The following is a 144,179-nucleotide window of genomic DNA, read 5'->3' on the forward strand; positions in this document are numbered from 1 at the left end:
TGAAAGTACCTACAAATGCACTGAAATTTTCATAAAATGTCCATGGATTCCTCCAACAGGACAATTGACCCCAAGTTGAAAAGCACAATTTTAAAACAATTTGAATCTTTAATTACCAGTTATTCTTCACACTTCAAACTCCATCGGAATTAGCAATCTAAATCTTTATCAAAAGGAAACCCTCATGATATTTCTATTTAGTATGTGAAAGCAATAATTATTATGAATTTAGTGACAATAAAACAAAGTATAAAACAGTAAACATAGAACAGTATATAATTAAATAGTTTTTGTGGCCTCTTGCCTTACTATGGAATGCTTACGCTGGAGTATGTTACATGGCCATGTCTATGTTGGAACAGCCAAACTGCCTAGTAAAAATGACATCTTCCAAGTATATATTTATTATTGTGGCATATTTCTCAGGGACTGGAGCCTAGCCATGCTTAAAATTTTTTAATCCTTCTCTCCCTCTCTACATTCACTCTCTGCCCTCCGTACCTGTAACCCCCCTCTCTGTTCCCCCCTTCCCCCTCTTGTTGTAGACCGCCCATTTCCGTAGCTCACCACTAAACCTCAAGCCTTCCTGTTATTCTCTTCACTCCTCTATACCTAACCTAAGCCCTCAGCCTAGCAACTGCCTCCTGCCTTGTGTGATTGGCTGTCCCTTCCTGACGTGTGCGCCCAAGACTCCACCCCTCCCCGAGAGTACTTAAGCCCCACGCTTACCCCGCTCTGGGTCGTCCGAGCCCCGGGGTCTTCGGACCCCAGACGTCTCACTCCTCGGGTTCCCGGGTGGCCCATCCCGGAGTGTAACAATAAAAGCCTAAAACCCGAATCTGGCCTCAGTGAAGACTTCTCGCGACCGCCGGCTGGGGAAAGCGCCGACTCCAGCTTACCCAGGTTAATTCCCGCGAGCTCGCCCCAAACCCACCCAGTGTACCGGTCGCACGGCCCGGCTGAAGCTATCAGCGGCAATTATCACCAGAAAGTTAAATTACACAATTACAGAATCATTTTTGCACCACAGTATCATTTTGTTTCATTTCTTCATTCATTCGTTCAAAAAAAACCATACAGGACTCTTTACACTAAACACATGTTTATTGCCAAAGGGCACAAATATGCTCATCTATCTTCCATGCTGATAATCTTAGTAAACACCAGAAAGTGGGAAGAGGAATATAAGATCTACATGGATGATAGCAGGACAAAAACTAGAGATATATTTTCTTTATGCTCACTTCCACACTATGAATCAAGATAAGAATTCTAAGGAAGTCTTTTGGGAAAAAACCTCAATCTACGTATTGGTGCACAATATTGTGACAGTCAATATATATTTTAAATACAGAATTATGTAGGAATAGACATTACAAGTATCATTTCAGTTCACTGGTATAATAATAGATTTTCCATTGCAGATTACTTTGAGTGACTCTAGATTAAGGAGGAAGCCATATGCACTGGAAATAGTTGATCTGTCTTGAGGCACAGGAAACCCATTAAAGCAATGTTGCAACCTAATGAAATCAATCCTTCCAAATAGGTCACTTATTTTTCTAATGCATCGAAACATGTCATAGAGAATAGCAACTGTACTAGTTACCTTCAACTTTCACAAAGATCAGATACTGGTCATTATCCATTATGTTCACCATGACCCTGTCAAAAGCTGCAAGAAATGCACTTTTTATATTAAAAAAAAATTCAGACATAAAAATACGTGGAAAACAGAAACATATGAAAACCTATGTAACTGCCATCCAGTTTAAGAAAGAAAGATTTTCTAAGTATTTTCTCTCCCACTTTAAAGAAAGAGTAACTGAAGCAACATTGAGTGAAGTTATCAGACAAAGAGTAAGAATCTTAAATGGAAGATACTGTTACTCTTTGCAAGACAAATATCACTAATGAATAATCTTTAGCCTTAGTCATATACCCAGATATCAGATAAGGTTACGATTGACATTTTGGCAAGTATCTACAGGTGATATGGATTGATACATCTTTCACGTTCAAAATTACTTCAACATACACCAAACCACTGTATTTATGGTACAATATATCAGTTTATTTTGATAGCCTACCAGTTTTTCTTGTGGGCTATAATATTTACTTGCTCTTCTGGAATTATATCTTCTCATATTTTCAATTATTCTTTCAAGAAAGAAGAAGGGAAGTATCTACTTAACTGCATTCTTAAAGTACTTTATGGATGGAAACAGAAAGGAAATTGAAAGGGTGATGATAAAAATGATTTTTTCAAGTGGGAAGAATGGGAGAAAAGTTACTGAGAGAATCATTAAAAGTTTAAAATGAAAAAAATGATAAAAGTGAAAAATTTGCAAAGACAAGACATTGCAGAAATGCATCAGATATTTTTGAGCAAGACTAAAAATCAATGAATCTCACAAAAAAAGGCATTTAAGTGAAATTAAATTAAGTGAAAGAGCAATCTTCTAAAATTAATTTCAGCAGAACTATTTAATCTAATCTCCAGCTAAATTATATCATCAATTAAAATGGGCATAGTACTCTGGTGATGTATGATTTATATGAAAGGAAGAAAATTTGGGTTATTACTCCGGAGAGTTTATGGTGATCTGTTTATTTTATTATTTTTGTTTGTAGGGGATCAGAGATAGGAAGGTGGCATAATTTAGGTCTTTAAAATTGACATTAGCCTCTGCTACTTCTGGTATAAAATATTGTTCTAAGTTTTTCTCTTGGCTGAGGAGAGAGGGCGGGAGGGCAACTTCTGAGAATTCCACCTGGTCTTCACCATTTCTATGGTTCTTATTCAAAGGACAATGAAAAAATGTGGTGTTCTTTTCCAACCCCCAAATACATCCTTTTCAATTACATGTTTGGGGACCAGAGGAAAGGATAAGTGGATTGATTTGTGGATCTAGTGGAACTATCCTAAGGTGGACCTGTGACGGGATTACATTTATTTATATGCTGTTTCATGTCTCTGAATATCTATGTCAGCTAAGATCCTATGCCTATTGGTTCCCTGTGTAAATGGCTGTGGCCCATTTTGGCAAAGATCTGGAAGAATCTTTATCTCATATTGTCATGGTTTATACTTGCCATGAACCCTCATTGTGATGCAGTCTCTCCTTCAGCGAGTGGGTTCCAGGTCTAAAAAATGGCTGATATATGAAAACCAGGCAAGATATCATGACTGAGATGACTGCCCTCAGCCTCCTGCCCCTCCATTCTTGATTTCATTTGATTGCATAAATTAAGCAATACTGTTGTTGATTGCCCATAAGTACACTATGTTCATTAGCTTTCACCCTAGATCTCTGTGTTTCTGTTCCCTTTGATGACCTCTTTGACTTTGCTACTCATTATAATAATTGCAGTCAAATGGTTACTGATGATTAAGCACTGCATCTGGCCTCCATTGCTGCAGGATCCTATCATTCCTATTGCTTACAAGGATCCCTGAGCATCTCCTATCCTCAGTCCTGGAATACAAAGAGCATTCACCAATGAACTTATCAATGATGCTAGTGATCCTCTTACTAGAACATTCCTTATCATTTTTGTAAATGGACAACTGAAAATCCAGTGGACTTCCCTGTGGACATAGTGAGCTGGTGAGTTTTCCAGCCTCACATACTGTACTCACTCTAGCAGCCCCACTCTGAGCCTTAGGCTATTTGTTGGTTGTACTCCATGGAAGTCCAGGCATGTCATTCAGTGTGTGCCATTGCTTTCTTCAAGCTTCCAAGAACCATTGTCAGCACTATCTCCTCATGTCCCTGCCAAGGGACACGAATGAGTACTCCCTTATCAGTAATCTTTCTTTTCTCCAATTTTATAACCTGGCACCATTTATCCAACATCCTTATATATTCTCTTGGACCCTAATAATAACTGTTGGCTCTATCCTGCAGCTCCTTAGTGTGTGGTTCATTATCTTTTTTATCTGGTTCAGCAATTTTCCAAATAGATTTTGTTGTGACTTGTCCCCCAAGTCTTTGGTCTGGTTGCCAGGAAGGAAGTGGGGAGATATACTAATGGGAAGATTATTTTGAAAAACAAGGACCTTTGATCTTTTTCAAGCAAGTGGGAACACCAGTCCCCATTTGGGAGGAGTGGGCCACTTCTGCGGGTTTAAAGTGCTTTGGAAAATATAAAGATACAAGATTTTGAGCATATTGACCTACATATGATCCTTTCCAACCAGAATCATGATCTTGGCATGGCAATTTTGCCCCTTTTGTTCAGTTTTGCCCCAAAGTTCAATCTTCTGCAGAGTTTGGTACCCTTATATTTCAACATATGGCCTGGTCCTCAGCTTTTGTTGCCTTCTGGAATCCAAAGATCAGTCTTTCTATATGTTATAAAATTGGTTCTCTGGCTTCCATCATTCCTGTTAAATGTAACTGCCTTACCTTTAACTTGTCTTTTTCCTATGGCTTAATAATCCTTATAAATTCCCACCTGATTCATTTCATGATCCTTAAAATGACTGTTTCCCCCAACCCTTTCAATTGTGTAGCATATCATCCCATTTCCTCACCAAGGAAAGTTTTAATAATTGCTCTCCTACAGCATTCCACAGCATATCAGTACTCCAAATACAGCCCACCTTGTTAACCAGCCAGAGGGTAATTCAGTTCCAAAGTCCAATTTTAGAGTTTGCATTTTTAGGACCTTTTCCACTACCAGTTCTTTTCGTTTTTCTACCACTCCCTTTTCCCCAAGGAAACTGACTCTGATGCAGAGATTATTTCAATAATTCATTAGAACATGCTCTTGGGCATGGCATCTATAAGGAAATGAGGGATGCAGGATTTGAGAAGAGAAAGAGGTGAACTTCCATAAAGTTGCACAGAAGCAACCAATTCCATAAGGAGCTTTAGGATTGGAAAAGCCCTTCAGAGTGGTCCTGAATTGAAACAAAGTAAGATTGACACTTCAGTCAACAGCAATTCCTAGCGATGGACTTGGTTCTGAATGAATATTCCTGGAATCTGGGGAAGTGAGTGCTTTGGTCCTCAAGGGTTAAACTGAATGGTGCAGTGCATCATCTACTAAATTATGGCTCTAAGACAAGAGACAATATCTATTAAAATGATGTTATTTTTAACAGAGAAGTTACCATTTGGAGCTTTTAAGAATCTTGAGACTCAAAACTCTAAGACAACTAATTTAGCTGTATTACTTAATTTAATTTTGATACGCGTAATTGAACTTGCCACTTTTTTTTTCTCGTAGATTCTACTTACCCAGTTGGGAAAGATTGTGTATTAGATGAAACTAATGTAGCATCCATAATGTAACCACCGAAGTTGTACTTTTATGGAAATTTATTTGGCTTATCTATCTACTCGAAAGATGTTTGCATGTTAAAAGTAACCACAAATATTCCATACACCTGCATGATTTTAAAACTTTAAGGTGAATTAATTCCTAATAATAAAAAAAAATTTGAAGTTATTTTAATTTGTTCACTTTCACTGGCTTAGTGTAGCATCTACAAATATTGATAATTTTCTCACCTGCAAATATAAATTCTCAGCCCTTCAGGCAATGTAATTAGAATGAAGATTCTATTGCCCTTTGCTTTCCTCTTCCACCATTGTTCTATGCTTACACATACATGCATACTTCATCTCTTTGGTCAACTAGTAGCTACATAACCTTCTTGGTCAGAAAGAGCTTGAGAGGTGGCACTAAAAAGTCATTAGTTTCAGAAAAGAAAGAAGAAAACAACAAGAAATTAATCAGTGATAGGTCTCATAATACTCTTAAACTCCCTTGTTAAAGTATAATTCTCAAAATAAAAAAAAACAAAAATAAAAATTTCTCAGACATGTCATGATTTATGAAACCAAACGGATGACAAAGATATTTCTAAAGAGGTTTTGAAAAACTGTCATTTTATAGTCTGTAAGAAATATATAATAAATTATGAAGTACAACATTAAACTCATTACACAATTGGCTATGTACCTACAGGGCAATAAATCTATAACCTTATGTTTTCTAATGTATAAAATGGAAAGTATCTGCATGTTATCAGCTTTCTATGTTAGTCTCTGTTTTAGTTTGTTAAGCTATTGGAATGTGATATACCAGAAACAGAATGACTTTTACAAGGGGAATTTATTAAATTGCAAGTTTACAATTCTAAGGCTGTGAAAATGTCCAAATTAAGGCACCAACAAGAGATTACCTTCACTCAAGAAAGGCTGATGGCTTGCAGAATACCTTTGTCAGCTGGGAAGGCACATGGCTGGTATCTGCTGGGGTCTCTGGCTTCTTGACACCTGTGACAGCTGGAAGGTACATGATGACATCTGCTAGGTTTCTCTATTGCTTCTTTGGATGGCTTCCCTAGGGCATTTTCTTTCTGCATCTCCAAAGGTCTCTGGCTGTGTGAACTCTAAAGCTTTTTCCAAAATGGTTTCTTCTTAAAGGACTCCAGCAAGCAATCCCGCCTTGAATGGGTGGAGACACATCTCCATGGAAACCTCCTAATCTAAAGATTTCACCCACAGTTGGATGAGTCACATCTCCATGGAAACAAACAAACAAAAAAATCCCATCCAGCAATATTGAATGAAGATTAAAGAACATGGCTTTTCTAGGGTACACAACAGATTCAAACCAGCAGAAACTTAACACTACAGAGTTAAGACTTTTTAGACCCAAACAACAGAAAATAGCATGTTAAACAAAGTTTAAGCAAAGTTGCAGTTCCTCACATGAGTCAATCCTATAGGATCATTTTCAATGTTTACACAATCACCTTAGCTTTCTTTCCTATTTTTTAACTTTACTTCTTAAAACTCTCATATCTTCTCCACGTCACCCCAGCAAAATGTGGCAAAAAAATACAGAAACAAAAGACATCAAAATGATTTTTATCTTACCCTCTCTGTTAGGCCTACATTCTTGTCACTGGCACCAAAGGAGCTGCCATTAGCTTGCAATTATAGTTGATTAATTTTGGAAATAAACAGGTTTGTCATATTCACATTGGTCAAATTTCTTCTTCCACATTACAAGTATTAAAGTCCCTGACTGACAAATAATAGTGTATATTGTATAATAATCAATAAGAATTAAGGAAATAGGATCCAAGATGGCGTCTTAGTAAGGTACATGCGTCTTAGTTCCTCCGACTCCAAATCAACTAATAGGTGAACAGAAACAGTACAGAACAGCTCCCGGGGCTACAGCAGGGAATGGACACACAGTGTAACCCAGTCTGGGCTGGTTAGTCTGACTGCGAAACTCGGCTGCGGTGAGTGAGATCCCCGAGCGGCGGGCGATTTCCCGAGTAGCCGCAGCTGCGGTGGTCCGAGCTAATCCCTCCCTCCTTCCCGGGCTGGCTGAGGGACGTGGAGAGACAAGCTTCCCAGCCAAGGCGGCCGGCGCCACACTTTTGCGGGCGGCTTCGAGTCTCGGCTTTGAGTCCGCGACTACGAGTCTCGCATCAGAGGGCTATCCAAAGTCTGGGCTGGCAAGTCTGATTGCGAGACTTGGCTGCGGCGAGACCCCCGAGCAGCCGCAGCTGCGGCGGTCCGAGCTAATCCCTCCCTCCTCCCCGGGCTGGCTGAGGGACGCGGAGAGACAAGCTTCCCAGCCAAGGCGGCCGGCACCACACTTTTGCGGGCGGCTTCGAGTCTCGGCTTCGAGTCCGCAGCTACGAGTCTCGCATCAGAGGGCTATACAAAGTCTGGGCTGGCAAGTCTGACTGCGACTCTTGGCTGCGGCGAGACCCCCGAGCAGCGCGTGATTTGCCGAGCAGCTGCAGCTGCGGCGGTCTGAGCTAATCCCTCCCTCCTTCCCGGGCCAGCTGAGAGTATCGGAGAAGCAAGTTTCCCAAGCCGAGGCAGGCGGCGCCCTTCTTCTGCGGGCGGCTTTGAGTCTCGGCTTTGAGTCCGCGGCTACGAATCTCAGATCAGAGGGCTATCCAAAGTCTGGGCTGGCTAGACTGACTGCGAGACTAGGCTGCGGTGAGACCCCCGAGCGGCGCGTGATTTCCCGATCAGCGGCAGCTGCGGTGGTTCGAGCTACTCCCTCCCTCCTTTCCGGGCCGGCTGAGAGTATTGGAGAAGCAAGTTTCCCAAGCCGAGGCAGGCGGCACCCCTCTTTTGTGGGCGGCTTTGAGTCTCTGCTTCGAGTCCGCGGATACGAGTCTCGGATAGGAGGGCTATCCAAGCAGCGGTAGCCCCCCCCCCACGGGAGGCTTCCTGGTCTGGTGGGGAATCCCCCAGGCCCACTGCGGCCCGCAACCAGCCACAGGGTCCCCTCAAGCCGCGGCAGCTGACGCCCCCACCACGTGCGGCCCCTGAACCAACGGAGAGAATTGGATCCGAAATCCCCAGGCCATGGAGATCGGTGACTGGGGGAGACCCATTCCAAACACTTGAGACAAACGCGTGCCACGTGTGCCACATACTGGGCAAGATAAGAAAAACAGATCCCAGAGATTTCACAGAAAAATATTACAACCTTGCTGGGTCCAACACCAAGAGAAATCTGAATAAATGCCCAGACGCCAGCAGCAGAAGATAACTGTCCACGCTCAAAAGATTGAGAATATGGCTCAGTCAAAGGAACAAACCAATAGCTCAAATGAGACACAAGAGCTGAGAAAACTAATGCTGAATATACAAACAGAAATGGAAAACCTCTTCAAAAATGAAATCGATAAATTGAGGGAGGACATGAAGAGGACATGGGCTGAACATAAAGAAGAAATAGAAAAACTGAAAAAACAAATCGCAGAACTTATGGAAGTGAAGGATAAAGTAGCAAACATAGAAAAAATAATGGATAGCTACAATGATAGATTTAAAGAGACAGAAGATAGAATTAGTGAATTGGAGGATGGAACATCTGAATTCCAAAAAGAAACAGAAACTATCGGGAAAAGAATGGAAAAATTTGAACAGGGTATCAGGGAACTCAAGGACAATATGAACCACACAAATATACGTGTTGTGGGTGTCCCAGAAGGAGAAGAGAAGGGAAAAGGAGGAGAAAAACTAATGGAAGAAATTATCACTGAAAATTTTCCAACTCTTATGAAAGACCTAAAATTACAGATCCAAGAAGTGCAGCGCACCCCAAAGAGATTAGACCCAAATAGGCGTTCTCCAAGACACTTACTAGTTAGAATGTCAGAGGTCAAAGAGAAAGAGAGGATCTTGAAAGCAGCAAGAGAAAAACAATCCATTACATACAAGGGAAACCCAATAAGACTTTGTGTAGATTTCTCAGCAGAAACCATGGAAGCTAGAAGACAGTGGGATGATATATTTAAAATACTAAAAGAGAAAAACTGCCAACCAAGACTCCTATATACAGCAAAATTATCCTTCAAAAATGAGGGAGAAATTAAAACATCCTCAGACAAAAAGTCACTGAAAGAATTTGTGACCAAGAGACCAGCTCTGCAAGAAATACTAAAGGGAGCACTAGAGTCAGATACAAAAAGACAGAAGAGAGAGATATGGAAAAGAGTGTAGAAAGAAGGAAAATCAGATATGATATATATAATACAAAAGGCAAAATGGTAGAGGAAAATATTATCCAAACAGTAATAACACTAAATGTCAATGGACTGAATTCCCCAATCAAAAGACATAGATTGGCAGAATGGATTAAAAAACAGGATCCTTCTATATGCTGTCTACAGGAAACACATCTTAGACCCAAAGATAAACATAGGTTGAAAGTGAAAGGTTGGGAAAAGATATTTCATGCAAATAACAACCAGAAAAGAGCAGGAGTGGCTATACTAATATCCAACAAATTAGACTTCAAATGTAAAACAGTTAAAAGAGACAAAGAAGGACACTATATACTAATAAAAGGAACAATTAAACAAGAAGACATAACAATCATAAATATTTACGCACCGAATCAGAATGCCCCAAAATACGTGAGGAATATACTGCAAACACTGAAAAGGGAAATAGACTCATATACCATAATAGTTGGAGACTTCAACTCACCACTCTCATCAAGGGACAGAACATCTAGACAGAGGATCAACAAAGAAATAGAGAATCTGAATATTACTATAAATGAACTAGACTTAATAGACATTTATAGGACATTACATCCCACAACAGCAGGATACACCTTTTTCTCAAGTGCTCATGGATCATTCCCAAAGATAGACCATATGCTGGGTCACAAAGCAAGTCTCAACAAATTTAAAAAGATTGAAATCTTACACAACACTTTCGCGGACCATAAAGGAATGATGTTGGAAATCAATAATAGGCAGAGTGCCAGAAAATTCACAAATACGTGGAGGCTCAACAACACACTCCTAAACAACGACTGGGTCAAAGAAGAAATTGCAAGAGAAATTAGCAAATACCTCGAGGCGAATGAAAATGAAAACACAACATATCAAAACTTATGGGATGCAACAAAGGCAGTGCTAAGAGGGAAATTTATTGCTCTAAATGCCTATATCAGAAAAGAAGAAAAGGCAAAAATTCAGGAATTAACTATCCATTTGGAAGAACTGGAGAAAGAACAGCAAGCTAACCCCAAAGCAAGCAAAAGGAAAGAAATAACAAAGATTAGAGCACAAATAAATGAAATTGAAAACAATAGAGAAAATCAATAAGGCCAGAAGTTGGTTCTATGAGAAAATCAATAAGATTGATGGGCCCTTAGCAAGATTGACAAAAAGAAGAAGAGAGAGGATGCAAATAAATAAGATCAGAAATGGAAGAGGAGACATAACTACTGACCTCACAGAAATAAAGGAGGTAATAACAGGATACTATGAACAACTTTACGCTAATAAATACAACAATTTAGAGGAAATGGACGGGTTCCTGGAAAGACATGAACAACCAACTTTGACTCAAGAAGACATATATGACCTCAACAAACCAATCACAAGTAAAGAAATTGAAGCAGTCATTCAAAAGCTTCCTAAAAAGAAAAGTCCAGGACCAGATGGCTTCACATGTGAATTCTATCAAACATTCCAGAAAGAATTAGTACCAACTCTCCTCAATCTCTTCAAAAAAATCGAAGTGGAGGGAAAACTACCTAATTCATTCTATGACGCCAACATTACCCTCATACCAAAACCAGGCAAAGATATTACAAGAAAAGAAAACTACAGGCCGATCTCTCTAATGAATATAGATGCAAAAATCCTCAATAAAATTCTAGCAAATCGTATCCAACAACACATTAAAAGAATTATTCATCATGACCAAGTAGGATTCATCCCAGGTATGCAAGGATGGTTCAACATAAGAAAATCAATTAATGTAATACACCATATCAACAAATCAAAGCAGAAAAATCACATGATCATCTCAATTGATGCAGAGAAGGCATTTGACAAGATCCAACATCCTTTCCTGTTGAAAACACTTCAAAGGATAGGAATACTAGGGAACTTCCTTAAAATGATAGAGGAAATATATGAAAAACCCACAGCTAATATCATCCTTAATGGGGAAAAATTGAAAACGTTCCCCCTAAGATCAGGAACAAGACAAGGATGTCCACTATCACCACTATTATTCAACATTGTGTTGGAGGTCTAGCCAGAGCAATTAGACAAGAAAAAGAAATACAAGGCATCAAAATTGGAAAGGAAGAAGTAAAACTATCACTGTTTGCAGATGATATGATACTATACGTCGAAAACCCGGAAAAATCCACAACAAAACTACTAGAGCTAATAAATGAGTACAGCAAAGTAGCAGGTTACAAGATCAACATTCAAAAATCTGTAGCATTTCTATACACTAGCAATGAACAAGCGGAGGGGGAAATCAGGAAACGAATCCCATTTACAATTGCAACTAAAAGAATAAAATACCTAGGAATAAATTTAACTAAAGAGACAAAAAACCTATATAAAGAAAACTACAAAAAACTGCTAAAAGAAATCACAGAAGACCTAAACAGATGGAAGGGCATACCGTGTTCATGGATTGGAAGACTAAATATAGTTAAGATGTCAATCCTACCTAAATTGATTTACAGATTCAATGCAATACCAATCAAAATCCCAACAACGTATTTTTCAGAAATGGAAAAACCAATAAGCAAATTTATCTGGAAGGGCAGGGTGCCCCGAATTGCTAAAAACATCTTGAGGAAAAAAAACGAAGCTGGAGGTCTTGCACTGCCTGACTTTAAGGCATATTATGAAGCCACAGTGGTCAAAACAGCATGGTATTGGCATAAAGATAGATATATCGACCAATGGAATCGAATAGAGTGCTCAGATATAGACCCTCCCATCTATGGACATTTGATCTTTGATAAGGCAGTCAAGCCAACTCACCTGGGACAGAACAGTCTCTTCAATAAATGGTGCCTAGAGAACTGGATATCCATATGCAAAAGAATGAAAGAAGACCCATATCTCACACCCTACACAAAAGTTAACTCAAAATGGATCAAAGATCTAAACATTAGGTCTAAGACCATAGAACAGTTAGAGGAAAATGTCGGGAGATATCTTATGAATCTTACAATTGGAGGCGGTTTTATGGACCTTACACCTAAAGCAAGAGCACTGAAGAAGGAAATAAATAAATGGGAACTCCTCAAAATTAAACACTTTTGTGCATCAAAGAACTTCATCAAGAAAGTAGAAAGACAGCCTACACAATGGGAATCAATATTTGGAAATGACATATCAGATAAAGGTCTAGTATCCAGAATTTATAAAGAGATTGTTCAACTCAACAACAAAAAGATAGCCAACCCAATTACAAAATGGGAAAAAGACTTGAATAGACACCTCTCAGAGGAGGAAATACAAATGGCCAAAAGACACATGAAGAGATGCTCAATGTCCCTGGCCATTAGAGAAATGCAAATCAAAACCACAAAGAGATATCATCTCACACCCACCAGAATGGCCATTATCAACAAAACAGAAAATGACAAGTGCTGGAGAGGATGCGGTGAAAGAGGCACACTTATCCACTGTTGGTGGGAATGCCAAATGGTGCAACCACTGTGGAAAACAGTTTGGCGGTTCCTCAAAAAGCTGAATATAGAATTGCCATACGACCCAGCAATACCATTGCTGGGAATCTACTCAAAGGAATTAAGGGCAAAAACTCAAACAGACATTTGCACACCAATGTTTATAGCAGCGTTATTTACAATTGCAAAGAGATGGAAACAGCCAAAATGTCCATCAACAGACGAGTGGCTAAACAAACTGTGGTATATACATACGATGGAATATTATGCAGCTTTAAGGCAGGATAAACTTATGAAGCATGTAATAACATGGATGGACCTAGAGAACATTATGCTGAGTGAGTCTAGCCAAAAACTAAAAGACAAATACTGTATGGTCCCAATGATGTGAATCGACACTCGAGAATAAACTTGGAATATGTCATTGGTAACAGAGTTCAGCAGGAGTTTGAAACAGGGTAAGATAATGGGTAATTGGAGCTGATGGAATACAGACTGTGCAAGAGGACTAGATACAAAAACTCAAAAATGGACAGCACAATAATACCTAATTGTAAAGTAATCATGTTAAAATACTGAACGAAGCTGCATCCGAGCGATAGGTTCTTGTTTTGTTTTGTTTTGTTTGTTTTGTTCTTATTATTATTACTTTTATTTTTTTTCTCTATATTAACATTCTATATTTTTTTCTGTTATACTGCTAGTTCTTCTAAACCGATGCAAATGTACTAAGAAACGATGATCATGCATCTATGTGATGATGTTAAGAATTACTGATTGCATATGTAGAATGGTATGATGTCTAAAAAAAAAAAAAAAAAAATGGTCAGCACAATACTGCCTAACTGTAATGTAATTATGTTGGAACGCTGAATGAAGCTGCATCTGATCTATAGTTTTTTTTTTTGTTTTTTTTTCTTTCTCTTATATATTTTTGTACTTTTTATTTTTATTTGTGTTTTCTCTGTGTTATCACTTTATTTCTTTTTCTGTTGTCGTGCTATTTCTTTCTCTAAATCGATGCATATGTACTGAGAAATGATGACCATACACCTATGTGATGATATTAAGAATTACTGATTGCATATGTAGAATGGATTGATTTCTAATGTTGTGTTAGTTAATTTTTTTAATTAATAAAAAAAAATATGGAAAAAAAAACAAAAAAGAATTAAGGAAATAAACCCTTCTGTTTTATTACTTTTTATCATTGAATTTAGTTCTGTAAGACGTTGAAAGCAGAACTTTATGAAAAAAATCTCCACTATCTATTTAGTGCAGTATATTTAAAAACATTAAGGTATCATTTTCTATAATGACTTTCCTTACCCAAGTAATATATTTCCAAAAATTGTCCTGTAGTTTTCAGGTTTCCTTTTTAATACACTGAACCAGAAAGAAATGTTACACCAACATTTTCTCCTCACCCTTTTATTCATATAAAAGAAAATTTACTTGATTAGATGGGTCAAAATTGTGAGACATTATTTGAGAAGTATAACGTCTAACGATATCTCTTTGATACGGTAATGCTAGATGAAAGGAAAAACTTAAGTTTATAATGTTTTAGAGCCAGCTGATTCTTTAGGTAGAGATGGTTATTTAAACAAACAAAAATATATATTTCAGCAAAAGCATACTCTTACATAGCACAAATTTTCACACAAATATAAAAATAGTTTTTTGTTTGATCAATTTGCATAAAGGTCTTTGAAAATTACATATTCCCTGTTAAAAGATACATCAGATAATTGCAGTTATCTGAAGATTATAAAATAATGCATTTCCTTATTCACATTTGTTGAGAAAATACTTGTGTTATTTTTTTTATTTCTCAAAACTGGTTGGAAACAAAAGTAATGTCTGATGAAAGAAAGTAGATAATTCAATTATTCGTTCTTATGAAAAATTAATATACTCTATGATAGCATTAGACAAAACTGAATTGCTCAGTTCTTGTCCTGAAATTTCTTTCTCCCAAGAGTAAATAATGATGCTACCCTCTTCAGAGCTTTTCCAATTATGGGGAAAAAAACTCTCAACTAAAAGAACCATGGTCATCTATCAACAAAATAGCAAATATGTTATTTAAAACAATTGATCCTGAAAGATTAAGCATTGACCATTTCATTACATTATGAAGGAGTCACTTAAACCAGCAGGGTTCTTTAAATAGCATGTTCTCCTATTATATTTAAAATGTGTTCACACATCATTAAATACTTGAAACTAGGGAGAGAAAATTTTAATACATAAGAACTAAGAGCCAACACTACACAAATATTAAAGATAAAGATAAAGCACTACTCATATAATGCATCTCAATATTCAATTGAATAAATTTTTCTTAAATATAAATACATTTATAGAATCAGAATTAGATTAATAGTTATGTAGGGTCTAGGGAAGGATCGAGGAATTGAGAGATGACTCCTAACAGTATGGGGTTTTTCTTTTTTTTTTTTTTAAATATTAACATATCATTCCATTCTACATATACAATCAGTAATTCTCAATGTCATCACATAGTTGCATATTCATCACTTCTTAGAACATTTGCATCGATTTAGAAAAAGAAATAAAAAGACAACAGAAAAAGAAATAAAACTATAACAGAAAAAAAAGATTATACATACCATACCCCTTACCCCTTGCTTTCATTTATCACTAGCATTTCAAACTAAATTTATTTTAACATTTTCAACTGAATAAATTTACAGATAGTTCATTTTGACCCCACTTTTCAGACAGATGTTCCTAATATTCTGGTATTTGTGAATTTTGTATTTTTCTGTTTTGTACTTCAAGAGATTTTTGCAGGTAACTAGAAACCATCACTTACATAATCTTGCTGGTGCTTCCAATTACTGTCAATAACATATTGGATTTCCACTACATTTAATGTCCTCTGCCCTATCACAGCAAACAAAGACTTGGCATCTAATTTCTATACAAGGAACTCTGCTTTTGGTAATGGTAAGGCAGGCAAATTTGTCTGTCCTTTCCCACTAAGAAAAAGTACAAATGTTTAACAAAATAGTTTTTAAATGTGCTTGAAGACATCCTAGAGACTAACAAGATGATGAAAAAGTACCAGCCTAGAATATAAGCAGTCCAGGAAAATAAGTTTGGTTTTAAGGCTGCTTTTCATTTGATGGTATTTACTGATTCTAAAGGTAAAGCTTAAAGGTTTAGACTCTGTAAAGCAATTTTCATAGATACTTTTAACAGTCTATCAGGGAGAGAGGTAGGCATTTGAGTCTAGCACTTGGCAAAAATGGAAAACCGGGTGAAGTCCCCTTCTTTTGATTGGGGCTGCAAAAGGTTGTGCCCCTGGTAATAAGGAACCATTTGGAAATAAGCAGCATAGGTACTACAGCTCAGCTTCAAACAATCACCCTCCCTTAATTGGTTTGATGTGATCCCTGATGGCAGGTTTACCAGATATTTAGCCAAGAAGCAAAATTTCTTTCTGAAGGAAGTAATTTTATCTGAGACCTCAAATTGTTGCTCTCTTTTTCTCAAATGCAAGACAATCACAGCGTTAAAACTAGCTAGGCATATGTTTTTTCATAAGACAACATGACAAAAACCTGATAATACACTGAATAATGGAGTCTCCAAATATTGAAGTCATCAGATGCACATATTTTATTTACCAAAATAAGGTTGGGATTTTTTTTTCCAAAGAACTAGAAGCTATTAAAAGGATATCTGGAAAATCTTGGACTAACAATAAAGAACACAGTGGATGGGTTTAAGGGCAGATTAGACATAGCCTAAGAGAGAATTTGTAAACCGAAAGATCTGTCAGGAGATATTTGCCAGGGCACAGAGTTGCAAAAGGATGGAAAATATAAAATAGAAGACAAAAGAAACATATAGGACAAAAATTGGTTCTTTAGAAATAAAATTGATAAGGCATTGTGAGACACCTCAAGAAAAACAGAAGGAATGCAAAAATAATCAATGCCAAGCATGTAAAGCAGAATATTATATACAAAATTTAAAATATATTGAGATTTTATAATTACCAAATACTAAAATATCTAAAATTTTAAATCATAGGATACTTTACCAAATCTGACCCAAGAAAATATAGAAGATATGAATAGTACTATAATTGTTAAAGGAAAGAGTCTCTAATTTAAAATATTTCCACAAAGAAATTTCAAAGCCCAGTGGTTTTGCCAACAAATTTTACCAAATATTTTTTTAAATAATATCAATGTTACTAGACATTCTTTCACAGAATAGGAAATGGGTGAATATTCCATAACTTTTTACAAAGTTTGTATAGCATTGATTAAAAAATTATAAAGATATTATATTACATTGTTTAATCCCGATCATGAACAAGGAGGCAAAATAACAATGTATTAGCTGACAAAATCTAGCAATTTATAGAAATGGTAGGGTATCCAAACTTGTATTCCAGGCAAAAATATTGGTTGAACTTTGAAAAAAAATTTATTTCAGTTCAATCGTAAAATAATATAGGTGAAAAACATGATCATTTCAATAAATAAAGGAAACCTACTTGGTACCATACAATATCCATTCATGAGAAAAACTCTCAGAACCTTGAAAGAGAAGAAATTCCTTGAAAATGCCAAGTCCCCTCAAGTAAACATTCTATTTAATAGTACAATTTGAAAATTTTATCTTTGAGATTGGGAATATAGCAAGGATAACTATTAACACCAGTTCTATTCTGTATCATTCTAGAGGTACCAGGCAGTGAGTGGATCAAACAAGAAGAAGAAATAAATATTATAATGTTGGATAGCAAAGACAAATATGTAATCATCATTTGCAGATGTTATTGTTTTTATTTAAAAATCTAAGTAAATCAGCAATCATTAGTAAGATGTTGCTAATATATGAAATAAATTGAATTTCTATAAAAAAGATCAGATAGCATGAAAGTTTACATAATAGTGTAAGACTACTAGGAATAAATATAAGATGTGTAAGATTTTTATATGGAAAATATAAAGCATTAGTAAGAAAAAATCACAGATCCAAACAGATGGAGAATAAAGAGACTTTCCTCTAAAGGAGAGCCTAAGATAAATTCTGAAGATCAGGTGGATTTTGGGAGGTGATGATTTCAGAAAGCAGAAGCGATGGGACAAGGAGATTGAAACAGAAAAGCAAGAGAAGCCAATGTAAAAGTGCATTATCAAGGACACTACTCTTTAAACAAATAAGGTTCTTCTGAGTAGTGTTCAGAAAGCTTTCCAGAATTGTTCATCTGAAAGTTGGGAGACTGAATCATTTGTTCAGTGGCACCATATCTTCATTGCTTAAAGGTCATCCCTTAGACTGCCAATGTCCCTGCATTTCCAGGGTGTTCCAGCCAAGAAGAAATGGAGGATTCCACAGCACTGGAGAAAACAGTGGGCAGAAAGTGTAAGATATGCAACCTACCCTTGGGATGAAATGCAAGTTAAGTCTGAAGGAAATATCCCCTACAACACTGACCAAAATCAAAGAAGGTCTTAGTCTGTCTGTGATATTCATGAAATAGGAGTCTCAATATTGTAAAGCTATTGACTTCCCCATAGATATTTAGACATTTAATGAAATTCTAGTAATTATCTGAATAGTTTGTGTGTGTTTATTTGTGTGTGTAACTTGAAAAGTTGATTTTAAAATTGATACAGACACACAAGAGAAAAGACAACCGAGACATATTGAAGAAAAAAAAAGAGAAAAGGTTGCCTTACTGTACTGGATAGTAAACCTTATCTTAAAGCTACTGTAAATACAACAAAGTTTCATCAGTGCAAAGATAAGCAAATAGACCAATGAAATAGAATAGAGAGGCAAGAAAGAGCCATACCAGAAAAGAACTCTTGGCTTATGAAAAAGGCAGTCTTCTATAATGAGGGGACAAGTTTAAAATAAATGCTTCTGGGATAATTAGATAATTATGTAGTGAAATGAAGCTTGAGTCCTAACTCAAACTGAACTCAAACATAAATTTCAGTTTCATTTCAGAGCTACATATGAAACGCAAAACAGAGAGATTTAAAATTTTCTTTAGGAGAATACTTTTATGACCTTAGGCTAAACAAAGACTCTTTAAAGAGACAAAAATAAATTAACCATAAAATAAGGGCTTATCAATTATACTACATTAAAATCAAGGACTTCTTTCCTCAAAATAAACTATTATAAAAGGAAGATTTAAAGTACACAGTGTGAAAAAAATGTATACAGTGTGTGTAGTAGGAGAGGAGCAGGAATATTTGAAATTCCTATAATCAACAAAAGCTCATCTCCAGAACAAATAAAGAACTCTTACAAATCAATCAGAAAAATACATCACCCCCCCTCCATGAAATTAAAAAAAAAAAAGCAAGGTATTTGAAGTGCTTCATGAAAAGGAATGTCCAAAAGGCCAAAAAATATCATTCTAAAGGACAATGCAAATTAAGTCACATCTTTGGTATATCACTGCACAATCATCAGAAAGGTTAAAATTAAAGAGAATGGCAATACCAAGTATTGATAATCAAGATATGGAAAAAGGGGTGGTGTGATAGTGGCTCAGTGACAGAATTCTCGTCTGCCATGCCATAGACCCAGGTTCAATTTCTGGTGCCTGCCCAAGCAAAAAAGAAAAAAACATATGGAGAAAGGGAATATCATATGCATCTGTGATCTTGCATATCCACTCCTAGGCCTATAATCAACAGAAATGTGTGCACATATATGCCAAGTAACCGCACATGGAGGCACATGGCAACATTTCTACAATATCCTTAAATGCATACAACCCAAATGTCTATATAATTTCTATCAACAGAATGGATATTTTGTGATATACCCATAAAGGACAAGCTTCATGGGTGTGTGACCTGTGTAGTCACACAGGACCCAGTGCTCAGAAGGATCTTACATTTGGTTAAATGCTTTGCTTTCACCATCTTGAAATTCTTAATTTATCTTTGAACTTATGTTTTGTAAATGAAACCCAAAGGTACAAGCATGCATGAGAGGAGATAGCTAAGTACACACACTTGCTGCTATTCATTTGCCTCCCCTTTGACATATAGCATTCGTGATGTCACAGGAGCACAGAACTCAGTGGAAGCAGAAAGCATGGGCATTCAGCAGGAATCAATTCAAGTACAAGGTAAGCAGATACCTCTATGACTAAGAAAGCAAGGGTGCCAACAGCCTCAGAAAGGTATGCTTTTAGTTGAAACCAAACTTGTTCAAAAGCAGGAAGAGTGCAATGCTGTTCAAATAAACTTGAACCATCAAGGAACCCTATCATATCCCTTTTACATGTGCTACTTCCCTCTAACTAGCCAATCCCAACCTGAAAATAACATAGAAGGAAAGGGAATGATAGGGAAATCCATAATTCCTTTAACTTTCAGTCCTTACTTATCCGTAAGCAAAAGGCAGAAAGGGTGTAATATATGCCTATCAAGAAGAGAAACGAAAACAGAAGAGCTAGTTTAATCTGGTGTCCCCATTGTTCTGGTAATATCTAAATACATATGTCTGCAGTGATGCAATGGTGGCTCAGTGGCAGAATTCTCACCTGCCATGCCAGAGACTCGGGTTCGATTCCTGGCACTTGACCGTACCAAAAAAAGAGTCTTTAATACATATGCCTGCATAAGGTATAAAATTGATTTAATTTTGGTGATTCTGTAATGAGTTAATTTATTAAGTTGCATATTTTTGTTTCGTGTACTTTAAGTATAAATTAAATTTCACAATTAAAACATTATGCAATTCTCAGATAATGGCAAGATTCATTCAACCATTCAACAGATATTTGTTGCATATCCACTATACGCTACAAAAAGCTCTTACAGTAGAGGATACAGCTATGGGCATGACAGAAATTGCCGCCCACATGGACCTTATATTCTAGTGGTAGGAGATACTCAAATCTAAGAAGAGAGCGAGAGCAGGGAAGTGGGAGAGAGACCATTTTAGATGAGATGATCAGGGAAGGCTTCTCTGATCAGATGGTATTTGAACAGACACTGAAATGAGAGATGGAGTCACCCAGATAATTGAGAAATTGTGGCCAGGCAGAGGCAACAAGTCCCCAAGAAGTTAATGGCTTGGCCCATTTGAAAAACACTAAAGAGGCAAGGTTTCTTTAGAAGTATATTGTGTTTGTTTCTTGTCTGCTGAAACAAATTACCATAAATTTAGTGACTTAATAGGACAGAAATTTATTTCCTCACAGTTCTGGAGACCAGAAGTTGGAAACCAAGGTGTCAGCACAGCCTTGCTGTCTCCAAAGTTTCCTCCAGCTTCTGTTAGCTCCAATAGTTCCTTGACTTGTGACTGAATGACTGAAATCTCTACGTCTTCACATTGCCTTCTCCTCTCTGTGTCTTCCCTTCTTGTCTCCCTTACAAGGGCACTTTTTACTGGTTTAAAGTCCACCCAGATAATCCAGAAAAATGTCATCTTGAGTTCCTGCAGTTAATTACACATGCAAAAACTCTTTTTTCAAATAAGATCATCTTTACAGGTTCCAGGGTTCGGGCCTGGACATATCTTTGTGGAGGCTACCATTCAGTCCACTACACTCATTTTAGAAAAGACATTGTTTGGAGAAATGACTGCTGTTTGAACTAATACTAAATGGGCTTGTCAGGAGTTAGCTTAAAATATATGGTTATTTTAATAAATAAATTATAATATTTTAATAAATAAAATACATATTTTATTTTAGGGATTTTTCCCTTAGCTCCAGGCTGGTTCAACCTTGTAATTTAAGAACCCCCTCTCCTCCAGATTCTGAGAAGCTCCATCCACTACTGCCCAGAAGTTTAGAAAGAAGGTAATTAATTCATTATTAATTGGTACAATTGGCAATTTTACTTAAATGTTTTGTCCGTAATATCCTGACACAATTTGCTGGTATGAAATCCTAGTGAACATATCAATTCCCTCTCTCTCTTTCGAACTCACATGTACACACACATATATCTCATACATATTTATAACATTTTTGTTGCATTTGCTTTCTCTTCCCAACTAAGGACTTCAGTGATATGAGGCAGTGTCACCTGCAGACATACGTGTACAGCTAGGATAGTTCTGTGTTACTGTTGTTAAAGAAGCAGAATCAATATTTATTGAATGCACACAGACTCCAGAATCCCAAGAGAGTGGCCACAGAATTTTGACTATCATTAGGAACAAGATATTATGGATCACTATTGAAGAAAAAAGTGTCTTTTAGTATTTTCCATGATTTTGTATCTAAATTGATCATTGAGACTGCTTGTTAGAAAGAATTTTTACACGGTTATTTGGAAGAGCTTCCTGACCCCAAACAGTCTCAAGATGATCTTGAATAGTTAAAAATTCATTTTTAGTTTTATATTATTAAGACAAAGAAAATTATTCATTTTAACCAGATATTTTTCGATGTTAACACATTTGTGTTTCAGATGCATTTGTTTTATTTTTCTAATCATAAGAACTTGTATAATGACAATTCTTTATTCTCTGAGCCATATTTCAACACTTAAGCAATTTAAAGGTCAACAAAAACAATGGAAAAGCAATTTCGTATGTTCCCTTTCATCACATAATTATCAAAAGTACATTGAGGCTATGGGGGCACTCTGTCAGCTACATGTCAACATCATTTCCACTAGTCCTGTCACTCTCTAACACTCGCTTTTTCTTGAGTTTGAATTCTTATCTTTGTGATTAAAAATTGCTATATTGTTCTCTTTATTAATTACAAATTCAGACAAAAGGGGCAATTATAATTATTCAATGTTAAGTTATTATTAGGGATGGAATAAATCCTAAACTCCTGTTGAGAAGTTTATTTGAGCTATAAATAATCTGTATTCTGGGAAACAGCTGTCTATGGGTTTATTATGGCCTTAGATTGCACCTGATGTGACTTCTTTTGCTTCCATTTTGCACTGCTTTGCTGAATTGTCTTTTGGAATTTTGCTAGTCCCCAGCTAATATTTTGCATCTGACTCTCTTTAGTCTGCTTGATATCGATTACTGTTTGTTACTTGCTTGAACTGAAAATCAGAAACTGAGAATCTCAACCACTTGAAGCAACACAACCTGGAATTGATGAAGATTAAAGTATTCTAGGAAGGAAAATTGTCAGTGTAATTGTTTTGACTTTGTGTTGGATCTAATGTGTACTGAGTTAGCTTTTAAATTGCAGAACTTTCGCAGGAAACAAAAGCAAGCAGATGGTAGGAGGTGACATGACAGGTAAAAAAAAAAAATAAAATAAAGCCAAAATGGTGAAAGGAACTAATTCATTTTTACAAGTATTTATTGAATTCCTAATATAGGTTAGGCACTTCTCTAGTCACTGTGTGCTCTGACTTTTGGTATCTTATCTGCAAGTAGCTACAATTAGACAATAAACAAGTAGACAAATAAATAAATATTTTCAAATAGCATCTGCTATGAAGAAAATTAAAAGTATAAAAGGATAGAGGAAAAATCTTAAGATTTTGTCATTGGATGACTTTTTACCTGAAAACTGAATGAAGAGAGGAGCCATCTATCTGATATTTGGTAGGAGAATATTCTGGGCAGAGGACATAAGTATAAAACCTGTAGATTTGAAAACAAATTAGTCTATGTCAAGAGAGAGACGTTTATTTAATGAAAATGCCATTTGATAACAATTTATATTTTCTAAAAAGAAAAGTTACATAAATCCCCCAGAACTTTAAGACAAAAGATTCTTAAGACTGTACTTGGCATAGGTTTGAGAGCAGAAAAGGCTGGATATTTACCTGCTCTGCATAAGAAGGCCATTGTAGTAAATCACCAAGTCCAGACATTCTGACCTTCTTTTGATTGTTTTTATGCACCAGGTTTCTTCGAACCTATGAGTCTCCGCTCATATGCTTTCCACTGCTCGGAACGCTTTCCTCACTTCATTTAGTTAACTCTTACTTAACCTTTTACCTTAACTCAAATGTCATGCATTTTACAAATCATTATCTCTGTTTACATGACTTACTTGGGTGATCTATGAATTCCAAGAGGACGGGGTCCATGATTGTTTAGCTTTTGAGGGTTCCTTTAATCCAGCTTCTATGGAAATGGTCCTAGGTACTGTGCTAGGCACTGAGCACATACCCCTGTGAGCTAAACACCGAGTGATACTTGCACAGTTGATCTCTTCTCACAGAAATTATGAAAGGCAATAAATGAATATTGCTCTGTTAATATGTTTTTTTATACATAGCAATAGAAAACCACAATAGATTTTGTTGTGTGTGAATGGGATATCGCCAGAACAAAACCCTAAGATATGTAGTATTGATTTTGGTTCCAAACAGTGAGTGGAAGCTTAAAGGATATCAAAGAGTGTTAGCAGAAGCTTAAAGTACTTCAAAGAAACCACTATTTGGATTTACTGAAAGGTAAGGGGTATGTCATTGAAAGTTAGAGTAACTGGAACCCTTTTAATGTGGTCACAGAAAGTTTAGCCACTTGATTACCTGAGGTAATATGGAAAATAGTAAATATTCATAATGAACAAGATGATCTCCCTAACAAGATTTCAAGGCAGAACAAATATTCCAGCTGCTTGTGCTTACTGCCTAAGATGAAAGGACAGAGATAAGTCAGAATTTTATGGGTTCAAAAATAACACTATCTTTTATTCCAAGACTCTCCATGTGACAGACGATTCTAAGACAAAAATAAAATGAAGTGCATCAAGCCAAAGTTTTAATACTATGTAGATCCTTGGTTAAGATCTCAGAAATATCTACGCTGGTGCTATATATACATATATATATATTTTTTTTTTGGCTGACACAATAGGAATTTATTGGCTTTCAGTGTTGTGGCTGCAAGTCCAAAATTTAGATATTGGCAAGGATTGCTTTCTTTTCAAAGACTGTGGCATTCCAGTACTAGCCACAGGAATCCTTGAGATTTCTTGGTTTTTCCATCACATAGGGGTGTCCTCTACTTTCTTCACTCCTGTGACTTCAAGGTTCTCTTTATAAATTCTCCAGTAATCTGTATTAAGACCCGCCCTCGTTCAGTTGGCCACACCTTACCTAAAAACAAGAGCTTCAAATTGTCCTATTTACAAAGGTTTCGTACCCACAGGAATGAGGATTAAGAATTAGAACATGTCCAAATTGGCATACATAATACATGTAATGTAGATGCTTAAATATTCTCATTTCCTCCTTCCCATCTCTTGTGACATTATAGTCATTAATTGTACATTTCCATATGCTATAAACACCTATACATCATTATTATTGCTTTGAAAGCAGAGAAAGAAGTGGGTGAGAGGGTAGTTCAGTGGTAGAATTCTCGCCTGCCATGTTGGAGACCCAAATTCAATTGATTCCTGGCACGTGCATTTCCCAAACAAACAAAAGAAACCAGCAACAACAAACGATTCAACAAATGGAGCTGCAATAATGGAAAAAAGAATGAAATGTGGCCCTGCCATAGAACATACCAAAAAAAAAATTAAAAGGAAGAAAAATATAAGATTATATTTCACTTCTCTTAAAATTCCTTTTCCAATGTTCTTTCTTTCATTATGTATATCCAAGTTTTGTGACCTATCATTTTCCTGCTGCCTAAAGAACTTGTTTTAACATTTCCTATAGGACAATACACTAGGCAATACATCTCTGTGAGTGTGGCACTGTATTTTAGCACTTAACTATCATAAAAACTGCACAACCAAATTAAATCATTAGGATCACACTTTGAAGTAAAGCTAGCAGGAACTCTTTTGTTCTTCATTTTTTTGGGGGGGATGGAGGAAATCCCTTCCATTTTCAACATTTGGGATATTACTAATGCCTTATCACAAAAGATGTTTTCTTCACAGAAAGTCGAGCAAAACTTGTTTTGCTCACAGTGAATTAGGTTTAAAAATAAATAACACACATACAGACTGTGCAACAGGACTGAATACAAAAACTCAGAAATGGACAGCACAATATACTACCTAAATGTAATATAATTGTGTTAAAATACAGAATGAAGCTGCATGTGAGAATGATAGAGGAAAGAAGGCTGGGGACATAAATGAAATCAGAAAGAAAGATAGATGTTAAAGACTGAGATGGTATAATGTAGGAATGCCTAGAGTGTATAATAATAGTGAAATGTACAATGTACAATTTTAAAAATGTTTTTGCATGAGGAAGAACAAAGGAATGTTATTATTGCAGTGTGCTGAAAATAGATGGGAATTAATATTTTAAAATGTCACCTTATGTGTGAGACTAAAGCAAAAAATGTTTATTTGTTTATATTTTGACTAGTGCATTTCCTAATATAACTTATATAGATAGTTTGATCGAACGCCATAAGTACTTGGAATCTCAGGTAGGACATGAGATTTTGTTGGTTTGTCCAGAGTGATGCCCGGATGAATCCCAGAGTGATTCGATCAGTGAGTGGAAAAGTATTTACAAAGCCCCCTTTGGGGAATGGTGAGAGCAGGGAGAAATTCAGCTTCCCCAAGTTGAATTCTTGATATTTTCACAAGCAGTGTGGACAACCAAAGCTATAGACTGAGCCCCCAGTCTTGGGGTTTGTTCATATGAAACTTAACCCCACAAAGGATAGGTCAAGTCTACTTAAAATTTAGTCCTAAGAGTCACCCCCAAGAAAGCCTCTTTTGTGACTCAGATGTGGCCTCTCTCTCCAGCCAACATGACGAGCAGTCTCACCACCCTCCCCCTCTCTGCGTGGGACATGACTCTCAGGGGTGTGGACATTCCTCGCAACGTGGGACAGAAATCCTGGAATGAGCTGAGACTCAGCATCAAGGGACTGAGGAAAACCCTAGAATGAGCTGAGAATTAACATCAAGGGATGGAGAGAACCTTCTCGACCAAAGAGGGAAGAGTGAAATGAGACTAAGTGTCAATGACTGAGAGATTCCAAACAGAGTCGAGAGTTTATCCTGTAGGTTATTCTTACGCATTAAGTAGATATCACCTTGTTGTTCAAGATGTAGTGGAGAGGCTGGAGGGAACTGCCTGAAAATGTAGAGCTGTGTTCCAGTAGCCGTGTTTCTTGATGATGATTGAACAATGATATAGCTTTCACAATGTGACTCTGTGAATGTGAAAACCTTGTGTCCGATGCTCCTTTTAGCTACTATATCAACAGAAGAGTAGAACATATGAAATAAAAATAAATAATAGGGGAACAAATGTTAAAATAAATTTAGTTTGAAATGCTAGTGGTAAATGAAAGTGAGGGGTAAGGGGTATGGCATGTACAATCTTTTTTTCCTCTATTATCATTTTATTTCTTTTTCCGTTGTCTTTTTATTTCTTTTTCTAAATCGATGCAAATGTACTAAGAAATGATGAATATGCAACTATGTGATGATATTAAGAATTACTGATTATATATGTAGAATGGAATGATATCTTAATGTTTTGTTTGTTAATTTTTTTTAATTAATAAAAAAAGTTAAAAAAATAAATAACACAAATTTTACTCTATCAATTTAGATAATTTTAATATATACATTAAGAAGGCTTAACTAAAATTTAAACTGGTCTGAAAATAACACACCTTATGGGGGAAAATGCTTTTAAAAATTGCAATTTTAATGTGGTCACACTGTAGATGCTATTTTATTTTTATTTATTTTTTTAGACTCCATTCACCAGGCAAGTTGGGCAACATTAGTCTATGTTTTATTTATCATATCTAGTTCATGAACATATGGTTAGATATCACAGCAATGACAAGTTCCTATATAAGCTTCTCTTCATTGTGAAAAATAACATATATACAATAAAAAAACAAATTTCAAAGCACACAAAGCACACGGAACAGATTTCAGAGTTTCACAAGGGTTACAAATCCACAATTTTAGGATTTTCCTTATAGCTGTTCCAAGACAGTGGAGCCTAAAAAAAAGTCAGTATAATGGTTCAGTGGTCATACTCATTTGTTAAATCCTGTATTCTCTTTTACAACTCCACGTTCTCCTTGATCTCCAGCCTACTTGATGTTCTGGAGAGGCTGGCTCCTCTGGATTTCAGGACTTATCTGGTCTAGGAACCCATCCAAAAGTTGTAGGTTTCTGGAAAGTAACCATAGTGCATGGAACCTTCGTAGAATCTCAGATACAGCCCTAAGTGTTCTTTAGGGTTGGCATGAATGGTTTTGGGCCAGGTTTGGAAAACCATGATAAATAACAATTATCTAGCTGAAGCTTTCATAAGAGTAGCTTCCATAGTAGCCTCTCAACTCTATTTGTACTTTCTCAGCCACTGATATGATATTTGTTACAAACCTTTTCCCCTTTTTGCTCAGGAAGGCATTGTCGATTCCACAGTGCCAGCGCCAGGCTCATCCTTAGGAGTTATATCCCACGTTGCCAGGGAGACTTTCACCCTTGGATGTCATGTCTCACATAGTGGGGGAGGGTAATGATTTTATTTGCAGAGTTGGGCTTAGAGAGAGAGAGAGAGACCTCATCTGAGAACATAAGAGGTGTCCTGGAAGTGACTTTAGGCAAAACTAAAACTTCACAAGAGTAAGCCTCAAGATCAAGGGCTTGGCTTATTGATTCAGACTCCTAATGTTTGAGACAGTATCAGGGGTTTCCCTTGGTGGTAAAGTACAATAGTTCCATAATTTTTCTCCTATCCCTTAAGGCATGTTGCCAATACTTTTTAATTATCTGCTCAACATACTTTGGGATATATCTGGGTATTGCATTAAGCTCTACAGAATTACAAGCCCTCATTCCCATTCTGGGCGCCATGTGTTTGGTTTGTTCAAATGATCTATCTAGACAGATTGAGTTAGAATATGTGTTACAGAAAATTTAGGTTTTGGACAAAATAAACTTCTCTTCCTTTGGTTTCACAGAGCAGGTGAAGATCTAAAATAACTACAATGTCCTCCTAACCCCTGTGTTCTGATTTACCTTAGTCCTGACCCTATCAGCTTCACTCTTGAAAACTGATCTCTCTTTCACTTTCCCTAACAGTTGTATGTGGCAACGCTGACTTTCAGACCTGCAGAACGACTACTCTGAGTCTTAGGTGTTACACAGATACCCGAAGTTATACACATCTGTTCAAAATCTAGAAATAGCAATCACAGTTCTAGACAAAATGTGACTAGTATAAAAGCTTACATTTTAGGAACCAACTTTCTTATAAATACTTTCTAAATGAGACCATACAATATTTGCTTTTTTGTTTCTGGCTTATTTAGTATCACATAATGTCCCCAGGTTTATTCACATCATTGCATGCTTCACAACTTTGCCCCTTTTATTTAAAACTAATTTTATTGAGAAATCTTCACACACACATACAGTCCATATGTGGTGTACAATCAATGGTTCACAATATCATTATGCTGTTGTGTATTCATCACTATGATCATTTATAGAACATTTGCATCACTCCAGAAAAAAAATAAAAAAGAAACATGAAAAAACTCAAACATTTCATACCTCTTAACCCTCCCTTTCATTGACAGTACTTCAATCTACCAAACTTTTTTTTATCCTTTATCACCCCTATTACTTATTTTTTTTAAATCCTTATTTTTTCACTCATCTGTCCATACCCTGGATAAAAGGAATTTCAGGCGCAAGGTTTTCACAATCACATAGTCACATTGTAAAAGCTATATTGTTGTACAATCATCTTCAAGAACCAAGGCTTCTAGTACACAGCTCAGCAGTTTAAGGTACTTCCCTTCAGCCTCTCCAATGCACCCTAAACTAAAAAGGGATTATCTATATAATGCATAAGAATAACCTCCGAGATAGGCTCTCAAGTCTGTGAAATCTATCAGCCACTGAAATGTTATGATGTCTAATTCCTCTCACCACCCTTTCAGTCAAGAAGGCTTTCTCAAACCCATGGTGCTGGGTCCTGGCTCATCCTGGGAGTTCTGTCCCACTTGGCCAGGGAGATTTACACCCAGGCAGCCATGTCCCATGTAGGGGTAAGTTCACTGCTGAGGTGGCTTAGAGACAGGGAAGACACATCTGGGCAACAAAAGATGTTCTCTGGATCTGACTATCAGGCATAATTATAATTAGGCTTAGCTTCTCCTTTGCAGGAATAAGTTTCATAAGGGTGAACCAAAGATCAAGGGTTCATGCAATTGAAATGGTTGTATGCACTGCTTGCAAGAATATCAGAAATTCCCCAAATGAGGAAGACGAATATTTCCTCCTTTCTTCCCAGTTCCTCAAGAGGATTTTGCAAATTTTTTTTTTACTCACTACCCCAATTACTCTGGGATATATCAGGGCACCACACTAACCTGTAGAAACCAGCAAGTTCTCATTCCTATTCAAGATTCCATGTTCTTATTGTGTTCAACTAAACTGACCATACAAATTAAATTAGGTAATGTGCTACCCAAAAGATAAATTTTGTACCAAATAAACATCTCTCCCTTTGGTCTCATACATAAGTTGAAGTTTTAAATTATGGCCCATATGATCCTTTACCCTGTATTCTGAGTTATCTTATTCCTATCAGATCAGCTTCATTTATATCTCTAGTCAAAGTCTGATCACTTTTTCAACTTTTTAAACCATTGCTGTATAGGATAATGCCGACTTTCATAGCTTCAGTGCTTCAACTCCGAGTCTCAGTTGTCGCACTAATTCCCAAAGTTTCTGGGAACGACCAGGTTATATACAAATGCCTCAGTATCTCAGAATTTAGAAATAATATTTAAAAATCCTGCATATACATGACTGCTATAAGAACTTAAACCTAGGACCTGTTACAATAGACCCCAACCTGATAACCTATGATTTCGACTTCAATTCTCCAAGTTTGTACAATATAGTTAGTCCATATGAGTGACTCAAAATAACAGGTCTTTTTGTTTCTGCCATTTCATTCAACACAGAATCCTTAAGGCTTATTCACCTAGCTGCATGCTTCACAACTTCATTTTCTCTTTCAGCTACTCAGTACTCTGCTGTAAGTACACACCACAGTTCCCATTTCCTTCCCTCAGGCTTTGTACCCTGAGGATGCCTCCATCCATTGCAAAGGCAAACACTGCTGCCATGAACGCAATTGTGCAATATTCATTCATGTCCCCACTCTCAGTTCCTCCAAGTATAAACCTAGCAATGGGGTTGAATGATTCTACAGCAACCACAACCCCCCTAGTCTCCTGTAGAAACATCACACTGCCCTCCAAGGGGCTGCACCTCTCAGTTTCCCTACCAATATCGAATAGGTACATTTTTTTTCTCAGCATTTTCTCTAGCACTTGTTTCTCTCTTGTTCATTTTTAAATGATTTTAATCATACATCTTATAATCCAACCTAGGTAAATAGACATAGCTTTACCATCATAATCTATGTGAAGGCATATCCTTCATTTCCATCCATACCCCTCCCCAATACTCCCTACCTTTTGACACTTAGTTTTGGCATTGTGCCTTTGTTATATTCAGTGGAAACATATTACAATGTCACTGTTGACTATAGACCTTAGCTTGCATTGGATGTGCTTTTTCCTGTATGCCATCCATTTTCAACATCCTGCAATGTTGACATTCATTTGCTCTCTGTCATGGCAAAAAAAAAAAAGTATTTTATTTGTACATTTAATCACCATCATTGTCCACTCTAGGAATTCTTAAGTTATACTGTCTCAATATTTATCCTCTATCTTTCCTTCTGATTTCATACATGCCCCCAGCCCTCAATCATACTTGCATTCAGCTTCATTCAGTGTACTTATATTATTGTGCTGCAATCAGGTAGTATCATGCTATCCATATCTCAATTTTTACAGTCTGTCCTCTTGTACAATCTGCATTCTTTCAGCACCAAATGCCCAATCTCTACCCTCTTTCCATCTCCTGTTAACCTTGTTCTTAACTTCAACTCTCAAAGTTCACTCATTAATGTTAGTTCATTTTACTGAGTCCATATGATATTTGTTCTTTTATTTCTGGTTAATTTCACTCAACATAATGACCTCAAGGTTCATTCTACATTGTTACATGATTCATGACTTTATTCTATCTTACGGCTGTGTAATATTCCATTATATGTATATACCACAGCTTGTTTACCATTTGTCTATTGATGGATATTTGGGATGCTTGCATCTCCTCACAATTGTAAATTATGTTGCTGTAAACATCAGTGTGAAAATGTCTGTTTGTGTCCTAGCCTTCAGTTCCTCTGAATATATACCTAGTAATGGGATTGCTGGATCCTATGACAATTCTATACTTGGCTTCCTGAGGAACCATCAAACTGCCTTCCAGAGCAGTTGTACCATTTCATATTTTCACTAACAGTGGATAAGTGTGCCCCTTTCTCCACATCTTGTCCAGCACTTGTGGTTTTCTGCTTTTTTTTTTTTTTTGATAATTGCCATTCTAGTAGGTGTCAGATGATATCTCATTGTGCATTTGATTTGCATTTCCCTAATGGCCAGTGAATTTCAGCATATTTTCATGTGCCTATTAACCATTTGTATTTTCTCTTCTGAGAAGTGTCTGTTCATGTCTTCTGCTCATTTTTGAACTGGGTTGAGTTGAAGAATCTCTTTCTGCATTCTGAATACTAAACCTTATCTGATATATGGTTTCCAAATATTGTCTACCATTGCATAGGCTGCCTTTTTACTTTCCTGACAAAGTTTTAAACAGTATTTAATTTTGAGAAGATCCCATTAATTCATTTCTTTTTTTCAGTGCTCATGCTTTGGGTATAAGTTCTAAGAAATTGCTTCCTATTACAAGGTTTATAAGATATTTCCCTACACTTTTTTCTAAAAGTTTTATTGAATTAGCTCTATTTCTAGATCTTTAATTAATTTTAAATTAAATTTTGCATAGGGTATGAAATATGGATCCTCTTTCATTCTTTTGCATATGGGAATCCAGTTCTCCAAACACCATTTATTGAAGAGGTTGCTCTCTACCAGGTGCGTTGGCTTAGACTGTCTTATCAAAGTTCAATTGTCCATGGATGACAGGGTCTATTTCTAAACAATTCGATTCCATCAGTCAGTACATTTATCTTTATGCCAGCACCATGCTGTTTTCACCACTATAGCATCATAATACACTTTAAAGTCAGGTAGTGTGAGACCTCCCACTCCATTTTTCTTTCTCAAAATATTTTTAGCTTTGGAGACAACTCATCCTTCCAAATAAATTTGGTTATTGGTTTTTCTATTTCTGCAAATTAAGTTTTTGAGATTTTAATTGTTATTGCATTGAATCTATAAATCAATCTGGGTAGAATTTACATCTCAACTATATTTAGTCTTCTAATTCATGAACACGGTATGCCCTTCCATTTACTTATTTTTCCATGATTTCTTTTAGCAATTTCTTGTAATTCTCTCTGTATAGGTCTTCTGAATTAAATTTATTCCTAAATATTTGATTCTTTTAGTTCATATTGTAAATGGAATTTTTTCCCTTGATTTCCACCTCAGATTGCTCATCACTAGTGTATAGAAATATTACTGATTTTTGGGCATTGATCTTGTACCCTGCCACTTTGATCTGCTCATTTGTTAGTTCTAACAGCTTTTTTTGGTAGATTTTGGGGGATTTTTGACATATAGCATCAGGTCATCTGCAAACAGTGAAAGTTTTTACTTCTTCCTTTCCAATTTGCATGGCTTTTATTTCTTTTTCTTATCTAATTGCTCTAGCTAGAGCTTCGAACATAATGTTGAGTAACAATGGTGACAGTGGTCATTCTTGTCTTATTCCTGATCTTAGAGGGAAAACTTTCAGTCTTTCTCCATTGAGGATAATGTTGGCTGTGGGTTTTTCATATATTCCCTTTATCATGTTGAGGAAGTTCCCTTCTATTCTTATCCTTTGAAGTGTTCTCATCAAGAAATCATTTGTTTGATGTTTTAGTTTTTTTGTTTTTTTTTGGTATTTAAAAAAATAAAAAAAATATTAAAAAAAAGAAAGGATGTTGAATTTTGTCAAAAGTCTTTTCTGCATCAATTGAGATTATTGTGTTTTTTCCACTTTGATTTATTGATATGGTATACTACATTAATTGATTTTCTTATGTAGAACCAGCCTTGCTGGAATAAATCTCCACTTGGTCATGGTGTATAATTCTTTTAATGTGCTGGTGGATTTGACTTGAAAGTATTTCGTTGAGGATTTTTACATGTTTATTAATTATTGAGATTGGCCTGCAATTTTTTTTTCTTGTAGTATCTTTGTTTGCTTTGGTATTAGGGTGATGTTTGCCTCGTAGAATGAGTGTGGTAGCTTTCCCTCTTCTTCAATTTTTTGAAGAGTTTGAGCAGGATTGGTACTAATTCTTGAATACTTGGTAGAATTCACCTGTGGAGCCATCTGGTCCTGGTTTCTTTTCTGGGTGCTTCTTGATGACTGATTGAGTTGTATGGTGTCATTATGTACACAAGATATCAAATCTTTATCTGATACATGATTTTCAAATATTTTCTTCTATTGAATTGGCTGCCTCTTCACCTTTTTGACAAAGCTTTTTTTAAGCACAAAAGCATTTGATCATGTAGAGTTCTCATTTACCAATTTTTTCTTTTGTTGCTTGTGCTTTAGGTGTATGGTTTAGGAAGCTACCTCTTATTACTATGTCTTGAAGATACTTCTGTATATTTTCTTCTAGGAGTTTTAAAGTACTGGTTCTGATGTTTAAGTGATTTAGGTCTTTGCTTCACTCTGAGTTAATTTTTGTGGAGGGTGTAAGGTAAGGGTCTTTTTTTATTCTTCTGACTTTTGATATCCAGTTCTTCCATGCCCCTTTATTCAAAAGACTGCTTCGTTCCAATTCATTGGAGTTGAGGGTCTTGTTGAAAATCAGTTAACCACAGTTTTGACTATTTATTTCTGCACTTTTAATTTCACTCCATTGGTCAGTAATTGTATCTTTTTGCCAATACCATGCTATTTTAACCACTGTGGCTTTATAATAGCTTTAATGTCAGGAAGTATTAATCCTTCCACTTTGTTCTTCTTTTTTTGGTTATCTTTAGCTATTCAAGATTTTTTTCCCTTCCAAATGAATTTGATAACTAGTTCGTCCAAGTCTTCAAAGTAGTTTATTTGGATTTTAATTGGTATTGTGTTGAATTTGTAGATCGATTTGGGGTAGAATTGCATTTTAACTATAGTTAACCTTCCTATCCATGAGCAGGGAATGTCTTTCCACCTATTTAGATCTTCTTCGATTTCTTTTAACAATGTTATGTAATTTTCTGTGTACATCTTTACATCCCTAGTTAAATTTATTCCTAGACACTTGATCCTTTTAGTTACTATTTTGAATGGGATTTTTTCCCTAATTGTCTCCTCAGTTAGGTCATTGCTTGTGTATAGAGACATTATTGATTTTTGCACATTAATCTCATATCTCACCACTTTGCTGAATTTATTAGCTCAACAATCTAAAAAGCTTTGTTATGGATTTCTCAGGATTTTCCAAGTATAATATTATGTCATCCTCAAATAATGAAGGTTTTACTTCTTCCTTTCTTATTTAAATGCCTTTAACTTTTTTGTCTTACCTAATTGCTCTGGCTAGAACTTCTAGTAAAATGTTGATTAGTATTGGTGATGAAGGGCATCCTTGTCTCATTCCCAATTTTGGGAAAGGCTTTCAGTCTGTCGCCATTGAGTACAATTCTAGCTATGGATTTTTCATGTATGTCTTTCATCATGTTGAGGAAGTTTCTTACCTTTGTTTTTCATGGACAGGCACTGGGAATTGAACCCAGGTCTCCAGCATGGCAGGCAAGAATTCTGCACTGGGCCACCATTGTACCACCTTGATTCCCACTTTTTGAAGTGTTTTTATTAGAAAAGGATGTTGAGTTTTGTCGAATGCATTTTCAGTATCAATCAAGATGATCATGTAATTTGTCCTTTTCTATTTGTTAATGTACTGATTGATTTTCTTGTGTTGAATCTCCTGTGCATGCCTGGTATAAACCACACTTGGTTGTGATTTATAATTCTTTTAACTGTCATTGGATTTGATTTGCTAGTATTTTGTTAAGAATTGTTGCATCTATATTCATTAAGGTAATTGGTTTGTAGTTTTCCTTTCCTGTAGTGTCTTTATCCAGTTTTGGTATTGGTTTTGGAGTGATGCTAGATTCACAAAATGAGTTAGGTAGTGTTTCTTTCTCTTCATTTTTTTGGAAAAAAATGTCAATCAGAATTGGTGTTAGTTCTTTTTAGAATGTTTAATAAAATTTCCTTGTGAAGCCGTCTGGTTCTGGGTTTTTCTTTATAGGAAGACTTTTGATGACTGAATCTATTTACCCATGATTCAGATTTGTTTGTTAAGATCTATTCTTCTTGAGTTAATATAGATTGTTTGTGTATTTCTCAGAATATGTCCATTTTATCTAAGTTGTCTAGTTTGTTTGCTTATATTTGCTCATAGTATCCTCTTAATTTTTTTTTTTTCTTCAGGGTCTGTGTAACAACCCCTTTTCATTTATGATTTTGTTTATTTGTGTCCTCTCTCTCTCTCATCAACCTAGCTAGGTGTCCATCAGTTTTATTGAATTTCTCAAAGAAACAACTTTTGCTTTTATTGATTTTTTCTTTTTTCTTTTTTTTGTTCTCCAATTCATTTAATTCAGATTTAATCTTTGTTATTTCTTTTCTTCTATTTGTTTTGGAGGTAGTTTGCTGTTCTTTTTCTAGTTTCTCCAGGTGATCAATTAAATCATCCATTTCTGCTTTCTTCTCTTTTAATATAGACAGTTAATGCAATAATGTTCCCTCTCAGCCCACCTTTGCCACATCCCATAAATTCAGATATGTCATATTCTCACTTTCATTCACTCCAGGTACTTGTTGTTTTTCTAGCAATTTCTTTTTTAACTCATTAGTTGTTTAAGTGTTTTATTTAATCTCCATATATCTGTGAAATTTATGGTTCTTTGGTGGTTATTGATTTCCAGCTTCATTCCGTTGTGATCAGAGAAAGTGTTTGGAATAATTTCCATTCTTTTAAACTTTTTGAGACCTGTTATGTGCCCCAGCTTATGATCTGTCCTGGAGAACATACCATGAGCACCAGAGAAGAATGCATTTCCTGGTGTTTGAAGGTGTAACAAACTATATATGCCTGTTATGTCTAATTCATTTATCAAATCATTTCACTTCTCTATTTACTTGTCAGTCTTTTGTCTAGTTGTTCTATCTATAGGGGAGAATGGTGTATTGAAGTCTCCTACTATTATTGTTGAAACATCTCCCTTCAGCTTTACCAATTTTTGCCTCAAGTGCTCTGGAGCTCCTTGATTGGGAACATAAACATTTATGATTGTTATTTCTTCTTGGCTAATTTTCCCTTTTATTAGTAGGTAGTGCCCTTCTTTGCCTCTTAGGTTTTCTTTACATTTAAAGTCTATTTTGATATTACTATAGCTACTCCTGCTTTCTTTTAGTTACAACTTTCATGGAACAGTTTTTTCCATCCTTTCACTTTCAATCTATTTGTATCCTTGGGTCTAAGATGGTTCTCTTGTAAGCAACATATAGATGGATGGTAGTTCTTAATCCATTCTGCCAATTTGCATCTTTTAATTGGTAAGTTTAGTCCATTAATATTCAAAGTTATTATCATAAAGGCATCTCTTGAATCCACCATCTTATCCTTTGGACATTATTTTTCAGATCTGTATGTTCTTTTCCCTCTTTCTCATCCAGTCCTTTAAGTAACCCTTACTGGTACTCTTCAATTCTGTGCCTTTCTCCAGACCTCCCTCTCCTACATATATATATATATATATTTTTAGCCAACAATATTTCCTTTAATATTTCATGTAGGGCTGATCTCTTGTTGACAAATTCTCTCAGCATTTGACTGTCAATAAAAATTTTAATCTCTCCCTCACTTTTGAAGGACATTTTGGCTGGATAAAGAGTTCTTGGCTGGAAGCCTTTCTCATTCAGGCTCCTAAATATATCATACCACTGCCTTCTTGCTTCCATGGTGCCTGTTGAATAATCCAAACTCAGTCTTGTATGGTTTCCCTTATATGTAGTAGATTGTTTTTCTCTTTCCACTTTCAGAATTTTCTGCTTCTCTTCAACATTTGACAGAGGGATTAGTATGTGTTTTGGAGTAGGCCTATCCTATTGGGGTTCATTTGGCTTCTTTGATTTGCATATTTATGGCTTTTGTTAGGATTGAGAAGTTTTCCCCCATTATCTCTTCAGTTAAACTTCCTAGCTCTTCTCTTCTAATTTTTCACTCTTCTCTTTTTCCTAGTTCTTTATTCTTTTCTCTTTATGGGACACCAGTGATTCTTATATTTGCATGCCTTGTGTTGTCCATAATTTCCCTAAGATCCAATTCAACTTGTTCTATCTTTTTTGCCATTTTTTCTTTTGTGTGTTCTAAATCAAATATCCTGTCTCTAGTTCATTAATCCTTTATTCTGCCTCTTCAAATTTTGTGTGACTCTAGATTATTTTTTATGTGTTTTACAGTATCTTTCATCTGTATGATATCTGCTATTTTTCTATTTATTCTCTCAAATTCTTTTTTATTCTCTTATAGTGTCTTTTTAATATCCTTTTTGTCATTAATCAACCCATTGAATTTGTGTAGTAGAGTTGTTTGACCATCTTTGATTAGTTGTTCCAAAGTGTCTGTCTCCTCTGGTGTTTTAATTTGGTCATTAAACTAGGCTCTATTTGTCTGCATCTTCATATGTTTTGTAGTATTCTGTTGCCTTCAAGACATTCAATTATCTTAATAGTGCTTTTACTTTGGTAGCTGGTTTCCTTCAGTCACCTAAGGTTTTTTTCTGTGGGATGGGTGTTGCGTGGGTGTGGGGTATGGGGTGGGACATAATGGCACCATGGCAGGGCACAGTGTAGGGCAAGGTGACAGGTGGGTGTGCTATCCTGGTGCTCAGGAGTGTGGTATGTGGAGTGTGGGGTTGTGGGGAGACGATGTGGAGTCTATGAGGGCAGGCTGTGGCTTGGACAGGCCTCAAAACACAGCTGAAAGGTGCAGAGCAGAGGACATGGAGGCAAGGTGTGGTGGCAGGTGGATCACAGTGGCTGTGCAGGTGCATGGGGCATGGGGGATCAGGCACAAACATAGGGACAGGGGACAGGGGGTGGGAAGGCAGGGTGTGGAAACATGAGGTCAGGTGTGTGACAGGGCACAGGTACATGCATAGAGTGCAGAGGGCATGGGGATCAAGGCATGGGGTTCAGGATGCAAAGGTTAGGGTACAGAGTATAGGGCATAAGTTCATGTGGGATGGGGGTAGGAGCACAGGTGTGTGGATCAGGCAAGCAGGCATGGCATGGGGCAAGCATGAGTGTGGGTACATGCATGCATGGGGCACAGTGGGTTACAGTGCAGGAATCAGGGGGACAAGGCATGTGTCCATGCTTGCATGGGGTGGGTATGGCAGGTTAGGGGAGCTTAGGGCATAGGTGGGTGATGGAATTCATGAGCATGAATGTGACACATTTAACCTTGGCTTACTTCCTAGTCCCTGGGTCGCTGTCCATGTACTCCTGCAGGCTCCGGGCCTCCATTTGGAAAGGGGAACATTAGTCTCCTTTCACTAGTTGGATGGTCTCCAGAGTTCTCATCTCAGTTCCTTAGCTTCTTCATCCAGGACCTTCCAATGAAGTACAGAAGACCCTCTCAAATCTTTTGCACCCTGGAATTGCTGTCCAGGTTGCTTTTTTGTAGTTTCTCTAGCTGGAATAGGAGTGAACTCAACCTTTCTTATTATGCCTTATGCCCTCAATTACCTCATAGAATTTTTGGACAGAGAAGAAGTGCTCTAATAGTCTTAAACATCTGTCTTACTCATCTTCTCCATTAAATAATAGGGTTCTAAGAATTTCAAGGTTGTCGTCCACAGTATTTTACAGGAGCCCAAGGTAGAGGAAGGCTCATCTCTAAAAGATTTGTGACTATGACATTTGTCAAATGCATGAGCCCCAAAGAGATTTATAAAAATCTCACAAAATTTTAAGAGAATTGTTCTGAATGAATAAAGAGACAAAATCAGTAGTATTGGAGAAAGGCCTTCTGACCCAAAGTGGTTATAGAAAGAAAGCATGCTATATGGAAAGCAAGCATTATGGTTTAAAATTCAATTCATTTATGGAAAAATAAGGATGATGACTCAGTGAACAGAACCAAGAGTCCAGAGGATATGACCAAGAGCTACAATTCCCAGAGAGCAGTATTAATCAGTGATGCAGAAAATGATAACATTGCCAGGCTGCATTTCAAAGCAGCTGTTGGACAGTGAGTGACTAGTGTACGTCACCCATTTTCTTCTTTTTGAAGAGTTGTAGTACTGCAACTATTTTACATCTGTCCCAGCGTTATGCTGGTTGTATAAGGAGAAGTTGACATATCTCTTCACAAAGCAGATGTTCAGATCAAGAGGAATGGTACTCAAAGAACCATACCTGAGTTACTGCATCAGAGGAACTATGTCTGTAATAGATATTATTTAGGTGATAAGACACTTTACCTTGAAACTGAGCATATTGTCATAACAAATATGATTGTTTTAAGTTTTGAAAAGGGAATAAGTGTATTTTTCATGTGGGAGGAATCCAAATGTTTATGGTCAAAAGACATACTGAAGCACTTTTAAAATATTTCCATACATGCCTTGCCACTGCTCTATCTACAATAGGGGTCAATGTATCTTCCTCTTAAATCTGGACTCATCATAGTGATTGGATGACTACTAGAATGTTGCATAAGTGAAGAAATGGGTTCTGAATCAAGTCCTTAAGGGACAATTCACAAATGCTTCTGAATGATTAGATGTCCACATGCAAATAAATGAACTTAGACGCAGTCACTTTTCACACAAATTAACTCAAAATGAATCATATACCTAAATGTAAAATGCAAAACTGTAAAACTTATAGGAGAAAATCTATGTGAAAATGAATTTAGTGGTGAATTTTTAGATATAGCACCATTAGATATATCCATTAAAGAAAAAAATGAGGGTGGGCCACCGTGGCTCAGCAGGCAAGAATGCTGGCCTGCCATGCCCGAGGACCCTGGTTCAATTCCCAGTGCCTGCCCATGTAAAAAAAAAAATGATAAGTTGGACTTTATTAAGATTAGAAGGTTTTGTTTGTGAAGGTAACATTGTTAAGATGATGAATATGCAAAAACAATTCATATTTCTGATAAGGTTCTTATATCCAAAATATATGGCACTTTTAAAACTCAAAACTAAGGAACAAAAATCTCAATTAAAAAATAGGCCAAAGATCTGAACAGACACATATCAAATGAAATATACAAGTGGCAAACAAGCATATTAAAATTGCTCAATGTAATTTGTCCCTAGAGAAATGGAGATTCGACAACAATGATAAATGACTATACATTTATTAGAATGATTGAATACAAAGACTGGCAGTAACAAATGTTGACAAATAATAGAAATCCTTATTCCTTTCTTGTTGGGAATGCAAAATGGTGCAGTCATGTTGGAAGACAGTTTGGCAGTTTCTTACAAAGTGAAATATTGTCTTAGCAAATGACCCAAAAGGATTTACCCCACTATTTTGAAAATGTGTATCCATGCAGAAGCTTGCATACAAAATTTACAACAGAGTTATTCATAATTGCCACAAACTGGAAGCAACCAAGATGTCCTTCAATAGAAGAGAGAATAAACAAACAGTGGTACAGCCATAGAATGAAATTCCATTCAGTGATAAAAATATATTAGCTATCAATTCACATAAAAACAATGATGAATGTCAAATGCATACTTCTAAGTGAAAAAAGACCATCTAAAAAGGCTATATATTGCCAAATCTGAGTAAAGTTTGAACTTTTGTTAATAATAACATACCAATGTTGCTGCATTTGTTGTGACAAATGTATCATAGTAATCTAAGATATTAATGATAGGAGAAATTAGGTGTAGCTATAAAAATATTCTTAAATAAAAAGATAAATAAAACTATGATTGATCATGCCTCAATAAGTCTGTTAGGAACTCAGAATAAAATTCTAGAAGTATTGTAACATAGCATTCCCAATCCCATGAATATCTGGGAACTTGTAAAAACTCTTGCCATTACATATCAGAAGTCTTTCAATTATTTCCAAGGCAAGAGAATATACTTGAAATCCCTACAAAGTATCAGAACAATTTTTAAAGGTTACTACATAAATAATGATGTTTTCATGTCTCTAGTAATGTATAGTCATAATCTTTTCTCCGTTCCAAACTCTAAGAGTAAAATTCAAATGCAAATGCCATGGCTTTCTGATTAAGGCATTCACTATACAAGCTCTTCAGTTATCAGATAAGTGCATTCCATCTTCTGAGTAAGTGTTAAATATGTTGTACTAAATTATCTTTAGACATTTAAAATGGTGACTCTGGGGATCACTTAATTAGTTAAGACTTCCATAATCAACTCCAAATAATATTTTCCTCTACAAGTAAATAAAAAATGCTTATTCATCCTTTACCCAAGCAAAAGAAACAGAGATACAGAGGTTGATATCCAATAATTCAATTTTTATCCAGTTTTCTAGCTATTTTGACAGGATTGAAGAGGCCAAATTACTTGCCACTTCACAGTGATACAGTTGGGATTCCATCTAATGAGGGATGAAGCCCTCTCAATGATTTCTGACAAACTGCAAAATGGCAGTGAAAAGGTGACAAACTATGCTTTCCAGTTATTTCACTTATTGGTACATCTCATGGTCCTCTAATAAAGCATATCTACTAGAGATGTCCCAAGTGAGTCTATTCCTTTCACTACTTTCCAAAGGAAAATTGGGAGATTGCACCATGTTCCCTATAAAAGGCATGTTCAGGTCCCAATCCACCACCAGGAAAGTGCTTCAAATGTGGCCTTGATGGACACTGGTCCCACCAGTGTCCCAATCCTCAACCGCCCAAGGGACCATGCCCTCTCTGTGGAAAAAAAGGGACACCGGAAAAATGACTGTTCCTCGGTGCCTGGCTGTTGGGGGGCCGTCCTTCCAACCCCTAGTCCACCACTGGCAGTCCTGGGCTTAGCCACCGACGACTAACGATGCCCGGCCTCAGTGACCCCAATCACCCTCGTGGAGCCCAGGGTAACAATGAAGGTAGTGGGTAAGTCCACATCATGCTTAATGGACACGGGGGCTACCTTTTCTGTTCTCCCCTCCTATTCAGGTCAACTCTGTCCTTCTCAGGTCATGATTATGGGCACAGATGGTCATCCTTCACGCCCCTTAACCACTAAGCCACTCACATATTTAATAGAGGGACATCTTATTACACATCCCCTCTTAATAATGCTTTCTTGCCCTAGCCCGCTACTGGGGTGGGATATTCTTGCCAAATTAGGGGTATCACTACACTGGAAAACAACTCCTTCTGCAAATCTACCAGTGCCTCTATGTGCAGCCTCTGCCTCTGCCCAGGACCCTATCCTTCCTGCTCACCCCTTACCACCCCACATTGTCAATCCAAAAGTGTGGGATATTTCCACCCCTATCATAGCTTCCCATCATGAACTGTTCTCATCTGACTAAAAAATCTGTTCTCATTCCCCTCCCGGCCACAATTCCCCATTTCTGTAACCCATTGAAGGGGATTGCAACCCATCAAAGGGGATTGCAACCCATCATCAACCGGCTTAAAGGGAAAAAACTCCTTATACCTACTAATTCTTATGTAATACTCCTATTTTACCTGTTAAAAAACCTGATGGTTCTTACCGTTTAGTCCAGGACCTCAAACTAATTAATGAAGCTGTTATTCTTATCCACCTGGTGGTCCCCAACCCATATACTCTTCTCTTACACATACCTCCTCACACTACTCACTACACAGTCCTGGACCTCAAAGATGCCTTTTTTTACTATACCTCTGAACCCTGCCTGTTACAATCTATTCACTTTTACCTGGGAAGACCCTGACTCTCTAGCTGCCCAGCAACTGACGTGGACAGTATTGCCTCAGGGGTTTCGTGATAGCCCCCACATATTTGGTCAAACCTTAGTCAAAGACCTAACATAATGCAATCTAACTCCCGGTGTTATTCTCCAATATGTAGATGACTTATTAATTTGCAGCCCTTCTGAAGATGCTTCCACAAAAGCCACGGCCTCCCTATTAAATTTCTTGGTGGAGAAAGGATACCGTGTTTCACCAACCAAGGCCCAACTTTCCTGTACCACCGTTACTTATCTGGGCCTCTTCCTTACTCCCACCTCTTGACACCTCATACTTAACAGGCAGCAAGCACTCCATGAACTCCAGCCTCTGGAAAATTCTGAACAAATGTTATCCTTTCTAGGTTTCACGGAATTTTTCTGGCACTGGATCCCTAATTTTTCCATTCTAGCAAGCCCCTTTATGATGCAGCCAAAGCAACACCTGTAGATCTGCTGGACAACCCCTCCGCCATATCCAAAGACTTCTTGGTCTTTCACAGTGCCTTACTTCAGTCACTTCCTCTTGCCCTCCCAAATCTTAACAAACCATTTATTCTATTTACTGATGAAAAGTGGGGAATGACAGTAGGGGTTCTAACCCAAGCTCTGGGGCCAACCTATACTCCAATAGCTTACTTCTCCAAACAGATGGACCATACTGCCTGCAGCTGGCTTCCCTGTCTCTGGGCATTAGCTGCAGTGGCCACCCTAAACCGTGAAGCTCTGAAACTCAGCCTGGGTTAACCTCTCCAAGTTCTGTTCCCCCACCATCTGCAAGACCTCTTATTCCATAAGTCTCTGTCTCTGCTCACTCCTTCTCATGTCCAAGAATTTCATTTACTATTCCTGGAAAACCTGGACATTGCTCTCTCTACATCACCTAGTCTCAACCCAGCCAAATTGCTCTAACCAGAGCTCTACACTTAGCTAAACACAAGTCAGCTAATATTTACACAGATTCTAAATTTACTTTTTTAATAGCACATTGCCACTCAGCTATCTGGAGGGAGGGAGGATTCCTTACCACAAACGGCTCACCAATAATTAATGCTAAATTAATCCAATGCCTCATTCAAGACCTTCTGCTGCCCTCGCAAGTGGCCATTATCCACTGCAAGGATAATTTATCCACACCAAACAGATGACTCCGATGTCACCTACGAAAACAACAAGGCTGATGCAGTCGCACGGGAACTAACCAAAGACTCCTCAACTTCAAACCTACTGCCACCAATTCTTTTCTTTACTCTTCCTTCCCTCCAACCGGCCTACTCTTCCAAGGAATGTGCATACTTCCTCGCACAAGGAGGTTCTACAACACCAGAGGGCTGGATCTTCCTCAATAACAAGGTGGCTCTTCCAACCAAGCAGGCTCACGATATTCTTTCTCAGGTACACTCATCACTGCATATTGGACCCAGAGCCCTCACACGGTTCCTCCAGCCTTTATTCCACCACCCGTCCTTGACTAACCTCATAACGTTGGTTTGTTCTTCTTGTCCCACTTGCCAAATGACAAGTCTGCAGGGAGGATTGTGCCCTACTTTCCCAACTCACCAGCTAAGGGGCCACCTTCCTGGACAGGAAAAGTGGTTAACACTTTAACACGCTGGATAGAAGCTTTCCCCACTACACAGGAAACTGCTGCCATGGTGGCAGACATCCTTCTAAAACAAATCATTTCCCGTTTTGGACTACCTAACTCCATTCAATCCGATAATGGCCTAGCTTTTATTTCTCAGGTGGTTCAACAAACCTCATTGCCCTTGGGAATACAGCAGAAGCTACATGTTCCTTACCGACCTCAATCTTCTGGTAAGGTGGAACGAGCCAACGGTCTTATCAAAACTTGACTAACCAAGTTGGCCATTGAGCTATGACAATCCTGGGTTGACCTTCTTCCTCTAGCCCTCATCCAACTACATGCCACTCCATGGGCACCTACTTCTCTAAGTCCTTTCGAGCTTATGTATGGCCACCCATACCTACTTAATCACCAGTTGCTGGTGCAGCCTCCTCCTTTAAGCTCTTACCTGCCATATTTCTCTTTAATCAGGCAATTACTGCAGGAACACATGAACCAATTCCTGCCGCAACCAGGGGAAACTGATCCTGCCAATTCCCCCCACAATCTTCAACTGGGAAACGAGGTACTCCTCAAACAGCTGCAGCCCAGACCACTCCAACCACAGTGAGCTGGCCCACACACAATGGTCCTAACCACTCCTACAGCAGTAAAACTATTGGGGGACTCTTCTTGGCACCATCTATCTCAGGTCAAATTATATAAGCAGGATGAGCCCTCCTACACTTGCCAGCCTCTGGTCCCACTCAGGTCCATATCACTCGTGCTGCTCACCCTCCTAACTCCCACGAAAAGCAAATCCTGTGTCTGGGAATTCCAAATCAGGGAAACCTTTACCCACCCAAAATGGAAAAGCAACCACTCACATAATTGGCACAGCAAACTGCCCGTTAACAGGTTGTAGCCAACCTATAACCATTCCTATTACTCTAAAATCCATTAAAAAAGGGCCCAAGGCCTTATGCCTGCTTTCCATATGTCCAGACCCAAAGCTAGTGTACAATGAAGCACCTCATAGGGTTCCTTTCACATCAGTTCCCATAAATTTTACTCTTCAAAGTCTACAGGCCTTAGACCTGCTGACAGCCGAAAAAGGAGGGACGTGTATGTTCCTCCAAAAAAATGTTGCTATTACATCAATGAATTGGGTCTGGTAAAGCAAAACATTCAAATCCTAAACAAGCTAAAGGAAGATTTCTATCGCAGGAAACAAAAAACCTCCTCTGCCCTAAACTGGTTCTCCTCTCCACTAGTAGCATGGCTTCTCCCACTGCTAGGTTCAGTTATCTTAATTTGTCTTTTTTTTCTCTTACCTCCTTGCCTCCTTAACTTCTTCCAGGGTTGTATAAGAGAACTATTTTGCATCACCTCCTGCTGACCTCACCAAACTCTTGCAGCCAGCCTCTCCTCTCTCCCAGACCCTAACAATTTCAGCCTATAGCCCCACGCCATCCCACTGTAGTAGGAAGTAGCTAGAAAGATCTCAACACCCTACTATATCAAAACAGCTGGAATGTTAGGTCGGGGAAATAAGGGAAGGCTCTATGGCTGGAATCATGACGTCACTCTGGGAGGTGAACCTACAATCAAGGTCTTTGCACAGCAAACATCTATTTGTGGACATCTAACCACCGGCTAGCATAATAATCCTTTGTTTAATGTGCTGCCCCTTTCATGTCATCACCTAACCCCTGCTCTTAAAACCTGCACTCACCAAAGCCCGTGTGCAGACTCACCTCACTCCCTCTTGGGTTTGGTGAGCTCTGCCTGGGAGCTCTGCCTGGGAGCAGCCCAATAAAGCATGCTCATTTACAATCCTTTCATCTACTTTCTTTTCTCTCAAATACCTCACATCTTAAAACCTTTCACTTATAACTATTGACTCTTGCTAATTTCTAACTGGGGAATGGAAAAGGTGAAACATATTAATCTATTTTCTCATTTAGAACTGATCTATCATGGGAATTTTTGAATCTATGCCTGAAATGGAATACTAGTATGATTATATCTCTATTTGGACAATTGTCCTCAATCACTGATAAACGAACACATCAAATTGAGTGAAATGTTTATAGACAAAACCTATAAACAGTCTTTGGGGAAAACATTGCAAACCAGAAGTAAAGAGAGATGAGCTTAAATTGATGGAATTAGATCAATAGTTCCCAACACGGACTCAGGCTCTAAATCACAGGAGACTAGCTTTACAATACAGAATGTTGGGTCACACCAGGTCTACTTAATCACAAATACTCAAAAAGTGGGACTCCAGAATATTTTATTTTTAAAATCTCCGCAGATGATTCTGATACTGTCATTCATATATACTGGCACTTGGGCACCACTAAAGTGTATGCTCTGTAAAAATCAATGCATTCATTCATGCACCCATCCAATATTTACTGAGAAATTATTATATGTAAGGCACAGGGATTTCAATGAGAAAAAGATAGATAACTTCTCACTCTCAAGTGTACCATGCACCTTAGTACTCTTGGTTCCAGGGTATACTCTGATTGCAGGAGACAACATAGCACAGCCTGGAACTATGGGGCAGCCATCAAATGTTGGAGGCAGCAGCTCATGGATAAATGTTCAACCTCAAATCTTTCAGAATTTTTCCCAGAAAACTTTACAGGAGACCTTGGAAGAATCAAGCCCCTATTATTTACTACAGTAATCTCTATCACACATCTTTATGTTGGTGTTCTCCCCTTCCCTGTCTCATTCTTCCTGTTCCCTCATTCCAGCTTCCTAGGATCACCTCTAAATAAGCTGAACCCAAGTTACTATCTCAAGTGCTGTTATAAGGATAACCCAAACTAAGACAAAAATTTCTTTTCTTCTATTCAGGTCCTCGGTGAAGCAAACACTAAGACAATGTTATGTATGCAAGAAATTTCTTGGGGAAAACATCTGCAAGAAAAAATGAAACAGAGATAGGGAGAGGGGCTGATTGAGCAGTCAGACTGTGGTACAACTCTAACACCTATGAGGAAAGATGGTTGAGTCAGAAAGAACTTAGACTGATGCGCAGTTCTAAGAAAGTTTCAATAAAGCTTTTAGTGAGCCCTCAAGCCAAGGTACTGTCAAATGAGTCTTGCATCTTCCAGGGATTGACTAGCCTTATTATGTCTTCCTTATAGTAATTGACTAGGAGCAGTCACTAGGCGGTGTAGTCTTCGAGCAAATGCAGAGATGGATTTTAGAGCAAAGCACCTGGTACACCCAGTCAATTATACTCCCTGCAGTTGTAGATATGAAAGGGACATTGTAATATGTCATGCAAATCTCCTTCTCGGCCCAGGGTTAGAGAATAGTTTTTTCATGGATCCCATGGGCACTCTTCCTGAGGGGAACTTAAAAAAGTGCAATTAGTAGGATGAACTACATCCCCCATAACTGCAGGCAATCAAAGGTCCACAGCAGATGTACTTCCTCAGCCTTCTCCATTATCCAGTCTGAATTCCCCTCAGGTTCAGCATTCACATTAGCATGTCTTGGCAGGATGGTCAGATCCTTTATTCCTGAGCAGTCTAAACCTTGAGTAATCAACTATTTCTTGGGTTACATTTGAGGCATAGAGTATCTAAAGACACCCTAGTGAATTGCTTAGATTCCACTCATATTTCTCCTTCCTCCCATTGTATAAAATCAACCATACCTACACTTGGTGATCAGGAAAATTACTCCTACTCCTATGGTGACTTATCTTCTAACATATCATTTTTCAGATTCAAGGAATCCAAAGTGGTCTGGCAACAGTAGTAGGATGATTTACAATGTGACTCTTTGGGGACAAGGGTCTCCAATCATACAGAGCTAAGAGCTGTGGGTGTGGGAAACACAAAACCTCTAGTAAGTCATTGGAAGTGATGGTAAGTGGGGTTAATCTTGTTTCTGTCCTATATTTCTAGACTTATGCACTCCTTTTAGTGGTAACATAATTCCACAGAGAGATTTCTGATACTATATCCTGAAGGATGGTATCTAGCATAAGCTTCCATGTATGTCATCACTGATCTGGTGCTGAAACTGCCTTTGAGAGGCCTTTCCAGTGATTTGTGGGACTGATTGCCTCTGAATGGTGCAGAAAGAATACAATCAGTGTGTCTCATAGTCAGAGAACCATTTATGACCTCCTTCCCTGTAAAGCACATTGTCTACTTTTAGGCTCTGTTGTGAGTTCCTATGCCTTTGGATCGGGTATCCATAGGTTTTGAGAGCAGAAAAGTCAAATCTATACCAAGATAGTATCTTTCTCTTTGAGGATGAAACTCTTACCTTTCCAGAACAGAAGGGTTTCAATTTAGATCACTTATCACCAAGTGATCAGTTGGAATTCACAAAGAATAGTGGCAAATTGAGGGTTCGACATTTGGACCTGTTTCTGGAAAGTTGGGCATTCAGAGACATCTGTTTCTATTACCATAGCTTCTTTATCATGCCAATTGAACCAGGTCTGAGGTGGTCAGAGGAGGAGAGAGGTGCTGCTCCACCCCTCCTGTGTGACCTGAGGGCTCTGAGACATACTTGTTCATACAGCTCACATGTGTCTCCTGATCTTCCTTGAGTTCAATCCCCAATGCATCATTTTCCTTTTATTATGGATAGTTACAAGGACTGTCCAACTTTATTACCTGGTGAGTTCAACAAAACCCAACTCAGACACAGATAACCTCATCCACGTGGTTACATAAACATCCTTTGAAAAAGCCGCCACAGAGATTTAGTGAATAAAAGGACAAATTCCACTTGCTTTGAAGTGCTGGAGGGTGGTAGAAGCTGAAGAATGGCTCCACAAAAGCTGAATGTAAGAAACAGAAAAATGTAAGGTAGGAGAAGTCTACCCCAGACCACCAGTCAGTTCTTGTATATTCTACCCTTGACGTGGTCCTTGTGGTTTGGAGCCACGCAGAGGCAGCATAGCCCTGGGTCCCTCTCACCTTGAGCAGAGGTTGTATACTGAATCACAGCAATGATTTAACACTCCAGGCATAGCCCAGGCACAGTGACCTAAGTGTTCAGAGACCCAACACAGAACAGGAGCCACTTGAAAAGTGCTATATACAAAAGAGCCCTTAGCAGGGAAGAAAAAAAAGAGACTCTCCTATGGCTGGTAAAACCTGTTGTGACCAATTCAGTTTCACTCAGCTGGGCCATCTGAGGACAAAATGTGCTTTTCTGAAATGATTCATCATCTTTCTGGACTGAACCCATCTGGCTCCCTGGGGTAGGACATCTTAATGGGGAAGAAAACAGAGGCAAGAAAGCCTAAGTACAAAATAAAAGGTGGGAGCAGATTAAACTGCTCTAAGTCAGGGCAGGTCCAAGAACTGAAAAGTGTAAGGAAAATGGGGCAATATGTGAGTGAGATAATTTTAAAAAATCACTGGAGCTAGAGAGAAAGTTCTGCATAAAAATCAAACAGAACAGATGAAGATTCCTGAAGAGGAGATAGAAAAAAGGAATCTGTCTCCCAGAGGTGAAACAATTACATAAGAAGTGCAATCTTAAAAATTGCATTGCATATCCAGAGCAAGAATCAGATATAGAAGAGAAGAGAAAATCTGAACAGTTAAATAAGGGCTATTCTATAGGTCTAGAATAAGCTAGATCAAGGATTAATGAAGAGCCTTAACTCAAAAGTAATAAATAATAAAACCCTAGCCAAGAGGAAGAAATGGATCTTCAGAGTTAACCATTCAAGAAAATCAGATACCTAACATCAGCAAAACTCAGAAGCCATACAAAGAAATAGAAAGATAAGACTCAGTCAAGGCAACGCATTAAAAATTCAGAGGAGACTAATATGTTGGAACAATTAATCAAAGATATTTAAACAAATCTCCTAGATCAATTCAAGGAGATGAAAAATATGCATGAGAGATATAGGATATTATGAAGACAATGTGAAAACATAGCAAAGAATTTGAAAGTGTAACAAGAAAGAGATAAAGAAATTATGGGTGTTTAAATCACAATAGTAGAGATGAAAAATACACTAGAGGCATATAACAAATAGAACAGGTGGAAGACAGGACAATTGAAATAATATAGTGAGGAGGAAAATTATAGAATAGAATAGAAAAAAATTGAGCATTATCTAAGGAATTTGAGTGACAGCATGAAGCATACAAAAGTAGACATAACAGGTGCCCAAGATGGAGAAGAGGGGGAAAATGGAACAAAAAGAATATTGGTAGAAATAATGGCAAAAACCTTCCCATTGCCTATGAAAGACATAAATATACATGTCCAAGGAGCACAATGTACTTCAAACAGAATAAATTCTAATAGATCACTCCAAGGCACATACTAATCAGAATGCCAAATGCCAAAAATAAAGAGAGAATTTGGAGGTCAGCAAGAGAAAAGCTATTTTTCACATACAAGTGATCTTCAATAAGACTAACTTCTGATTTCTAATCAGAAACAATGTAAGTATGAAGGCATTGGTATGATATATTTAAAGTACTGAAAAATAAATGCTTCCAGCCCAAAATTCTTTATTCGGTGAAACTGTTCTTCAAAAATGAGGAAGACTTAAAGCATTCACAGGTAAACAGAAACTGAAAGAGTTCATCAACAAGAGATCTTGCTTATAAGAAATACTAAAAGGAGTTTGGTAAGTTGAAAGGACAAAACAGGAGAGACTGGCTTGGATAGTGTCAATAAATGAAGATATCAGTAAGGATAAGTAAAAGAAAAATACAAAACCTCATAGTGCTCTATCCTCAATATACAACTCTATTCTTTAATTCATGTAAGAATCAGTATGCAATTGAATAAGGAAAAAGCATATTTCCTGATAACAGACATGCAAAGAATAAAATGTTAAAATGGGACAAAAACAAAAACAAAAAAAGCGGGAAAATAAAGGGACATGAGAGCAGAGAACATGCATGCTATTGGTATTAAGTTGGTATTTGTTCAAGTTGGTAGATTACGAATATAGCTTCTGTAATATAAATCTCAGGGTAATAAAAAAGGAAGTATTGAAAAATATATACAGAATTTGAAATGCAAAAAGGCTCAGTCAGATACAACTAGAAGATCAGCTATACAGAAAAGAAAATTGCAATAAAGAAAAATATAGATTAGAAAAGACTTAACATCTAAATCTTAAAGGACAAAATAGGTGAAGTAGGTACAGAATATTAATGGGCTGAACTCCTCAATCGGAAGACACATGTTGACAAGATGAATGCAAAAGCGTTATTCAACTATATATTGTTTACAAGACATTTACCTTAGACACAAATGGGTTGAAAGTGAAAGAATGGAAAAAGATATTCCATGCAAATAGCAATAAAAAAAGAGCTGGCATAGCTATACTAATATACTAATATACGAAATAGACTTTAAGTCAAAAGCTGTTATTAGAGACAAAAAAGAACACTGTGTATCTACTAATGGGTAATCCACCAAGAGAAAAAATAATCATAAATATTTACGTAACTAACCATGGTGCTCCCAAAATACAAATACATGAGACAAACCACTGGCAACACTGAAGGAAGAAATAGACTTTTCTACAATAGTAGTCGGAGACTTCAATACACCGCTCTCATCAACAGACAGAATATCCAGGAGAAGATAAATAAGATTATGGAGAACTTTAATAATATGACAAATAAACTAGACTTGGCAGGCATATACAGTAAAATATACCTGCCAGGGTAAGATTTACATTCTTCTCAAGGGCACATGGATCATAATATAAGATAGACTACATACTGTGTCATAAGACAAGTCTCGATAAATTTGGAAAGAGTAAAATTATGTAAATCATCTTGTCTGACCACAGTAGAATGAAGTAGCAAATCAGTAACAGGCAGAGAACTGAAAAATTCATGAATAAATACAGAACTTAAATAACATTCACTTCAATAATTAGTGGGCTAAATAGAAATTACAAGGAAAATGAGTAAATATCTTGAAATGAATGAAAAGGAAAACACAACATAGCAGAACTTTTGGGATGTCACAAAGACAGTGCGAAGAAGGAAATTTACAGCCCTAAATGCTTAATTAAAGAAGAAGAAAGTGGTAAAATCAAAGACATACCTGCACACCTGGAGAAAAAAGAAGAAGAGCAAATTATCCCCAAAGCAATCATAAGGAAAGAAATAAACAAGATTACCTCAGAAATAAATGAAATTAGGAATAGAAAATGTAAAGAGAATTAATAAAACCAAAAGTTGGCTCTTTGAAAAGATCAATAAAATTGACAAACCCTTAGGTAGAACAACAAAAATGAAATCAGAAATGAGAGTAGCCACATTAATACTGACCCCACAGAAATAAAAATGTTCAAAAGAACAACTGTGCAAGAATGAATTAGACAACCTAGGCACATGAACAGTTTCCTTGAAACATATAAATAACCTACACTGACTCTCAACAGATAAATTATAAGCAAAGAGATTGAATCTGTCGTCAGAAACCTCCAAACAATAGAAAGTCCAGAATCAGGTAGTTTCACAGGTGACTTCTACCAAGCATTCCAAGGAGAGTTAATACCAATCCTGTGCAAACACTTTCAAAGAATTGAAAAGGAGTGAACACTACCTTACTCATTCTATTATGTCAACATCACTTGCGCTGATTTGAAAGGATGCATGTCTCCTAGAAAACTATATTTTAATCTAAATCCCATTTCATAAAAGCAGAATAATCATTATTCAATACTGTATGTTTGAAACTGTAATCAGATCATCTCCCTGGAGATGTGGTTTAATCAAGAGTGGTTGTTAAACTAGATTAGGTGATGATATGTCTCCACCCATCTGGATGGGTCTTGACTAGTTTCTGGAGTCCTATAAAAGAGGAAACATTTTGGAGAAAGAAAGTGATTCAGAGAGAGCAGAGCAGAATGACATAGCCATGAGAAGCAGAGTCCACCAGCCAGTGACCTTTGGAGATGAAGAAGGAAAATGCCCCCGGGGTGCTTCATGAAACAGGAAGCCAGGAAAAGAAGCTAGCAGATGACGCCATGCTTGCCATGTGACCTTCCAGATGAGAGAGGAACCCTGACTGTGTTCACCATGTGCCTTTCCAGATGAGAGAGAAACTGTGACCATGTTTGCCATGTGCCCTCCCAGATGAGAGAGAAACCCTAAACTTCATCGGCCTTCTAGAACCAAGGTATCTTTCCCTGGATGTCTTAGATAGGACATTTCTATAGACTTGTTTAATTGGGACATTTTCTTGTCCTTAGTAAACTAGCAACTTATTAAATTCTCCTTTGAAAAACTACTCCAGTTTTTGGTATATTGCATTCTAGCAGCTAGCAAACTAGAACATCATCTTAATGCCAAAGCCAAATAAAGATACTACAAGAAAAATAAATTACAGACCAATTTCTCTTATGACTATAGATATGAAAATCATCAGCAAAATACTTGAAAATTGAATCCAACAGCCCATATAATAATTATAAACCACGAAAAAATAAGTTATAACCCAGGTATGCAAGGGTGGTTCAAAATAAGAAAATCAATTTAATATAATATATCACATCAGCAAAATGAAGGGGATAAAACATATGCTCATCTCAACTGATACAGAAAAGACATTTGACATAGTTCAGCAAGCTTTCTTCATTAAAACACTTAAAAATAGGAATAGGTGGAAATTTCCTCTATTATAAAGGTCATATTTTAAATTCTATAACTAACATCATATTCAAGGGTGAAGAACTGAAAGTTTTCCCTCTAAATCTGGAACAGGGAAAATATGCTATTGTCTCCACTGTTTTTCAACATAGTACAGGAAGTTCTATTCAGAGCAATTATGCAAGGAGAAGAAATTTTTAACAACATCTAGATAAAAAAGGAAGAAGTAAAATTTTCACTATTTTTTCACATTATATGATCCTAAATATATAGTAACTTCTGAAAAATCATCAACAGATATATTAGAGTTCATAAACGATATCAGCAAAGTGGCAGGAATAAGATCAAAATGCAAAAAACAGTAGTGTTTCTATATTCTAGTATTGAGCAATCTGAGAAAGAAATCAAGAACAAATTCTGTTTACAATAGCCACTAAAAAAGTCAAATACCTAGGAAAAGAATCAGCCAAGGATGTAAGGGACTTGTATGCAGGAAACTACAAAACACTAAAAGAAGTCAAAGAAGAGCTAAATAAATGCATGGACATTCTATGTTCATAGATTGGAAGATTAAAAAGTGTTAAGATGCTAATTCTACCCCCAAAAGTTTTTACAGTTCAAATCGAATCCCAATTAAAATTCTAACAATCTACTTTGCAGAAATGGAAAAGCCAATTATCAAATTTATTTGGAGGTGTATGAAGGTCCAGAAAGCCAAAAACATCTGGAAGAAGAAGAATGAAGTTGGAGGGGTCGCACTTCCTGTTTTTAAAGCATATTACAAAGCTACAGTGGTAAAAACAGCATGGTACCGGCAAAAGGATAGATGTATTAACCAGTGGAATAGAATGAGAGTTCAAGAAATAGACCCTCAAGCCTAGAGCCAATTGATTTTGTCAATAATGCCAAGCCCACACAATTGGGAAAGAACATTCTTTTCAAGAAATTGTGCTGGGTGAACTGAATATCTGCATGAAAAAGAATGAAAGAGGACACCTATCTATTATCAGAAATGGAAAATAACTGAAAATGGGCCAAAGAGCTTAACATAAGAGCCAAGACTCTAAACTCCTAGAGAAAAATGTAGGGAAACATCCTCAGGGTCTTGTTATGCAATGGCTTCTTAGACTTTACACCCAAAGGAGAAGAAACAAAAGAAAAAAATAGATAAATGTGACCTCCTCAACATTAAAAACTTTTGTGCAAAAAGGCTTTTGTCGAAAGTAAAGAGACAACCTACTCAATGTGAGAAAATATTTGGAAACCACACATTCAACAAAGGTTCAGTATACAGAATGTGTAAAAAAAAATTCTTCAACTTAACAATTGAAAGACAAACAACCCAATTTAAGAAAAGGCAAATACTTGAATGGATATCGTTCCAAAGAAGACATACAAATGGCTAAAATGCTCATGAAAAGATATTCAACAGTGTTACTTTTAGGGAAATTCAAATCAAAGACAAAATGAGATGTCATTTCACTCTCACTATAATGAGTACTTTAAAAAAAAAAAGAAAAAAGAATGGAAAATTACAAGTGTTGGATGGATGTGGAGAAATAGGAACACTCATTTATTGTTGATGAGATTGTAAAATGCGCAGTTGCTGTGGAAGACAATTTAGCCTCAGTTCTCATGTACCTAGCAAAGTATATGCATTTTATCTTCCTGAGTGTGGTTCTAGAATTTGAAAATACATATTTTTCATACAAAATGCCCTCTCAAAGCAAGTCACCAGGTTCATCTGGTGTTCAATTGAAGAAAAAGCAGCAACTCATTTCATTACTGTAGAAAAACTGGCTGTATCAGACTTACTGAAAAATGCTGTATCAGTCTCATATGTAGCTCATTCTTCATGGATTTTCAAGGATAATTTTAATGTTGGGTTACTGAATCAGTCAGGGTTCAATCAAGAAAACAAAAATCACTCTACATTTCAAGCAAAGAAGGATTAATATAGGGATTGCTACAAAATTGTTAGAAGGGGTGAGAGAGCGTGAAGAAGAAGGTTGAATTTCCCAAAGATGAGGGACTGCAGCAAATCTGCTGGAGCCCTGCAAAATCTGGACTAATGTGTCTCTGTGCTGCCTCCTGACCACTCCACCAACTCTGGAATGTCCATTGCTGCTGTTTTGCAGGAGTCTGTGCTCCTCCGCCCCTTGGTTGCCACAGGACCACCTCTGGGACCTGCTGTTTTCATGGAACACAATGGCTTATGTCTTCCTCCTGTCTTTCAGTCTCTCCAATGGGCAGCCCCTTGGCAGAACACTACTAGCCAGGCATTCTGAGAAATGAAATTTTCAACCTTTTAGCCACATTTGTACAGGGTAAAGCATAGAAAGAAAAGCGTGTGTCAATAGTTTTCAGACAGTGGTTTTCAACATACATGCTAAAATGCAATTCCACTGTCTCCTTGGGGCTTTCTTTGATATTATGAATATAATGTTGGTTAATTAAGCTACAAAATTTAGACATTTTCTCAAACTTGTCATACTTGAAGAGAAAAGAATGCAGTGAAACAAGTTTAGGAGTCCTTGCTCACCACTATATCCCTAGTACCTATCACAGGGCTGTTCAAATAATACATACCTAATAAATATTCAGCTAATAAATGAATGTTTTCTTTCCATCAAGAATGTCCCATTTATTCACTCTCTTCAATCTCTCAAACACACCAATTTCCATGCTGATGGGAATATAAATGGTATGTTTCCTTTTGAAGGACAATCTAGTAAGATACATCAAAAGCACTACGAAAGTACGTATCCTGTGATGCAGTAATTCCACTTCTAAAAATGTATTCTAAGGAAATAATAGAATTAATATATCAAAATGGCACATTTATAATAGGGAAAAAATTGAAAACATATATGTTCTTTAATAGGAAATTTGTTAAATTATGATATGTTCCTAGGATAAGATATTATGCAATAATTTTAAATGATAGTTTGGTTGACATAAAAATATTTAACAGTGTTAGTGACTGAAATATTTCAGAAGAGTGCATATGTTTTCTTAATTTTGTACAAGTTAAAAAAATAAAGGAAATTGAATGTGTTTATAGGAGTACATTCTTCCATAATAGTGGAAATTAAAACAAAGGAGAATTAATAATGGCAGCAGTGAGAAGAGAGAATTTCCATCTCTACTTCAGCCAGCCAGTATCTCCTGAAGAATTCAACAAAAAACTTCACTGGAGCTCCAAGCCCACAGCCTGCTGTACAGATATGGACTTGCCCATCCCCACGGTTGCATGAGGTCATTCATATAAAAATCTCAAAATATTTGTCAGCTCTGTTTCCCGAGAAAACCTTGATGAAATAACTTTGTTACTGTGAGTGATTCTTGAGAAATAGTATCTTAAGGATAGGATTTCTGAATTGGTTTTGAGTCTTTTGGAATTGGTTCTCTAATCTAATTAGATTCAAAAGCACTATTGACTGTATGAATCAAGAATCAAGATGGCAGTGATAGCCTATGGTCTGTGTTGGCCATAGAGATACACAAAATATCACCACTGGATAAAGCTACTCAAATGCTTACAGGATGTGCCATTTAATATATGGATACAGTGGCAAAAGTAAAGAATAAACTCAAGGATTCAAATTCCCAACATGCATAGCAGATAGGAAAATTTCTAAGTGTGCCGTGAAATAAAATTTTATTTCATGTAGTTGCAGACTTGAGATTTCTGAAAAGGAAACCCATATTCTTATTGTGCAAGTGGCTGAATTACAACTTAAACTAAATTCCCAGATTTGCAGGGTGTCTGCTGTTAAGATGAAGGCATTGACTGGAAAGGAATGGGTTCCTGAAAATTGAAATGGGTCATATGGTTTGGAAATGATGGCAGTGGAGACTTTGAAACCCTAGATTCATCTCAATCTTTGCCAGATAAACTGTAATGGTCTGCCCTGAGGAATCTGCCATATAGCCTCCACTTAAAGAGGTTGACCTTGCTGTACTGTAGCCACCTCCTCTGAGGAAAAAGTCCTCACCCTTCTTACTAAAGAAATTAATCCTGTTTTACCAGATGAAACTAATGGAATTCCCTGAGGTAGTTGGCTTGTAAGAAACCCCCACCACCTCTTTTTTCTACCATACCTATGACTAGACTAAAGTCCCAATACACCTCAAAAGGTGAGATACAAAGTGTGACCCTTGAGGAGGTAATCTGCACTCCAAAAGGACTGCATGATTTTTCTAATTTATATAGACAGAAATCAGGGGAATATGTGTGGGGATTATATTAAGGTTGTGGGATATTGGTGGAAGAAATATATTGATATGGGCACACTAAGCAGAGATTCTGGATTCAATGTTGTAGCTCAAACAGTTAGAAAGGGCTCTAATAGCTTGTTCAGTTGGTTGGCTAAAGCATGGACTGAAAGGTGGGCTATTGCCTAAGGTCAAAAAGCCAGAACTGCCCTGGTATGATGTAAATGAGGGAATACAATGACTTAGAGAAATCAGAAGATCGGAAGGGATTTATCATGTAGAATCTGCTCACCTACCCCAGGAATGTCCAAAGGGCATATTTTGCATGAGATTGTGAGGAATGAATTTGTGAGACTAGCTCCATCATTCCTGAAGATATCTGTGGTTGATCTTTTCTGCAGTCAGATATTACTGCAGGAACTGCTGCCACTGAAATTCAATCCTTAAACCCAATATGGTTGATCAGATTCAGTTTGATAGGAGTCAAGTGGCAGTACTTAACCACCAAAGACAAGATGAGACTGGCTACCATAATAGATATCAGACTCAAAACAGTAATTAAAATACTCCAACTTGCAGAGACCTATGTGATGGCTAGTAGATAATGGGTAACTACTTTAGGGTAACTAAAAGTAAAATAGATGTGAAGTCTACTAATTCTTACTTGATTTATATAAGCAGAAGAGTTCTAGGTCAATGGAACAAGAGCCTAACTTGAGTTTCAAAAGAAGAGAGTCACAGCCCCTTAAATCAATTCCTAGACTTGAGACAGTTCACAGAACCAAAGCCCCTTGAGTGAAAGAAAGGCCAGATCCTTTTGGGTGAAGAACCCTGGTATAGTGCCCAAAATCTGTACAGTTAATCTTCCTCCCAGTCTTCCCTAAAGAGACCAGTGACCCTTTACCAACGTAATTGTGTGCTAGGGAAAAGGAAATGATCATACATTTTGGGAATTATTTGACACAGGCTTGGAAGTGGCATTAATTCCAAAAGATCCAAACATCACTGTGGTCTACTTGTCAGGATAGGGAATTGAGAAGGTCAAGTGATCAATGTTGTTTTAGCTCAGATCTATCTAACAATGGGTCTTGTATGTCCTTGGACCCATTCTGTGGTTATTTCTCCAGTTCTGGAATGCATACTTGGAATAGACATGGTGAGGAATTATTTGAATCCCCACAATGGTTCCCTGACTTGTGGAGTAAGAGGTATTATGGTAGGAAAGCGTTGCCATATATGATGGTTTGAAGCTGTGTGTACCCCAGAAAATATGGTCTTAAATTTAATCCATTCTTATTAGTGTAAATCTATTTTAAGTTGGATCTCTTTATAAGGTTACTTCAGTTAAGGTGTTTCCCACCTCAATCTGTGTGGGTCTTCAGTATATTACTGGCATCCTTTATGAAAGATAGAAATTAAGGGAGAGAGAGAGAAAAATCCATAGAAGCAAGAAGCTGAAATCAACAAAAATTGGAAAAAAAATGGAGACACCAGAAAGCACCACTATGTGCCTTGCCATATGACAAAAGACCCAAGGATCGTCAGCAGCTGGGAAGAATGCATTGCCCTGATGATGCCTTTATTTAGACTTTTTCCCAGCCTCCAAACCATTAGGGAATTTATTTAATTAAACCCAATCCGTTTCGTGGTATTTGCTTTGAGCAGCCTGGGAAACTGAAACACCATGTGACAGAGGACCCTAGGACAAAAGATCACAGGCAGCCATTCCTCATAATATCACAGTCTTCAGCAAGAAAATATCTTCTTGATGACACCTTGAATTGGACTTTTTCCTAGACTCAAAACATGAGCCATTAAATTCCCATTGTTTAAGCCATCTCTTTACATGCTGTTTGCACGAGCAGCCTAGGAAATTAAAACACCCCTCCATGATGCAATGTGTTCTTTTATTTACCATCTTGACTGAGAGGCAATTTCAGAGGTTTCTTCTTCCCCAATATGATATTGCATCATATGAACCCGCTGGTGGTTACCTTATCTGCCAAGAATACCAATTCCTATTATACATTCAACAATTGGAAAAATGATCACTGTGTATGTCCACAACCCTGCAGGGTCATTATAAGCCAGATTTTAGACAAGCATCTTTAATTGTCCCATAAACCCCTTCTTTAATAAGGTGGCCATAATGATGCTTTATCTCCAAGTGTCAATGTTAACTCAGACCCTATGTTCAGTAGTCTTCAGAATGTTTGGGTATTCTTTTCCCAGTGTGTATAGTCACCCAAGTAAATACATTTTTCTTTGGAATAAATTCTGCAGGAATCATCACAGTATTCACTTGGCATGGTGTTTCATGGTGCTTGGGGACTTATAATCCATCAAAACTAATGACAAACTAATAGTGAAAGAAGTACTTTGGTACAATCATGTTTATAATTTTTTTAATTTTTGATTTTAGTAACATATATACAACTTAAAATATCCCTTTTAACCACTTTTATGCATGCAATTCAGTAGTATTAATACATGTACAATATTGCGCTACCATCACCAACACCCATTACCCCAACTCTTTCATACTCAAACAGAATTTCTATGCCTATTAAATAATAATTCCCCCTTTTAACAGGAGATGACAAGAGAGCATGATGGATTTGGTTTATGAGCAAGATTGGAAGTAAGAAGGAAAAAAAGAAAGATAAAATTTTTAGAAAGAAAGTTGAAATGTCCTTTTTCTTGGGAAAGAAAAAAATTGATGTTAGAGACCCTCTGCAGAGGCCTATCAGGAATTGGAACATCTTTCCTTTAAAGAGGCCCCTGCTGAGGCAGAATATTGCTCATGTATAAACATACATAATTTCAACATTTTAATAAAGATTCCAAAATAAAGTTTTCATTATATCTTATTCATTATCAGTGTAGGGGAAATCCTTTCTCAAATGGTATTGGGTAAACTTTAGCATCTGCAAAACAGCTGGAGAGAAATCTTGTACTGACACCGAAGACACACCAGGGTAAAGAGTTAAGGATTATCTCACAACAGTCTGGGTGTGGCTTGTAGATTTCAATGGCACTTTGAGAAAAGGATAACACTTTCCTCAACTGGGTTTTCTGCCAAGCTGCTGACAGCATTTGTACATTTGCATGTAGAACTAAATCAAGAAGTCTCTCCCAGAAGCTGGAAGACCATCTTGGGATAAAGAAATTGATACTCTGTTCCAGGTCGTCCTTGTGGTTCAAATGATATGTAATATGTCTGAAAATGTGCTGGGGACCAATTCTTTGCCAATCTTTAAAGGGCAGGTCAAACCAATGTTTATTAATGGACTGAAAAACCTGGTATCTGCTGGAGCCTACTCATGGATCTCCTCACACTGTTTTCATATCTTTAGAGAAGACAGAAAGCTATTTTTAAATTCAACTTTGAGATGAGAAACACTCTTTCAGGCCTTATTGTTCCCCGCAGACGTGACTTTTTGATGAGAAAATTGTCATCACCTCTGAACAAAAGGTTAAAATGGTGCATCCAGTGAAATGAGGATGTGAAAGTATTTTTTAACTCCTGTACTAAATTTCAGATTATTATCCAACGGAACACACTAAGTTTGTTAATATTTTATTTTGACCCATCCAAGATTTTACCATAATTTTATTGTTAAAATTTAGAAGGGGAAATTCAGCGTCGTCTCCATCATTGGAGTGTATGATCATATAGAACACGCTGGAATTCTAAGTGTACAGGTGTATATTCATGCTTACGCTGCAGGCAAGAAAACAAATAGACATGATATAAAACAAACCTTCCTATTCTTGATCTGCTTCTATAATCTCTCTCTCCAACAAGGTTATTTATTCATTCATTAAACCAATATTACTGAACACCTATGTGGACTAGGCATTGTTTTTTTTCCAGGCATTATTTAGGCACTGGGTTTGCAGTAACAGACAAAAAAAAAAGTCTTTGACTAGCAAAATATAATAGGTCAGATGGCAAAAGTGCAAGGTAGAAAATTAAGCAGGATATGTGGATAGAGGATGATGGAAAAAGTCTTCTTTTAGAATGACTCATGTAAGAACGTCTTTCCTGAAGCCATGGTCAGCAAGGTTATGGGTAATTTAGCCACTTTCTTGTCTGAGTTTTTAAGGGACTCATTCAAGCAATGGATATCCAGCTGAATGTAGCAATACTGGCTTTGGGATCAGCTCTTCTGTCCAAGAGGTCATTGTAAACTCTGCTTAGGCAAAAATAATGATGTTCATCAGTGAAAAATGGCACTGGCTAACCTGTAGAGCTAAATGGGGGCAGAGTGAAGCTTTGCAAGCTTTACAAAGGGCAGCCATTCTTGCAAACTTCTTGTCTCTTCTAAACTCATGTATTATCTCAGTCTCCTGTGTCAAAGTTGTGAGAAAGTAACATGTCAAGATAACAATGGAACAAGATAATGGGTGTAAAATGACAAAAAACAGGAAACATCTTCCTGAATGATTCCAAGTTTTATTAAAAAGAAAGAAGAGTAAGTTAAGCATAGAAAAGGCAACTGAAATTGTAGTTCAGCAATTATGAAATGATTCATGATCTTTGCCCAGGTTAGAATGCAGGCAAGTTACCAGAAGAAATCCTACCTGATTAATAAAGTAGCTGAGAACAGGGTACAGTGAACTGAAACAATGAGAGCTTTAAATGACATATATTTGATGAATGACTCACTTGGATGTGCCTCCATGTATGTAATCATAATCTTAGTTCAAACACAGGAAAAAATAGACTCTGAATAACAGATCATCAGTGTTCTAGTCTAAACTATAGAATATTTTATTCAGAATATGTATTTCATAAGGTATTTTTTGTTGCTCTTTAGAGGATACAAAAGTATATTTTTCATTCCTTTGATGAGATTGAGAGAGTATAATTGCATGTTTTATGATGAACAAGAACAAAATAATTTCCAGCCTAACAAAACAGGACACATCTTGACAAGGCAGACTAATAAAGAAAGAAGAAGTGTTGTTACACTTATTGAGGGCATATTCAAATTCTTATATAATTTTAATTTTATTGCCTGATTACTTGAATATAGGACTTATTTTTCCTCAAATTCAATGAAAAAATTAAGTATCAGAAATAATTAATTTGAAGCAAAAGTCTCTAACAGTGAGATAAATTATAATGACTCACTTTTATTCAGCTGTTTCCAGGAGACAAAGGTTTGGCATCTCTGGATGTGTGTGCCATTTTTTTTTTTTAATTCTGTTTTCCTTTGGATTTCTCTGAATTTTTCAAAGTTTCTGCTCTAAATGTCTATCACCTATATTTATTTGAAAATGCTATATTAAAGATAATAATTTTCATACATATACTGATTTACATCTGTTTTCAATTAACTTCTTCCTGCAGGTTCAAGTTCAAACTCTTATGTCTACAACTAATTGTTCTCTAATTGACAGGTAGGCATATAAATATTTAAAGAGAATTCTTTTTCAGCTTCCTCAGTCATCTTTTCCTAAAGTTAATTAACATTTCCATTTCCTTCTCCCTGCCTTCCATCATATTATTCATCCTAGCCATTCTCCTACGGATGAGATACATTTTATAATAGATTTTCTCTTACAAAGTAAAGGACCAAACCTGAATGAAGAGCTATGATATTGTTTTCTTAGGAAGATAAAATCTATTAACTACCTAAGATAGCAGTGGCTTTTCTAGACCTCACTTCACTAAGTGGCTTTATTTTGAAGTTTCAGTTTGTTTAAACACTTGCATTTGATTTACATCTATAGGATTAAGCTATTTTCCCTAAGGTTGTCTTATGTAATTGGTTTTTCAGCCACATCTTAAATAAATGTATTTTATTTTCAACAATTTTTAGGAATTTTAAATCTCAGTTCATTGAATCACATACATCTCCTACTGCCAAAATGTTTAAGTAAGTTATTGCTTATTCTTTCTTCTAACACAGTATTTATCTTGTTGAGGTCCAGGTTGCCCACATATGTGGTAAATGATACATTCTTGCACAAGTTAACGTTGAACATGTTGAACACATCAGAGTCAAGGAAGTATTTATGTTTATCTCAACAAACACAGGTTCTTAATCTTAATCCACATCCCTGTAAATGGGAACCCATTGTAAATAGGACATTTTGAAGATGATTTTAGTTGGGTGGTTGACTAAATCAGTGTGGATCTTAAGTCAGATTACTGGAGGATTTATGAACAGATCTGGGAAATTACAGAAGCCATAAAGGACAAGACATCACCACATGACTGGAAGCAGAGATACAACCAAGGAAACCCAAGGTGTGCTGGCAGCCAAACCAGAAGGCTGCAGGCTCTGGGAGAAAACAAGCTTTGGCTATATCTTGAATTTGGAATTCTTCTAACCTTAGAACTGTGAGCCAATACATACCTGTTGTTCAAGCCAAAGCTATTGTGTAGAATTTGTCATAGCAGTCTGGCAAAAGAAGGCAGTTTAATAAGCTGGACATTTTGATGATTATCCTTGTAATTCTCTTAACAACTTTTAAAAACGTGTGTCAGTTTGCTAAAGCTGCCAGAATGCAATATACCAGAAATGAATCAGCTTTTATAAAAGAGATGTGGTAAGTTACTACTAATAAATACTACTATTTTGTAGTATTTGTCATAGCAACCTAGCAAAGCCGTAGCATTTTTAAGTCCTAAAAATGTCCAAACTGAGGCATCCACCAAAAGATACCTTGACTCAAGAAAGGCCAATGTCTTTCACACAGGAAGGCACATGGTTGGCATATAGTTCCTTGATACTAGTTCATTGTTTCTAGCTTCTGATTCCAGTGGTATTCTCTCCAAATGTCTGTAGCATCTCACTTAGCTTATCCAGGGCAAAACCCTTGATTTTTTCTTTTAGCTTTACATCTCCTGGGTTGGAGATTTCTTTTCTTAAAGCATCTGTGTCCTGGTTTCATATAGCTTCTCTAAGCATCTCTGTTGACACTCCAAGCATCTCCAAAGTATGTGTCTGAGTTTTCTCCAAAAAAGTTCCTTTGTATTGGCTCTTTTAAGGACTTCAGCAAACTAATTATGACCCACTTAACATGGACAGGCACATCTCCATAGAAATAATCTAATCAAAAGGTCATACCCACAATTGAGTGTGTCACATCTTCATGGAAACAATCTAATCAAAAGGTCACACCCACAATTGGGTGTGTCACATCTTCATGGAAACAATCCAATAAAGAAGTCCCACCCTACAATATTTGCAGGTTTAGAAGAACATGACTGGGTTGCTGAGAAGATGGCAGAGCAGGGTGGATTGAATTCACTTCAACTCCTTGGAATAAGACAGCAGATGGGGAAAGAATGACCTGGACTGTGGCCCCAGGTGTGATAATCAAAGAGGATCTCCAGGGATTTGGGAGAAGGAGTAGAGTGGGGGTATCGGAATGGGAACAGTGTGGTGGGACAAATTGACCAGGTGTGCTGCACTGTGTGGGGAAATGCAGATCCACGGGAACTGACCATTCCTCCACTCCAGCCTGCCCCAGCTCCAGGCTGGGAAAACTCCCCAAGAAGCTTTGCAGCTGGGAGTGCCCATGGGGAGTCCTGAGGTAGGCTGAGCCACCCACCAGGAAGGCTGAGCCTCCAGGTGCTGGGAAATATTACCTGGCCGGGTGCTGGGAGGGCAGGTGTGGTGGTTGGAAGAAATGCCTGACACCAGGTTCTGGGAGCTGGCTGATCCTTCAGGTGCTAGGTGGATCCCCCATCCCACATGCCAGGCCCAGTGGTCCTGCTACCACAGACTGGGAGCAGCTCCCCTACCATACACACCATCTGCCAACAGTCAGGGAGGTGCAGGTTTGAGGGAAGAAGTGCCTCAGGATTGTAACCCATAGCTGAGAAGGGGTAAGTGCGCACCGGCTAACTCCCTATCTACCTAAGTTTTTTTTTTTAATGCACTTGTTCCCCTTTTTTAAAAAAATATATTTTCCCTATATATTTTTATTAGTACTATTAATGTTATTTATTTTTGTGTATAATTTATACATTTATATTTTTATTGATTACTTTTATTTCTTATTATATATATTATTATATTGCATTTTATTCATTTATTTATATCTTATTTTATTTTTAAGCTTTCTCTCCCTTCTGTGGGCACCAGTCTTGGTTCATTGCAATATATCTTGAGGTGACCACTTCTGACTTTGGGGCCTACTACCGTTGAGGTGAGTACTTTGTTGTTGTTGTGTGCATGGGCTGGGAATCAAGCCCAGTTCTCCCACATGGTTTACATGTTCTACCACTGAGGAACCTGTGCACCCCAATCTAGTATTTAGTAGGCCTTCAAAAGTTGATTTCTATCCTCTACATGAGATCTGGGCCTTGATTTTGTAGAGAATAACTGACAAACAAAGTGCAAAAGGAACCAAGTAAATACAAAACTTTAGATGAGTGAAAGAAACTAAATTGCAAAATAACCTTATTAAGATAATCAAATGCCCTGAACACAACAGAAACATCACAAAGCACGTGAAGATCCAAGCAGAAATGTCTAGTCAAATGACCGAATCAAAACTCTGGAGGGGACACAGAATATGGGAAAACTATTCAAGGATATTTTAAAGAAATAAAGGATAGCAGGAAGACACTAGAAGAGCATAAAAAAGAATTCAAAATATTAAATAGAAAATGGCATATCTCACAGAGATGAAAGTTACAGTAGACCAAATTAGAAATATACTAGAGACATTCTATAACAAATTCAAAGAAGCAGAAGGAAAACTAAGTGAGCTAGAAGACAGAAAATTGAACTAAAGGGCACTAAAGAACACATGGCAAGAAAGATGGAAATAATGGAACAAGATCTTAGGGAAATGATATATAACAAGACTCCCACAAATATAAGAACCATGGGTGTTCCAGAAGGAGAAGAGGACAGTAAAGGGCTGGGAAAGTTAGTTGGAGACATGATCAGGGAAAATTTCCTGTGCCAGTTTGTATATATTATGCACCCCATAAAAGCCATGTTTTAATCCTGATTCAATCTTGTGGGGGCAGCCATTTCTTTCGATCCTGATTCAATATTGTAGAATGGAAACTATTGATTAGATTATCTTTGCAGAAATGTGACATGCCCGATTGTGAGTGTGATCTTTCTATTAGATGGAGAGGTGACTCCACCCATTTCAGGTAGGTCTTGATTGGTTTACTGGAGGCAATGGAATATTATGAAGCAGAAAGAGGAAATGAGGCCCTGAGGTATATGATAATGTGGATGAACCTTGAGGAAATAAGTCAGACACGAAAGAACAGATACTGTATGATTTTACTATTACTACTCTAGTAAAGTAATTTCAGTGGTTACACTGTAGAATATAGCAGACTTAGAAATACACAAAATCTAGAAGTAGAGAAAAGTCTACTCAAAGACGCTGAATCTAAACGTAAGGGAATGGATAGAAGCGATGGTAGCTAATTAGTGATTTTATAAGTAACATGGCCATATTGAAGATGAAATGATTGAAAAGGGATATATAATACCATGTATCCCACTAATTAAATCTTCAATTATAAATAAGTTCTTACATGAACTATTTCAAAGGTTATATTTCCAAGGTTTGATAGTGTAGAAAAAGTCAATAGTAGAGGATATAGAGGAAAACCTAAAAATGGATGCTATGGCCAATAATTAACAGGAAGACATCAGCAGTACCACAGCACTACCATGGGCAAATAACTGGGGGAGGGGGGTGGGCAGGAGGGCATGGGACAAGTGATAAGGGGTAGTTCTGATTTTTTTTTTTTAACTTGGGCAGGCACCAGGAATCGAACCTGGGTCCTTTGGCATGGCAGGCAAGAATTCTGCCTGCTGAGCCTGTGGCCCACCCAGTAGTTTTGATTTGATAGTTGGTTATGATGTTTGCTGAGATTGAGAGTACTGCTGATTGTACAGCAAACAATGACTGGTTTGTTTATTTTGAACATTACTGGTAGAAGAGACAAAGAGTGCAATGACTGAGAAGCAAAATGGTGAACTATGATAAATATATGTGATGGATTAGGGTGTGGCTACTAAAAGGAAGGACATCGAGTGGCACACAATGACCTGAATAAACCTTGGGGACAATGTGTCCTGCAAAATAAGCCAGCAACAAAAAGAGCAAGTATGCTTAGGTTTCTCTCAGAAAATACTTATAAAAAAATGGTAGTCTGGATTGTAAGCCTGGATAGCAGTCACACTTAGCCTGAAGTTGTAAATGTATTTCTAGATTCTGAGACACTGAGCTATGTGTGTAACAGCTGGTATTTTCATGGGATTTTGAGTAATTCTGTGACACCTAAGACCCAGAATGGAGTGCTGCAGACTTGAAATTTAGCATAGCTATATATAACAAGCTCAAGTAACTGAAAGAGAAATCAGGCCACAATTTGAGTTTAAAATGGAGCCAGTCTGACTGGGTCTAAAGTAAATTATAATACAGGGTAGAAGATGAGCGTATGTACTCTAGACCTTGACCTACTGCATGAGACCAAAGGCAAAGAGGTTTATTATGTCTAGAACCTAAACTTTCTGTAACACATAATCTAAACCACCCTGTCTGGGTAGCTTATTTAAACAACCCAAATTCCTAGAGCCCAGAATGGGAACGAGGCCTTATATTTCTGTATAAATTAACATAATACCAGAATACATCTCAGACTATAATGGTTTGATAAATAAAAATATTGCTAAAGTCTCTTGAGAGTCTGAAGAGGGAACATATATATATCTATTAATATTAAACTTTTAAACTATCTATTAACTATTAAACTTTCCCATTAGGAAACCTCAGACAGCCTCTCAACCATTGAGGAGTCTTAAGAAAATAGGCCAAGTCCTGGATTTTGAGGCTTATCTTCATGAAATCTTTGTCTGTAGGTAGGAAGCAAAGACCACCCATAACAATGCTTAGAAATTGCTTCCAGGAAGCCTCTTTGTTGCTTGGATGTGTCCATTCTCTCTCTAAGCCCAACTCTGTAAAGAAAGTTACCTCCCCCCTACATGGGACATGACATCCAGAGGTGGAAGTCTCTTTGACAACGTGGGGCATGATTCCTGGAAATAAGTCTGACCTGGTATCATGGGATGGACAACATCTTCTGTACGAAAAAGGGGAAAAAAGCATAATAAAAAAGTTCTCAGTGGCCAAGAAAGATCAGAGTGAAGAGACTATTCTGCAGGCTAATCTTAAGCAAGCGTCAGTTAGATAGTGCTAATTGCCATGGTTTGCTAAACCCCAACCAACATCACTCTTGTTAACACTTAAGAACAGTTAGGGCTCTAACTGAAACTATATAAAGGTTTCATACACTAGATTTGCCTTCCTGGAACCTATAGTTCCTGAAGGATTCCTAGGTCAAATAAATCCACAAATTTAGAGGGACCAGCTTCTCCAAGATTGTCAACTAATGACATCCCCAGTTCCCTCTAGAATGGGAAAAGGATTAAATGAAAAAGAGGAGGTATAATAGAGAAAATAGAATTTAACGAATGAGTATAACTGCAGAATCATTATGTTAATATTCCTTCTAGCCTCTGGTGTTTTGGAGTAGGTAGAAGGAAAAATTTGAGATGGTGGAATGGTAGCCCATGACAAACTCTGAGATCTGTTCTGTAACAGCTTGTTGAAGTGTATTTTGAAACTGTTTTTCTTTTTTTGCTTTGTATATATGTTATATATTTTTTCTTCTTTAAATTTAATTTATTAATATTTTCCACACTTCTTTTGATGAAATGCATATAAATTTCATATACATTTTTCCTTTTTTAACTCTTTTATTGTATAATATAACATATATACAAAGCAAAAAAAGAAAAAAGCAAGTTTTCAAAGCAGTCTTCAAAAAGTAGTTACAGGACAGATCCCAGTTTGTCCTGGGCTACCATACCATCCTGTCAGATTTTTCCTTCTAGCTCCTCCAGAATAAAGGAGGCTAGAAAGAATAAATCTTTTTTATCATCACAATTGACTTTTGTTTTCTTTTTTGTGGAAAATGACATATATACAAAAAAGCTATACATTTGAGAGCACAGCACAACAATTAATTGTAGAACAGATTTCAGAGTTTGGTATGGGTTACAATTCCACAATTTTAGATATTTATTTCTACCTAATCTAAGATACTGGAGACTAAAAGAAATATCAATTTAATAATTCAACAATCATATTTGTTTGTTGAACCTTACCTTCTCTGTGTATCTCTACCCATCTTTGATCTTTCTATCCCACTTTTTAGGGGTATTTGGACTATGACCATTCTAACTTTTTCATATTGGAAGGGGCTGTCAATAATATGGGGCAGGGAGATGAAACTAGCTGATGTTCTGGAGAGGATGGGCCCTCTAGGTTTCAGGACGTATTTGGTCCAGGGACCCATCTGTAGGTTGTAGGTTTCTGGAAAGTTACCTAGAGCATGGAACCTTTGTAGAATCCTATATATTGTCCTTGGTGTTCTTTAGGATTAGCTGGAATGATTTTGGTCAGGGTTTGGCAAGTTAGGATAGATAGCAGTGTCTAACTGAAGATTGTAGAAGAGTGACCTCCAGAGTAGCTTCTCGATTCGATTTGAACTCTCCCAGCCACTGATACTTCATTAGTTACACTTCTTTTTTTTTTTTTATTAATTAAAAAAAGAATTAACAAAACAATTAGAAATCATTCCAATCTACATGTACAATCAGTAATTCTTAATAACATCACATAGTTGCATATTCATCATTTCTTAGTACATTTGCATCGATTTAGAAAAAGAAATAAAAAGACAACAGAATAAGAGTTAAAACAATAATAGAAAGAAAAAAAAACAAAAAAAACAAAAACAAAAAACCTATACCTCACATGCAGCTTCATTCAGTGTTTTAACATAATTGCATTACAATTGGGTAGTATTGTGCTGTCCATTTCTGAGTTTTTATATCCAGTCCCATTGTACAGTCTGTATCCCTTCATCTCCAATTATCCCTTCTCTTTTTTTTTTTTTTTTTAATTAACGGAAAAAAGAAATTAACCCAACATTTAGAGATCATACCATTCTACACATGCAATCATTAATTCTTAACATCATCACATAGATGCATGATCATCATTTCTTAGTACATTTGCATTGGTTTAGAAGAACTAGCAACATAACCGAAAAAGATATAGAATGTTAATATAGAGAAAAAAATAAAAGTAATAATAGTAAAATCAAAACAAAACAAAACAAAACAAAACAAAAACCTATAGCTCAGATGCAGCTTCATTCAGTGTTTTAACATGATTACTTTACAATTAGGTATTATTGTGCTGTCCATTTTTGAGTTTTTGTATCTAGTCCTGTTGCACAGTCTGTATCCCTTCAGCTTCAATTACTCATTGTCTTACCCTGTTTCTAACTCCTGCTGAACTCTGTTACCAATGACATATTTCAAGTTTATTCTCGAATGTCCGTTCACATCAGTGGGACCATACAGTATTTGTCCTTTAGTTTTTGGCTGGATTCACTCAGCATAATATTCTCTAGGTCCATCCATGTTATTACATGGTTCATAAGTTTATCTTGTCTTAAAGCTGCATAATATTCCATCGTATGTATATACCACAGTTTGTTTAGCCACTCTTCTGTTGATGGAGATTTTGGCTGTTTCCATCTCTTTGCAATTGTAAATAATGCTGCTATAAACATTGGTGTGCAAATGTCCGTTTGTGTCTTTGCCCTTAAGTCCTTTGAGTAGATACCTAGCAATGGTATTGCTGGGTCGTATGGCAATTCTATATTCAGCTTTTTGAGGAACCGCCAAACTGCCTTCCACAGTGGTTGCACCCTTTGACATTCCCACCAACAGTGGATAAGTGTGCCTCTTTCTCCGCATCCTCTCCAGCACTTGTCATTTTCTGTTTTGTTGATAATGGCCATTCTGGTGGGTGTGAGATGATATCTCATTGTGGTTTTGATTTGCATTTCTCTAATGGCCAGGGACATTGAGCATCTCTTCATGTGCCTCTTGGCCATCCGTATTTCCTCTTCTGAGAGGTGTCTGTTCAAGTCTTTTTCCCATTTTGTAATTGGGTTGGCTGTCTTTTTGTTGTTGAGATGAACAATCTCTTTATAAATTCTGGATACTAGACCTTTATCTGATATATCATTTCCAAATATTGTCTCCCATTGTGAAGGCTGTCTTTCTACTTTCTTGATGAAGTTCTTTGATGCACAAAAGTATTTAATTTTGAGGAGTTCCCATTTATTTATTTCCTTCTTCAGTGCTCTTGCTTTAGGTTTAAGGTCCATAAAACCGCCTCCAGTTGTAAGATCCATAAGATATCTCCCAACATTTTCCTCTAACTGTTTTATGGTCTTAGACCTAATGTTTAGATCTTTGATCCATTTTGAGTTAACTTTTGTATAGGGTGTGAGAGATGGGTCTTCTTTCATTCTTTTGCATATGGATATCCAGTTCTCTAGGCACCATTTATTGAAGAGACTGCTCTGTCCCAGGTGAGTTGGCTTGACTGCCTTATCAAAGATCAAATGTCCATAGATGAGAGGGTCTATATCTGAGCACTCTATTCGATTCCATTGGTCGATATATCTATCTTTATGCCAATACCATGCTGTTTTGACCACTGTGGCTTCATAATATGCCTTAAAGTCAGGCAGCGCGAGACCTCCAGCTTCGTTTTTTTTCCTCAAGATGTTTTTAGCAATTCGGGGCACCCTGCCCTTCCAGATAAATTTGCTTATTGGTTTTTCTATTTCTGAAAAGTAAGTTTCTGGGATTTTGATTGGTATTGCATTGAATCTGTAAATCAATTTAGGTAGGATTGACATCTTAACTATATTTAGTCTTCCAATCCATGAACACGGTATGCCCTTCCATCTATTTAGGTCTTCTGTGATTTCTTTTAGCAGTTTTTTGTAGTTTTCTTTATATAGGTTTTTTGTCTCTTTAGTTAAATTTATTCCTAGGTATTTTATTCTTTTAGTTGCAATTGTAAATGGGATTCGTTTCTTGATTTCCCCCTCAGCTTGTTCATTACTAGTGTATAGAAATGCTACAGATTTTTGAATGTTGATCTTGTAACCTGCTACTTTGCTGTACTCATTTATTAGCTCTAGTAGTTTTGTTGTGGATTTTTCCGGGTTTTCGACGTATAGTATCATATCGTCTGCAAACAGTGATAGTTTTACTTCTTCCTTTCCAATTTTGATGCCTTGTATTTCTTTTTCTTGTCTAATTGCTCTGGCTAGAACCTCCAACACAATGTTGAATAATAGTGGTGATAGTGGACATCCTTGTCTTGTTCCTGATCTTAGGGGGAAAGTTTTCAATTTTTCCCCATTGAGGATGATATTAGCTGTGGGTTTTTCATATATTCCCTCTATCATTTTAAGGAACTTCCCTTGTATTCCTATCTTTTGAAGTGTTTTCAACAGGAAAGGATGTTGAATCTTGTCGAATGCCTTCTCTGCATCAATTGAGATGATCATGTGATTTTTCTGCTTTGATTTGTTGATATGGTGTATTACATTAATTGATTTTCTTATGTTGAACCATCCTTGCATACCTGGGATGAATCCTACTTGGTCATGATGTATAATTCTTTTAATGTGTTGTTGGATACGATTTGCTAGAATTTTATTGAGGATTTTTGCATCTGTATTCATTAGAGAGATTGGTCTGTAGTTTTCTTTTTTTGTAATATCTTTGCCTGGTTTTGGTATGAGGGTGATGTTGGCTTCATAGAATGAATTAGGTAGTTTTCCCTCCACTTCGATTTTTTGGAAGAGTTTGAAGAGAATTGGTACTAATTCTTTCTGGAACGTTTGGTAGAATTCACATGTGAAGCCATCTGGTCCTGGACTTTTCTTTTTAGGAAGCTTTTGAATGACTAATTCAATTTCTTTACTTGTGATTGGTTTGTTGAGGTCATCTATGTCTTCTTGAGTCAAAGTTGGTTGTTCATGTCTTTCCAGGAACCCGTCCATTTCCTCTAAATTGTTGTATTTATTAGCGTAAAGTTGTTCATAGTATCCTGTTATTACCTCCTTTATTTCTGTGAGGTCAGTAGTTATGTCTCCTCTTCCATTTCTGATCTTATTTATTTGCATCCTCTCTCTTCTTCTTTTTGTCAATCTTGCTAAGGGCCCATCAATCTTATTGATTTTCTCATAGAACCAACTTCTGGCCTTATTGATTTTCTCTATTGTTTTCAATTTCATTTATTTGTGCTCTAATCTTTGTTATTTCTTTCCTTTTGCTTGCTTTGGGGTTAGCTTGCTGTTCTTTCTCCAGTTCTTCCAAATGGATAGTTAATTCCTGAATTTTTGCCTTTTCTTCTTTTCTGATATAGGCATTTAGAGCAATAAATTTCCCTCTTAGCACTGCCTTTGTTGCGTCCCATAAGTTTTGATATGTTGTGTTTTCATTTTCATTCGCCTCGAGGTATTTGCTAATTTCTCTTGCAATTTCTTCTTTGACCCAGTCGTTGTTTAGGAGTGTGTTGTTGAGCCTCCACGTATTTGTGAATTTTCTGGCACTCTGCCTATTATTGATTTCCAACATCATTCCTTTATGGTCCGCGAAAGTGTTGTGTAAGATTTCAATCTTTTTAAATTTGTTGAGACTTGCTTTGTGACCCAGCATATGGTCTATCTTTGGGAATGATCCATGAGCACTTGAGAAAAAGGTGTATCCTGCTGTTGTGGGATGTAATGTCCTATAAATGTCTATTAAGTCTAGTTCATTTATAGTAATATTCAGATTCTCTATTTCTTTGTTGATCCTCTGTCTAGATGTTCTGTCCCTTGATGAGAGTGGTGAGTTGAAGTCTCCAACTATTATGGTATATGAGTCTATTTCCCTTTTCAGTGTTTGCAGTATATTCCTCACGTATTTTGGGGCATTCTGATTCGGTGCGTAAATATTTATGATTGTTATGTCTTCTTGTTTAATTGTTCCTTTTATTAGTATATAGTGTCCTTCTTTGTCTCTTTTAACTGTTTTACATTTGAAGTCTAATTTGTTGGATATTAGTATAGCCACTCCTGCTCTTTTCTGGTTGTTATTTGCATGAAATATCTTTTCCCAACCTTTCACTTTCAACCTATGTTTATCTTTGGGTCTAAGATGTGTTTCCTGTAGACAGCATATAGAAGGATCCTGTTTTTTAATCCATTCTGCCAATCTATGTCTTTTGATTGGGGAATTCAGTCCATTGACATTTAGTGTTATTACTGTTTGGATAATATTTTCCTCTACCATTTTGCCTTTTGTATTATATATATCATATCTGATTTTCCTTCTTTCTACACTCTTTTCCATATCTCTCTCTTCTGTCTTTTTGTATCTGACTCTAGTGCTCCCTTTAGTATTTCTTGCAGAGCTGGTCTCTTGGTCACAAATTCTTTCAGTGACTTTTTGTCTGAGAATGTTTTAATTTCTCCCTCATTTTTGAAGGATAATTTTGCTGTATATAGGAGTCTTGGTTGGCAGTTTTTCTCTTTTAGTATTTTAAATATATCATCCCACTGTCTTCTAGCTTCCATGGTTTCTGCTGAGAAATCTACACAAAGTCTTATTGGGTTTCCCTTGTATGTAATGGATTGTTTTTCTCTTGCTGCTTTCAAGATCTTCTCTTTCTCTTTGACCTCTGACATTCTAACTAGTAAGTGTCTTGGAGAACGCCTATTTGGGTCTAATCTCTTTGGGGTGCGCTGCACTTCTTGGATCTGTAATTTTAGGTCTTTCATAAGAGTTGGGAAATTTTCAGTGATAATTTCTTCCATTAGTTTTTCTCCTCCTTTTCCCTTCTCTTCTCCTTCTGGGACACCCACAACACGTATATTTGTGCGGTTCATATTGTCCTTGAGTTCCCTGATACCCTGTTCAAATTTTTCCATTCTTTTCCCTATAGTTTCTGTTTCTTTTTGGAATTCAGATGTTCCATCCTCCAAATCACTAATTCTATCTTCTGTCTCTTTAAATCTATCATTGTAGCTATCCATTATTTTTTCTATGTTTGCTACTTTATCCTTCACTTCCATAAGTTCTGCGATTTGTTTTTTCAGTTTTTCTATTTCTTCTTTATGTTCAGCCCATGTCCTCTTCATGTCCTCCCTCAATTTATCGATTTCATTTTTGAAGAGGTTTTCCATTTCTGTTCGTATATTCAGCATTAGTTGTCTCAGCTCTTGTGTCTCATTTGAGCTATTGGTTTGTTCCTTTGACTGAGCCATATTCTCAATCTTTTGAGCGTGGACAGTTATCTTCTGCTGCTGGCGTCTGGGCATTTATTCAGATTTCTCTTGGTGTTGGACCCAGCAAGGTTGTAATATTTTTCTGTGAAATCTCTGGGTTCTGTTTTTCTTATCCTGCCCAGTAGGTGGCGCTCGTGGCACACGTTTGTCTGCGGGTCCCACCAGTAAAAGGTGCTGTGGGACCTTAAACTTTGGAAAACTCTCGCCGTCCTGGGGGTTCGCTAGCCTAAGCGGCTTGAGCCGGCCCTCGGTCCGAACGCAGGGAGGGTTGCTGGTCGCCGCAGCCAGGGAAAGAGCCCGTCCGAATTTCCTAGTCGGCCCTGGGCAACAAGCGTGGTGGGAGGGCGCCAGCGGCAGCGGCCTGCCCGAGAGAGTGCACGTTCCCCGGGAGTCACGGGTTTGGAAGGGGCCTCCCCCACCCGTCACCGTTCTCCGCGGGCTGGGGATTTCCGATCCAATTCTCTCAGTTGGTCCGGGGGCTGCGCGTGGTGTGGGCGCCAGTCGCCTTGGTTTCAGGGGACCACCTCTCCAATTCTCCCAGCCGGCCCGGGAAGGGGGAAGGGAGTAACTCCGGCCGCTTGCCACCCCGCCCGGTAAGGCCCACGCGCCTCGGCGATCTCACCCGAGCTGCTTCTCTCAGCCAGCCAGCCATTCCAGGATGGGGTACGCTGTCTTTTTTATCTCTGTTGTGGCTTTGGGCACTTTCTGTATCGTTTCTACTCCCCTAGTAGGTGTCCTGGAGAAGAAACTAAGATCCGCGCGTCTTACTAAGCCGCCATCTTCCAGGAAGTCCCCCAGTTACACTTCTTTTTCCCCTTTTTGTCAGAATGGAATTGTTGATCATACAGAGCCAGGGCCGTACTCACCCCTGGGAGTCATCTGCCACACTGCCAGGGAGACTTTCACCCCTGGATATCATGTCCCACGTAGGGGAGAGGGCAATGATTTCACTTGCAGAGTTGGGTTAGAGAGCATGAGACCACATCTAAGCAACAAAAGAGGTCCTCCATAAGCAACTTTTAGGCATACCTATAGACAGGCTAAGCTTCTCTGCTACCTAAATAATCTTCATAAAAATAAGCCTCAAGATCAAGGGCTTGGCCTATTGTTTAGGGCGTCCATAATGTTTGACACAGTATCAGGGGATTCCCTGATAGTAAAGTTTAATAGTTCCATATTTTTTCTCCCATCCCTCAAGGGACTTTGCCAATACTTTTTAATTATCTGCTTAATATACCCTGGGGTGTATCCAGGCAGTACATTAAGTTATACAGGATTAAAAGCCCTCATTCTTATTCTGGCCTCCCTGTGTTTCAATTGTTCAAATGAGATTTCCAGACAGGTTGAGTTGGATTATGTGCTACAGAAAATTTAGGTTCCAGACAAAACAATTTATTTTAAATGCATTTATTTAAGATTAAGAACCCATCTTGTTTAACCTGGATTCAGTCAGAGCCTTTTATCAGAATATCATACCATTTAAATCTGAGACGCAAGAAATAAACATAGGCACATATACCCACAAACATTTGGAAAGAGTGTACATTGGAAAACTATCCACAGAGGAAAATAATTGAGTAAGAAAACTGGGAACCTTGGTTATGAGGGGGCAAAAGATTCCTGCTATCAGAGCAGAGTGACATCCCATCCGAGGTCAGCTTGGCATACTTTCTTCCACTGGTCTCAAAAAAGTAGATGAGTTCTAAAATATAGACAGTGTATTCCTTACCCCTTGCTCTGAATTACTTTAATCCTGACCTGATCGGCTTCATTCTTATCTCTAAATACCAGGTTACAGATATATAAAACAGCAAAATCCAAAAATAGTAATTACCACTCTGGACTAAATGTGTCTGCTATAGGAGTTTACAATCTAGGCCCCTGCTTTCTCATAAGCATTTTCTAAAGAAGACCATATATAGTTGTTCTTTCATTTCTGGCTTATTTTGCCTCACCAAATGTCCCACATGTCTGTTCACATTGTTGCATGCCTCATGACTTTTTCCTTTTGTAGCAGCACAATATTCGATCATATGGATACACATTCGGTCACCAATCTACTTCTCAGTCAGTGCATCCTTCAGCCACCTGCGTTCATTAGGCATCATATATAATGCCCAAAGTCCACAGACCATCAACACTCTCAATTTTAGATAAATTTCATTTTCCCAAGATAAAGATAACCAATAAATACACCCTCACCAAATAGGAAATCTAAACCTCCCTGTAATTCTTGTCCCTCCTCCCATTATTTACCCCTGCTGTTGCTGTGGTACTGCTGATGTTTTCCTGTTAAATTTTGTGCATAGCACGCAATAGCAGTTTTCCCCCTATACCCTGGACTTAAGCATTCTTTGTACATAAATCTATATGTTACACTTTACAGTTAAAAAAATGCTAAAAGTAAACACGTGGCTGTCCCCACAAAATTGGATTAGGATTAAAAGAATGTGGCTTTTCTGTGGTACATATGAGTTTCAAACCAGCACAAAAGGTAATGAAGAATATTGGCCCCACTTCTTAGGTGAAACAAGCAAAGCACTTAGATGGTAAAATGGGATTTAAATCCAGGTGGCTTAACTCTGGAAAGTGGTTCTTAATCTCTGTCATCTCCATTGGCCCATGGTTCCTCTCAAGAGATTCTGGCTTCCTTCTCTGTGAGAACAGCTTTCTACTCATCTTGCTTCTGTAAGTTACTTCTTTCTTCATGCTCTTATGTCTTTGATTTGGTTCCACCCCCATTGCATCTTAACTTTCTTAAAAAGAAAGACTCTCAACCTGTCTTGAAAATGAGGTCTTATTGTATGCATCTGTTCGCTTCATTTTAGGAACTCAATGCATTTATTTAAGATTAAGAACCCATCTTGCTTAACCTGGATTCAGTCAGAGACTCTTATTGGAACAACATACCATTTAAATCTGAGACACAAGGAATAAACATATGCACACATACTCACAAACATTTGAAGAGAGTCTACATGGGAAAACTATCCACAGAGGAAAATAATTGAGTAAGAAGGCTAGAGACTTTGGTTATGATGGGGCAAAGGATTCCTACTGTCAGAACAGAGTGACATCCCATCCAAGGTCAGCTTGGCATACCTGAGTGGTGATCAGAGCAATTATCTTGTTATGTCTGGAATGAAGGATACTTTCAACTAGTGCTAGAGAAGATCATTTCCTCAGAGACTATTTTTCCCTTCACCTACTTTCCTAGTTCTTTGAAATGTTTGACCCCCAAATCTCTGCATGTAATCTTTGAGTCCAGCTGCCCCTCCAACATCCTTTCCCTATTTCTGTACAGAAGTCACATTGCATATGGGAAATGCAAATGGAGGGTGGGTCAGACCAAAAACTTCAGGACAGAGGGTATTTGAGTGCATGACATCGAGAAGCCTAGGCATCTGTATCTGACTAGTAAAGGCTTTGTGGGGTCTCTTTTGTATGTGGAGACACAAATCACTACTTAACTATTAGAGGACTGCCAACCAAATACATACACAGTATACAGTAAACAAACCCCCTGATAAAAACCAGTATTGACTTCTGTTTTAAGTGAATTTCTAATTTTCAACTTTTTTAACCAGAAAGAAGTTAAATATCAGAGTTTTATAAACCAGAAAAAAATTGCCACTGAGCAGCTGCCACTGTGGTACCTTAAGTTCTGGGACAGTATAGTGAGTTTGAAGGTTCTGATACCAAGCAAATAATTCAGGGTTGAAGTGATTTCTATAGGCTGGGCACATTAGAATCTATTTTTTGAGAGGGATGCTTTGTCTTGGGTCTATATTTGGTTGAAGTATCTGTGCTCTTTAGGGGCTCAGTTGCTTTAGTCCCTGGACAAAAAATTCTTATTAATTAGGGTCTGCATGTCAACTAGATTCATGATGGACATGATTCAGTTCTGAGAATTCTAACTTATGTTACAGTAGAAAATATAGAAAAAATATCGTGCAATATCGATATTGAAAAAAACTGCAAAAGCATAAAAATTCATTTGGAACAAATTGCTCAATAAAGGATAAATGACTACAGATTTAAGGAAAGGCGGTAAAGGAAGGGAAAACTTGAGATTCAGTAGATAAATTCTTCCTACTTTCAGGGATTTAAATTTCATATATTGTTTACATTTTGTGTGTGGTAGCAGTTTGGAATTTCCTAATTTTGCTTTCAAATTTTCTGATGCAAACATACTTTGTACTCTTTTTAGATGTACCTTCCAAATTCAGAACCACATTTAGATACAAAGAAAGGAAAGAGAAAGGAGAAGAAATAAGCAGTCTGCTCCATAAGAAATAAATTGACTAAGATGTATTTAATTGAATTCTGGACATTAAAAAGAGGAAAAGGGAGAGTGAGAGTATTGTATAATTCTTTTGAAGGGGCATACTCAGTTATCAGTTAGTTCTCTGCCTTGTTCCGCAATTTAAGGAATATCTGAGTAAATTGAAAAATTATGGTAAAAGCTCATTTCTTTCTCATTTGGAAGGTTATCAAGTGCTAATAAACAGTTTTTGAAATGTGTGATTCTCTGTTGTCTTTGGGCTAGTGATTTGAAGCTCATTTTCTTTCATAATATCTATTTCTTTTGAGGTGAAAAAATTTTGAAGTAGGACATCTTTTCAAAAATGTTTTTAAATATTTTAAATTTCTTAAAAGTTCATTTGGGAAATGTTTCATTTTATTTAAGAAAGAAAATTTTAACATTTTAAAGTCTATTCTTTGAATGAATACCTGCAAATTCGGTAGTATATAAATGACGCAGTTTGATAGTATTCTGGTTTGGTAAAGCTGTCGGAATGCAATATACCAGAAATTGACTGGCTTTTGACAATGGAGATATATTAGCTTACAAGTTTATAAGGCCATGAAAATTTCTACATAAAAACATCAACAGGATGATACCTTCTCTGAAGACCAGTTACCAGCAAGCTTGGGCTCTTCTGTCAGATAGCAAGGCACATGGCAATGTTTGCTGGTCCTTTTCTCCCAGGTTTCATTGCTTCCAGCTTCTGGCCTCAGTGGCTTACTCTCTTCGGCTTTTCTGGCTGTATCCATGTTTTTTCTGTGAGCTTCTCTCAATTTCATCTTTTAGCTTCTGTATGTGTTTTATGCTCTTATAAAGGACTTCAGTAAGAAAATTAACACCAACCTCTGGGCATGCCTTAGCTGAAATAACTTAATCAAAAGGCCCCACCTGCAACAGTTCTGTAACTACAGAAATGGATCAAAAACATTATCTTTTCTGGGGTACAAAATGGCTTGAAACTACAACAGAGAGTATAAGGGCGATATAATGATGTTGGTCACAGTTTCAGATTCTGGATATATTGAAGGTTTCCTCCATTTACAAAAGTAAAAGAAAAAAGTAAAATGATATTTGCACTCAATACATATCAATTGGGCCATGAGTCATGAGTATATTTTGGTTCCAAAAAAAAAAAAAAATCCCTGGCAACAAGACATGTTTCTCTGAACCATCCCCAACTTGTCTAATTGTACATAGTCAAGTTCTATCCACATTCTTGACTCTGCTATGTGGGGATGGGGAAAAAAGAGAAAAAAAATCTAGCATATATTATTAAATAACTGATTCCAGATGTCCACAAGACACTAAGCTTCTAGCATACACTGGAAGTTCTTGGAAATTACACATTCTACCATCAACCAGAAATGCCCAGTGGCATGTTTAGCAATGTTACTGCTGGTGTGTATCCCTCATGATCAGAACAATATCCACCCTCTCCCTCTATAGCGGTAAAAGATAGGGCTATTGGGACAGCCCACCACTTCTCTCTTCTTTCCACAGATGTCTTCCTTCTTTCTTTCATCCCTTCCCACTCCAGAGACTCTACCTTGCCCACTATGGCTGTAGGTTACCCATTGCTCTGGTCCTTTCTGAGGTCCATTAATCTTATTTATCACAGATCTGCCTATCACATTATCAGGAAGTCGGTCCTCTGTCTTTTCTCTATCACTGTGCAACAGACTGAGCCCCATAAAGACTTTGATTTTTAATTCAAGATGGAATTATATTCTTCAATCCTCTTAGGTCCTCTTAAGGAATTTGGTTAAGAAATTCTTCCCCATGATTTTTTATTTGGGGGAACTTTCGTTACATCCAAACTACTGAATAAATAATGAGGAGTATACTCCAATGACAAGGATAATTTCATTAAGGTAGTTTTATAGAGCTGTGTTCTGAATGACAAATGGTTAATGCTAATTTGGGATTTTGAAATTCATGAAAGATGCTCTTAATTCTGATTTCACTCGATTGTCTAGCCCTTGGAGACATTAATTCAAACAATGTAGTGAAAACAAATACAGAATGATCATTACATTGAAATTTAATTTCTGCATAAATTAGTCAATGTGATGAGAAAAGAACCTCCATTTTCCTTTTATAGCATATTCTTTTAACATTTCGGTTTAGACTAATGAGTCCCCTCAAGGCTTACAAATAACTAATTTCCATTCTATCTAATTACCCTAATGTGATTATCTATTTTTCCAAGAATGAGAGACATTTTCTGCTCTTTTGCAGACATGCATGACATTCAGCAGTTCTTCCAGTTTTTTTTGTTTTTGTTTTTGTTTTTAAGACACAAGAACACACATTTAGCAAGAAAATGTTTTTTAAAGTGTCAAATTGAATGTTTTAGTTTCGGCAAACCATTCCCGTACACTGCAGTCATATAACATGTCCTAAAGAGAAAATAGAAAAGTTGAAACTACTGAGTCACAGTGCAAGTAATCTTTGGAAATGTTTCATTATTAAACACTGACATCTTTCACACTTTTTCTTTCTTGCCATAATGAGAAGAAAAGATTGTGCTTGGTTCTAACTTAAAATATGTTTAACAAGTTTCTTAGAAAATTTTCTTTGAAACAAATGATCTTGTTTCAGGGTTTCTTTGAGTCCTGGAAATAAAGGAAACATTTAATTTTTCTTCCCTCTTCTACTTCATTTTGTCCAATGAACAATACAAAGCAAGCACATTTGGATAGGAAGAGACCATAAACCATTGTTTTTACTTTTTGACTGAAAAGGTTAGAGTCCTACAGTTATCATATGTCTGAGCATCTCAAGATAAGAGGAAGGGATACTCTTCATGGAATTCTAAAAGGGAAGAATGTAAGTATTCTAGACACTTCTCCAATTGCGATGACTTTTCTTAGTACTCCACTCCCTGCTCCTCCCTCCACACACACACTTTCAAATAGATAGATGAACACTTGACATATGAAGTGATTACCAGTTGCTCTGGATATTGGAGGTTTTGCAACATCTATTTCATTTCTTTCCTTCACTGTATAGCAGCATGTGGTTTGGGTAGGATTGACTCATCCCATGCTCAAGTTAGAGATATTTCAATTAGGCCCAAAGACAACAGTGCATCCAATTAACAGACTATATTGTTTGAGTCAAGGTGGAATTGTAACCGAAGTTGGTGCACGGTGAAGCACCAGACATCTTGTTTGATGGCTAATGTAGATAATGCACTTTTCCCTGGTAGACATGAGCAAGCAGGAATAACAAGGTGAATATTGAGTCACATTTGCTGCCAGGAGGCATCTTGCAATCATTTTGGCAAAAAACTGATGTTATTGATGGTCAGGAAGAGAAACAGAAAGAAACCCAGTTCTTGGTGACAAGGTTAACATGCTGAATCAAGACTTTTATCAAAGTAGAAATGATTATAGAAATTTCTAGAAATATAAATATTGAACCAATACATACTTTTTGTTGTTTAATCTGGTTTTTGTTATGTGTTCTATTACTTAGAGCTGAATGCATCCTCAATGATGAACTGTTGATCCCAACTGCAGGACACTTACCCAGAGTGACGATGCTGTCTTTTTTTCATCTGTCTAAGTAGTACAGTTAATTTTTTCTAGACATGTTAATTAATGGCTTTAGTTAACAATCTTTAACTAAATAATGTTAATTAGTGGCTTGAGTTAACAGTCTTTTCTGACCCAATTTTAGTAACTCTTAAGAGGAACATATATACACAAATATATGTAATTTACATATATAATATGTGTCATAATGTAATAATATTATACAATATATTTTTACAATTTTCCTTGGATATAAACTGTTTTACTTTTTTCTCAAAAAAACTGTACTTCCCATTATCCAGGTTTATGTCTATCTTTCTTTAGTTCTTATAGACACTTAAACTTTAATTAGGGTTATATGTATGCAAACTGTATGAAACAAAAATACTCAGATATTTCATTTGGAATTAACTATGGCATGGATAAAATGCAGAATTGTGTTCAATGAGTAGATTGCACAATGATCAAAACAACATTTTACTCTCTTTCCATAACCATCTAAGTCCCTTATGCCGCCCCCTTTTCCCAGCTTCTAGAATTCTCACACAGCCTCTGTTTGTTATGTATTCACTTTCAGATATCCAAAGTAATCTTCCAGTCATTAAAAAGATAATTTCAATAATTAATTCATATACTCCTGTGTAATAAGCAAAATTCTGCACCTTGCAAAAAATAAAGCATTTGAAAAATACTAGAAACAATTCAAATTAGTATTTATAGGAGAATGGTTGAATAATTTATGGTATGTTCACACAATAGATTACTATGCATGTATTAAAAAGGAAAGATATATTTAACTGAATAGAGCATGATTTCCAAGCTATATTTTTATTGTTATATATTATATTGTTATGAACTCATGCTTTCAAATACATATAGATAAATGCATACTGAAGTAGACGGAGATTATATGTGTGTGTGTGTGTGTTTGTGTTTCATAGTTTTGTCTGTGAGTGAGCCTATAAGCAAACATACTGCAGTAGCAATGAGCACACTTATTACCCAGATACTTGTTTTTAAATGTCATTCTCCAAGAAATGCAACTCAGGATTTCAGAAAAAAAGCTGATCTGGGCAAGAATGTACAGAGATCAGTTTAGAACAGGAAAGAAAACATAGTGCTCAAAGAATGATAAGCACATGTCAGAACAACACAGAAGTCACCTTGAAGGGGCTGTCACTGGTCAAATATAGGAGAATTTAGGTATCAAAAGGCAAAATGATACTAGCATATATTGTAACCTATAGGATAAAATAAGATCCAGGAGTCTATGCTGATGTAAAAGAATAAAATCAATAAATGGTGAGAGGGGAAAGCTCTTGCTTAAAGTTGAATTCTAATTAAGAAATGTAGAAGAAATAATGGAAATAGAATATCACCATTTAAAAAACATCAACATCATAATTTTTGTTTCAGTATGAATCAGGTGGGTGAACTACAGTGGATGAACCCATGATGAAAAGCAGGATATTTACTGAGTTACAAGAATCTCTCCACAGAATATTTTTTCATTACAAAGAGTTTTATAGCAACTTTACAATGGAGAATCTGGTAGACTTCACCTTAATTAAGTAGTCAAAACTAGCATAACCAGTAATGAGGCAAATCAGTATCATGTGTTTTCTAATAAGATGCACTGAGAAGAACGCACCATCACTTTGGTGATATTTTTGCCATGCCTGCATAACCTGGGTTTGATCATAAGGAATCCTCCAAGCAAACAAAATATATTAAAGGATAGTTCACAATATCTTCAATCTTCCACAATATGCTCATGTTTGAACTCAATAAGCATGCCAAGAAGTTCCAAGAATAGATCAACTTACTCATATTGCAGGCATCCAAATATGTGTGACGCATACATTTAATGTGTGGTTTTGTATTGTATGCTGGACCAGCACACATATGTATGTGTGTATGTGTGTGTGTCTGTATTCATACATATATAAGTGTGTATGTATGTGTTTGCATCTGTATACATTACATAAGTGAGACGTTTGATGAAATTTTGTAAGCCATCTGAAGATTAGTAATAGTATTATATCAATATAATTTCCTGAATTTGATCATTGCATTATCATGTAAAAGAATGTCTTTGTTTTTAGGAAATACTCACTTAAGTGTTTAGAATTAAAATGGTTTACCTTAGGTTTAAGAAATAAGGAATGGTCAAATTCTTTATTTCTTCTGTTAGTTCTTTTTTTAAAATTTTTTATTATATAACATAACATATATACAAAGCAGAGAAAGAAAAGATCAATAGTTTTCAAAACCCTCTTCAACAAGTACTTACAGGACAGATTCCAGAGTTTGGCATGGGCTACCATACCATCCTCTCAGAGTTTTCCTTCTAGTTGCTCCAGGATATAGGAGGCTATGTTGATAATATTTTTTTATCATCACATTTGACTTTTTTCTTTTTTGTATAAAATAACATACACACAACAAAGCATTAAATTTCAAAGTACAACACAACAATTAGTTGTATAATATGTCTCAAAGTTTGATGTGGGTTACAATTCCACAATTTTAGGTTTTTACTTCCACCTGTTCTAAGATACTGGAGACTAAAAGAAATGTCAATATAATGATTCAGTAATCATCCTCATTTGTTAAACCCTAACTTCTGTGTGTAACTCCACCATAACCTTTGATTTTTATTTCATTGTTTAGGGGTATTTGGGGTATACACATTCTAACTTCTTCATGTTGGAAGGGGTTGTCAATAATATGGGATAGGGGGATGAAACTAGCTGATGTTCTGGAGAGGCTGACCCCTCTGCATTTCGGGACTTATCTGGTCCAAGGATCCATTTAGAGGTTGTAGGTTTTTGCAAAGTCACCCTAGTGCATGGAACTTTGTATAATCTTATATAGTTCCCTAGGTGTTCTTTAGGGTTGGCTGGAATGTTTTGGTTGGGGTTTGGCAAATTATGATAGGTAATAATGTCTAACTGAAACTTGTGTAAGAGTGACCTCCAGAGTAGCCTCTTGACTCTATTTGAATTCTCCCAGTCACTGATACTTGATTAGTTACACTACTTTTTCCCCTTTTGGGCAGGATGGAATTGTTGATCCCATGGTACCAGGGTCAGACTCATCCCTGGGATTCATCTCCCATGCCACCAGGGAGACTTTCACATAGCGGGGAGAGCAGTGATTGCACTTGCAGAGTTGGGCTTAGAGAGTGTGAGGCCACATATGGGTCACCAAAGAGGTCCTCCAGAAGTAACTTTTAGGCATCCCTATAGGTAGGCTATGCTTTTTCACCTAGCCTACCTGTAGGTATGCCTAAGCTAAGCTTCACAAGAGTAAGCCTCAAGATCAAAGGCTTGGGCTATTGATTAGGGTGTCCCTAATGTTTGACACAGGATCAAAGGACTCCCTAATAGTAAACTTTAATAGTTCCATATTTTTTCTCTCATCCCTCAAGCAGCTTTGATTATATCTGCTTAATATATTCTAGGATATATCCAGGTATTACATCTATAAAATCAATACTTTTTGATTATCTGCTCAATATATTCTAGGATATATTCAGGCATCACATTAAGCCATACAGAATTACAGGCCTTCATTCTTTTCTGGGCTCCCTGCGTTTCAGTTGTTCAAATGAGCTATTCAGATGAGTTGAGTTAGATTATGAGCTACAGAAAATTTAGGTTCTGGGCAAAATAAATCTTTCTTCCTTTGGTCTCAAAGAGTAGGTGTGGTTCTAAAACATAGACAATGTCTTCACTATCCCTGTGTTCTGAACCACTTTAATCCTGACCTGATTGGTTTTGTCCCTACCTCCAAATACAGGTTATGGATAGATAAAACAGACTCTCAAAATTCAGAAATAACAATTACCACTCTGGACTAATATATCTGCTGTTGGAGTTTACAATCTAGGCTCCTGTTTTCTTATAATCATTTTCTAAAGGAGACCATACAATGATTGTTAGTTTGATTCTGGCTCGTTTTGCCTCACCAAATGTCCCACAGGTTCATTCATACTGTTGCATGCCTCATGAGTCTGTTCCATTTTGCAGCAGAACAATATTTTATCATATGTGTACACTATCATTCACCAATTTACTTCTCAGTCAGTGATCATCTTTCAGCTACCGGCATTCATTAGATATCTTGTATAATGCCCAAAGTCCACAGTCCATCAGCACTCTCAGTTTTAGATAATTTAATTGTTCCCAAAAGAAAAATAACCAATAAACTCACCCTCATCAAATAAGAAATCTAAAACCTCCCCTGAAGTCTAGTCCCTCCACCCATTATTTATCTCTGCTGTTGCTCTGGTACTGCTGATGTTTTCCTGCTAAACATAACCTATAGCATGTGACAGCAGTTTTCACTCTGAACCCTGGGCTTAAACACTCTTTGTACTTGAATCATACTTTTAAGTAGTTTTGCAAGGACAGATTTATATTTCTAGCGTTAATCAGTGGGACACATATGTCTATAAAACCCCTTTCACACTTGTTCAACTTCAATATGGTTCTATTACTTATAGACCCACTAGAGGACCACCTTCACTTCTATCTATTCCCTTACATTGGAGTTCAACCTCATTAGCTAACCATTCACCCACCTCTAAGTCCCTTATATTCTGTGTCATAAGCCTCTGATTTTACCATTACCATGATCCTAAAACTGGAGTCAAGCAGTGTCTATCCTTCTATGTTTGGCTTATTTCACTCAGCATTATGTTCTCAAGGCTCACCCACCTTGTCATGTGCTTCAGGATGTCATTTTGTCTTACTGCTGCATAATATTCCATCATATATATATACCATATTTTGTAAATCCACTCATCTGTTGACAGGCATTTGGTTTGTTTCCATCTTTTGGCAATTGTGAATAATGCTGCTATGAACATTGGTGTGCAAATGTCAGCTTTTCTGGGTGTATACAAAGTAGCGCTAGTGCTGGGTCATAGGGGAACTCACTATTTAGTTTCCTAAGGAACCACCAAACTGTCTTCCATAGCAGCTGTTCTATTATACATTCCCAACAGCAGTGCATATGTTCTGATTTCTCCACATCTCTCCAAATATTTATAGTTTCCTGTTTATTTAATAGCAGCCATTCTTATAGATATGAGGTGGTATCTCATTGCAGTCTTGATCTGCATTTCCCTTACAGCTAATGAAAATGAGCATCTCTTCATGTGCTTTTGGCCATTTTTACTTGGTCTTCAGAAAAATGCCTATTCATATCTTTAGCTCATTTTATAATTGGGCTGTTTGTTCCTTTGTTGTTGAGCTGTATGATTTCTTTATGTATACAGGATATTAAACCTTTGACTGATGTATGATTTCCAAATATTTTTTCCCATTGAATTGGCTGCCTCTTCAACTTTTTGACAAAGTCTTTTGAGATGCAGAAGCATTTGATTTTGAGGAGTTCCCATTTATCTATTTCATCTTTTGTTGCTTGTGCTTTGGGTGTGAAGTTTAGGAACTATCTCCTATTACTAGGTCTTGAAGATGTTTCCCTTTATTTTCTTCTAGAAACTATATGGAGCAAGATAATTTATTTGGGTGTTTGATCCACTTTGAGTTAATTTTTCTACAGGATGTAAGGGTATGGTTCTCTTTCGTTCTTTTCACTATTGATATCCAGTTCTTCCATGCCCATTTATTAAAAATACTATTTTGTCCCTGTTCAGTGGATTTGGGGGACTTATTGAAAATCAACTGATGATAGATTTGGTGGTCTATTTCTGCACTCTCAATTCAATTCCATTGGTCAATATTTCTATCTTTGTACACATACCATGCAGTTCTGTTCACTGTGGCTTTATAATAAGTTTTAAAGTCAGAAAGAGTTAATCCTCCCACTTTGTTCTTTCTTAGGATGCTTTTAGCTGTTCAGAGTCTCTTCCCCTTCCAGACAAATTTGGTAAATAGTTTTTCCAAATCTCCAATATAAGTTGTTGGAATTCTGATTGGTACTGCTTTGAATCTGTAGATCAATTTGGGTAGAACTGACATCTTAACCATGTCTTTGATGTCTTTTAGCATGTTGTGTAGTTTTCTGTGTACAAGTCCTTTATATCCCTAGTTAATTCCTAAGTACTTGATTCTGTTAGTTGCTGTTTTGAATGGAATTCTTTCCTTAACTGACTCCTCAGTAAGTCATTGCTTGTGTATAGAAACATTAATGATTTTTGCACAGTAATTTTATATCCTACCACCTTGCCGAATTTGTGTATTAGCTCAAGTAACTTAGTTGTAGATTTCTCAGGATTTTCCAAGTATAGTATCATGTCATCTGGAAATAATGAAAGTTATACTTCTTCCTTTCCAATTTGGATGTCTTTTATTTCTTTGTCCTGCCTGATTACTCTATCTAGAACTTCTAGTACAAGATTGAATAATAGCAGTGACAGAGGGCATTCTAGTCTCATTCCCAATTTTATGGGAAAAGCTTTCATTCTCTCTTCATTGGGTATGATACTGATTATTGTTTTTTCAATATGCCCTTAATCATATTGAGGAAACTACCTTTGATTTCTATCTATTGAAGTGTTTTTATCAGAAAAGGATGTTGAATCTTGTCGAATGATTTTTCAGCATCAATTGAGATGATCATGTGATTTTTCCCTTTTGATTTGTTAATGTACTGTATCCTTTCTTATACCATCTTTGCCTGGTTTTGGTATTAAAATGGCATAAGCATCATAAAAAAGTTAGGCAGAGTTCCTTTTTGTGTGTTTTTCCTGTTTGTATGTTTCCAGGAATTTTTCCATTTCATCTAAGTTGTCTAGTTTTGTTGGCATATAGTTGTTCATAGTATCCTCTTATGATTTCTTTTGTTTCTTCAGGATCTGTGGTCATGCACACCTTCTCATTTTTGATTTTGCTTATTTGCATCCCTTCTCCTTTTTTCTTTGTCTGTCTTGCTAGTGGCCCATCTTTTTTTTTTTTTTTTTCTTTTTTCTTTTGCATAGGAAGGCACCAGGAATTGAATTTGGGTCCCTGGCATGGCAGGCAAAAAGTCTGTCTCCATAAATTTTACTGATTTTCTCAAAGAACCAACTTTTGATTTTATTGATTCCTTTTATTGTTTTATTTTTTTTGCTCTCCCATTCATTCAACTCTGTTTTAATCTTTGTTATTATCTCTCTTTTTTTATTTGCTGTGGGGTTAGTTTGCTGTTCTCTCTCAAGTTCTTCCAGGTGAGCAGTTAAGTCTTTGATTTTTGCTCTTTCTTGTTTTTTATTATAGGCATTTAGGGCAATAAATTTCTCAGCTCAGACTTTGCCACATCCCATAAATTCTGATATGTTGCATTCTCATTTTCATTCATCTCCAGATAGCTACTGATTTTCTAGGAATTTCTTCTTTGATCCACTGGTGGTTTAAGAGTGTGTTGCTTAATAGCCATATACTTGTGAATGTTCTCATTCTTTGGGGGTTATTGATTTCCAGCTTCATTCCATTATGATCAGAGAAAGTTCTTTGAATAATTTCAATGTTTTTAAATTCATAAAGACCTGTTTTGTGCCCCAGCATGTGATCTATGCTGGAGAAAGTTCTATGAGCTCTAGAGAAGAATGTATACCTTAGTGTTTTGGAGTACAATGGCCTATATATGTTTGTTAGGTCTAACTCATTTATCAAGCTGTTTAACTTCTCTGTTGCCTTGTTGATCTTCTGTCTGGTTGCTCTATCTGTGGAGGAGAATGGTGTATTGAAGTCTCATACTATTATTGCTGAAAAATCTATCACTCCCTTTAGTTTTGTCTGTGTCTGTCTCATGTACTTTGGAGCTCCTTGGTTGGATGCATAAATATTTATGATTGTTATTTCTTCTGGGTGAATTGTCCCTTTAATTAATATGCAGTTTCTTTCTTTGTCTCTTATGATGCCTTTACATTTAAAGTCTATTTTGTTGGATATTAGAATAGCTACCTGTATAGTTTTGGTTCCAAGTTGCAAGGAACATTTTTTCCTAACCTTTTAGCTTCATTCTATTTGCATCCTTATGTCTAAAATGAGTCTCTTATAAGCAGCATAACTGGATTATATTTCCTAATCCCTTCTGCCAATCTGTGTCTTTTAACTGGCAAATTTAGTCCGTTAACATTCAAAGTTATTACTGAGAAGGTGTTCCTTGAATCCATAATCTTATCTTTTGGTTTTTTATTTGTCAGATGTGTAATAATTTTTTTCCTCCTGTTTTTATTCTTTAAGCTGCTCTTATTAGTACTCTTCGATTTTGTGCCCTCCTCCAGGTCTCCCTCTCCTGTTTTGTTTTGTTTTCCAATTGGCAGAACTCTCTTTAGTATTTCTTGTAGGTAAGGTCTCCTGCTGACAGATTCTTTCAGGATTTATTTGTCTATGAAAATTTTAATCTTTCCCTCAATTATGAAAGACAATTTGGCTGGGTACATAATTCTTGGCTGGAAGTCTTTCTCTTTCAGGATCTTAAATATATCATACCACTGCCTTCTTGCCTCCATGGTGCCAGTTGAGTAATCTGAATTCAGTCTTGTATGTAGTAGATTGTTTTTCTCTTACTGCTTTCAAAATTTTCTGCTTTTCCTTAACATTTGATGGACTGATTAGTATGTGTCCTGGGGAAGACCTATTTGGATTTATTCTATTTGGAATTTGTTAAGCTTTTTTCACTATTAATGACCTTTATAAGGGTTGGGAAGTTTCCCCCCATTATATCCCCAACTAACCTTCTTAGCCCTTTACTCTTCTCTTCTCCTTCTGGGACAGCAATGATTCTTATATTTGTGCACTTTGTTTTGTCCATCATTTCCCTGAGATTCAATTCAAAATTTTCCATCTTTTATACCTTTTGCTATTTTGAGTGTTTGAAATTAGTTATCTATCTTCAGCTCACTTATTCTTTCTTCTGCCTCTTCAAATCTGTTGCTGTGTGTCTCTAGTATGTTTTTTATTTGGTCTACAACATCTTAAATTTCTGTGATATCTGCTATTTTTCTATTTATTCTTTCAATTTCCTGTTTATGCTATTGTAGTGTCCTTTTGTTCCATGGGCAGGCACCAGGAATTGAACCCGCGTCTCCAGCAAGGTATAGTGTCTTCTTGATATCCTTTATGTCATTAGCCATCCCATTTATTTTATCTAGTAGATTTTATGAACATCTTTGATTAGTTGTTCCAGTGTCTGTGTCTCCTTTGGTGTTTTAATTGTGCTGTTATTCTGGGCTACATCTGTCTGTATCATGATATGCTTAGGGAACTTCTACTGTCTTCACGGCATGTAAATATTTTGTTTGGTTTACTTTGGAAGTTGATTTCTTTCAGTAATCTACAGCCTTGTATTTGGGGGATGGAGGTGGAGGAGGATGCAGGGCACGAGGCAGGACATGACAGTGCAGTAATGCATTGCAGTACAAGTATAGGCACAGGTTGGGGCTGCTATCCTGATGCCTGTGAGTGTGGGCGCCCAGTGGCAGGTGAGGATGTGGCTTTGCAGGTGCATGGGTCTCGGGGGCAGGGTCCTGGTGTGTGCTAGTCTAAGGCATGGGGCTGTTTTTGCACATGCATAGAACTAGGGCAGCAGGTGTGCATTACACCTGCATGGACTGAGATGGATGTGGCCTGGCTGCTCAGGTTATCACTTTTCCAGAGCTGGGGACTGGCTGGAGGCCACGTGCATACATGGATCTGGGAGTGCTGCAAACTGATGTACCCATGAGCAAAGCTTGTGTGTGGGTGGGGTGGGGACTGCCTGCTGTGGGACTGTATGGCCTAGCAGCAGTGTAGCCTAGGCATAGAGATAAAAGTTGGCAGCCTTTATGGACTGATGATCACCCACAGGGGCAGGGAGTAGGAAGCAGGGCTCAGGAGGGGTGGGGTGAGACTGCACTGGCACTGGAGAAGTGGGTTGGGCTGTGCTCGTATTGGGGATAGGGCATGGGTAAGCACTCGAGGGGTTGGCAGGATAGGGGCACTTGGGGAGAGGGGATGGGTGACAGGGTTAAGGTATGTGGGGAGCGGGGTGAGTCACGGGTCATGAGGCTATGCTGGTGATGGTAGTGTGTTCATGGATACAGCTTGGTTTACTTCCCAGTTCCTGTCTCCCTGTCCATGCACATTAGAGGGCTCCAAGTTTCTGCATTAAGCTGTCTGCACTAGCTGGATGGTCTCCAAGTCTCTGCTTCTCAATTCCTCAGCTTTTGTAACCAGGGTCACCGACTTACACCCTGGAATCACCTCTCAGTTGCCCTCCCATCCCTTCTCTAGCCATCCCTTGGAGCAGAGTTGAAATCAATCTATCTTATTTTGACATCTTCCCAGAACTTACTAGTTCTTGTTATTACTAGTTCACTGAAGAAGCTGGCTCTGGATCTTCTAGGGACACAGCAGGAGAGAGAACAAGGTAGTAAGGAATAAAAAAAAAATCAGTTATTGTAGTTGATACCTTACTGGTATCAGTGAATTTTGCACTGTTGTGTTCTGGACTTGGTGAGTTCAAGATAGAGCAGGCGCTCTTACTGCTTCATTAGAAAGCTTCCACTGGAGACATTTTACTGTACTTCCCAGGATGTGAGCCATCTAACTGGTTAATTACATTTCTTTCTTTAGTTCCTGGAAATTCAGTATTTCAACCTGTATGCTGATGGCAAATCTCACGTTCAAGCAATACTCTAGAGCAAGGTTTAAAGCATCTCCAGATTCTTCTTTGAGACTCAGGTTTGGTCTTTCGGAAACATTAACGCGTCCTTGTTACTACAACATTTTGGAAATATAGATCTTTCCCATTGCAAGTCTACTTCTCAGTTTGGGCTCTTCCCAATTTGGGTTGGAGCTCAAGCTGCATAGGTTAAACTACCTTTTACTTGTCCTTTCCTCCCTCTTCCAAGGAGGCAGAGAGGTAAAATACCATGGACCCCCAACACATTTTTTTTTCCCAAATAACGTTCATCTCTCAGAGTTTTCAGCAATAGTTTTTTAGTGGTTAGTGCTTTGTTTATGGTCTCATAAACAGCCTTCTGTCTTGTCTTTTATAAATACTGCATAAGATGTCTACCTCTTTTTCAAATGTGAGAATATTCACCAACTATTTTTATTGTTGTTCTTGTTTTGCTGGCACCTTAGTTAAAACTGAGACAGAGAAAGTTCCATTTTAGCATCCTATGGAGTGTTACAATAATTCTCATCAGAGAAAGCAACAGCATCTCCCGAAAGTTATGTATTTATTCAGAGATAGTCTGTAACAGTCATTCTAAATTAACATTTATTTTCAAATTAAAGTGCATTAAATGTTATGTGTATCGAGATTTGATATATTGTTCTTTTTTTTCCCTTTAAAAAAGAGAAGTAGACAGTCCCTAGTGGGCATCAGTAAACCAAACATAGCAGGTCAAAAGCATAGATCCAGAAACACAGGGAGGAAACTGTGGTGGAGTTGCAAGTACCTCAGAAAAACACGTTCTTAAACTTAATCCATTACTGTCCTTGTGAATCATGTAAATAAGAACTTCTTATGCAGTTACTTCAGTTAAAGTGTGATCCACATCAATCAAGATGAGTTTTAACCCTATTACTGGAGTCATTTTTTTTAAGTGGGATGAAATTCAGAGTAAGGAGAGAAATACAGAGGTAGCACCAGAAGCTGAACATAAACAGAGACTGAAAGAGAAATGAAAGACCAAGAGATGCCGCTATGTGTCTTACCATGTGACAAGCTAAGACCCAAGGATTGCCAGCAGCCAGACCCAGAGTGCCACAATCTTTGGAGAGTAAACTCATCTTTACTGTGCCTTAATTTGGATTTTTTCTTAACTTCAATATTGTGAGTCATCAAATTCTCATTGTTTAAGCCAACCCGTGACGTGGTATTTGTTTGAGCAGCCAAGAAAACTAGAACAGCTTACCAGATAAATGGAAAGTAATTGTCTGACTCACTGTAGGATTGAACTTTTTTTAACTTTTTATTTTGAAATTATTATAGATTAACAGGAAATTGAAAAGATAGAACACAATGGACCCATATAGCCTTCACGCAGTTTTCTTCATTGGTGTTATCTTACATAACTATAGAACAATATCAAAATGGAAATTGAGGTGGAAGTCTATGAATAATTCTGTATTATTTTATTATGTGTATTGATCATGTAACCATCACAGCTTTTAAGATACAGAATTATTCCATCATCATAAATATCTATCTCATGATTTTCCTTTAAAATTCCACCAATGCATCTTCCGACACAATCTCAAGCCCTGGAAAACTACAAACCCTGGAAATCTATTTTCTACCTCTGACATTATGAGAATGTCATATAAATGAAATTACACAGTTTGTGACCCTTTGCAGTTTGTTTTCACTCCGATTAATGCCCCTTGATATCCATTCAAGTTCTTACATGTATTGATAGTAAGCAGTATGCTTCTTTTACTCTTTTTTTTTTTTTTTTTCACATGGGCAGGCACTGAGAATCGAACCCGGATCCTCTGGCATGGCAGGCAAGCATTCTTGCCTGCTGAGCCACTGTGGCCCACCCAGTATGCTTCTTTTAATTGCTGAGTTTTATTCTGTGTTATTGATGTATCACATCAGTTTTAACCATTCACTTATTGGTTGCTTCCTGTTTTAGGTTATTACAAATAAAGCTGGTATTAACAATGGTGTATATGTTGTTGTGCAGACAAAATTTTTCATTTTTATGGACTAAATGCCCAGGAGTGTAACTAGTAGGTTTTATTGGGAGTGTATGGCTATTGTTTTAAAACATTGCCAAAATCATTTTCAGAGTGATTAGATTATTGTACGTTAACATCAGCAAAGATCTAGTCTCTGCATTCTTGATGGTATTTAGTATTGACACTATTTTTCTGTTTGCTGTCTTAATAAGTGCATAGTGATACAGCATCATGATCTTAATTTGCATTTCCCTAGTGGCTAACAATATTGAATATTTTTTCATGGGCATTATTTGTCATACTTACATCTTCATTGATGAAATGTCTCTTTTTGCCCTCTATTCTTCTCTGTGAATTAATGCTTTCCCCTCTTCCTATAGTTCTTTCTCACAAGTACTTTCTTGTTCAAGTCAACTATTGATTTTGGGCTATTCAAATTGTCTACTCACTGAATGAATTTTGGTAGCTTGTGGCTTTCAGGTAATTAATTCATTTCATTGAAATTATCAAATTTGTGAGCATAGAGTTGTTCATGGTATTTCATTATTTTCCTTTTAATATGTATGTGATCAGTGATGGTGAGCTCTATTTCATACTGAAATTTTCTCTCTCCTTATTTTGGTAGCATAATTATAGGTTTCTCAAACTTACTAATCTTATTCAAAACTAGCTTTTAGTTTCATTGATTTTCCCTATAATTTTCCCATTTTTAATATGTTTGATTTCTGCTCTAAATTTTTATTATTTGCTTTTTCTGTTTGGTTTAGGTTTAATTTTTCTCTTCTTTTTCTAGTTCAAAGGTGGAATCTTAGGTTATTGATTTTACATCGTTAGTTTCCAACATATGATTTTAAGACTGTGCATTTCATTCTAAATACCAATTTAGCTTCATTCCACTAAGTTCGATATATTGTATTCAAATTTTCATTTATTCAAAATGGTTTTTAATTTCTCTTGGAAAGTTTTCATTGGCTCATGTGTTATTTAGAAGTATATTGCTTAATTTCTAAATACTTAGATGTTTTTCAGGTGTCTTTCTGTTTTTGATTACTAGTTTAGTTCCATTATGGTCTGAGAATATACCCAAAAGTGTTTTTAGTTTTCGAAATTGTTTAAGTTCTGCTTTACGGCTCGGAATCTGGTCAAAATTGGTGGACTTTCTATTTGAGCTGGAAAAGAACGTGCATTTAATTATTGACTGATGCCAATGAGATCAAGTTGACAGACAGTACTGTTCAAGTCATCCGTTTCCTCACTGACTTTCTGCCTGCTTAATGTATCAATTACTGTAAAAAGGATGTTTAAATCTCACGTTATAATAATGGATTTGTCTATTTCTCCTTTCAGTTCTATCATGTTTTGACTCATGTATATTGACAGTGCACTGTTACATGTGCATATGGAGGGCCATTATGTCTTCTTGAAGATTGCACCCATATTGCTTCCATTGGCACCCAAGGCCGAGCTTGTTGAGAGGGTTGGAGAAGTGATCTTGTTATCACTAGGTGGTGGTGCAGTTCTGATTCTCTACTCGTTCTCTTCTTATATCAACTAGTTTGGAATGGGAAGGGAGCCTTGTTGCCAATCATTAGGGCTGAGAAATTGAGAGACGGTGTTGTTACTGCTGTAGTAGGTATGAAAGTCCCAGCTGCCTACTTGACCTCCTCTGATACCACCTTGAAGGGATGTTGACACGCTTTATCACACTTTGCTTGGGGTAGGAATCCTGGTTTCCTACTCTGCCCTTGTTAGTAAGACTGGGGTGGCTGCAGATTTTTTTGGTGGCTGCAGATTTTTTTTCGATGATATTTGCCTGGAGTACAGCAGTTATTGTCCAAAAGTTGACTTTCTTTAGGCTGTCCATTCCTAGTTTTTTTGACATTTCTTGCATATTATTTTTTTGCCTGCGACCCTTGACATTTCCAGGCCGCCCTCTTCTTTATTATGAGTTGGGGATATGTGAGGCCAAAAGAAAATCCAGGGAATGCACCAGTATGCTGCTCTTGGGTCGTGAGGTGCCGCTCACTTGCTGCCTTTTGCTCTCCGTCTTTCAGGGCCTTCTTATGTTTGCTTTATATATGGATCCTGGGTTACGGTTGTGCTTAGCGAGAGCAATAGGGAAAGGCATGTCTACCATGTTTTTCCATAAGTGTAGTTTCCCAAAGTCATTTTTAAATACTGACTTGTCACACCAATAATGACGTCAGTATCCCACTCACATGACAGAGCTTGAGTGAGGGATCGCTGACCTTTAAGACTGCACAGGAGCCTTTTTTATAATAGACACAAAAGTATCATGGAATAAATTGACAAAATATAAAATGGTGCCATTTTCACACAATAATGTGATTGCAGTGTTTAAGTACTCTGCACCAGAAATTGCTATAATTCAATATTCTTTCATTTTTATCCTTCTCCCCCAAGTAGAGATTAAACTCCAAGAAAGGAGAGGCTTTGGCAGTGTTGTTTCTAGGGATCTCTCTAGTACTTGATAAATATTAGATTAATGAAATCTACACAATATTAGCAAGTAGCATTATTCATTCATTCTAATTCAAATAAAGAAACAAACTTTAAAGCTGAAACAATTTGAGAAACAGAATAAGTAAATTAGGTGGTGGATTATAACCCAAAGAAAAAGAAATACCCATGTGGTTGGCATAGTAATATCCACCCCCCAACTCCCGTAAATAAAAAAATCTGTTACTCCTCCCTAAGAGATGTGAATATGTTACCTTACATGACAAAAGAAACTTGGTAGAAGTTAAGAATCTTGAGATGGGAGGATTATCCTGGATTTTATGAGTGGGCAAAGTGTAATCACAGAGGTCCATTTAAATATGAGAGAGGCATGGAAATCAGCATCAGAAAAAGAAATGTAATGACAGATGAAAGCAGAAGTTGGAATGATCTGATTTCTGGAATAGGTCCATGAACCATGGAAAGTGGGTAGCCTCTAGAAGCTAGGAAAGGACAAGGAACAGATTCTTCTGAAGAACATCCTGAAGAAATGCCTTAACCAGAGTTCCATAGGGCACATTTAATGTGACTGTGTGGTTCTGAGACTCTTACAGAGTTGCAACCAACTGACTTCTAAAAACAAATAGTATTGCATGGTGAAGATATAATTTATAAAACTCTACAGATTAAACCCTTCAATATGCATCCAAAAACGTTGTCTGGTGAAGAAAACTAAACATATGTACAAATATACAGATCAACTACAAAAATATCAAACTGAATAACAAAGTGAGAAATGCTTTGCAGAATTCTTTCTGCAGCAGATTCATTCTGTTTCTACGTGGAGACAGTTTTCAGAAGTGAATGTATCTGTGTTTTCCATTTTAATTAATAAATGATCTTGTCGTTCTCACTTAATAAATGTTGAAGAAGTTTTTCAAGAATATTGGCTAATTATTCTAAATTATTAGCCTCCCTGGGCACCGGATCATAATATTCTGCCCAGGCTTTTCATTTGCTTATTCTACTCTGGCTTCAGGTCAACTTCTGTAATGCTGACTTTCATCAGTGTTCTTCGTCTCCAGGCACTAAATCAGTTTAGAGTTTCATCCTTTCTCTTTTATTTTCCTCCATCACTCATGCTCTCCTTAACATTAAATTGCACACACACACACATCTCACACATATTTCCCTTATTAAAATCTGCTGTCAGCAAACTCTAGCAATAGAAGGGCTCTGATAAACAATTAACACTAAGGTGTAAATTTCTGACAAAGCCTGAAATGTGTTAAATAGTCAGAAATATTTGCATATTAATAAAGGACAGTTTATTAGTCCCAAAGACCAAAGCTTTAATTAAGGAATTTTAGCAGTAGAAAAATAGGGAAAACTTTAGAATTAGGGCCTGTCTGGGCTTCCCCCTAGTTCTGTTCAATTCAACTCATATTTATTAAGCAACCAATACATGACAGGCTTTGAGAATTCATAAACAAAGAGACACAGTCCCAGACTACCAGCAGTCCCAAATCTAATGGCAGCAGATAAAACATGGAATTATGTTCTGAATAACATAATAATTGCATTAAAGAGCTGAGAAGTCCAGGGGGCTGGAAAATAATGGAGAAAGGGCACTTAGTCAGCCTTGGAAATTAAAGAAACCTTCCCAGAGGAGGAAATATCTGTTTAAAAAAAATCACTCTGCAAATAGTACTAGAATTGAAGAGAAGTGGAGAGGCAGGGAACAAACCTTGCATTCTTGAGGTTAAAGTCACTTGAATAACATGTATTATCGGATTTTATATGCTATCACATATATCACATTACAGTATTTATTATTGAACTGGATTCACTAAAATATTATGAGATCTTTTATGAAGAAAATATTGGCCTGTATTTTTTTCTTTTAATATTTCTACCTGGTTTTGATATCAGAGTAATGCCAGCCTTACACCATCTTAAACTAATGACGTCTCTAGTTTACCACAGTCTATATTTAAGTGATATTATGCCACTTAACATGCCAATTTCAGAGTTGGAGCAAAAATCAGATGTATAAATATTTGTCAAACATTTAGAATAGTACCTGAAACGTAGTATTATTCATTTGTTAATAGTTAAATAAATTTTAAAATTTTCTACTGTTCTTCAATAGAATGTTAGCCTCAGGAAGAAGAAATCTTCATCAGTTTTGTTCGATGTTACTTTCTAAGCACCTATAAGAGTTTGTTGAATAATTAATGGTTTAGTTTCAAAGACATTGAAAGAGCCAAAATGCTTAAGGGTTCATATATTTTATGACCCCATTGTTGTGATTCTTAGTACTGCCTATCACACAGTGATGTGAAAATTATTCTAGCCATGCTTTTCTTTGGGCTTACCTTTCCTGAGATTTGGCGTCCCTTATCAAAGAAAGAGGTTGAAATAAGGGCATAGTTTTTTTATCAAGAGAACCTGTGTTTGTCTAATGACTACGACTTCCTAATGCAAGGTAGAAGGGCCCTGATAATATCAAATGAATAATCTAGTGGCTCATTTTCTAGTTTGTTTTTGTTATCCTATCATCTCTGCCTCCCTCCCCCGTCCCCACCAGCTTTTCAAATCTATAAACAAATATATTATTAAATATTAACTGAAATATATCTTGCAGGATTTAAAGAAATAGATGTATTTCTGAAAAGTGATGTGGTTCATGCTTTAGATTGACCAGACCAGACAATTAACAAAAGTCATTCAAGCAATATATGTAAGAATGATCTACTTCTTCTCTGCTGATGGGCACAAAGCCAATAGATTGGTTTCACCGGTCCATCTGAAGCCCAGGTCTCAAAAAATCATTTGTAAAAAACAGAGGGGAAAAATTCCCAAAACAATCATCATAATATACTTTAGGAAGTATATAGAAGGAAATGATAGATGATAAATTATAAGCTCAGACATTCTTGTAGTTCAACCATTAGTCATTTAATAATGAGCTGGAATCCAAATATAGTTAAGTGATAAGAGATTGTCAGCTCGCACCATTTTGCTCTTAACCTTGAAACTTGGGTCTCTTTCCAGAGTTCTCATATATTTAAGAGTATTATACAGAAAAAACAAAAAAAGTAGGTTCTATTAAACACATAGTCACAAGCAGGTGAGTTTAGTCCTCACCCGAAATTTTTTAACTTGCTTTTATCACAGTGTCATAATGAGTACGTCAAGGTGTGTGTTGTGTGTGTGTGTGTGTTATGACATTTTTAACCAATTAACATTACCAAATATTTTCAAACAGTGTTATTTTTCATCACTCATCTCTCAGAATCCATAAACTAAATATTCAGGTTATGACCCATGACCGTATGGTATCTCAGGTTCTGTTCTGCCAACATCCTCTATTCAGAACATTAGTTTCCTTCATGTAAGTGCCACCTTGCTAAGCCAGGACACCCATTAGGTCAAGATGAATGGAATTAATGAGCATTCTGTGCCTGTGTTTACCCTGTTCATCATTTCTACTCCCTCTTTGTGATCTGTCATTATGACACAGTCACATTTGAGATAATGGATGTTGAGCCAAGTTTAGAAGTCCTGTCATAGGTTTGATTTCCATTAACTTCTCCACCTCATTCCTCAGCCTAGCAGGGTGACATTTATGCTTGTGTCATTGATTAAATTAATAAATGCTGTTTTGAGGACATCTTAGAAAAAGAAAATAATGCTTATTTAAAAGTTGCCTGCATTGGCCTTAATTTACCCAGCTTCCTGGTTGCTTTCACATCTTTCCTGGCTAATGGTAGAACCCACTGATAAGAAGAGCAGTTACACTCTCCTCCAGAAACAAGTCTGACATAGTGGAGAGTTTACAAGATTAATTACAAGGAATTTTGCAAAGCAGAGCTTGTCCTAGAAATGATCAAGCTCTTAGTAATATAAATACGTTATTTTGCTTATAATCCATTGTGAGTTTAAAGCCACTTTGTCAACTTCTCTACTTTTGTTTCAGTGAGAATAAACTCCACTTTAAAAGGCAGTAAATTAGACAGTAGCTGTATATTACTGAACTAATTATTTGATCCAATTTGATACATTAGAGCAAGTACATTATGAAAGTGATGCATAATGTATGAAAATTCATAAGCACAACAATGTAAATGAGTTTGCAAATACATAACTCAATTCTTCTTGGAATCAAATAAACAGCCACATATCTTTATTCTTTTCCGCTCTTCCACAACAGATCTCTTCCCCTGCCTTTTTTCTTTTTTGACATCGAAATGTTAATGTAGAAATTGTATCTGCTTTTGTCAAAATGGAAGACTCCAGACTAGGCAACGAGCTGTCTTGGAATACTCTGAGGAACCCTGATTTCTGGGTCTAGTAATTTCTCTTGCAAAACCCAGACATTGATTTAATAGAAGGGGAAGTGAAAGTAGAATAAAGTGAAAGTGTCAATCTTCATACTCAGTCCCCCTTTCCTCATTTATTTCTCACTTTTCCACTTGCTAAAAAACCTCCTGGGATGGTAGCTTACTTAAAGTTTGCATATAGGTACAGAGTAAAATAGAGGAAATTCAATAAACTAGCCTGAAGCATCCCTGTCTCACATTATCCATCTCTGCCTCTTTCAAGCCGGTTCTACCATTTTATGAACCCCTAATTTTACTTTCTTTCTCATCCACTTACGTGAAATCCCAATGTGAATTAGAGTAAGATACAGTACAATACTAAAACTTATACTCTCTTTTATAGTTACCTAATTAATTCATGGTTAAATGTCCCATTGCTCCAACCAGAGTAAATCTCATTGAGAGAAGTTTATGTTGTCCATAGTGTCTTATGGTATAGGTAATTAAAAATATATGTGTTTAATTTATTGATTAAAAGATACTGAAGGAGGTTCATTGGACTTAGCAAAGTAATAGATATAATGTGTTTTATTTTTTCATCTTATGTTCTTATAAGTCCTGCTTGGCTTTTATGAAGTAAGGAGCTTACAACAGGAAGTCAAGGGCACAGTGAGTAAAGTGTGGCCAGTCACAAACTTAGGAATCTTTATGGAAGAAAACATATTGCAATAGGATTCTTTGCAGGCTCAAGATATTCACACTCACATAAGGGTAGGAAGGAAAAGCATGTATGGTACTAAGAAGTAAATCAAATTGTTGACTGTTAAATATCTTTTCATGTTGTGAAATATCTCCCTTGGTTTTACTTATATATCTACCAGTTTCAGGTTTGCCTTGGGTTTTGGAGTGGAAAGCAATGAAAAAAAAATCACCAATAACAAAATTTTCTCTAGTGTACAGTAGGTATAGAAAATTATGGGACTCAGGATATCAGCACTATAATTACACTATGGGCAATCTGAAGATGCATTTTCCAGTCCTATCACACGGTCTATTAGACTATGACTAGACTTTCTTAAAGTCATCCATTACAGATTGATTAATTGCTCAGAATAAAGGTCCTGACAACCCTTAATGAAGACCCAAGAATAAATATTCCTTAAAAACACTTTTTATTTTCAGAAACTAACACATTAATAATTATGTATATGTATAACTAGAGGGTCTTCTCCTTGGACTAAAAATAGCAGACAATCAGGTCCACAGATGATGTATATTTTCATTTGAAAATGAGAGACTAACATTTTTTAAAATTTCTCATCTGCTTTTTATTATGCAAGAGTTGATTATATTTCAGTATAAGCTTTTAACAATTTCATGTGCATAATTTCATATCGGTTTTATTTTTTTTCTAGGAACTTTTTGTTTCAATGTACTCAAATGGGTGTGAAATTACTTATCACATTGAAAAGAAATTGACATTTTTGCTAGTTAAAACAGATTTCTCCTAGATGTACACTGCTATTAGCTCACTAGACTCACAAAGGTTGCATTATAAAATCAGGCAAACACCTTATCAATCTTTCAAAAGGCAAATTTTATGGTAATCAAAGGATGAAAAACCAGAATAGATTTGAGCTCTCTATGAGCCTGTGAAATGTTGGACCACACATACCATAGTGTATAACCCAATCCACTACTCCTCGGTTCCAACTAAAAGGCATTTATTTCATTCTATAATTCATCTTTCCCTTTTCTCCTAAGTTCTCTTACTCAATTTGCATATATATTGATATGAATATTTAGTTTCCCTTCAAACTAAATTCAATATCATTGAGAATTCCTCAGTTTTATACCTCAGTCACAGGAAACTATCCATAAAGTATGTGCATATATGTACATATGTGCACATATACTAGGTATTCCCATAATTAATTGACTTATTAGTTACCTTTAAGATAGTTCAGGTGATAGTAATTAAGCTCTGATTTCTGGGTCCTAGTGAGCTATGTGTCAATGTTCACAATTAAGGCAGTGAAGAATAGCAAGAGACTTGGTGTATATTCCAGGATTCTCTAGGGAAACAGAATCAACAGGAGAGATCTGTAAATATGAGATTTATAAAAGTGTTTCATGCAACCATGGGGATGCAAGAGTCCAAAATCCATAGGGCAGGCTATGGGACTGGCAACTCTGATGAAGATTCTTGATGAACTCCACAAGACTGCCTGCAGGAAAAAATGAAAATTCTCTTTTCCCCCTTAAGAGTATTCAACTGATTGGTTTAAATCCAACTGATTGGATTATTTGCTTGCAGAAGACACACCCTTAGTTGACTGCAGATGTAATCAGCCACAGATGCAACTGATGGATAATTTAATAAGCAAGTCTTCTAGTTTATCAACCAGCCATGAAACATCCTTGCAGCAACAGTTATACCAGCACTTACCTGGCCAAACTGACACCTGAACCCACCATCACACATGGGACATCCTCTGTTTTCTTCACTCTCAGCTGCGTGACTTTTTTCTGATAAACTCTAGTCCAAGCCTCTCCAAAGTTAGCTGATTATCAGTTTTAGTTCTTAGTTTTCAAACTATAGATTTTCAGCTCTTCTCTTGGACCTTCTGATTCAGTGGGTTTAGAATGATGCTTGAAATTATCTTTTTAGAAGTAATTCTGACCTGAGGGCTAAAATTGTGTTAGGTTTATTCAACATGTTATTCTCAGGGAATGGGGTACAAAAAGAAATATGACTAATAATTGACGTTAAATAGTGTGTTGGTTTGAAGCTGTTATGTGCCCCAGAAAAGTCCATGTTTTTTTAATCCATTTTTGTGGGTGCAGACCTATTGTCAGTAGGACCTTTTGATTAGTTGTTTCAATTGAGATATGACACAGCCATTCAAGCTGGTCTTAATTCTTTACTGGAGTCTTTTATGAAGATAAGAGAGAGCTCAGAGAAAAATGCCCAGAGAAGCAAGCACGGACAGACACATGGAAACTGAAAGCAATGGAACCTGAAAAGAAGAACGGGCAGAATTTGATCATGTGCCTTTCTAACTGACAGAGGAAACCCAGATGCCAGTAGCCTGTTTTCAGAGATGGTATCGTCCTGTTGATGCTTTAATTGGGACATTTTCATAGCTTTAGAACTGTAAATTTGCAAACTAATAAATCTCCATTGTAAAAGCCAACCCATTTCTGATATATTGCATTCCAGCAGCTTTAGCAAACCAAGCAAGCAGATACCCACATTAAATGATCAAGCAACAACTAACGACAGCATTTCAGTGTCAAAATACATACTGATAGTGCTATGTTTGTTCAGAAAATAAGAGAGGGTAGAAATGTTACATTCATTCAATTCAGTTATCATTATTAAGTAATTACTATTTATGAAACTAATTCTGGGGATTCGGCAATGAATAAGACATTTATTTAGAATTTGTTAGGTTAGTGTAAGATAGACATTCAAATAAATAACCAATGTTGTGGCATGAGCAAGATTCTTGGAAACTCAGAGAAGGGGGAGATTATTAGGGCCTGAGTGCATGGTGGTGGTGGAGAAGTAAGGTATCATAGGTGAGGCCATGCAAGAGATGCAGAATATTCTTCTGAGAGACACAAGGTTACTTGTGCTTCAATATTTCTAGTACTTGGATACTGGGTAACATATGACATGCAAACAAAAATTTTCCTTACTATGAAGCTGGGGAAATCCCCAAAAGACTTAAAAAATCACTCAATCATCAGCCCTATATTTATAGGCTTAGAAGTGTCAGGTGTAAGGACCCAATATTCCAAGCTCTTTCACATAAATATGTAAGTACATCACCTCTAAGGATCACTTGAAGCATTTTCAAATCAGTTGCCAATAAGGTCATTCCGTTTGGAAAGAAATTTTTGATGCAAAGTTGGTTAAGGTTGCATGGTAACATAAACCCTTGTTAACTGACAGAAGTCACAGATGATTTTGCTCATTGAATTATGTGGCCATCAATAATTATGACCAGATTGAAATAACCTAATATATATTGATATGTGTGTATTTGTATATGTATAAGTGCAATTACTTGTCATACCCAGAAGTAGTCATTTCAGGTAAAGGGAAGAATCAACCCTGTCGGTTTTAGTTATTATTGTGGCATATATTTTTAGGATTTTTAAAAGCATTTAACCAATTATTTTAAATTTCAGACACTAAAAACTGGTCAGTCAAGTGGGCTCCATATCATCACATGTGGTAATATAAGTCTCCTTGAAAAGTATAAACTTGGTTGGGGGCTAGGGTGATCCTCCCTCTAAAGTGGAAATATCTTCAAAATATTTGGTGAGGAAGGAGAACACTATTGAATAATTATGCATCGTTTTTTCCCCTAATTTAGCATATTAATTATACTGATAGAGTTTGTTCTTCTCAAACCTGGTTGCCCTGTATTGAATGAAAAATATTTACTTAGGACATTTTAGCTATCTCGTTAGATAGGAGAAAGGAATTAGAGTAAGATATGAATGCTTAACATGGTCAAGGTTATCAAGGGAGGCTCTTTAATCTTTCTTCCCAAATACTTTTGAAGAATAAGACTGAATCCTACATAAGGAATACAACAGAGCAATAAGAGAGATGGCCTAGGTGAGTGATATTATGGGGGCCGTAAATGCAGCCCAGAGGGTTCACATTTTATTATCTAGGTAAATGAGAAGTGATTGAATGTTACTGATTGGGGAGGTGATAGGATCAAAGCTAGGCTTTAGTTGTATTATTGTCTTATTAGGACAATAACAATAGTACTAAATATCTTTACCTAATTTTATCTCATTCACTATTAAAATGATGCAATTTTGAAAATTTGAAATTTTCAAATAAAATCTCTAACATCCAAATCTGTACCAGCTTTTTAGCAAATGTACTAATTGGACAATCAAAACTACCTCATAAACTGTTTTACACTTTTTCCCTACATAAACTGACATTTCCTAGAATTTTATATTAGGGTTTATTTTTATTATAAGAGGACTCAATTCATTTAGGACAAAGAATAGTAGGCCCATACTAAAAGGAAGAGAGGGAGTTAAATATGATACACTTTGAGGCTGAAAAAAAATTAATGGTAATATTATTTAGCAATGATGCTTTGATCTGATACATTCAGTATTTGTAGCTAACATGCACTGATTTTATTTCTAAATAGAGGCTATTTTTGTTCCTATAAAATAAAACTGTGTAATAGCAGGAATTACAGAGGCAATAACAGGGAAATGAAATTTATACTTGGCAGTATAGTCATTATGCTTCCTACTTACATACAACCACAGAACATAAATTTTGAGTCCACTGACACTAGGGTTGGGTGTGTGCATCCAAAGCACACTACTGATGTGTTGTCAAATAATCTGGGGAACTACATCCATCTGCACAACCACTAAAAAAAACCAATATTGCTTGACTTTTTAAAGGTAAGCATTGGTAGAAAAATGGAGGTAGAATATTATTTAACTTTTAAATTAAAGCTAGAGGAAAAGTAGCATTAGTTAACTGTGGTATTCTGAGGCCATATTTGAAATAGTGTGGTCAAGAGAGAGGACATCTCTAGTTGTTCTAAAATAAAGAAAAGTATATACATTTTCTTTATCATTAAATAAAAAAAAAACTATATACAATCAGGGCTGGAATCATTGCCTGTCAGAGAACATGGACAGTAATAGCTGTTGTTCCTTCAGGAAACGTGTTTGGTTCCCTTGACTGTCATGGCAGGAATGGCATGATACATGGAGAGAAGAAGAATGACATGAGAACTATTACTCAGGAGGTAAGGGAAATGCCTGCTCTAATTGTCAGCACTAAGCAGGCCAGGTATCCATTTCCACATTTGAAGGCACAAAAAGATAATAACGAACTTAATTAACCATGATGTCTTCAAATTGTATAGCCTTTCATCTAAATAAAGAAAGGAAAGCTGGCAGGCTAACTGCGATGGACTTTTTATGATGTAGTTTGAAAATATTAGAGCTTTAAAACATGGATGCACTTTGTCTCTTCTTAGAGGGGATGAGGAGAAAGAGATTCTTAGCATTAGTTCCTGTGTTAGCCAGAGTTCTTTAGGGAAATGGAACCAACAGAATATATATAAATATTAATACATGAATATTATGATATTTGTTAACAGGAATTGGCTCACACCACTGTGGGGATGGGCAAGTCCAAATTCCACAGGACAAGCTGCAAGCTGGGAACTCCAGTGAAGGCCTTCCATGAATTCCCCAGGAGGAGCCAGTTGAAAGAAATAGGAATTCTCCCTTATGACTGCTGAAATCATCACTTCTCCTTTTGCTGGAATCATCACATCTCCTTTTAAAGCCATCAGACGATTAGATGAGACATCTCTCATTGTTGAAGGCAGTCCCCTTAGTTGATTGTAAATGTAATGAGCAATAGATGCTATCAACTTACTGATGATTTAAGTCCTTGAAATATCCCCACAATAACAATCAACCCAGAGCTCATTTGACCAAACAACTGGAGACCACAACCTGGCCACACTGACATATGAAATTAACTTTCTCAAAAGCTAACTGATTTAAGTGGATGGAATGCTCATGAAGGCCCACCCCTATATTTGGCACCAATACATTGACCTTAGGAATTTCCAACATGAATGGATGACTCATGATAAAAAAAAAATTAATTTTGTCATGTCAGAATCCATCTCTTTTATAAATAAATTGATTAGATATATATAAAACATTAAAATATATCTGAGAGATCAAATATTTTAATGCAATCATTAATGCAAAGCAATGTGTAATGAAAATAGCTTATTACTCAGCAGTCAGTAACATGGAAAAGGCATTGGAAGTGAATATGCAGAGAAATTTCTTTAACCATGATTCTAAGTAAGTGTCCTAAACTAAAGAGAAATTCAAAAAAACCAGTGTTTTCCTGCAATAACAGAAACAACAAAGCAAAACCCAAAGCAACTATATTTACATATAAAAAAAAATTCTCCACATGGAAAAATCAGAAAAGGAAAGTGAAATATTTTGAAGCTCTTTTGGAAGGGCTGCATTGAAAGTTCAGACCTGTGACTTTCATAATAACATATTTTGCCAGAAATGCAGTGAAATTTGCTGAAAGGATGCCTTCAACTCACTAGAACAACATTATTCTAAGAGTTCAGTTGAGTCCAACAGCATTATTACTGATGAAAACAGGCACATACTACTTTTGATGATATTGTTCTGTGCTCTTCTTTCAGCCATAACATACAAGGTCAGTTGTTTTATCCATTTCCAGGAAACTGTCATAATCAAGAACATTGACTTGAAGCAGATTCTTTTGGTTGAAATCTTTCTAAAGTTTTTGTGCCTTGGTTTCCTCATTAGTGTAATAGAAAAAATAAAACCTTTTCCATTGTTATGAAGACTAAAGAAATTAATAAATGAAACTGGCTTACTTAGAACAGTGTTTAGCTCTTGATACATGCCCAGAAATGGTCAACAATTCTTCTTCTTAAGTCTGGTATTATATGAGTGAGGTATCTAAATCACATTGTAATAGAGTACTTGCTCTATGACTTTGGGAAAATTTATTAATCTAGTTCTTCATCTGTTCAGCATAGTTTAGATTATTGTCCAATGCAAAAATCACTAGACATATGTGGCTACTAAGCACTTGAAAGGTGGCTAATCTGAATTGAGACACGATGTAAATGTAAAATACAGATCAAATTTTGAAGACTTAGAACCAAAACAAGGGATGTAAATTATCTCAATATTCTCTATATACTGCTTGTTTAAGTAATAATATTACAGTTATATTAACTAATATATTAACAAAGCATATTAGCTGAATATGCAATATACTAGAATTGCATGTTTGCACACTGCAAGTAAGAATAATTAGTCACATATTTTCTAAATAAATCATATAAATTAAGATGGGTAGATGTAAACAACCATTATGATCATTCATTTATCAGCTATCCATTCTAAAATTTCAGGAAATTATGAGATGATTGTGAAATGATGAGCCCATTCCTAAAGTTAGCAATGCCAGACCAATTCACAAATTTCAATTCTCCCAACTAAAATAGAGGCATTTGTAAACCTTTTTTTCCTAAATTCTATCTGTATATTTCTTTTGGTAGTGGGGCAATCCAATGACTTCATACTGTGTTCTTTGTATTGAAAAAGTTTATTGTTTATGTGAAAGTAAATTTCGTTACAAAAACTCAACTAACCTATTTGGTTCTACTTAGCAAAGTCTGATTGGGAAACACTGATTTCCCAAAGCTGATTTAAAAGACTTTACAATGAAGATCCAATATATATATATTAGAACTTTCCTTATCATTTTACCATTAGAAAGCTTATCCAATATCAAGACTGAAAGTCAAAAAGACCTGAGAGTTAATGTGAAAATGGAGGCACTGCTCTGAGTATGAGACTGCTCTCTTCTTCTGTGAGAAGATAACAATAATCCAATTCTGGGGTCGACCTTCAGGTGGAAAGAAAATTCATTTATTAAGGGAATAGATATAAAGAGAAGGTTACCAAACTAAGTGCAAGATACTTAGGAATGCTGTTTGTCCCTTTTCAGTTTCTCAAATTCCTTGACACCTCCCAACACTCAGTTGTAGTATTTATTCATTCAGTCAACAAGTATTTGAGCGAGGTATTGGGGACTTCTCTCTTTCCGTCCCTTACTCCAACATCTAAGCCAACAGCCAGTCCTGTCAACTCTAAAATTTTATTTTTTCTATAGCCTATCTCAAATCTTTCTGCTTACCTCTAACCTAACTTCCACCACTCTAGTCCTAATCACATTTTTCAAGTTTGCAATTTAACTATTTTCATTCCTTTTGCATTCTATATTTACCCTCCTACACTCTCCACAAACAAGCTACCATTAAATCACTTAAAATGTAAATGAAATTGTTTAGTCTCTTGCCTAAGTGGATCCTCATCTGTCTCACAATGAAACCTCAGCCCTAACCTTGCTCTAGCCTCACATAGTCTGACCCTTTTTATTTCTTTAACCTCATCATATGACACTTGCCTTGTTATTTAAGTTTTGGCTCAACTTTCAAGAGCCTTTTCTTACCAAGTCACATATAGTTATCACTCAGTCACGGTCACAAATTTCTGTTATATTTCAATTACAGAAATTATGATAGCCCATATTTTCTAACCTATGTCATTACTGTTTGAATGTCCTAGCTAGAATTAAACCACAAGAAAGTAAAAATCTGATATGTTTTGTTCAAGGTTGTAATTCAATGCCTGGAATATTGCCTGACACATTCAAGTTATTCAATAAATGTTGTTGAATGAAAATCAAATGCTGCTTCCATCTTTGGTACCATGAATATCTCTTCTTCAAGGATTATATCTAGAAAGATCATGTGTTACATTTATATGCTGCATTCTTATTTTCAAAGCACTTTTATACGTATTGCCTCATCTGATCATGACAACTCTCTGAAACAAATACAAACTATTGACATATTTTGTCTTTCGTAGAATGTGAATTACCCAAGTGTTAATAATTGTAAATTGACTGAGATATTCATTGTTACTACTAATTTAATAATCAAGGTGAGAATAATTGCTGCTTCCACCTTTCCTTTACAACTGTAGCATGCTATTTTTAGAAGTATATCCAAGAGAACTCTTTAGTTAAAAGTTGAAAAAGAATGGAAATGCTATCTTCCTCAATCTCTCCGTTATGGATTCATTTAAATTGTCCAGAGGAGGTAATTTATGTTTACAAACATTAGTGACAGAGTGAGTGCTTGATTTCAGTTCTCTTAATTAGTATTCCTTCCCCATTACCAATTAACCTGTCCTACAATTGATATCTTTTTTTAAAATGATGCTCTGATTCCCATTATTTCAAGAGTGCTTTTCTGGGAGTTAGCACATCAAAGCTTTTGCAAGCTTCAATAGCAGGAAAAAAAACCAAACGACCAAATAAACAAAACTTGTATACTTCATTCTATTTGAGGGAACTATTTGTTCCCATCTTAAAATAAGCACTGTTAAAGAAATGCAACTTTTTGAATGTCATCATGTATGGATAAATTCTGTTGATTTGAATTTCTTAAATGTCTTTCTGATTGTCAGGCTCCTTTCCATCTCCTTTGCATAGTGAAATTTCTCATCCCCTTTTTTCTAGAATTTTTCGGTAACTATTTTTATTCTAAGCCCTGCAAATTTAAGTCCAACATCATTGCAGATTATTATTCTAAAATACAAATATTATCATTTCACTACCATCTTTAATATATTTCAATAATTATTAAGTGACTACAGGAAAAGATAAATATTCCTACATGGCACACAATAACATTTAATATACTATTTCTCTCCCAAAGTACCCTTTCTTCCATGTCTGCTTGCTAAATATGTTCTCTTTACAGATCTTTCATGACTCAAATCCATATGTTAATTATGCTGTCAAGAGTTTTCTGATGCATCCTGTTTGTTTTAATTTACTCAGATGCCATTGGGGATTATGGAAACCTTCATTATGTCACATATACATTTGGCTGTAATGTAGTTATTTTGTATGTAGCTTTATAACACTTGCTAAATTTTATTGTGGGTATTTTTTTGCTTGTTTGTTTGGTTGGGTGCATGGTCCGGGAATCGAACCCAGGTCTCCCATATGGCTATTGTGGATATTTTTTAATAGTTTTATTTTATTTTATTATTTATTTATTTACATAAGCAGGCACCAAGAATTGAACCCGGGTCTCCGGCATGGCAGGTGAGAATTCTGCCTGCTGAGCCACCGTGACCAGCCCTATAGTTTTATTTTATACTTCAGAATATTGACTCAAGGTTAGAGGCCATGTCTTCTTGCCTTTTTTAAAAGAAAAAAATATATAGCCTTAATATCCCAGTTGCTGCAACACATACAGAACTATGAGTTGGTTTGAACAGCAGGAATTGATTGGCTCATAGTTTTGAACCTATAAGAAGTCTGAAATCGAGGAGTTGGTAAAGCAATGCTTTCTCCTTGAGGACTGGCTTTCTGGGTCTGGCTGCCAACAATCCTTGGATCTTTGACTTTTTTTGTCACATGGCAGTACACATGGCACCATCTTCTCCTTTCTGTTTCAGGTTCCATTGGCTTCCAACTTTATCTCTTTTACATGGCTGTTTCTTCATAAACCCTCCAATAAAAAGATTAAGGCCCAATCTCTTTCAGTTGGGCCATACTGTAACTAAAACTAACATCTTCAAAAGGTTCTATTTAATTTATAATGGGTTTTACATGCAGGAAAAGGTTAAGATTAATAATTTTTTTTTAACCTGGGCTACCTCATTCAACCTACCACAACTATCTTTTAGCTTAGTAAGTTTAGTAAAAATTCTAATGCTAGGTGAACATGACCTGAGTTTGTATTCTCAATCCCATCAGTTTCCACACACTCTTTAGACTTTAATAGTCTTAGTTTCATTACGTGCAAATTGGAGATAATATTTTATACTACTATTGAGTGAATTAATGAGGTAACAGAGTGAAGTATTTAGTAAAGTGCCTGGAACATGGCATGTAAGAATCAAATGTCGTAGTCATTGTTAATGAGTTACATGAATAACACATTAATAGAAGGGTCATTCTATTACCATACCATTTGAATGAGATGGAACGGTATAAAAATTTGGAAATTTGGATTATAATTATTGCGTGTTTTAATGCTGGGGATTGACCCAAGAAATTAATGTCTTTATCAAGCAAGTTTGTTATTATGTAATTTTCTCAATATCTACTTTTTTAGGAATCAGCTATAAATTCATTCAAATTCAGTTCTCAGGTCTTTTGTCACTGGTTCCTTCTGATCAAGTGAGATATTGCCTTACTCAGCAATAACTTATTACAGTGAATCAAACTAAATGCAATTAGTATAAAATACCAAGGAAAGAGATAAAATTTGTTATGAAATTATTTTCTGAATTTTGCTTCTAACAAATAAGAATTATCTTAATATTAAGAAGATATACAGCCACACATCATACTAAAATGCTTTGTAAATATTTTTTAAGGTGATCTACCTTGATTTTTCAAATCATAATAGTGTACTTTTTTGTGGGAAGGTCTATGATTTTCGTGACTTAAGTAACAGAATATGTACATTATTTTAGGTATTCTAGACTAGGGAAGGTTTATTTTACTATCCATTTAAACTACATAAAAATTCAACTCATGGTTTTTCTTGGATACAGAGTGAACTCTAGAGTGGGCGCTTTATCTTTTTTTAAGTGTGCTGTCTAGAAGCCAATCAAAACCAAAATAAGCTTGGGAATAAAAACAGAACACTTTTATCTATAAAAAAAGTTCTGTATTTATTCTCCCTTTCAAATAAAAGAAACTTTACTCCCTATACTAGGTCCCCCAAACTTGATTATTATACCCGTCTTCAGACTAAACTGAAATAGATCTGTATATATTCATTTTCATCATTTTTCTAGATAATATTCCAACTCTTATAAATAAGTGGTGGTAAAAATTAATTTCCACTAAGTACACACAATTCTTTAAAGCCTATTATTTTACTAAGCTTAAATGTTGGATCGTTTCTTGCTAGCTTGTCAGGAATGTTCAGGCATATTCAGAGATGCTGCTATCAACTCTGGCCTGCTATCACTAAAAGGTCTACTGATCAGCATTTATTCCTTAGCTAAAAAGTGACAGGATGCCTTTTTACGTTTGCATGGTCCTCCAGCAAAATTTACTTCCTTAAGAAAACCCCAGCGCACATAATGTAATGCCTGTGCCCAAAGCTAGAATGGAGATATGGCTTCGTTTATAAAGCATCACCAGTATTGGAGCAAATATAATCCTAGAAGGTGCCAAGAGCATGTGATTAGTATCATGTACTACGAGAAAGATGAAATGGTGCTTGTGCCTTGAGATGATTCAGATCTACAAGATGCCTCTACTGGGGATCAGCTGCACTATCTGAATCTCTACTATACTCAGCCCAGTTACAAAGTATTCCAAAATAAAACCTTCTTATTTTAGAATTCTTGTCTAAAATAGCGACATGTGAAGCTATCCAGCTGGAGAAATCCAGTGCATTTCAATTTAAATAAGCGGTTTGGCTAAGACACCACAGAGCACGTAACTCAAAAGTGTTTTCCAAATTCTCACCTTTACATATCAAATGGCCCTGACATTGGCAATAGCTGTACACAAAATGTGGCTAGCTAATGGCATATCAGTTTTAAAGATGGATTATCTTCTGTATATCTGCTTTTCGTTTGTATAAATAGACTCAGAAAGTCCTGTTAAGTTCATGGCAAACCTGAACAATGCTCTGGCAACAACCTCTCATCAACACTGGCTTTCTATTTATGCCCTTTATTAGAAAATGTTTCAGGGTCTTGCTCCTGTTGTCTCGAATGAATGAAGAAATTAGCTCATGGCGTTTTCTTGGTAATAAGTACACTAACAACAACAAAAAAAAAGCTAATCTGACATATGGAAATGAAAGCCTCATTACTTCCTTAAAGTTCCCTGGGGTGTAGTTTTATAATTTACCCAGTGAGGAAGCCTGAAAGTGAAATTCTTAAAAGATCACTCTTTGAATTACCCCCAGTACTAGCCAAGTCTGGTTTCTAGAGTCATTATCATCCTCAACAATTGTACTTAATCCCAGAGTAAATCAATGATTGCTAGTCAAAGTTGATGGAGGCTTTGGAGAAAGAAAATAGAGAAGGATTTTTTTTTTTAAAGACACACCAAAAAATCATCTACTCTGCTTAAAGGATAAATTTCAATTTTAAAGTCTTTTCATTTGTAAATGGAGCTAACTGACTGCTATCATTAGGTAACTTGGTAATTTTCACATTGGTTAATAACATATAATGATAGTGGTAATCAGGGCCACAGATGGATACTTACACAGATCAGGAAACACAATAGAGCTTAATTCAGCTCTACAGGGAATAAATGCTAGGGGAACCCATTCCTCCAGGAGAGGAGGGAGGTGCTTAAGTAACTTCTGTACATGATTACTGAAATGCATTTATCATCTAGCATGGCTGCGATAACTAATTTTTTTTTATTTATTCAGTACACATGCACAGGGAAATGTACTTATTTTTCCCCTTAGTTCCCTAGTAATGCCATAAAGTACCATAACTGGCTCCCTTAAAATGATGGAAATTCACTGACTCACAATTTTGGAGACTAGAAATCTTTAGGGAAGATTTCTTCATTGCCTCTTTCTCGCTCCTGGTGGTTTGCTACCAATCCTTAGCATTCCTTGGCTTGTAGCTGCTACACTTCAATCTCTGCTTCCTCTGCCACATGTAATTCTTGCCTGGGTGTCTGCTTGCATCTAGAGATTACCCTTTTCTTATAATAGCACCAATCCTATTCTATTATGTAATCTGGCTTGCTTTATCTAATTTGGCTTCAACTAATCACACCTTCAAGGACCCTGTTTCCAAATAAGGGCATATTCTGGGACAAGAGTTAGGATTTGAAATTTTCAGAGGGACACACTGTTCAACGCATAACATATTTTCACTTTCCAAATCATAGAGGATATTCCAGTCAGTGTGGGCTCTGCAACAGAAGTAAAATTGTAGAAACAAGAAGAAAACATGCAAGGACTGTGAACAAAATTTATCTTACTTGCTCATATTTTCATTGTAGTGCTAGGTTCACTGAGAAAAATAAAAATAAGCATTAGTCCATTGAGAAAGATATCAAGGAGAAAAAGGTAGAGATTGTCTATTGTGTGAGGAAGCTAATTGGAAGTCCAAGCTCTTCCTTACTTTTATGGAGAGTATTCATCATAAAAGAAATGTATGACTATTTACAAAACGTAAGTGTATGCAGTTGGATATTAGAAATAGTGTACTTTAATGCTCATTATGTTAAAAAGCACCATAAACAGGGGTGACATGATTTCTGAGGTAATTAGTTGCTTAGTTCTCATATTACCTTTCCAACATTATTGTATTTCCACTACTATGGGAAATCAGTGGCCCATCTAGACTGGTTCCCTGATACATTTTGAGTTTTCCTCTCTCTGTGATATGGTTCATACCATTCCTTCCATAGATGGTTACATTTAATCCAATTTGCTAATTTCATTCCTGCTAATCCTTTAAATGCTTCACAAATCTTCTAAACCCTGTTCTGAGTGTTAGAACTCTATCTCTAAACTAATTTTATGAAAAAGAAGCCCAGACAAAATAAATAACATACAAATAGAGTGAGGTTTCCAAAGAATGAATCACTGCTCTCCTTCACACACACGCACACACACACACACACACACACACACAAAAGAGGGCATCGCAGGTATTAAAAGGAATACAACTATGAGGTTACCAGGGTGTGGTGAATTTGTTCACAAAGAAAACATCCAACAGATTCTTTCATATTTTCAAATGATTATATATTTGCAAGTATTGTCATATACCTTCCAATATCAGAATGGGAGAAGACAGTAACAATTAGACATTGTTACTTAAAATCTGAACTTTGAATTGTTGCAGCTGTTCAAAGACGGAGACTTCTCTGCAATTACAAGAAAGATTTTGCAACAAGAATGAAATTATCCCACCATCATGGGAAGAGCCCAAAGGGATAGAACCCACAAAGAAAATCAAAGGTTTATTCAAAAGAAGTGTACAGCACTCTGAGTTAAACCAAACAAAAGCCCCTCTAATCATCATAACTGACCAAACATGATAACAGATAACAGTACAGAATTAAATTAAAAAGCAAATGAACTAACAAACAAAAAACAGGAGTTAGCACCTTAGCTAAACTTAGGAGCTAGTTCTTGACCCGATGGTTCTGTTGTTTCTGGTGGTCTGATTTTATTTTATCTTAGGAACAAAGTATGTTTTTTTTTCTTACTGTGGCATATTATGTGCTTAGCAATAAAGGAGACAGAGGACAAGTCAGTTTTGCTTTCTCAATTTCTAGAGTTTTTATTATTTTATTAACCATTTTGAAGCTAGCTGTCTTGTGTTGTTAATGTTCCTGATGTTATTTTACACTGATCAGAATCTTTTCAAGGTCAGTATGGTTCCTTGAAAGAGTTACCCAAAGAGTTATTGATCAGATTTTGCAATCTAGATTCACTGATGTGTGCTAATGAGATGTCATAATGATGAGGGGTGTTAATCAGTAGTTGAGCATCAGCTAATGGAGAAAATTAAGGAATGCATTTGTGCAATGAAAGTAAAAGAAAGAATTAGTATAAGACTATACTCTACAGGTTCAGTTATGCTCTGAAACATATAATCAAAGCTGTTAAAAGTAGCTATTTTTTTTTCCATATGTCCCTACTATCTTGGTAAAAACTGATATGGTTTGGTTTGGCTCCTTGTCCAAATAGAGGATGACCAGTAGTTTCTTATAAGAACTTTAAGTGGGCATTTGCACTACTGATCAGTGACTATGGGCCAACTAAGACATTTATCTTTTGGATATTTATGTGATTAAAACACAGTGACCAGTTATGTCAAAAAATAGCAATAAAAACCATCCCCTGAAAAAGTCATACCAGAGATTTAGTGAATAGAAGGACAAATTGCACTTGCTTTGAACTCTGTAGGATGGTAGAAACTGGAGAAGGATTCCACAAAAGGGGAAATGAACAGAAAATCTCACCTAGGAAAATTCTATCCCGGACACAGGTCAGTCCCATCAACCTAAGAGTCATACAGAAGCATCAGAGCCCAGCTCTCCTCCTCTGTGGACTGAGAGGGTAGACTCACAGCAGCAATTTAGAACTCTGTGCATACTGAAGTGCAGTGGCCTAAATACACAGGGACCCAAGATTGGACACAACCTGCCACAGAGTGCTGCATACAAAAGGCCACAGAGAGGGGAGAGGAGAAAAAGTTAGAAATGCAGGAAAGAATGGTTGTAGTCTCACTAAATTCAGTTTTGGTTGGCTGGACACCTAAAAGCAAAAGGAACTTTTCTTAAATGACCCATCTTTTCAGATTAACCTCATCTGCTCTCGCTGGAGTGGGATATCCAAATGGTAAAGAAACTGGAGACAGAAAAGCCTCATAGAAAAAAAATGAAAGTATAAAAGTGATGCTAAACTGAAAAGCTGTAAGACACGATGGGTCCCGGAACTGAAAAATGAAGGAAAACAGGGTACTCAGAGAGGGAGAAAATTTAAATGAATCATAGGAGCTAGGAGAAAATAAACAGAACAGATCAAGATTTGCAAAGAAGGAACAGAGGAAAGGATGTTCTCCCAGGAGATGAAACAATTGCAAAAAGTTTAATCTTATAAATTGCACCACATTTCCAGGGCAAAAATCGGATGAAGAAGAGCAGAGAAAATCTAAACAACTAAATAGGGGCTATTCTAAAGGTCTATAATACATTGAATGAAGCATCAAAAAAGATCCTTAACAAAGGCCGATAATAATAAAACCCTAGACAAGTGGGGGAATTAACTTCTTTAGGGTAATCAGAGGCCCAGACATCTGCAAAAAAATTGTAAGGCATATTAAGAAATAGGAAGATATGATTCAGTCAAGGGAACAACTAAAACTTCAGAGGAAACACAGAATTTGGAACAACTAATTAAAGAAGTTCAAAGAAATTTCCTAAATCAATTTAAGCAGATGAAGGAAAATATGCATAAACATTTAATGGATATTAAGAAGAAAATGTGTAAGCATAAAGAAGAATTTGAAAGCATAGAAAGAAATATGAAAGAAATTATGGGATTGAAAAGCACAATAATAGAGACTTAAAATACACTAAAGGCATACAACAGCAAATTTGAAGAGACAAGAAAGAATCAGAGAACTAGAAGGCAAAAGAATTAAAATCATACAGATAGAAGAACAGACAGAGAAAAGAATGGAAAAGTTGAGAGAAATTTATGTGAAAGCATGAAATGTACAAACATACACATTATGTGTCCAAGAAGAAAAGGAAAGAGAGGGAGGAAGAAAATTTGAGGAATTCATGTCCCCCAAATTCTCAACTCTTATGAAACATAAATATACATATCCAATAAGTGCAATGTATGCCAAACACAAAAAAAACTAATAGACCCACTATGAGATGCATACTAATCAGAATGTCAAAAAATAGAGAATTCCGAAAGCAGCAAAATAAAAGCAATTTGTCACAAATGAGAAATACTCAATAAGGCTAAATTCTGATTTCTCATCAGAAAACATGGAGTCTAGAAAACAGTGGTATGATCTATTTAAAGTACTGAAAGAGAAATACTGCCAGCCCAAAATTCTTTATCCAGCAAAGCTGTCCTTTGAAAATGAGGGCAAATGCAAAGTATTCATGAGATAAAAACAAACAGAGAGCATTCATCAACAAGTGATTTAAACTATAAGAATTACTAAGAGTTCTCCATGTGAAAAGGAAAGAGAGGAGAGAATAGCTTGAAATAGTGTTAATAAATGAAGATCATCATATAAGAGTACTGTGGTAGTTAGATTCAGTTGTCAACTTGGCCAGGAGAAGTCACCTAGTTCTGTTGAGGTGGATATGAGCCAATAGTACGTGAACCTCACCTGTTGCTCATTATGTCTGCAGTCTGCTAGGAGGCGTGCCTCCTGCAATGAATGATGTTTGACTTAATCAGCTGGTACTTAAATGAGAGAGCACAATGTAGCACAGCCCCAGCAGCTCAGCATTCCTCATCTCAGCACTCGCTGCTCAGCCCAGGCCTTTGGAGAGTCAGAAAGAAGTCACCGAGGGGAAAGTTGTTGGAACCCAGAGGCCTGGAGAGAAGGCCAGCAGAGACCATCCTGTGCCTTCCCATGTAAGAAAGAACCTCAGTGGAAAGTTAGCTGCCTTTCCTCTGAAGAACTAACAAAATAACCTCCCTTTTATTAAAAGCCAATCTGTCTCTGGTATGTTGCATTCCGGCAGCTAGCAAACTAGAACACATAATAAAAGGATAAATACAAGAACAAAGTACAAAATACAAAACTTGATAGTACTGAATAATCAATATAATAATAAATAAATAATCATTATAAAGCTTCACACTTTAATTCATATAAGAATCAGAAGAATATAATTGAACAAGAAAAAGTCATATGTCCTGATAATGGATGTGCAAAAATAATGGTAGATGGGACAAAAACAATATAAAAAGGGGAAGCAGGGAATGTGCATGCTGCTGAAGCCAAATTCGCATCTTTTCAAATTAGTAGATTATTGATGTAGATTGTGTGATGTAAATCCCAGGATAACCACAAAGAAAGTATTTTTAAAATATGCAGAAATAGAAATGAAAAAGGAATCAGTCAGATACATCAGAAAAGATCAAATACATAGACAATGATGTTGCAATAAAGGGAAAATAAGAAACAAAAGAATATATAACTTGTGAAAACCAAAGGACAAAATGGCTGAAGTAACTATTACCTTTACTTTCAGTAATAAAACTGAATGTTAATGGATTAAATTCCCCAATCAAAATGCACAGGTTGGCAATATGGAAAAAAAGCATGATCCAACTACATGTTGTTTACAAGAGACTCATCTTAGACCCAAAGACACCAATAGACTAAAAAGAAAAGGACAGAAAAAGATATTCCATGCATATAGTAAACAGAAAAGAGCTGGGTAGTTCTACTAATATCCAGAAATGAAAAATAATAAAGACTTTAAGTCAAAATTGCTATAAGAGGGCAGGCAATGGTGCCTCCGTGGCAGAATTCTCACCTGCCATACCGGAGACCTAGCTTCAATTCTTGGTGCCTGCCCATACCAAAAAGAGAAAAAGAAAGAAAGAAAACTGCTATAAGAGACAAGGGAGACTTTATTAACAAAAGGAGCAATCCACTAAGTAGGGGTAGTGATGATAAATATCAATGCAACTAATGACGGCACCCTAAATACATGAGGCAAACACTGGCAAAACTGAAAGGAGAAACAGACATATCTTGTCTGTTGAAGACTTTAGCACACTACTTTCATTACTGAACAGAACATCTAGATTGAAGACCAATAAGCAAACAAAGAACCTGAATAATGTGATAAAAGGAGTCCTTAACAGACATATGCAGAACATTTCACCTCAAAACATTGGGGTATACATTCTTCTTAAGTGCACAAGCATAATTTTCCTGGATATATCACATATTGGATCACAAAACAAGTCTCAATAAATTTAGAAAGACTGATATCATACATAGCATCTTCTGTGGTCATAATGGAAGGAAGCTAGAAATTAACAACAGATAGAAATCGGAAAATCCATGAATATGTGGAAGTTAAACAATACTCTCTTAGAAAATAGATGGTTGTTTAATTTGTTAATGTTGCTTGAAATGGAATATACCAAAAATGAGTTGGCTTTTATAAAGGGAATTTATTAAGTTACACGTTTACAGTTCCAAGGCTGTAGAAATGTCCAAATTAAGATATCTGGGGAAAGATACTGTGACTCAAGAAAAGCTGATGGATCTGGAACACGTCTGTCAGCTGGGAAGACACATGTCTGTAATCTGCTAGTCCTGTAACTTTTGGTTTCAAACACCATTTTCTTTCTGCATTTCCAAATGTCTCTGCCTGTGCTGGCTCTGAAGCTTTTTCCAAAATGGTTCCTTTTAAAGGACTGCAGCGGGTGGATTAAGGAACGACTTAAATGGGCAGAGATATATCTATGTGAAAATCACCTAATCAAAAGGTCCCAGCCACAGCTGGGTGGGCCATATTTCCATGGAAATGACTTAATCAAAAAGATTCCCCCCCTCAATATTTAACTGGGATTAAAGAAGATGGCTTTTCTGGAACCCACAACAGTTTCAAATTGGCACAGTGAATCAAGTGAGAAATAATCAGTAAATATCTTTAGGTGAATGAGAAAATTCACCATTAGGTGACTGAGAACACTACACAGTAAAACTTATGGGATGAACTGAAGGCAGTGTTGGGAGGTGAATATATAGTCCTAAATACTTACATTATAAAAAAGAAAGAGCTAAAATCAAAGACTTAACAGCACATCTATAGGAACTAGCAAATGAACAGCAAATTAACCCTAAATTAGGTAGAAGGAAAGAAATAACAAAGGAAAGAGCAGAAATAAATGAAATTGAGAATTAAAAAATAGATTTAGCAACAGTTAGTTATTTGAAAAGATCAATAAAATTGGCAAAATCTTAGCTAAACCACCAATGAAAAATAGGGAGAGAATTTCCTAAAGACAAATGGACAATCTACATTGACTCTACAAGAAATAGAATACTTCAACAGACCAATTACAAAAGAAATTGAGTCAGTCATCAAAAAACTCCAAACAAAGAAAATCTCAGGGTCAGATGGCTTCACAGGTGAATTTTACCAGTCATTCCAAGAAGAATTAATACCAATCCTGCTCTAACTCTTCAAAAAAACTGAAGAAGAGAGAATGATACCTAACTCATTCTATGAAGCCAACATCACTGTAATATTAAAGCCAAATAAAGATACTGGGCTGGAGGTCAAGTTCACCCTTGCTCCAAGGAACAGCTAGAGATATGAGAGAAAAATGACTGGGAGAGTGATTCCAGGATGTAAGTGACTTGGGAGGGTCTCCACATAGGGAGGCTGTGGTTGAAAAAGCAGAATTGAGATGCAGAGAACTGGAGACCTTCCAGTTAGTGCAACCTACCATTCCTCTCTCCAAATAGAGGCCTGGAGCCCTCAGGAATGTATGGACAGGGAGATGGGGTAATGAAATAAGCCAAGCCATGTTCTTTGAAAGCCCTACCCTCATGCACAAAGCCTCAGTCCCACAACCTTCGACTCTTTCCACACCCCATCCTCCTGAACCGTGTCTGCAACCCCACACTGTGCTCCAAGCACCCCTGCCCCAACCCCACTTTGTGAGCAGCCCCACCCTAGACCCCAGTCCTGTGCATATACACAAACCTGTCCCAGCCCTACCCACCTTTCCCATGCAAGTGCACACTCTTGTCCCGCCTCTCCTGAGATCTGTATACTTGTGTCCAGTCCCTCAACTGCCAACCCCTCCACCCCCTGCAAATGGACACCTGTGCATTCAGGCTTCAGTTGCTTACCTTTATACTTGAGCCACAATAACACTTACCCATAAAGCTGCTCAACCCCAGCAACCCCCACTGTGCTCTGCACACATGCACATCACCATCTTGCTCCCCAGACATGTGCATGTATACATGCTCACTCATGCCATGCCCCCTCAGTTCTGTGCAACATTGACCTGCACATCCAGGCCACACTTTCCCCAAGCCTGTGCAGCCCAGTCCTGCACCACCACCCCGAGCTCTGCACACAGGCACACTAGGGCACTGCCCCCCAGACCCATGCACATCAGGGCCCTTCCACCCACACCCACACATTGACACAGTCACAGCCAACCCCCAGGAACCCAGGCATCCATGCACTGACCTTTTGACCCCTGCACCCCACCCCCTCTGCCCTGTATGTGTGCACACCCTTGCCCCACTCCATGGTACAAGTACCCTTCTCCCACAAATGGCAGGTGCTATTGTGCACATATGTGCCACATAGCCTGTGCCTTGCACAAGAGTGCACACCATACCCAAACTGTTCACCAGCACCAAGGCCCCACCCACCTGTCATCACTGCCCCTAGCATACATTCCACAACTTCCACAAATGTTAGCCCCCTCTACACATTTGTGCATCCCCATCCCAGGCCCACTGGACACTTCTATCTGTGCAAGGAACATCCGGGCCCCGCCCAAACGGCTCCTGAACTCAAGGCCTGCCTGAGCTGTACCTCACCCCCATGATCTTCATCCCACACCTCCACAACCCCATGACACACACCCCAAACTCACAGGTACCAGGGTAGTGTCCTCAACCCATGCATATACCTGTACCACAAACCATCATCACACTGTTGTGCCCCTCCCCGTGCCCCACACTCAACCCTGCAAATACAAAGCTTTAGACTACTGATGGAAATGAACTTCCAAAATAACCTTACCAAGATATATACATGCTTCCAAAACAACAGAAGGTCACTAACCATATAAGCCTGCAGAAAGATATAGCCCAGTCTAATGACAACTTAAAACACTGGAGGAGCCATAGATGTTGGAACAACTAATCAAAGATGTTCATATAAATCTACTACATAAAATCAGTGGGATGGCCAATGGCATAAAGGATATTAAAAAAATAAGACACCAGAAGAGCATAAAGAGGAATTTGAAAGAATAAATAGAAAAATAGCAGATATCCAGAGATTAACGATATTGTAGACCAAATGAAAAACATACTAGAGACACAGAACAGCAGTTTGAAGAGGCAGAAGAAAGAATAAGTGAACTAGAGGACAGGACAATTGTCTTTTGAACACACAAAAGATCTAATGGCAAAAAACATAGAAAAATTGGAATTGGATCTCAGGGAAATGATGGACAAAATAAAGCACTCAAATATAAGAATCACTGGTCCCACAGAAGGAGAATAGAAGAGTAAAGGGCTAAGAAGATTAGTGGAGGATTTAATGGGGGAAAACTCCCTAGGCTTTACAGAAAACATAAATATGCAAATGAAAAAGTCCAACAAACTCCAAATAGAATAAATTCAAATAGGTCTATCCTAGACACATACTAATCAGTATGACAAATGGTGAAGAGAAGCAGAAAATAGTGAAAGTGGCAAGAGAAAAACAATCTATTATGTACAAGGGAAACCACATAGAACTGAGTTCAGGCTACTCAATTGGCACTATGGAGGTGAAAAGGTAGTGGTACAATACATTTAAGATCTTACAAGAGAAAGATTTTCAGTCAAGAATTCTGTACCCAGTCAAATTGTCCTTCAAAACTGAGGGAGAGATTAAAATTTTCACAGACAAACAAGTCCTGAAGGAATTTGTCAACAAGAGACCATCTCTATGAGAAATACTAAAGGAAGTTCTGCCACTTGAAAAAAAAAGACAGGAGAGGGAGGTCGGGGGTGGGGCACAAAATTTAAGAGGACCAGTAAGGGCAACTTAAAGGATAAAAAGAGAAAGAGAGAAATATATATATATATATACACACACACACACACACAAACACACACACACACACACATACAGGTTTGACAAATAAAATAAAAATGATAAGATGCTGAATTCAATAAATGCCTTTTCAGCAATAACTCTGAAAGTTAATGGGCTAAATTTATGAATTAAAAGATACAGATTGCCAGAATGGATTAAGAAGTATAATCTAGTTATGCTGCTTACAAGAGACTCATCTTAGACACAAGGATGCAAATAGATTGAAGGTGAAAGGATGGAAAAAGGTGTTCCACACAAGCTGTAACCAAAAGAAAGCAGGAGTAGCTATACTAATATCAGACAAAAGAGACTTTAAATGTAAAGACATCATAAGAGACAAAGAAGGACATTGTATAATAGTGAAAGGGACAATCAGCCAAGAAGAAATAACAATCCTAAATGTCTATGTTCCCAATCAAGGAATTCCAAGTGCATGAGGCAAACATTGGCAAAACTAGATAGATGTTTCAACAATAATAGGAAACTTCAATACACCACATTCCTCTAAAGATAGAACAACCAGACAGAGGATAAACAAGGAAATAGAGAATTTAAACAGTTTCATAAATGAATTAGACTTAACAGGCATATATAGGTCATTACACCCCAAAACACCAGGTTATGCATTCTTCTCTAGTGCACATGAAACAGTCCCCAGGCATGGAACATTCTCCAGGAGAAGTCATAAGCTGGATAACAAAACAGTTTTTATAAATTTAAGAACATTGAAATTATTCAAAGCATTTTCTGATCCCTATGGAATGAAGCTAAAAATCAATAACCAGCAAAGAGTGAGAACATTCACAAATATATGGAGATTAAATAACACAGTCTTAAACAACCAGTGGGTAAAAGAAGAAATTGCTGGAGAAATCAGTAGCGGTCTGGAGATGGATGAAAATGAAGAATACAATATATTAGAACTTATGGGATGTGGCAAAGGCTGTGCTGAAAGGGAAATTTATTGCCCTAAATGCCTATATTAAAAAAGAAGAAAGAGGGAAAATAGAGGACTTTACCACTCACCTGAAGTAACTTGAGAAAGAACAGCAAACTAACCCCAAAGCAAATTGAAGAAGAGAAATAATAAAGATTAAAGTAGAGTTAAGTGAATGGGAGAACAAAAGAATAACAAGTAGATTTAATACAACCAAAAATTGGTTCTTTGAGAAAGTCAGTAAAATTGATTGGCCACTCCTCTCTCTCTCTAGCCAACACAACAAGCAAACTCACTGCCCTCCCCTGTCTACGTGGGGCATGACTCCCAGGGGTGTGGACATTTCTGGCAATGTGAGACAGAAATCTTAGAATGAGCTGAGACTCAGCATCAAGGGATTGAGAAAACCTTCTCGACCAAAAGGGGGAGGAGTGAAATGAGACAAAATAAAGTATCAATAGCTGAGAGATTCCAAACAGAGTCAAGAGGTTATCCTGGAGGTTATTCTTATGGATTAAATAGATATCACCTTTTTAGTCAAGATGTAATGAAGAGGCTGGAGGGAACTGCGTGAAAATGTAGAGCTGTGTTCCAGTAACCATGTTTCCTGAAGATGATTGTATAATGATATAGCTTTCACAGTGTGACTGTGATTGTGAAAACCGTGTGTCTGATGCTCCTTTTATCTACTTTATCAACAGATGAGTAACACACATAGAATAGAAATAAATAATAGTGGGAACAAATGTTAAATTTAGTAGATTGAAATGCTAGCGATCAATGAAAGGGAGGGGTAGGAGTTATGGTATGTATGGATTTTTTCCTGTTGTCTTTTTATTTCTTTTTCTAAATTGATGCAAATGTTCTAAGAAATGATCATGATAATGAATATGCAATTATGTGATGATATTGTGAATTACTGATTATATATGTAGAATGGAGTGATCATATGTTAAGAATGTTTTTTTATTGTTATATTTAAAAAAATAATAAAAAAATTTAAAAATTGGCTACTAGCAAGACTTACAAAGAAAAAAAAGAGAGGATGCAAATAAACAGAATCAGATATAAAAGCTGGGTAATTGCCATATACCCTGATGAAGTGAAAAAATGATAAATATAAGGGGATTCAGTGAACAACTTTACACCAACAAACTAAAAAACTTAAATGAAAAGGACAAAATCCTGGAAACACACAAGCAAGGTACACTGACTCATGCAGAAATAGATCTCAACAAACCAATCACAACTAAAGGTTTTCAATCAGTCTTCAAAAATCTTGCTACAAAGAAAAGCCCAAGACCAAATGGCTTCACAGGGGAATTTTATCAAACATTCCATAAAAAACTTAACCAATTTTGATTAAACTTTTCCAAAAAATTTAGGAAGAAGGAACACTAAGTAATTTTATGAAGCTAGCATCACTTTAATACCAAAGCCATGTAAAGATGCTAAAGAAACAAAAACTACAGACCAATCTCCCTAATGAAAATAGATGAAAAAATTCTCAACAAAATATTAGCAAATCAAATCCAATAATGCATTAAAATAATTATACACCATGAAAAAGTGAGGTTTATACCAGGAATGCAATAATGGTTCAACACAAGAAAATCAATTAATATAATATAGCACATTAACAAGTCAAAAGGGAAAAATCGTCATCTCAATTGATGCTGAGAAAGCACTGGACAAAATTCAGTATTATTTTCTGATAAAAACATGTCAAATGTTAGTAATCAAAGGTAACTTCCTCAATATGATAAAGGTAATATATGAAAAACAAAAGGAAAAAAAATAGATAAATGGGAACTCCTTAAAATCAAATATTTTTGTGCTGCAAAAGACTTTCCCTAAATGGTGAAGAAGCAGTCAACTCAATGGGAGAAAATATTTGGAAATCACACATTAGATAGAGGTTTGATAGCCTGTGTACATAAAGAGAACATACAGCTCAACAACAAAAGAACAAACAACTCAATCATAAAGTGGACTAAAGATATGCATAGACATTTTCTGAAGAGCAAATACAGATGGGTATAAAGCACATGAAGAGATACTCATTCTTCTAAGAGAAGTGCAGATCAAAGTTACCATGAGCTACCACCTCACACCTATAAAAATGACTGCTATTAAACAAACAGGATACTACAAATTTTGGAGAGGATATGGATAAATTGGGATAATTCTGCTCTGCTGGTGTGAATGCATAATGATATAGCCATTATGGAAGACAGTCTGGCAGTTCCTCAGAAAATGAAATATCAAGTTGCCCTGTGACCTGGCCATACCACTATGTGGTACACACACAGAAGAGCTGGAAGCAGTGACACAAGCAGACATTTGCACACCAATGTTCATAGCAGCATTATTCACAATTGCTAAAAAATGGAAGCAATCCAAGTGCACATCAATAGATGAGAGATCAACAAAATGTGATACATACATATTATGTGGCAGTAAGATGAAATGATGTCCTGAAGCACATGAAAGGATGAATGAACCTTGAGGACATAATGCTGAGTGGAATAAGCCAGACATAAAAGATAGATACTGTATGACTCCACTTTTATTGCAATAGTAAGGGTAAAATCAGAGGCTTATAATACAAACTATAAGAGATGTAGAGATACACAGAAGCTTGAGATGGGCAAACAGCTAGTTAATGTGGTTGAGCTTAATTGCAAAGGAATAGATAGAAGTGAAGGAGGTTCAGTAGTGGGTGTATAAGGAATATTACTGTATTGAAGTAAAACATGATTGAAGGAGGTTGTATAGACTCATGTGTCCCACTGATTAACACTACAAATATAAATAAATTCTTGCATGGAGCACTGCAAAGGTATGAATCTGTACATAAAGTGTATAATTTGGGGAGTTAGGGGAAAATATGGTTGCATGCTATGGGCTATGTTCAATAGGAAAATATCAATAGTACTGCACCATACCAGGGGTATATAATGGGGGGACGGACAATAGTTAGGAGGAGGTTTGGATTTTCTATTTGGTGAGGATGTATTTATTGACTGTCTTTTTCTTAGAAACAATGAAATCATCTAAAATTGAGAGTGTTGATGGACTGTTGACTTTGGACATTATACATGAGTCCAAGTAGATGGAGGTGGCTGAAAGATGCACTGACTGAGAAGTAGATTGGTAAACAATAATGCATACATATGATCAAACATTGTGCTAATGCAAAATGAAACGAGGCTATGAGGCATACAACAATGTGAATGAATCTGTGGGACATTTCATGTAGCAAAATGAGCCAGAAACAAAAGAATAAATATTATATGAACTAATTTAGAAAATACTTATAAAAAACTGGAACCAAGACTTTAAGCCCTTTTGGCAGTCACATTTAGTCCAAAGTGGTAATTGTTATTTATGGACTTTGAGTGGCAGTTTTATATATGATAACATGATGTTTAGAAATAAGAATGAAGCCAACCAGGTTGGGATAAGGTAATTCAGAATACATAGGTAAGGAAGACATTTTCTGTATTTTAGAATTTTCCTACTCTTTGAGACCAAAGGAAGAAAGTTTTATTTTGTCCAGAACTTAAATTTTCTGTGTACATAATCTAACTCAACCTGTCTGGATAAATTATTTAAACAATCCAGAGTCAGGGAGCACAGAATAAGAATGAGAACTTAATTTAATGCCTGCATAATTCCCTGAGTATATTAAGCAGATAACCAAAAAGTACTGGCAAAGTCCCTTGAAGGATGGGAGAAAAAATATGGAACCATTAAAGTTTACCAGTGGGGAAATCCTGGATACCATGTCAGACATTAGGGATACCCAAATCAATAGGCCAAGCCCTTGATCTTGAGGCTTATTCTTGTGAAGCTTATGCATATAGCAGAGAATCTTAACCTACCCATAGGTATGTCTAAGAGTTACTTCTGGAGGACCTCTTTTGTTGCTCATATGTGGCCTCTCTGTCTAAGCCCAACTCTGCAAGTGAAACTATTGCCCTCCTCCCTGCATGGGACTTTACATCTAGGAATGAAAGCCTCCCTGATGGTGTGAGAAATGATTCCCAGGGATAAGCCTGGGCTTGGCACCATGGGATCAACAATGCAATCCTGAGAAAAAGAGGGAAAAGAAGTTTAACAAATAAGGTATCAGTGGTTGAGAGAGTTAAAATAGAATTGAGAGGCTACTCCAGAGGTCACTTTTATGCAAGTTTCAGTTAGACATTGCTCCTTATCACCTGCCAAATCCCAACCACAACCATTCCTGCCAATCCTAAAGAATACCTAGGGCATTATATAAGATTCCACAAAGGTTCATACACCAGGGTAACATTCCAGAAACCTGCCTTTCCAGATGTATCCCTGGACCTGCTAAGCCCTGAAAAGCAGAGTGGCAAGCCTCTCCAGCACATCAACTAGTTTCATCTCCCTAGTCCATATTATCAACAGCCCATTCCACCATGGAAAAATTGAAATGGGCAAACCCAAATACCCCTAAATAATGGGAGAAAGATCAAAGGTGCTGATGGAGTTATACAGAGAAGGTAGGGTTTAACAAATGAATGTGAGTGCTGAATCATTACGTTGATATTTCTTTCAGGCTTCATTCCCTTAGACAGTTAGAAGGAAAAGCCTATAATTGTGGAATTGCAACCCATACCAAACTCTGATATCTGCTCTACGACTAATTGTTTCGCTGTACTTTGAAATATATTGCCTTTTTTGTATGTATGTATTTTTCACAAAAAAAAGGAAAAAAAGAGAAGGAGGAGTACAACAGAGAAGACAAGATTTAACAAATGAATATGACTCAAAGTCATTATATTGATATTTCTTTTGGTCTCCAGTGTCTTGAAGCAGTTGAAGGAAAAATGAAAAATCATAGAACTGTAACCCATATCATGCTTTAATTCTGTTCTGTAACTACTTGTTAAAATCTACTTGGAAATTTATTGCTTTTGTGAATATATATTTCACAATAAAAATGTTTAAAAAAACCAACAATAACAACAATAAAATATTACACATGCAACCACTTTTCTCCATTATTCAAGGGCAGGTCAGCAAAGCTATAGTTTCTGTGTCCTCTGGCTCTTGTATAAAGGGCAAGAGAGACTAAGAGACTGTATTCACCTAGGCCAGCCTTGTCTCATAAAATTTGGTTCCTATAAGGATGCCCGCTTGAGTAGCCATGGCTGGCAGGCAGGAAAAAGAACATAGGCTGTAGGTAAGCTCCCCAGCTTATGTCTGTCTGCCTCTAACCAGCCATGTTCTTTTTGAGCCTCAGTTCTCTTCCCAGTAAAGGGGGCTTAAACTCTATCACCTCTGTGGTGTGTAGTGCTCAATTACCAGGTCTCAGAAAAATCTTTGAATTGTTGATTGATGCTATTGAATGGCAGTCAGAACAATTGTGTGAATTTGTGCCTTCTTTTCATCTTGTAATAAATTTCTAAATTTAAAACACACACAAATGATACTGTGCTGGTTTGAAACTAATATGTACCCCAGTAAAGTCATGTTTATTTAATCCTAATCCAATCTTATGAGGGCAGACCTATTCTTTGGGTGGGACTTTTTAATTAGGTTGTTTCCATGGAGTTGCAACCCACCCAATTGGGACCTTTTAATTAGATGGAGATGTGGCCCTCCTATTCAAGGGGGGTCTTAATTAATTAGATGGAGTCCTTAAAAGAGAGAGAGAAAGAGCTCAGAGCTAATACAAGAGAGCAGATGCCTAGACACAAATATCTGGAGATGCAGAAGGAAAGCCCCTGAGCAGAAGTTAGCTGTACCACAGGAACTAGTGAGCCACTTCAAAACCAACTCAGAAGGGCCAGCAGACATCAGCATGTGACATTCCATGTAACAGAGTAACCCAGATGCTGCCTTTCCTCTGAGAATGTCCCTCTTCTTGGTGCCGTAATTTGGACATTTTCATAGCCTTAAAATTATAACTTGTAACTTAAGAAATCCCTTTTATGAAAGCCAGTTTATTTCTGGCACATTGCATTCTGGCAGCTTTAACTAACCTAAACAGATATTACAGGAAAAGAAAATTACAGACCATTTCTTCTTATGAATATAGACACAAAAATCATCAACAAAATACTTGCATATCATACTCAACAGTGATCAAGTGGGTTTTATCCCAGGTATGCAAGGGTGTTTCAATATAACAAAGTCAATTAATGTTATGCATCCCATTAACAAAATGAAAGAAAAAAATTATCTCAATTCACACAGAAAAAGTATTTCACAAAATTAATCATTATTTCCTGAAAAAAAAAATGCTTAGGAAAATAGGAATAGAAGGAAACTTCCTCAATATGACAAAGAGAATGTATGAAAAAACCACAGCTATCATCATATTCAATAGTGAAAGATCGAATGCTTTCTAAGATCTGAAACAAGACAAGGATGCCCACTGTCACCACTGTTATTCAACATTGTACTAGGAGTTCTAGTCAGAGCAATTAAGAAAGGAAGCAAAAAAGGGGGGGATCCAAATTGGAATGGAAGAAGTAGCACATTCACTATTCGTGGATGACATGACCCTATATGCAGGAAATCCCCCAAAGTCCAAAACTAGCTTTCTAGAACTAATAAACAAATTCAGCAAAGTGTCAAGATACAAAAGTAAAACCCCAAAATTAGTAGTATTTCTATACACTGGCAATGAGCCATCTGAGGAGGAAATCAATGAATTTCCTGAGGAGGAAGTCAATAAAAATTTCATTCACAATAGCAACTAAAAAATCAAATATCTAAGAATAATTTAACCAAGGATTTAAAGGACTTGTACACAGAAAACTATGAAACATTGCTAAAAGAAATCAAAGAAGACCTAAATAAATGGAAGGACATTTTGTGTTCATGGATTGAAACACTAAACATCATTAAGTTGTCGATTCTACCCAAACTGTTTTACAGATTCAATGCAATTCCAACTAAAATTCCACAGCCTTATTTGCATAAATGGAAAAGCCTATCATCAACTTTATTTAGAGGTGAAGGGGGTATCAAATACCCAAAACGATCTCGAAATAGAAGACTGAATCTGCAGGACTTCTACTTCTTAAATTTAAAGCACATTGCACAGGTACAATTTGTCAAAACAGCATGGTATTAGCACAAGGAAATGTATATATATCGGTCAATGGAATAGAAATAGATCTTCACACCTATCATCAACTGATTTTTGCAAAAGTCCACACAATTGGGAAAGAATAAAGTCTTCAACAATGGTGCTGGAAGAACTGGATATTCATATGCAAAAGAATAAAGGAGGACTCCTATTTCACATCATACACAAAAATTAACTCAGAATCGATCAAATAACTTAATATAAGAGCCAAGAGTGTAAAACTAGTAGAAGAAAAACTAGGGAAGCGTCTTCGGGTTCTTGTGTTAGGCAATGGCTTCTTAGACTTTATATCCAAAGCATAAGAAAAACTAGACTAATGGTCTACTTTATTGGTGTTCTCTGGATTTTTATCCTCTTCCTTTGGATGGGTCATCATTTCCTGTTTCTTTGTCTGCAGATGGCACATTTGTTGCTGATGGCACATTTTAATATTTTAAAGAATTAACTCTGGGCTTTATTCCCTGAAATGTCTATTTCTTTGTTTTGTAACCAGCTGGTGAAAAGACAGAAATTTTATTGAGTTTAAGTGCTCCAATCAGGAAGGTTTTCCAAGGCATATGCAGGGTGCAGGATTTCCTGTCTTTCTGGGCCTCTTTATTATATCAGTCTTTTGCTTCTTAATTGTTTTGGACTTCCTATGTTTACCAGAGTTTGATCGTTACCTCTGTTATGCAGGAGACAGAATTCCTGATCTCAGATATTGAAGCTGGCAGGACTTTGTCCCAGGCTTTCTGCCTCTAGAATTGTTTTTTTTTGTTTGCTTGTTTGTTTTAAACTCCTTTCAATGTCTCCAATTCTGGGAGGAGGGTCACTACCTAGAGAACTCTCTGAAGTCAGTCTTTTCCAAACAAAACAGAGCCACCCATAAATGGGGCGCAGACAGACTCTAAAGTACCTTGAGGAGGAGATCAAGAAGGGCGTCAAATCTTCTGCAATGGCTCCCCAAAGCTAAACTTTCCTACCCTTCCCAGCAAATGGAGCTCTTCAGTTAAATGTCACCCACAGCCCTGTAGAAAGAGCACTGCATCTTTAAATCTTCACCACCTCCACCCCTGTCCAGGGAGGGTTAAACAATGGCTGCTGCCACCTTTGTTCAAAGCAGGTTGGAACAGTATCTGACCTCACAGTCAGCTCCTGGACTCTTTTGCTAATCAAAAGCCATGATCAGTGATTGGCAGTGCCTACCCCTGTTCTTGAGGAAAAGGGTTTTTATGGGCCTTCCTTTGACCAGCAAGCTGGTCAGGGACTGGACATCAAGTAGCCTGCTGTGACATTGGGGATGGGCACGTGTAGCCACAATGTGGAAAAAGAAATTTACTGTCCTTCACTTTAAGTTTATCATCTTCTTTCTCCCATTCTTCCCTGGATGCTGTACAGCTTTCTTCTGGCCTCCAAAGTTTCAATACAAGTGTTTCAGATGCTCCTGCCTGCTTAATAGCTGTTTTGGTGGAAAAACTGAGTCTTGGGGGTCCGTAATTAGTGCTATCTTCCCCAGAAGTCCTTTGTGTGTTTCTGCTTAATCATAACTTATATCTCTTACTTTTTCTTTAAATTTACATGTGATTCCCTCCAAACTCTTTGTTTCACTATACTTTTAGTCTGCTCCCATTTAACCCCTTCTAGACACAGTACCATTGTCTTCAGAACATTTTAGAGCAATACCTGAACAAAAACTCAGAACATAAATTTAAACAACTTTAATTACAGATTACATTGGGTGACAGGTAATTAGAGCTCATTAAGTAAGGAATTCACTCATTAACTTTGAACAAAGGCCACCAATATTATAACACATGTGTTTTCTCCTTAAGACATATCACAGCTTTTTTGTGCTTGAGAACACTAGACAGCACTTCAGCACTATGCTTATGAGGCATTTTAAGCAGCAAAATCACCAATAAAATGCACCAAAATGCAGAAAAGTAGCACTAAATATATTGCTAAAAGGACAGTTTACATTATGAAAGCTAAGACAAGAAGGCAGAGCATGGCCTTGTTACACATCAGCTGGAAATGTACACAAAAGCTGTCTCAAACTTTTCAACAATCTGCACATGTCTGTGAATAACTTCAGAAGCTCTATAAATATGCAAACCAAGAATAATGATAAAAATGCTCAAATTTACTTCACTGCCTCCTTATATCAAATAATGCAAGCCATTTAAGAGAAGTTTCACATGAGTCACACGTCATTGCTTCTTCTTCAATGAAAATTGAGAATTGGGGAGATTGGAAAATGGTAGAGCAATGGACAACTAACCTGGAGCACCACTAGTTAGCAGGGGAAAAAACAGCCCAGAAAAATGATTTTAAAAGAATTTTTCATTGAGCAAGCATCCTTAAATGATGTAACAGCAACATATTGCTATCTTGTCATGTGTCAGATTTGAAATCAGTTAGCATATAGTGCATCAAAAGCAGGCTCTGGTATATAAGATCCAATTTTACACTCACTATTTTTATATTCCTTGCCCACCACCCACTCACAATTTGTCTTACATCCATATTTAGCTCTTCAGAGGTTTCTCTAAATAACTTTACTAGATCACATTAACTAATTGATAGCCATTTGAAGTAGGCTTATTACCATTTCTACACTTGATGATGGAACAAATAAAAATGCTAAGTAGAGACATTGTCAAGTTCACCTCACTTGACATTAAAAGAGAACATGATAATTTATATTATATTTGTTTCATTAATATGCTTCCATGATTTTTTTCTAATGATTTAGCCATTTTCCTGGGGGAGGGGAGGCAAAATTCAGATTTTAAACAAAAATTCTTGGCCTATGGTCTATGATACCTGAAGCCTTGGACAATTTAAGAAGTTGAAGAAATATATTATTGGACCAGAGGTAGTCCAGGATAAGACTTTTTAAAACTTTCAAGCAAGTGAAATAAATGGTAATTGGGATGTACTGTACATTTCTACCCTTTTTTTTTTAAAGTTCTTCTTAACTACAGAATAGCTGGCAGAGCTCATCTCTTACTTTAATAGATAAAATAAGAGATACTCATTTTTCCAGTCTCCCATGCAGCTCATGTATGGGTCCATGACCAGGGGTAGTCAATCAAATATATCCACATCGGATTAGAAGCCAGTAATGACATAAGAGAATGACCAAGAAGGATAATGTCTAGTGATGGTGGTATTGGTATTTGCAAGCAGTTACTGGGGGCAATGGATGAGTGGTTATGGCCGTGTCACCCATTGTCAAAAGATAGGCAGAATTGGTAGTGCAAGTTGTAGCACGAATTCTGTGCAAGGGATAATGATGACTGCATTAAAATAGTTTTCAGGGATTTTTTCTTTTGGACAAGAAAATAATATTTAACTGATTCCTTTTATTTTTCCTGCTCATTTTCTGAGCCTATGAGATACTCAATATTTTATTTAATAAATTAATATTCATTATAGACTTTACCTAGGTTGACTAAATTTCCAATGGTTACATTACAAATTCTGACTTATACAAAAACTGAAATAAGTGGTTGTTACAGGTACAAATATTCAGGAAAATAGTACATGTATTAGTTTTCTTTGCTGTCATAACAAATCAACACAAATTTAACAACTTAGAGTTTGTTATTCATTATCTCACTGCTCTGAGGGGCCTTGATTTAGAGTTTTGTAAGTCTTAAATTAAGATGTTGTCAGTGATGCATTCCTTTCTGAAGGCTCTGGGGATGAATCTGCTTCCAAACTCAGTCAGATTACTGACCAATTTGTATTTTTTGTGTTGTAGGACAGATATTTCCATTCCCTTGGTGGCTGTCAGCTGGGTGCAGGTCTTATCCCCGAGGTCTGCCTATATTCTTTTTCTTGCTTTCTCAGTGGTTCCCCATCAGAAACAATGTATTGACTCCTTTTCATGTTTCAAATCACTTCAATTTCTCCTTGTGCTGCATCTCTCTGATTCTGGCTGGAGAAGGTTCTCTGGTTTTAAGTGTCCCATATGGCAAAGCCTGTTATGTTAATTACACATATAAACTCCCTTTTGCCATGTAATATAATATATTCGAAAGTTCCAGGAGGAAAAGTAAGGTGGCAGTGTAGGGAGGGGAGGCAGAACGGCAGCATACAGAGGTGGGGAATTTAATTTTCCCCTAGGAAAGCTACTATATAGCCAAGAACTGTCTGGAACAACAGTTTTGGGAAATTCCATGACCAGACACACATCGTACAACTGGTGGAAGGGCTGAGATCACAGCACAGAAATGTAAGTCTCCCAAGCCATGGAGGTTGGTGCTCCTCACCAACTGGCATGGTGGGCTGTTTTGGAGTTACTTCCCTCTGGAAAAATGAAGCAGTCTGTACTAGGGGCAATGGAAGGTAGCCCAACCAAGCTCCAATTGCAGAAATAATTAACAAATTCAGACTGCTGAATATAAGTTCCAAGCACAGATAAAACCAGAACAAGCACGAATGGAACCCAAGGTATCTCCCTGGCAAAAAAGAGGTGGGGATGATGAAAAAAGTTCAATAAAAAAAAAGAAAAAGCAAACAAACAAAAAACAAAGGTTTTTGGCAATGGCTGAGTTCAAAATACCAGAAAAGGGCATTGCCTAAAGAAAACGGTTTCAACTCTGACACTTGATTGGTGTACTCAGTGTGCTAGGGTCTGGCTTTGAAAAGGATTTTTTTCCATTTCTTTCTTTTTAATTAATTAATCAACTATTTTTTCTTTCTAGCAGCCCACTAAATAAAGCTGCAGGCATTCTCAGGTCTCAGCACTGCCACAGGCAAGGGATGACTTAAGGTCTGTCAGAGAGACAAAGTAGGTAGTCAGGTGAAGGAAATAATTTCTAGAAAGGCTTATCTTCCACAAGAAAAGGGGAGATGCAGGGTCCAGCACAAATGGAAACTCTCACTTTGAGAATGCAGACATCAGGGGCTGGAAAAAAGGAACAGTGTAGGACCACCTTCTGTCTCAAGCTCTGTTTCAACTACACCCCTGGTGCCACACCACCTTATGCTTGTGGAGAGCTGCAGGCTGACAAGTGCTACCTGCTGGGCAGGATAGGAAAAACACAGACTCAAGAGGCCTCAAAGGAAAGACAGGTACCCTATTGGGTCTCATTCTCAGGGAATCTTGATATTCGTTACTAAACTCTCTTACTGAGTCCTTGGTCTGTCTTGTCTGGGAAAATCGAAATGGGGTCAATCCTATCTGGAAAGGCAAGAATCAGAAAAATATGAACTGAAAAACACACTCATCAGTTAAATAGAAGCTATGCTAGAGGTCTAGAATAAGTTGAACTGAATGTCAAAAAGCAGATATCGAACAGAGCCAACCAACATTGGGTAACATTAGGTGAAAGAGAGAAAACGACTTTCAGAATAAGCTAATAAAGGAAATTACTTGCCTAGATATCAGCAAAACATCATGAATCATACCAGAAAGAATGAAAATATGGCCCAGTTAAAGGAACAAATTAACATTCAAATGAGACACAGGAGTTGAGACAACTAATTAAAGGTGTCCAAACAAATCTTCTAAATCAAACAAGAAATCAATGAGGTGAAGGGAAATATGGCAAAAGTGCTGCAGGATGTAAAGAAGACACTGAGTGACCATACAGAAGAACTAAAAAACTTGAAAAAACAAATGACAGTACTGTTGGGAATGAAAGGCACAATAGAAGAGAGGAAAAACACAATGGAAATGGTAAATGTAAAAAGAAAGGCAGAGATTGATGAATAAGCACCTGCTACAAGCCAGCCTCCCATTTTGTGAAAATCAGTGTGAGAGGAAGTGAAGAGTGTCTCTGACCAAGACCCTCTCACTGTTGGGGGATCCAGGACAGGAGGAAGGAGGCAGCAGCTAGCACCATGTATGCCTGACAGTGGCAGACAACTCCAGGATGGTGATTTAGAGCACCACCAGGACCCAAGTGGGGTCAACCCTCGGTGTTAGGTAGAAGACAGGGGACTGTGGGCCTAAAAGGCATGTTTACCCTTTTAAAACATGCCATTTCAGTGACAATGAGAATAAGTTTTAAACTGAGAGGTAAACATATATTATTTAAACCATGAAGCTCATCACTAGGAGAGTAAAAAAAGAAAACACAAGAGAGACCTACACTGCAGATTTGAAGAGGCAGAAGAAAGGATTAGTGAACTAGATGATAGGGTATCTTAAATCCTACACAAAAAAGAACAGATAGGGAAAAGAATGGAAAAATATGAGTCCCAGGAAATTGAATGACAACATGAAGCACATGGGTGTCACAGAAGGAGAAGAGAGCAGAGACAGAAAGAATGATGGAGGAAATAGTCACTGAAAATTGCCCACCTTTTGTGAAAGATAAAATTGTAGATCTAAGAAGTGCAGCAAACCTTGATCAGAATAGATCCAAACAGAACTACTCCAAGACACTTAGCAATCAGGTCATCAAATGTCAAAGACCAAGAGAGAATTCTGAAAGCGTTTAGAGAAGTGATCCATCACATGTAAGGGAAGCTTGATAATACTATGTGTGGATTTCTCAGCAGGAACCATGGAGGTGAGAAGGATGTGCTATAATGTATTTAAGAAAACTGGAAGAGTAAAAATGCCAATCAAGAATTCTATATCTGGCAAAACTGTCCTTCAAAAAATGAGGGGGAGTTTAAAATATTTTCAGATAAACAAAGTTATGAATAAAAGACCTGTTCTACAAGAAATACTAAAAAGGGTGTTATGGGCAGATAGGAAAAGACATGAGAGAGATGGTTGGAGAAGAGTGTAGAAATGAAGATTACTAGCCAGGATAAAAAGAGAGAAAAATAAGATATGACATATAAAATCTTAAGCACAAAATGATAGAAGAAAGTAGTGCACTTACAGTAAAGCATTAAATGTTAATGTATTAAACTCCCCAATCAAAAGACATAGACTTGGAAAATAAATTAGAAAACATAACCCATTTATATGCTGTCTACAAGACCCACTTTAGACACAAGGACAAAAATAAGTTGAAAGTGAAAGGTGGAGAAAAAATATTTCATGAAAAAACATCCAGGAAAGACCAGGTATAGGTGTATTAATATTAGACAAAGTAGAATTCAAATATAAAGCAATTAAAAGAGACAAAGAAGGTCACTATATATTGGTAAAAGGGACAAATCATCATGAAGACATAATCATAAATATTTATGCATCAAGCCAGAGTGCCTCAAAATATATAAGGCAAATGCTAACAACACTAACAGGTGAAATAGACACCTCTACAAT

General features: G+C 36.7%; 1 long non-coding RNA gene across 6 annotated transcripts; it reads left to right on the plus strand.

Moving 5' to 3' along the window:
* Positions 1–20,058: 20,058 nt before the first annotated feature.
* Positions 20,059–112,307, plus strand: LOC143646216 (uncharacterized). 6 transcript variants are annotated; one of them, XR_013157384.1, is made up of 5 exons: positions 20,059–20,116; positions 21,692–21,799; positions 64,732–64,781; positions 67,455–67,544; positions 111,031–112,307. It is a non-coding gene; the product is annotated as an uncharacterized LOC143646216 (long non-coding RNA). The 6 variants fall into 6 exon arrangements; XR_013157388.1 differs by lacking the exon at positions 64,732–64,781 and adding an exon at positions 66,582–66,700; XR_013157387.1 differs by lacking the exon at positions 111,031–112,307 and adding an exon at positions 110,585–110,674.
* Positions 112,308–144,179: the final 31,872 nt, after the last annotated feature.

This window comes from Tamandua tetradactyla, chromosome 9 (assembly GCF_023851605.1).
Source record: "Tamandua tetradactyla isolate mTamTet1 chromosome 9, mTamTet1.pri, whole genome shotgun sequence".
Classification (NCBI taxonomy): domain Eukaryota; kingdom Metazoa; phylum Chordata; class Mammalia; order Pilosa; family Myrmecophagidae; genus Tamandua; species Tamandua tetradactyla.